This window comes from Ostrea edulis, chromosome 5 (genome assembly GCF_947568905.1).
Source record: "Ostrea edulis chromosome 5, xbOstEdul1.1, whole genome shotgun sequence".
NCBI lineage: Eukaryota > Metazoa > Mollusca > Bivalvia > Ostreida > Ostreidae > Ostrea > Ostrea edulis.
Genome location: NC_079168.1, coordinates 1,223,030 through 1,367,208, shown reverse-complemented (window position 1 = coordinate 1,367,208; position 144,179 = coordinate 1,223,030). Strand labels below are relative to the sequence as shown.

The following is a 144,179-nucleotide window of genomic DNA, read 5'->3' as shown; positions in this document are numbered from 1 at the left end:
CATGGTATGTAACAATGACACGGTATGTAACAATGACACGGTATGTAACAATGACATGGTATGTAACAACAACACGGTATGTAACAATGACATGGTATGTAACAACAACACGGTATGTAACAATGACACGGTATGTAACAATGACATGGTATGTAACAATGACACGGTATTTAACAACGACACGGTATGTAAGATTGAGACATTATATAAGAGCAAGACGATATGTAGCAACGATACGGTATGTAACAACGAGACGGCATGTGACAACGACACGGTATGTAACAATGATACTGTATGTAACAATGCCACGATATGTAACAACATGATATGTAACAACGACATGGTATGTAACAACAACATGGTATGTAACAACGACACGATATGTAACAATGACACGGTATGTAACAATGACACGGTATGTAACAATGACATGGTATGTAACAACAACACGGTATGTAACAATGACATGGTATGTAACAACAACACGGTATGTAACAACAACACGGTATGTAACAATGACACGGTATGTAACAATGACATGGTATGTAACAACAACACGGTATGTAACAATGACACGGTATGTAACAATGACATGGTATGTAACAATGACACGGTATTTAACAACGACACGGTATGTAAGATTGAGACATTATATAAGAGCAAGACGATATGTAGCAACGATACGGTATGTAACAACGAGACGGCATGTGACAACGATACGGTATGTAACAACGAGACGGCATGTGACAACGACACGGTATGTAACAATGATACTGTATGTAACAATGCCACGATATGTAACAACATGATATGTAACAACGACATGGTATGTAACAACAACATGGTATGTAACAACGACACGATATGTAACAATGACACGGTATGTAACAACGACACGGTATGTAACAATGACACGGTATGTAACAACAACACGGTATGTAACAACAACACGGTATGTAACAATGACAGGGTATGTAACAACAACACGGTATGTAACGATGACACGGTATATAACAATGACACGGTATGTAACAATGACACGGTATGTAACAATGACACGGTATGTAACAATGACAGGGTATGTAACAATGACAGGGTATGTAACAATGACAGGGTATGTAACAATGACACGGTATGTAACAATGACACGGTATGTAACAATGACACGGTATGTAACAATGACACGGTATGTAACAATGACACGGTATGTAACAATGACACGGTATGTAACAATGACACGGTATGTAACAACGACACGGTATGTAACAATGACACGGTATGTAACAATGACACGGTATGTAACAACAACACGGTATATAACAACAACACGGTATGTAACAACAACACGGTATGTACAGACCCTGAAACGTGCTACTACACCAGTTGCACAGTACGGTTCGGTACGCTTTATGAACGGTACGGTTCGCTTTATGAACGGTACGGTTCGTTTCTTGAAGGGTACGGTTCGCTTCTTGCACGGTACGGTTTGCTAAAAATAGCTGCACGCTTTGTGAACGGTTTGCACGTTTTATTAATGAGGTGGGCGTGGCCTGAACGCTTTGACTTCGTATAAATTGTACGTTTCGATAGTTTGTTTTCACTCGATCGGTCTTATTCGGCTCTTTGATTATCGGCTGCAGGATTTGTGGTTGTGTTAGAATGTGCACATGGGGAAATGAGACGTTATTTTTGATTGCTTCGATGGAATAATTCCATATTGATAACGTACATAAAAGTTATGAATAAAAGTTTTTAGAATTTGTTTAAGTCTAAGTCTTAAAGGTTGTTATTACGTTTCAATTTGTTTTTCATTTCTCATCAGACATTTATTAATTTACGATTTTATAAAAAGTTGTTACATGAACTGCTCCCCGACATGGGCGTACGTAAGTGTAAAAACAAAGCGTATTAAGTTTCCGGATATAAATTACAGTGCCTAAATTGGAAAAGTTTTTAAGAAGAAGTGAATTTTTTTTTGAATACACTAAAGTCGCAAATGACACAATGATTATTTTCTGCACTTCACATTTATTGATTTATCATCGGCATTATGAAAGATCCAGGATATCTGCACGTGAAGTTTGTACGTCCTTTTTTGTCAGCATTCAGTCATTCATAATTAATAATGATAGATATCTGTTGAATTTGTCTTTGAATCAAATAAAATGATGATAATACATATATATTCCTATCCTTTATCACGCGAAGTCCGATTTTCATTTCCCTGACTTTATTTTTGTTCACTGAAAATTGAATTAAAAAAAATTAACAGAAAAGTAAGGCAAGTGTATAGTTTGCAATAGAAATGTTTCATATACCTTTTCTATACATTGTTGAAATACTTGAAAATGCTGAAATGAATAATTTTTTGCGGCCGATTTGATGCTTTGCATCAATTTAACTTGTTTACATTCTTTTACACATGTATGTATCTATTTATTTCTCTGTCGATGTAATTAAAAATTGTTTATTAGTGTATATAATAAATCCGCCAATCTACATCTATCTATATGGGTCGTTATCAATGTAGAAGAGAAAAAGATATGTCAAAATTATTGCTAATAAAGTAATGAAAATATTACAGTGTAGAACGTGACAATTTTTCTAATCGGTCTAGAAATTTCTCATATGATTCAGACACTGTACGTAGGAAAGTACATATTGAATACATTAACGCTACAAATATCAATTTCATCTTCTTACGGCAAGCCCTGTGCCATACGTGTAGTAGCATTATCAGGGACGTCGACGTCCCTGATTATATGAAGAAATTAAATAGGCTACTTGTAAGTACTATTACAGTATTGTAGTTAACTTCACCCTTGAATTTAAAAGAATTGATTGAAACAGAAATTCCGTTAAAACAACGAAATGCTCCTTGGTTCACTCTTTAAAAGTCTGCAAGTGAAATATACATCCACAGTACACAGGAATGGCTGCAGAAGCATGCATGCAAAATCCGTGCAGTGATCTGACGTCTATTTCTGTTAACAGTTCACAGTATAAAACTAATTTTTATGCATAATTCAGTCAAAACTTGGGTACTTGTTGATAACATACATACACATATATGCACTGAAACAATGTGACATTTACGAAAAGTAATTTTAAAAAAAAAGAATATCAAAGATGTTTTAAGCATCTCGGTGATTTTCACAGTTGATAACCCAGCTTCGTGATGTTTGAGGATAATGCTTCGAAAAGCCAGCGATAGTCTACGACCTCCTTTCCCATCGGGCGCCATTGTGAAAATAATATTGTAGCGGTCGGCCGGGTTCGATCACAGGTGGCCAGTTAGCTCAGTTGGTAGAGCACCTGACCAGAGATTCAGGGGGCCCGGGTTCGAATCCCGGTCTGGTCCGTTGCATTTTCTCCCTTCCCGTTACAGATTTGGTGCCGTTGACCACCCCTGGACTTGGAGGTGAAAGTCCTCCCAGGGGCTAATAAGAACTTGGGTTGTGTCTTCAGGGGCGAAGACAATTTAAGGAGGGAGGAATGTAGCGGTCGGCCGGGTTCGATCACAGGTGGCCAGTTAGCTCAGTTGGTAGAGCACCTGACTAGAGATTCAGGGGGCCCGGGTTCGAATCCCGGTCTGGTCCGTTGCATTTTCTCCCTTCCCGTTACAATATACTGTGGCTGAAAAAGTGGGTCACGTGACATAAATTGCACGCTTTCTGCACGGTATGGTACGCTTTCGGGCTTTTGGGGGCGGGGTTTGCATAATATTATCCTGCACGCTTTCTGAACGGTACGGTTCGTTTCTTGCACGGTACGGTACGCTTCTTGAACGGTACGGTTCGTTTTTTGCACGGTACGGTACGTTTCTTGAACGGTACGGTTCGTTTCTTGCACGGAACGGTTCGGTTCGTTTTTAAGGTGTAGTAGCAACGTTTCAGGGTCTGTAACAATGACACGGTATGTAACAACAACAGGTATTTAACAAAGACACGGTATGTAACAACGACACGGTATGTAACAATGACACGGTATGTAACAACGACACGGTATGTAACAACAACAGGTATTTAACAAAGACACGGTATGTAACTACGACACGGTATGAAACAACGAGGTGAAAGGCTATGCAACACTTCTTATTTTTTTGCATAGTGTGCTCATTTGTATCTACGCTTTGTTACAAACCGAGCGTGGACTGCACCTTTTATGTAAAAATTAATTTTAAAAACACACATGCATACCTACTCACAAACACAATGAATAAAATAAATCTACAAAACTGGTGTCGGTCAGAATCACCCGAAAAAAGGGTGCAGTCCCCGCTCAGTATGTAACAATCTGTTACAAAGCGTAGCACAAATGACCGTTAACAAATTTTACGAGGGCTATCTTTTTCGGGTGAACACAGTTTTGTAGATTCCTTTTCATCAATGTGTTTGTGAGTATGTTTGTCTTTCGTGTAACCCCACACTCAACATCTTCAGGACGACACCTAAACCATAGAAACACTTAGATACCTCTTGAATGCGGAGGTTTTGTGGTCTGTGCTTACATACCATTAGTGTAGAGCAAAATTCGCATCTCATCTATTGCAAAATGATACTCAGTCTCTCTCTCTCTCTCTCTCTCTCTCTCTCTCTCTCTCTCTCTTAATATGCGTCTTGTTAAATTGACTTGATTTAATATAGATATCAGTTTAGTGTCGATTATTAATTAATTGGATTTGATTTATTGCATAATTAATATTAGCAAAATTACAAACCATCTTAATATTTCTATTTTACTAACTCAAATAGTGAATTTCGTTTGTGCGTGCTGACAATACGCTGTACTTAATGCTGTTGGTGTAGTGAGGGTACATACATCGGTTGCGTAAAAAAATGTATTGGGCTTCCTCGCATCAGAGAATGAAAATCGGAGACAGACTGTTCTCATTACAGACATTCTCTCACCTTGCATACTCTCATTCTGTTGACCTATAATTCACAACACGAGTTTTATACATTCCATCGTGGAAATACCACGGTGGAAAATCCACCCTGTTCCATGGTGTGTGTTATTTGCCAATACACATAGCTGCCGGTGGCTTTGCTGTGGCTATGGGCGCCTAGGAGGTGTGAAAATGTGCGGAAGGCAAAATAATCATGAGTTCAACGAGTCTATTCGATCGGTTTTAGAGTAGTATTTTTGTCGACCTCGGTCCATTCCGGCCAGGTTTTTCAATATACCTCATTCATTTATTACAAAACTTTTTATATATTGTAATAGCCCTAGTTTTACAGATGTGCGGAAACTTCACCGAATGAAAATAGTCAAAGTATTTTAGGAGATAGTGCCAGTTCAACGAGTCTATTCCATCAGTTTTAGAGTAGTTAAATGTACTCCTTGTATGAGATATAAAGAATCAGAATGCTGGAAACTTTTACGATACCCGATTTTTAACGAAAACGTAGCCGATTGTATTTCGCAACAAAGAACATAATCCATTTATGAATGACATTGATCAGATTTATTCATCAAAAAATAAATAAATCATAAAACAATAGATTCATATCTCTGATATAGATTGTACAAGTAGTTACTACATGGCGACTTCACAATTTATGGGGATCATTTTATGCTATTTTCCCTCGTAGCGTATTGGACTTTTTGTCATTTTTTTCTTTTTATATAGAACGCGTACATTCTTTCTTTCCTTAAAACAATTTCTTTCTTAACATCATGAAAAATATCCAGACACAGAAAAGACATACTCAGAACTCCAATTCATATCTAATTATACAGTTTTATTTGATTGAAAATACTGATTGTACGTATCAAAATATATAAGATAGGACTGCAAAGAATTTACAATATTCCGTCAACCTTCGGTATTATATGATAAATGTACCAAGCAATAATAATGAATTCAAAACGCTGAGCACTAGCATAAGAAAGATAAGTCTAAACATGGTAATAATTCAAACGTTTGTTGGACAGATGGTAAGTCACATCCTCGTCATATATTTACATATATCCCATCCTCGGACAGAAACAGCGACACCAGGTGATAAGATAAAATAAATAACTGAATAAATGTTTATTAGGTATATACATACATAGAAATATACTTTCATAAATATACTCTACACTACAAGAAAAAATGATAATTGATATACTTAGCTACTAACTAACCAGTCACTAAGGCTGAAATAGAAAGTTAGCAGTTTTTCCAGAAATATCATTATTCCCAAATCAAATGATACCCTGTTTAATACAAAATTCCAAATCATTATGCATCCATTGGGATACACAGTAAATGCGTAATTTATACAGGACGCACTCCAAAATAAATCACTGATATTACATGTACATGTGCTGAATAAACAACATAAAACTACACTGTACCTATTCTCAGAATGAATCACAGCAAGGTTAAGTGTTGTGTTTTCTTGAACTGCAAACGCGGTGTCGTGTCGGGCTTTATATTTTTCTGACACACAACTTGTAAAAATGTTTTCTGTTTTTATCCAAATAATTATAGACAACAAGATACACAGCAACCAAATTCTAAATGCTTAATATATACCTTTTATCAGGGAGACCAAATGCATTATATAGCAAATCGTTAAGGACAGGGATTTAACACCACCACCGCCCTTAAAATTTTCAAATTTAAGGTAAATCGTGGTCCCTTGATTAGAAAAATGTCAAGGAAAAAAAAGAGGCAATAATTTCTTTCACTCGCAATGAATGACAAAATCTTTTAATTTATTGAATTACTTTTATTGGGAAAATATACATTTTTTTTCAAAAACCCTTAACACTTGCGTTATTTCATTGATTTCTCTCTATCAAAAATGACAGAAAATGGTAAATATGACTACGTAGGAGACATAATTTAAGCCCTATAAAATCTGTAGAATCCAAGAGCTTCCACGGGCTTCGTACCCTGGGCCTCACTGGACCCACTGAGGGCCTCAATGTGCCCCCATCCCTGCCTCATAAAGTTGCGCCCCCAAACCGCACATTCCTGGATTCACCCCTATGTGATATGGATTTATATTATTGCTGGGATAAATGTGGTTGTGTTTTTCACAACAAGTTATATGAGTTATATACTTTCTAAAAATTATAAAATCACTGATCGGATTAAAATGTAGTCCATTTTACTATCTATTTATTTAATCACGGAGTCGGACAGTAAAATCTCCTTTTAAAAAAAAAATATTTATGATCACGTGACGTTCCAAACACAATTTACAAAAGAAAGAAAGAAAAAAACCGCTAGGCAATAAAATGGTATTTTTAAAAAAAAATCAAGGTTTTAGTATCTAATGCTGTTTTGACAATTACAATATTTCTGGTACCAATTTCTGCATGAAACATATGAATTTGGCTGCTCTTACATTTCATTGATTTCCAGTTTTGTCTAACCAGCTTTGTGATGACAATTAAAACTGACCGCTGTATGTCAACTTGTCCATCCATACAATGTTATGCTAGAACAATTAAAACTGACCGCTGTATGTCAACTTGTCCATCCATACAATGCTATGTTAGGACAATTAAGACTGACCGCTGTATGTCAACTTGTCCATCCATACAATGCTATGTTAGGACAATTAAAACTGACCGCTGTATGTCAACTTGTCCATCCATACAATGCTATGTTAGGACAATTAAAAATATGAAATGTAAGTTTGAACTGATGAATTGAATCCATCCACCCCCCCCCCCCCCCCACACACACACACTTTATTAAAGATTGTAAGCTTTGTGTTTAGCTAAACTCGTTGTTTTTAGTTTTAGGGTTAGATATGTTTACTTTACCAAACCTTTGCAGCTACCCCCACCCCCTAGATAGAATGTCCTATCGTTAAAATAATAATTTGTCCTACGGCCCCAGTGGTGAAGACGTGTCCCGAGACACAGTTAGATTATTCTAAGTACTGTGGAATCATTAGAATTTGTGGTGGATCAATTTTTGTGGAATTCGTGGGTATCCCTCAACCATGAATTTACAACCTCAACGAATAAAAAATCATAATTACATTCCAGAGTTATCTTTCTTACAAATACATCAATCTATGAAATTACGTCCCCATGAACCCGTAAAAATTCAGCAATCCACGAAAAATTGGTCCCCGCGAATTTAAATGATTCTACAGTACCCCATATCCTATCGCCATGGGGAGTATTCCCCAATGCGGGACCTTTCCAACTTTGTGTTAGGACGTTTGAGTACAAAGGAAGCAGATTGTAGTAGTCGGGTCAGGTATGAACAATAAATTTTATTAGAAATTCTATATCCGATTATCACACGCAGACTTCTTTATTTTTGTACGAACTCCTTCATCATCGACGCATGTCAGTCGGTCGGTATAAGTAAATGCTATATTTCACATGAACGCGTAACGGTGTAAGGAGTGAAGTTTTAATGGGAAGATTGTTTCTATATTTAGATATATAGTCAAAATTATCGATTATGTTATAGATTGACATCGTAGTGTCACTAAACAGAAGGGAACCCGCGCTCTAGTGTGCCCACTTTCTTTAATCCGTTGTTATAAAGATATGGATTATGAGATAAAAGCCAATCGAATTCCATGAGCTGCAGCAAGAGTTATCTCTCTTTCCACGTAAATATTTTTATTAAAAGATAAATTTTCAATGATAAATTACATGTCAGATGACTTTTTCAATTATGATTGATTTAGGAAAATTACATGTCAAGTGTTGTTTACAATCATGATTGATTTAGGAAACTCTTCCTCCCAACGCAAGTATCTTATCTTCGCCGCATGTATATCTTTATCTCGCAATCCCGAACTTAACGAAATTAAATGGGAATTGACGTGTCCCTTCATAAAGTGAAACTTGTTGATTTCATTAATATTATAACAATGGGTGTAAGACAAAAAATTCAGAAAAATTAGCAATTTGACAGATTTATGTGTAGCGAAGACACAGATTCATGGACTATACTACGGACAGCCTCTGTTTACCGGGTTCCCACAGCGGGAAAACTCCCAAATGAGGTAAACCGCGGGCGAACTGCCAGCTACCTGTCCCTAGATCGTGTTACCAGCTGTTGAAAAATTGAATCGGATTTTTGTACCGTGAACAAATTCCAGTTTTATTCATTTCGATTATTTTATTTGATGATTTCAATCTATTGTTGATATATTTATCAAGATTACTGATGGTAAGGGAAATAATCATTTTAATGTAGCGCGGGGGAGGGGGGGGGGGGGGTAGTTATAAATTGCGTCGTATACTAATCTCGGCTTAGAATCGGCTCGGCTGAACATTTGGACTGACACCTTCACCAAATCTCGGAGTAGTCCTTCTTAATCCATGTCTTGAAATTTACTTTCAGCTGCGGCCGGTTCTAGCAATTAATGTGCACTTATGTGACACTGCTGTAAGTGAGATGACAATTAAACTAATTCTATCAAAATTAATGCTGCATTACTTTCCGTCTAAATATGTAAACTCCATAAAATAAACTATCACTAAATTTTCCGTGCAAATGGTGACTTCCATGGAGCAATATTTTATCTCCTGAAATTGAAGAGTTCCTATATATATATATTTAAAATTAGCGATATACAAGTAGGTATGTGGAGGTACATGTACTATGTATCAGTAGTTTGATAAAATATGTCTCAGCTGAGATTACGTACATGTAGTATACACGAGTAATGTATGTCAAATAAAGTATGGATTTAAAAACCGTGTATTCTCAAGCGAAATGACTCAAAACAAATGTTGTGAAGACAGGTGTTAAAATTTCTGCAAGTCAACTCAAAAGCACAGGTGCTTGTGGACAGGACTTCCGGTACAATTCCGGTAAATGTTCAATTCCTTGGGTATTTCGGACGTATTTTTGATAAGATATGTAACTTCAGAGTTTATATATTTCAATGGAATACACAAACCTCGCATAGAAACCGTTTTTAAAAATGTCATGTCACCGATCATAATATTATGATCGGTGACATGTCAATATATTTATCTACCTGTCAATATATTTATCAAAATAATTTTTTTTTCTTTCATGTTAAAATTTAAAGGATTCAACTAGTCTTATTGACTTTTGCACTTTCAATTTAAATGTTACACGGCGCATGAATTCGCCATAAGTTTAACCTTGGGTTTGCCTCATAACCTTAAATTCCCATAGGAATTTGGTCCCGCCCATACTTTTACAGATCTGGAAATATATAGACGATATTAGGTACAGTTAAATAACTTAGGCTATGGTTGTATAATATCATAAACTTTTAAATTTCGTAATACGACGTATGGCGATAAACGTAGCCCATATTGCCGATGCTTAAAACAAAAATAGCAAAATTTTCACTAGAAACCTCAACCTGTTTGAAGTCGATGACCTACCCGGACTAGCTCGCTCTCTACAAAACACGATACACGTGATTCGACTGTATTGTCCGCTGTTTTAGGAACATAGACACGCCTCCAGCGTCATGTACTTTAAACAGAGTGTATTCGATACATACGGTATACATGTATATGTAATTCATTTACTAAATTTTGATAAATTATATTAAGTTATATACACGTGTAGATATCGTTATCAGAAATAAGTTGACGTTTCTGAATCTAATTTTCTAAACAAATAATTAAATACATTCTTTGTTTACATTAGAATGCACAAGTATGATTTTACTTTCTTTATTAACATTTTACACATTACAGGTAAATATTTTGTTTATTATTCTACCTGTAATATAATTAACCGAAACATAAAGACTTACGCGTGTCCTACATATACATGTACTTTCACAGCCCGCGCTTTTTAAATATGAAAATAGATAATCAAGTTATATTCATAAATAATGATACAAGCCCAGATATTTATGATATACTACAGCATTTTCCTTCAAGGCTAATTCGATCAAGAGCCTGAGAAATTGAGAGGAGGTGTTTTTATTTATCTATTTTTTTTATTCTTTATTTTTTGTGAGCACTTGTGACTTATATTTAATACATCACAATATAGCTGAGGTTTGAACGAAACGTAAGTTTACGGTTAACAGTTCTAATGTAATATCCGTATTTAGTTGAAAATAACGATTTGAATGACAATAAGATCTGTACTGATTTCTGATTTCATTTTTTTTCAGCGGCAATATGTATGACCGAATGTGCTTCTGATAACGTGTTTAAGTACATGTCTCAGCAGTATCATCACCACGAATATATAGCATGCATTAACATACCGATCACACATGCAGCATACAATAGCATGCATTAACATACCGATCACACATGCAGCATACAATAGCATGCATTAACATACCGATCACACATGCAGCATACAATAGCATGCATTAACATACCGATCACACATGCAGCATACAATAGCATGCATTAACATACCGATCACACATGCAGCATACAATAGCATGCATTAACATACCGATCACACATGCAGCATACAATAGCATGCATTAACATACCGATCACACATGCAGCATACAATAGCATGCATTAACATACCGATCACACATGCAGCATACAATAGCATGCATTAACATACCGATCACACATGCAGCATACAATAGCATGCATTAACATACCGATCACACATGCAGCATACAATAGCATGCATTAACATACCGATCACACATGCAGCATACAATAGCATGCATTAACATACCGATCACACATGCAGCATACAATAGCATGCATTAACATACCGATCACACATGCAGCATACAATAGCATGCATTAACATACCGATCACACATGCAGCATACAATAGCATGCATTAACATACCGATCACACATGCAGCATACAATAGCATGCATTAACATACCGATCACACATGCAGCATACAATAGCATGCATTAACATACCGATCACACATGCAGCATACAATAGCATGCATTAACATACCGATCACACATGCAGCATACAATAGCATGCATTAACATACCGATCACACATGCAGCATACAACAGCATGCATTAACATACCGATCACACATGCAGCATACAATAGCATGTATTAACTTACCGATCACATATGCAGCATACAATAGCATGCATTAACATACCGATCACACATGCAGCATACAATAGCATGCATTAACATACCGATCACACATGCAGCATACAATAGCATGCATTAACATACCGATCACACATGCAGCATACAACAGCATGCATTAACATACCGATCACACATGCAGCATACAATAGCATGTATTAACTTACCGATCACATATGCAGCATACAATAGCATGCATTAATATACCGATCACACATACAGCATACAATAGCATGCATTAACATACCGATCACACATACAGCATACAATAGCATGCAGTAACATACCGATCACACATGCAGCATACATGTATTCAGTTAAATGTATGCATAGCTTCCACTTAAAAAATATTAGGATTCTAAAACAATTAAATCCATGTACATGTAATGTCACGTGAGTTGTAAACGGGGAAAGCACGAGAGCTAGTGAATGTTGTCCTTGTGTTAAGACACGCCCACTTTGTTTATCATTATTCATGAAGGATTACTATGACGAAAACTGTTATAGGGTTTAAAAATCAATTGATATTTCGATATTCCTCGTGACGAAAAGCAAAGGGAACTATCAAAACTATTTACAAATCATCGTCTGTGGTCTCTATGTATAAAATCTTATTTTGTGCAGTAGAATTGCTTTTATTGACCACAAAATAGGGGTCCAACTCTAAGTGCTGTTTCATCTCATCCTTTAAAAAGAATTAGTAATCAAGAACAAGAGACTAATGGGCCACATCGCTCACCCGAGTCACCTTGGCCATAGCTAAAGATTTTCCATATATATTTGCATGTAAAACTTTTGTCCCTATTGTGGCCCCAACCTACCCCGGAGACCATGCTTTATACAAACTTGAACCTGCACTATATAAGGAAGTTTTCATGCAATTGTAAACGTCTTTTGCTCGATGGTTCTTTAGAAGAAGATTTTAAAAGATTTTCTCTATACATTAGTATGTAATATTTTGACCCCCTATTATGGCCCCATCCTACCCCTGGGGGCCACGATTTGAACAAACTTCAATCTGCACTATGTCAGGAAACTTTCATGTAAATGTAAACTTTACTGGTCCAGTGATTCTTCAGAAGAAGATTTTTAATTATTGTCCCTATACAAACCCTGTATATTTGGATGTAAAACTTTGATTCCCTATTGTGGCTTCATCCTACTCTCCGGGGCCATGATTTTAATACCCTTGAATCTGCATTATGTTAGGAAGCTTTCATGTAAATCTCGGCTCTTCTGGCCCAGTGATTCTTGAGAAGAAGATTTTTAAATTTTCTCTATTTATTCCCATGTTAAATTTGGTTCCCTATTGTTGTCCCATCCTACCCCTGGGGGTCATGATTTGAAAAAACTAGAATCTGCGAAAAGGTCAAACTTTCAAATATAATTCAACAATAGTATTGATATCATTGTCAAATCAGGTAGCAAGAGACCAATAGGCCACATCGCTCAGCGGAGTCCCCTTGGCCCATATTTAAGGACTCTCTATATATTTGCTTGTAAAACTTTAATCTCTATTGTGGCAATAACCCAATCCCGGGGGCCATGAATTTTCTTGCAAACTTGAATCTGCATTATGTCAGGAAGCATTCTTGTAAATGTAAACTTTACTGGCCCAGTGATTCTTCAGAAGATTTTTTTAATGATTTTCCTTATATACTAGAATGCAAAACTTTGATTCCCTATTGTGGTTCCATCCTAACCCCAGGGGCCATGATTTTAACAAACTTGAATCTGCACTATGTCAGGAAGCTTTCATGTAAATTTATACTTTTCGGTTCTGGAGAATATTTGTTGAAATTTGTAAGATTTTGTTAGCTTCTGCATGGCCCGTTCCTAAAGCCAAAGAGGTACAAGAGGCCTGGAATATACAATTTATGTCCCCCATGTTCCAAAGATGCTTCATGTCAAATTCGAAAAGGATTAGAATGGTGCTTATTAGGAAGTACTACCTGCTCTTTCTAAAAATATCCATTTAGTTCCAATTTAGTATCAATAACACTAAAGAAGATGTAGTATCAACTGGAATGAGGAACAACACACCAGGTAAATTTAAGGAGGAATAACACACCAGAGAAATTCAAGGAGGAATAACACGCCAGAGAAATGTAAGGAGGAATAACACACAGAGGAATTTAAGGAGGAAAAACACACCAGAGAAATTTAAGGAAGAATAACACACAGAGAAATGTAAGGAGGAATAATACACAGAGAAGTTTAGAGAGGAATAACACACCAGAGAAATTTAAGGAAGAATAACACACCAGAGAAATTTAAGGAGGAATAATACACAGAGAAGTTTAGAGAGGAATAACACACCAGAGAAATTTAAGAAAGAATAACACACAGAGAAATTTAAGGAGGAATAACACATCAGAAAATTTTAAGGAGGAATAATACAACAGAGAAATTTAAGGAGGAATAACACACAGAGAAGTTTAAGGAGGAATAACACATCAGAGAAATTTAAGGAGGAATAACACACAGAGAAGTTTAAGGAGGAATAACACACCAGTGAAATGTAAGGATGACTAACACACCAGAGAAATTTAAGGAGGAATAACACACAGAGAAGTTTAAGGATGAATAACACATCAGAGAAATTTAAGGAGGAATAACACATCAGAGAAATTTCTGGAAGAATAACACACCAGATAAATTGAAGGAGGAATAACACACAGAGAAGTTTAATTAGGAATAACACACCAGAGAAATTTAAGGAGGAATAACACACCAGAGAAATTTAAGAAGGAATAACACATCAGAGAAATTTAAGGAGGAATAACACACAGAGAAATTTAAGGAGGAATAACACACCAGAGAAATTCAAGGAGGAATAACACACCAGAGAAATGTAAGGAGGAATAACACACAGAGGAATTTAAGGAGGAATAACTCACAGAGAAATTTAAGGAGAAATAACACACCAGAGAAATTTAAGGAGGAATAACACACAGCGAAATTTAACGAGGGATAACACACAGAGGAATTTAAGGAGGAATAACACACAGAGAAATTTAAGGAGGAATAACACACAGAGAAGTTTAAGGAGGAATAACACACCAGAGAAATTTAAGGAGGAATAACACACAGAGAAATTTAACGAGGGATAACACACAGAGAAATTTAAGGGGGGATAACACACAGAGAAATTTAAGGAGAAACAACACACCAGAGAAATTTAAGGAGGAATAACACACAGAGAAATTTAAGGAGGAATAACACACAGAGAAATTTAACGAGGGATAACACACAGAGAAATGTGAGGAGAAATAACACACAGAGAAATTTAAGGAGGAATAACACACAGTGATATTTAAGGAAGTATAACACAGAGAGGAATTTAAGGGGGAAGAACACACCAGAGAAATTTAAGGAGGAATAACACGCCAGAGAAATTTAAGGAGGAATGACACACTAGAGAAGTTTAATGAGGAATGACACGCCAGAGAAATTTAAAGAGGAATAACCCACTAAGGAAATTTAAGGAGAAATAAAGCAAAGGAGGAATAACGCACAGAGAAGTTTAATGAGAAATAACACATCAGAGAAATTCAAGGAGGAATAACACACCAGAGAGTATTAACGGGGGAAACACACTAGAGAAATTTAAGGAGGAATAACACACAGAGAAATTTAAGGAGAAAAAACACACCAGAGAAATTGAAATAGGAATAACACACAGAGAAAATTTAAGGAGGAATAACACACCAGAGGAATTTAAGGAGGAATAACACACAGAGAAGTTTCAGGAGGAATAATACATGTACAACAGAGAAATTTAAGGAGGAAAAACACATCAGAGAAATTTAAGGAGTATTAACACACAGAGAAATTTAAAGAGGAATAACACATCAGAGAAATTTAAGGAGGAATAACACACAAGGGAAATTTAACGAGCAATAACACACCAGAGGAATTTAAGGAGAAAAAACACACAGAGAAGTTTCAGGAGGAATAGCACACCAGAGAAATTTAAGGAGGAATAACAGACAGAAAAATTTAAGGAGGAATAACACACAGAGAAGTTTAAGGAGGAATAACACACCAGAGAAATTTAAGGAGGAATAACACATCAGATAAATTTAAGGAGGAATAATGCAACAGAAAAATTTAAGGAGGAATAACACACAGAGAAGTTTAAGGAGGAATAAAACATCAGAGAAATTTAAGGAGGAATAACACACCAGAGAAATTTAGGGAGGAATAACACACAGAGAAATGTAAGGAGGAATAACACATCAGAGAAATTTAAGGAGGAATAACACACAACCGAAATTTAAGGAGGAATAACATACCAGAGGAATTTAAGGAGTAATAACACATCAGAGAAATTTAAGGAGAAAAAACACACAGAGAAGTTTCAGGAGGAATAGCACACCAGAGAAATTTAAGGAGGAATAACAGACAGAAAAAATTAAGGAGGAATAACACACAGAGAAGTTTAAGGAGGAATAACACACCAGAGAAATTTAAGGAGGAATAACACATCAGATAAATTTAAGGAGGAATAATGCAACAGAGAAATTTAAGGAGGAATAACACACCAGAGAAATTTAGGGAGGAATAACACACAGAGAAATTTAAGGAGGAATAACACATCAGAGAAATTTAAGGAGGAATAACACACAACCGAAATTTAAGGAGGAATAACATACCAGAGGAATTTAAGGAGGAATAACACACAGAGAAGTTTCAGGAGGAATAACACACCAGAGAAATTTAAGGAGGAATAATACACAGAGAAGTTTAGAGAGGAATAACACACCAGAGAAATTTAAGAAAGAATAACACACAGAGAAATTTAAGGAGGAATAACACATCAGAAAATTTTAAGGAGGAATAATACAACAGAGAAATTTAAGGAGGAATAACACACAGAGAAGTTTAAGGAGGAATAACACATCAGAGAAATTTAAGGAGGAATAACACACAGAGAAGTTTAAGGAGGAATAACACACCAGTGAAATGTAAGGATGACTAACACACCAGAGAAATTTAAGGAGGAATAACACACAGAGAAGTTTAAGGATGAATAACACATCAGAGAAATTTAAGGAGGAATAACACATCAGAGAAATTTCTGGAAGAATAACACACCAGATAAATTGAAGGAGGAATAACACACAGAGAAGTTTAATTAGGAATAACACACCAGAGAAATTTAAGGAGGAATAACACACCAGAGAAATTTAAGAAGGAATAACACATCAGAGAAATTTAAGGAGGAATAACACACAGAGAAATTTAAGGAGGAATAACACACCAGAGAAATTCAAGGAGGAATAACACACCAGAGAAATGTAAGGAGGAATAACACACAGAGGAATTTAAGGAGGAATAACTCACAGAGAAATTTAAGGAGAAATAACACACCAGAGAAATTTAAGGAGGAATAACACACAGAGAAATTTAACGAGGGATAACACACAGAGGAATTTAAGGAGGAATAACACACAGAGAAATTTAAGGAGGAATAACACACAGAGAAATTCAAGGAGGAATAACACACCAGAGAAATGTAAGGAGGAATAACACACAGAGGAATTTAAGGAGGAATAACTCACAGAGAAATTTAAGGAGAAATAACACACCAGAGAAATTTAAGGAGGAATAACACACAGCGAAATTTAACGAGGGATAACACACAGAGGAATTTAAGGAGGAATAACACACAGAGAAATTTAAGGAGGAATAACACACAGAGAAGTTTAAGGAGGAATAACACACCAGAGAAATTTAAGGAGGAATAACACACAGAGAAATTTAACGAGGGATAACACACAGAGAAATTTAAGGGGGGATAACACACAGAGAAATTTAAGGAGAAACAACACACCAGAGAAATTTAAGGAGGAATAACACACAGAGAAATTTAAGGAGGAATAACACACAGAGAAATTTAACGAGGGATAACACACAGAGAAATGTGAGGAGAAATAACACACAGAGAAATTTAAGGAGGAATAACACACAGTGATATTTAAGGAAGTATAACACAGAGAGGAATTTAAGGGGGAAGAACACACCAGAGAAATTTAAGGAGGAATAACACGCCAGAGAAATTTAAGGAGGAATGACACACTAGAGAAGTTTAATGAGGAATGACACGCCAGAGAAATTTAAAGAGGAATAACCCACTAAGGAAATTTAAGGAGAAATAAAGCAAAGGAGGAATAACGCACAGAGAAGTTTAATGAGAAATAACACATCAGAGAAATTCAAGGAGGAATAACACACCAGAGAGTATTAACGGGGGAAACACACTAGAGAAATTTAAGGAGGAATAACACACAGAGAAATTTAAGGAGAAAAAACACACCAGAGAAATTGAAATAGGAATAACACACAGAGAAAATTTAAGGAGGAATAACACACCAGAGGAATTTAAGGAGGAATAACACACAGAGAAGTTTCAGGAGGAATAATACATGTACAACAGAGAAATTTAAGGAGGAAAAACACATCAGAGAAATTTAAGGAGTATTAACACACAGAGAAATTTAAAGAGGAATAACACATCAGAGAAATTTAAGGAGGAATAACACACAAGGGAAATTTAACGAGCAATAACACACCAGAGGAATTTAAGGAGAAAAAACACACAGAGAAGTTTCAGGAGGAATAGCACACCAGAGAAATTTAAGGAGGAATAACAGACAGAAAAATTTAAGGAGGAATAACACACAGAGAAGTTTAAGGAGGAATAACACACCAGAGAAATTTAAGGAGGAATAACACATCAGATAAATTTAAGGAGGAATAATGCAACAGAAAAATTTAAGGAGGAATAACACACAGAGAAGTTTAAGGAGGAATAAAACATCAGAGAAATTTAAGGAGGAATAACACACCAGAGAAATTTAGGGAGGAATAACACACAGAGAAATGTAAGGAGGAATAACACATCAGAGAAATTTAAGGAGGAATAACACACAACCGAAATTTAAGGAGGAATAACATACCAGAGGAATTTAAGGAGTAATAACACATCAGAGAAATTTAAGGAGAAAAAACACACAGAGAAGTTTCAGGAGGAATAGCACACCAGAGAAATTTAAGGAGGAATAACAGACAGAAAAAATTAAGGAGGAATAACACACAGAGAAGTTTAAGGAGGAATAACACACCAGAGAAATTTAAGGAGGAATAACACATCAGATAAATTTAAGGAGGAATAATGCAACAGAGAAATTTAAGGAGGAATAACACACCAGAGAAATTTAGGGAGGAATAACACACAGAGAAATTTAAGGAGGAATAACACATCAGAGAAATTTAAGGAGGAATAACACACAACCGAAATTTAAGGAGGAATAACATACCAGAGGAATTTAAGGAGGAATAACACACAGAGAAGTTTCAGGAGGAATAACACACCAGAGAAATTTAAGGAGGAATAATACACAGAGAAGTTTAGAGAGGAATAACACACCAGAGAAATTTAAGAAAGAATAACACACAGAGAAATTTAAGGAGGAATAACACATCAGAAAATTTTAAGGAGGAATAATACAACAGAGAAATTTAAGGAGGAATAACACACAGAGAAGTTTAAGGAGGAATAACACATCAGAGAAATTTAAGGAGGAATAACACACAGAGAAGTTTAAGGAGGAATAACACACCAGTGAAATGTAAGGATGACTAACACACCAGAGAAATTTAAGGAGGAATAACACACAGAGAAGTTTAAGGATGAATAACACATCAGAGAAATTTAAGGAGGAATAACACATCAGAGAAATTTCTGGAAGAATAACACACCAGATAAATTGAAGGAGGAATAACACACAGAGAAGTTTAATTAGGAATAACACACCAGAGAAATTTAAGGAGGAATAACACACCAGAGAAATTTAAGAAGGAATAACACATCAGAGAAATTTAAGGAGGAATAACACACAGAGAAATTTAAGGAGGAATAACACACCAGAGAAATTCAAGGAGGAATAACACACCAGAGAAATGTAAGGAGGAATAACACACAGAGGAATTTAAGGAGGAATAACTCACAGAGAAATTTAAGGAGAAATAACACACCAGAGAAATTTAAGGAGGAATAACACACAGAGAAATTTAACGAGGGATAACACACAGAGGAATTTAAGGAGGAATAACACACAGAGAAATTTAAGGAGGAATAACACACAGAGAAGTTTAAGGAGGAATAACACACCAGAGAAATTTAAGGAGGAATAACACACAGAGAAATTTAACGAGGGATAACACACAGAGAAATTTAAGGGGGGATAACACACAGAGAAATTTAAGGAGAAACAACACACCAGAGAAATTTAAGGAGGAATAACACACAGAGAAATTTAAGGAGGAATAACACACAGAGAAATTTAACGAGGGATAACACACAGAGAAATGTGAGGAGAAATAACATACAGAGAAATTTAAGGAGGAATAACACACAGTGATATTTAAGGAGGTATAACACAGAAAGGAATTTAAGGGGGAAGAACACACCAGAGAAATTTAAGGAGGAATAACACGCCAGAGAAATTTAAGGAGGAATGACACACTAGAGAAGTTTAATGAGGAATGACACGCCAGAGAAATTTAAAGAGGAATAACCCACTAAGGAAATTTAAGGAGAAATAAAGCAAAGGAGGAATAACGCACAGAGAAGTTTAATGAGAAATAACACATCAGAGAAATTCAAGGAGGAATAACACACCAGAGAGTATTAACGGGGGAAACACACTAGAGAAATTTAAGGAGGAATAACACACAGAGAAATTTAAGGAGAAAAAACACACCAGAGAAATTGAAATAGGAATAACACACAGAGAAAATTTAAGGAGGAATAACACACCAGAGGAATTTAAGGAGGAATAACACATCAGAGAAGTTTCAGGAGGAATAATACATGTACAACAGAGAAATTTAAGGAGGAATAACACATCAGAGAAATTTAAGGAGTATTAACACACAGAGAAATTTAAAGAGGAATAACACATCAGAGAAATTTAAGGAGGAATAACACACAAGGGAAATTTAAGGAGCAATAACACACCAGAGGAATTTAAGGAGAAAAAACACACAGAGAAGTTTCAGGAGGAATAGCACACCAGAGAAATTTAAGGAGGAATAACAGACAGAAAAATTTAAGGAGGAATAACACACAGAGAAGTTTAAGGAGGAATAACACACCAGAGAAATTTAAGGAGGAATAACACATCAGATAAATTTAAGGAGGAATAATGCAACAGAAAAATTTAAGGAGGAATAACACACAGAGAAGTTTCAGGAGGAATAAAACATCAGAGAAATTTAAGGAGGAATAACACACCAGAGAAATTTAGGGAGGAATAACACACAGAGAAATTTAAGGAGGAATAACACATCAGAGAAATTTAAGGAGGAATAACACACAGAGAAATTTAAAGAGGAATAACACATCAGAGAAATTTAAGGAGGAATAACACACAAGGGAAATTTAAGGAGCAATAACACACCAGAGGAATTTAAGGAGAAAAAACACACAGAGAAGTTTCAGGAGGAATAGCACACCAGAGAAATTTAAGGAGGAATAACAGACAGAAAGAATTAAGGAGGAATAACACACAGAGAAGTTTAAGGAGGAATAACACACCAGAGAAATTTAAGGAGGAATAACACATCAGATAAATTTAAGGAGGAATAATGCAACAGAGAAATTTAAGGAGGAATAACACACAGAGAAGTTTAAGGAGGAGTAAAACATTAGAGAAATTTAAGGAGGAATAACACACCAGAGAAATTTAGGGAGGAATAACACACAGAGAAATTTAAGGAGGAATAACACATCAGAGAAATTTAAGGAGGAATAACACACAACCGAAATTTAAGGAGGAATAACATACCAGAGGAATTTAAGGAGGAATAACACACAGAGAAGTTTCAGGAGGAATAACACACCAGAGAAATTTAAGGAGGAATAATACACAGAGAAGTTTAGAGAGGAATAACACACCAGAGAAATTTAAGAAAGAATAACACACAGAGAAATTTAAGGAGGAATAACACATCAGAAAATTTTAAGGAGGAATAATACAACAGAGAAATTTAAGGAGGAATAACACACAGAGAAGTTTAAGGAGGAATAACACATCAGAGAAATTTAAGGAGGAATAACACACAGAGAAGTTTAAGGAGGAATAACACACCAGTGAAATGTAAGGATGACTAACACACCAGAGAAATTTAAGGAGGAATAACACACAGAGAAGTTTAAGGATGAATAACACATCAGAGAAATTTAAGGAGGAATAACACATCAGAGAAATTTCTGGAAGAATAACACACCAGATAAATTGAAGGAGGAATAACACACAGAGAAGTTTAATTAGGAATAACACACCAGAGAAATTTAAGGAGGAATAACACACCAGAGAAATTTAAGAAGGAATAACACATCAGAGAAATTTAAGGAGGAATAACACACAGAGAAATTTAAGGAGGAATAACACACCAGAGAAATTCAAGGAGGAATAACACACCAGAGAAATGTAAGGAGGAATAACACACAGAGGAATTTAAGGAGGAATAACTCACAGAGAAATTTAAGGAGAAATAACACACCAGAGAAATTTAAGGAGGAATAACACACAGAGAAATTTAACGAGGGATAACACACAGAGGAATTTAAGGAGGAATAACACACAGAGAAATTTAAGGAGGAATAACACACAGAGAAGTTTAAGGAGGAATAACACACCAGAGAAATTTAAGGAGGAATAACACACAGAGAAATTTAACGAGGGATAACACACAGAGAAATTTAAGGGGGGATAACACACAGAGAAATTTAAGGAGAAACAACACACCAGAGAAATTTAAGGAGGAATAACACACAGAGAAATTTAAGGAGGAATAACACACAGAGAAATTTAACGAGGGATAACACACAGAGAAATGTGAGGAGAAATAACATACAGAGAAATTTAAGGAGGAATAACACACAGTGATATTTAAGGAGGTATAACACAGAAAGGAATTTAAGGGGGAAGAACACACCAGAGAAATTTAAGGAGGAATAACACGCCAGAGAAATTTAAGGAGGAATGACACACTAGAGAAGTTTAATGAGGAATGACACGCCAGAGAAATTTAAAGAGGAATAACCCACTAAGGAAATTTAAGGAGAAATAAAGCAAAGGAGGAATAACGCACAGAGAAGTTTAATGAGAAATAACACATCAGAGAAATTCAAGGAGGAATAACACACCAGAGAGTATTAACGGGGGAAACACACTAGAGAAATTTAAGGAGGAATAACACACAGAGAAATTTAAGGAGAAAAAACACACCAGAGAAATTGAAATAGGAATAACACACAGAGAAAATTTAAGGAGGAATAACACACCAGAGGAATTTAAGGAGGAATAACACATCAGAGAAGTTTCAGGAGGAATAATACATGTACAACAGAGAAATTTAAGGAGGAATAACACATCAGAGAAATTTAAGGAGTATTAACACACAGAGAAATTTAAAGAGGAATAACACATCAGAGAAATTTAAGGAGGAATAACACACAAGGGAAATTTAAGGAGCAATAACACACCAGAGGAATTTAAGGAGAAAAAACACACAGAGAAGTTTCAGGAGGAATAGCACACCAGAGAAATTTAAGGAGGAATAACAGACAGAAAAATTTAAGGAGGAATAACACACAGAGAAGTTTAAGGAGGAATAACACACCAGAGAAATTTAAGGAGGAATAACACATCAGATAAATTTAAGGAGGAATAATGCAACAGAAAAATTTAAGGAGGAATAACACACAGAGAAGTTTCAGGAGGAATAAAACATCAGAGAAATTTAAGGAGGAATAACACACCAGAGAAATTTAGGGAGGAATAACACACAGAGAAATTTAAGGAGGAATAACACATCAGAGAAATTTAAGGAGGAATAACACACAGAGAAATTTAAAGAGGAATAACACATCAGAGAAATTTAAGGAGGAATAACACACAAGGGAAATTTAAGGAGCAATAACACACCAGAGGAATTTAAGGAGAAAAAACACACAGAGAAGTTTCAGGAGGAATAGCACACCAGAGAAATTTAAGGAGGAATAACAGACAGAAAGAATTAAGGAGGAATAACACACAGAGAAGTTTAAGGAGGAATAACACACCAGAGAAATTTAAGGAGGAATAACACATCAGATAAATTTAAGGAGGAATAATGCAACAGAGAAATTTAAGGAGGAATAACACACAGAGAAGTTTAAGGAGGAGTAAAACATTAGAGAAATTTAAGGAGGAATAACACACCAGAGAAATTTAGGGAGGAATAACACACAGAGAAATTTAAGGAGGAATAACACATCAGAGAAATTTAAGGAGGAATAACACACAACCGAAATTTAAGGAGGAATAACATACCAGAGGAATTTAAGGAGGAATAACACACAGAGAAGTTTCAGGAGGAATAACACACCAGAGAAATTTAAGGAGGAATAATACACAGAGAAGTTTAGAGAGGAATAACACACCAGAGAAATTTAAGAAAGAATAACACACAGAGAAATTTAAGGAGGAATAACACATCAGAAAAATTTAAGGAGGAATAATACAACAGAGAAATTTAAGGAGGAATAACACACAGAGAAGTTTAAGGAGGAATAACACATCAGAGAAATTTAAGGAGGAATAACACACAGAGAAGTTTAAGGAGGAATAACACACCAGTGAAATGTAAGGATGACTAACACACCAGAGAAATTTAAGGAGGAATAACACACAGAGAAGTTTAAGGATGAATAACACATCAGAGAAATTTAAGGAGGAATAACACATCAGAGAAATTTCTGGAAGAATAACACACCAGATAAATTTAAGGAGGAATAACACACAGAGAAGTTTAATTAGGAATAACACACCAGAGAAATTTAAGGAGGAATAACACACCAGAGAAATTTAAGAAGGAATAACACATCAGAGAAATTTAAGGAGGAATAACACACAGAGAAATTTAAGGAGGAATAACACACAGAGAAGTTTAAGGAGGAATTTAACGAGGAATAACACACCAGAGAAATTTAAGGAGGAATAACACACAGAGAAATTTAAGGAGGAATAACAGACCAGAGAAATGTAAGGAGGAATAACACACCAGAGAAATTTAAGAAGGAACAACACGCTATGACTATTCTATATGGATGAAAAGTTAAATATATATACAGCTGAAAACTTTCAGATTTACTTTATTTAGTCAAAAAATGCAATTTTACTAGAATGTAAGCTTTAGAAAACTAAAACCCAGCTGGGCAACACATAAGCAGTTAGCCCGTTAACCGATGAAGCTAGCCAGCTAGGCAATCGAGTTTAAAAGGAATATGCAAGTTTTGCTGGTAAAAGTTTAACGTGTAGCGGTCACCCTGTCAAGTGCTGATCTTGCTCGACATTGCTTAACTGAGATATTCTATCACATCACTAGAAAATTCATTAGCGAGGCAGTATAAGTTTCCTCTACATGTATCTGTCCGTTACACAAGTAGATGTATTCATATTTCCATTCATGTTTTAAAGGAAATCAGCCATTATGACGACGTGGTATACCTCCTTAAACACTAAATTTCACTGACCCCACCACTGGTAGACTATTTCATGTATGTTACACAATCGTCGCCCGTCCTAAATCGTTGCCGACGACCATTTGGGCATAACCTCCCACCCCAAATTGTCATCCCCCTTTCTGTAACTACATGTATTTGAAAACATCATTTACATACAAACTGGCCTTGTTTGTTCACTCCTCTCCTCCTCTCTCTTCGTCTTTTGTGGTCAGCTATAACCGCAAAAGCTTCTCTAGACCTAATATGCAAGACAGTCTAATCTTCTATCGACTTTTTCTTGTTCTGTTGTATCTATATATTTTTAAAAACATTTATAATGTTCACAGTATTTATCATTGTTGTTTTTGGTTAGTAGTGGTGTAGTTAATATTGAAAGAGTTATATTTGTTGCTGGTGGGAACGGTGTCATTGTTGTCTATATGATTTTTTTGTCCAGTCCTAGAGAGAGAGAGAGAGAGAGAGAGAGAGAGAGAGAGAGAGAGAGAGAGAGAGAGAGAGAGAGAGAGAGATCCGACAATAAATCATTTCGCTTTTTGTTGTAGGGTCATTCTGCTGATCACGGGGTTGTTAGGTCTTGTGCACCGCAGATTTGTTAGTGACATCAGATTGTATTCATGAGATTACGCCTATTAGCTCTCTTTCCAGAATTCTCATTTTGGGGGAGGCATGTCAGACGGTCACTTGTAATCTACATACAAAATTTTAGCCAAATAGGTCAACAAACACCAGAGATATGAGTGAGGACAGACAGACAAACAGACCAAGCGAAACTTATGTAACCCCCCCCCCCCCCCCCCATATAAGAGAGAGTATAATGAGATAACTTCTGTTTAACGTCAATAGAATATTGGCGGCCGACGATTTAGGACATCCCAAAATCGTCGCCCCTAATGATAGTGCAATATTGTTCCAAATTGTCGGTGAAATGTCATCCCCGGCGACGATTTGGGATGGGGCGACGATTTTTAAAGGTGTAACACATGTGTACTATTTAATTGGCTGATTTTCTCAATCCGAAATCAGACTGTTCGTCCTAAATCACGTTAAAATGTAGACAATACATACATGGGTGTAATTACAGGTGTCGGTTCTACTCGTGTCAGGCGGGGGCTTCTGAAGGCTTGACTCCATAACTGACCATTTTATCAATTCTGTTTATCAATTAAAAGAACAAAAATAGTAATGCCAAGTAGGAGTGAAAATAAAAGAAAGACAACTCTGGCGAAATGAATTGGAAAGTTTTGATTCAGAGTTATCTCTCTTTAGTTATGATCCTTAGATATTAGTGATTGGTCCGCTCGCATACTTTTATACACATTTAAACGCCATGGTGGGGGCCCGGAGGTTCCCAAAAGAAATGCAGAGCAATTATCTTTTAATATCGCATTATCCATTCCCTGGTTTACTCAAAAATAGCGAAAAGTTTTAATAAAATGCAGTTCTCGGTATTGTGTAAAAATGCAACATGATAAAATTGATGTTTGAATTTAATAATAACATATTGTATTGATTTTCTATAAGCATTCAAACTTAGGAAGACGGGAAAGTGAAAATAAATGCATAAAAAGAAAAATGAATTACATCTAAGCAAATTATGAAAAAAAATCTCATTTCCCTTGTAGTAGCATACTTCATTTTATAATTATTGATTAGATTGATTATTTCATTGAATTACCTCGATACAAATACAAACAGTCCGACTCACTTTTGAGTTTGAGAAACTTTCTCGATCGGGGTTTCGGTTTGATTTGAAAAGGAAATTCCGATTTAAACAAAAAAGAAGAAAAGAAAAAACATGAAATTTCTCCGTTTGTGTTGTTGCGTAACGGTTATTATGTCACTTACAAAACCTGAATAGATCACTCTCTTGATCGCGTATTGCTGCTAATCAGTGGCGGATCTAAAGGGGCGGGAAATAACGGACCAGGGGTTTAACCCCCCTCCTTTTGGTAGATTTTAAAAAGCAGATATTGTTTTTAAAAGGAAACTTCATTGGCGGAAAAAGTGCAATATAGTGTCGCGTCCCTCCCTTGGTAAATGTTTCGGATCCGCCCCTGTATAGGAGGGGGGGGGGGGAGGGTAATCCTTTAACTGAAAATATTCTGATACACAACCGGGGGGGGGGGGGGGTTAAAATGTGGAGGGAATTTTCACAGGTAAAACTGCACGCTAGTCAATGACACTTTGAATTTTTTATAATTTTGTTTCGCTGTAAGAGAATTTAGACGTAGAAGGCACGATAATTGCATCTCAACCCCATATGGTTCAACATTTTAGACATTTTTTTTTTCTTTTGTCATTTCGGGGTCTTCTATTTTCTCTCACTTTGTTTGGTACAAAAAGTTCTTTTAAAATCTGTATCTTATATCTTGAAAGCAATAACAACTTCTCGGGTCTTTCCGGAAAAGGCCGGGAACATGAATTTTCGGTCGAGAATTTGTCACTCCTTTTGAGATGTCACCAGCTGTACGTGAAGTACCACAAATTTAGACCTATACTTAGCGCTCAGTGTCGTAACAGTGAAGGTTCGTTAGCGTGTCAACGCCTGTCGCGACGTGGGACCTCCGTTTTTAAGGTCATTCCCAAAAGAAAGTAAAAATGAATAAAAAAAACAAAATAAATAATATCGAGGCAATTAGAAAATAAAAATATCTGATTCTACTTTTAGCAACATAATTTAGATAATTATTGATCAAATTACCTTGAACGAAAATCAAACAGTCCGTCTCAATTTTCTGTATGAAATCTTTCTTTTTTTCCACAAATTGAATCATACTGACCTCAGAAACTTTCTCCAGTTTTGGTTTGACTTTTTGTAAATGATTTGATATTGCTTTGAATTGATAGTATGAAGTTTGACATTAAAATTATAAAAACAAAAGGGATCTATAAAAGATGAACAATAAAAACTCTGTGTATTCATTTGTGGTGTTGTGTAAAAGTCGCTACGCCACTTGATTATAATTCTATACAAAAAAAAGTGAATGAATTACTCTCTTGATCGCATATTGTTGTACAGCAGTGGCGGATCTAGCGGGACGGGGTGGATGGGGAGGGAAGGGGGGGGGGGGGAGTAGCGGGGCTTGATTTAAAAAAACATATCAATTTTGTTTATAGGCATGCACCTATGTTTGTTTTTTAAATAGTCCATTTTTGCCATTTATGGATCTCCACGTTTACAGGGGGGGGGGGGGGGGGGGGGGGGGGGGGGGGGGTAGGAGAAAAAGGTACACACTTGGGTCGCATCTCGCTCATTTAAAAAAAAAAAGGTCCAGATCCGCTATTGTAGAAATGAAAATATATTGAAGATTACACATATATAGGAGCAAACCTGAAATCATGTTGCACAATGGCGTCACGCCATGGGTGAGTAAAAATGGGGAAGGGGTGTCAAGAATGAAAATGTACGCTGACATTTTTTTTTTTCAATTTATATTTAGATGTTATAGCCTATAAAATTTAGATTTTTTAGAATTTACGTTTGCGGATCTAAAAGATACGGGAGTACGTGTACCCCAACCCCCTTTGGTTATGGTAGTTGGGGGGGGGGGGTCATATAAAGAGATCTCCCCTTCCTTCTCTTTGGTTGCAAAATTTTCTTGATCCGCCACCAACAAAAAAAAAATCTTGAAAGGAACTTCTCGGGTCATTCCGTAAGCTCGGGGATATGAATGCGTTGTATTTCACTTGCCGGAAAGGCCCGAGAGTGTGCGATTGCTATTTAAAACAAGAGTTGTCTTTCTTGATGAAGCAGAAGACACTTGCAGCGGAAACGAAGATGGACGCCGAATCAGCGTGATCAGACAGAAAGCTTATATTTGCGGATACTTAGCGAAAATGACTGTCGGGTACAGCACTATTACACGTAGGTACCATTTATTTAGATTCCTCTGGTTATTTGGTTTTGCCTGAGTTGCATGAAAGAAATATTCAGGACAGACGAGTTTTTCAAATTTCATGGGTGTTGCTAAAACGCGGAACAGAAAATGGAACGGAAAATATTGTATGCAGTGAATAGATGAAATTGACTGTTTTGAACAAATATTTACCGGTCAGCGTTTTTGTTACTTAAATAGAAAAAAGAAAACTTTAAAACAAATTAATCATTAAAGCCAAAATATTCACAGCCTCATGTCAGAGTAAAGTAAGAGTAAATTCCAGGGCCGTAAGTAGGGTTCTAAATCAGGGGAGGCAGGGGATTGGGGGCCGCCGATTGACTTTACGACTGAAAATGACACTTTTTAAATCCCAATTTATCATGTTTGTGTTTCATTTGTACTATGTAAAGAATCGTAATATGGTGTCAAAGACAAAGGTGCTTGTCTTCATTTTAAACATATATCCTATAATATAACATTTATATAATTTTATTTTCTTTTTTGCCAAAAAATCAGACGAGGCAGTTGCCTCGTCTGCCTCATCGGCAGTTACGGCCCTGAATTCGGACGGTTGAATGCCATCCATGTCAATCGGAACTCCTCGAATTGCATCCATGTCAGACCACCCGGTGTCAGGTTTATCCGTCCCACAGTTGATCCGTCCCTAGATGATCCGTCCTCTGGTAAACTGTATGTTTGTAGAATTGTATCAGGGGCTGTCGAGCAATGCATCTGTTGTTTCAAGTGCGATAATCAATAATATGTTGACGGTGCTACCGTTTGAGCGAGCGCAGCTACGTAGGTATACATGTACATATTTTGTAATGTTCATGCTTTCGTTAGGTTTAATTTAAACAATATCTATTTGCCAAATACTCAGTATATGACTGAAATTAGGCAGCAGAAACAGCCCATTCTAGTTTTCTCCCATGGTTTAAACTTTTATATCAAGTCATTAAAGCATAAAACTTATACGTGAATGGGATTGAAATATTTTTATACCTATACATTTTATTTCTGCCGCCTTCACGGTGACTTACTTAACCTTTGACCCACGACTTGTTCTGAACTGTATACTCTCGAAAATAGAGGCTACTTTCCCTATTTTTACTTTCTATCTTTCCAAGTCACTAATACACACCTATTTGATTTTTAAAAATGAAATTCATATAAAAATCTTGTAGCAATGGCATGCTTTAGAAGAGAAAATTTGAACAAAATTTATAATATTGTACATAATCCTAGTTGTAACACAATGATGAAATATTTCAGCACTCTCAAATAATATTGAATAAATTGCAACATATTTGAGACCCTCTCCGCTGTTTTTGTAAGGATACATTGAAATTTATTCTCAAAACTAGAATTATAATTAATGATTTTTCAGTCATGAAGTGGCATGGCTGGTTATCAGTGGGGGGATGGGGGTGAGGTGTCATCATGGTTTGCATTACCGGACGAGCCAAGGGAATAGATTTATAAGTAGTTCTTATTTTTAGACGTGAAAAAAAAAGATTTAAGAAATAATGTTTTTGATCCGGCCGAATTCCATCAATTTTTTTTGCGTTTTTATTATTTTTCTTAATCGCTCTGTGTCTAAAGAAAAATGCAAAAGTAAAGGAAGAACCTCAGTCTTGATAAGGAATTTTCATGGTTGATATAGAGATTGCAAAATGTTTTGCAGAATTTGTGAGGCCAATCAACCAGCAACGTCCACCATTTCTGGACACCCGTTGTCCGATTTCACCACGACCTGGTGTACATCTTTCAAATGTGGAACTGTGACTATTCACGGTAACAGTAAGATACACGTCTTGTCCGTGACTGCATTATTAGCAGTAAGTCGAGCGAGGCAACTGTTGCAGCTAATTTTCACAGACAATTACAAACTCGGGATGTAGTGTTCTTATTGATGCTGGTACTGATTGTTCAGTAAAATATCCAACAAAAGTAGAAGCTCTTATTCGCATAAGCAGTGAAGGCCCACTTATTAGGGCCCCGCATGAAATGCGGGAAGCCCTATAGTAATCACATTGTCCGACCGACCGTCCGTCTGTCCTTCCGTCAACACTTTCTTTGTGACACGATAACTCAAACAGTTTTTATCGTACAGTTTTCAAATTTTGTGTATGTGTATATATTTGGTTTTTTTTTATGTAATATAAAAAATGCTTGATGTTACATGTAGATTGAATTAAAACACATCATTCCCAGTCAACAACTTTCGATCAGGATCGGAATACGAAATAAAATTTCTTATATCCGGTTGCAAAGTGAAACTGCTTCATGCTTCAAGTTATTGAATTATGTAGCAATTGCACGTTACACATTAGAAAACTGTTCCTTTTGATAAAGAAAGTCACAAAATAGATACAAAATGAGTGTACCTTATTCATTACTGTTACCGAGCTTTCGTCGGTGAAAATCTCGAAATGGCGTGTTTCGCGGCGCTTCGTCCACATTTTCTATGTGAGTATTTTGATATTTGCTTATGCATTTTTTGCGCATACATGGTATGTCTCGGCTAGGAATAATGGAAACTTTCTCACCTATGTATGTAAAGACATATTAATCTCTTGTTTTTAAAAATGTAGAACACTTTTATCAAATGACAATGTGTTTGAAAACGCTTAGAGCCCCGATGTCAGAATTTCCTTTTCCAAGAAATCAATATGTCAAATTCATAATCCTTTTCGAATAGTATGTGCCATATTTTGTACCAGTTATCCATTTTGAGTCCCCTATTACAATGGGATTTTGTTGCACTCTGTTGTGTTTGAGTGGATGTCATGAGTGTGTCAAACAGAAGTAATTTAAATTGCATAAGTCTCTCAAAAATATGCTTCATGATTCCTTTTTCACAAATTGGCATTCCAATGTATCTTTATATATTATTAATTCTAACATATATACCAGCCCCAAATATTGCTATATCAAATACAGATGTCACTTTCCTCTAATAACCCTCGGTGGGGCCCTTGCTGACCGTGTCAGTTTTCTAGTTGAGGACTTTAAAGTAAATCCTTGTTTGGAACGCTAGGTTTTCTTACCCAGAAGCGTACTGTAAAATATACAGGATGGCCCAATGCAATACAACTTTTGCCAGAGTAAATACTTGACTTGTTAGCATCCAGCATGTTTCACAGCACATTTCTATTCAGTTTAAAAAAAACAAACAAATCGCATACATGGGTGTTGATTTTTTTCTTGAAAGATATTCAAATTAAAAAAAAACAACTTGTAGACCTTATTTACAAAATCTTTTACCATGGCGAGTAGAAATTTTGAACATGGTGACTTAAGATATATGAAAATGGCGACCAGAAATTTTTCTAGGTGGCCATTTTGCGACCTGATAGTAGATGTGACTTGGAGCAATGTTTTGAATATGAATTCTTTATCATGTTTATGGCAAGACCTTGTTATACTTTGGTGTTGACCCTGAACAACAGCAGAGCCAATGTGGCTCAGGTGAGCGATGTGGCCACTGGGCCTCTTGTTTATATTGTTATCTTTTACATTCATCGGGATCTGGTTCCATGGTAGGGCATATGCATATCTAGAGGTAGTAGATGAAATGCAGTTCATTATTCTAATATTTCAAGCTCTTTAATCGCAATAGGAACATACTATTGAAAATATATATCAAATATGTTCATTAATCATGTGAGTTTTTTCCCCTATAGGTGGTGACTGAAGTCTGGTCAGTCGGCAGGCAGCAGTACTCAATTTACCGCATTCCTACAATCCAACTGAAATTACGGGTATTCAGAATCGGCCTTCAAACAGTTGATGGTAAGTAGAATTACAAACAGGATTCAGAAGTCTGACTCTTTATAAGTAATTAAAATACAGATATTATTGTTATACATGTATATACAGGTTTTGTTTTATGTTGCATGTATTTTTTGGCAAAAATGGGGACCTAGACTTGATGCTTTTCAGCTCACCTGAGCCAAAGGCTCAAGTAAGGACTGTTCCAGAAATGATCAAATGGGGGGGCCGGGCGGCAAACGATATTTTTTTGTGTGGGTGGTCGTATTTTTTCAGATTTTAATTGGTCCGTGGTTGGACTGTTAAAAAAATATTTATTATGGGTAGTGGGTAGTTTCTATTGTTTTATTTTGTGCCACGTGGGTGTTGAGTTTTCAGAATATTTTTATTGTCGCTCTTGTCGTGTTGCTTACAAAACGTCGGAGGGAAAATTGAAAATGTGCTTTCGAAATCGGAAATCGGAAGTAACATAGAACTATTCGAGTTGTCGCTCTTTGCAGCGCATAACTTTCCATTACGGCACTCTTCAAATTAGAGGCGCGTTAAGTAGGGTCCCTTTGGACGTGATGGCGGCGAACTCTGTTCTGTAGATTATTAGTTTACAGTGCATCGATTTTGGGAATATTTTGAAACCAATAGGTATTCCGTTTTCTAATAAAAATAGGCAAACCTTAGTTGATTTATACGAGGGTACCGATGCGTTATATTTATCAGTCGGTGTGATGGTGATAGAGGCCTCCGGCCGCGGGCTCCATTAGAAGACGAACGATTCGTGGAAAAACATATCCATACCCATTTCATGATAATAGCATCGTTTGGACTCCCAATCTTTCCAACATTCCCGCCATAGATGCCTTTGATTGTTGATGTGATATCGTTTCTTCAGAACTACTGTGATACAATGTCGCACAGGCATTACCGCGTCATTGACTAGAATGTTTGTCCCGAAAACCTCGCGAGATTTGTACCGTTTTCATTTTTAAAAATATTCTTGTGGTGGGTCTGGTTATTTTTTTTATTTTATTAGATGGGTCATTGTAAAATGAGTTTATTAATTTGATGGGTCATGGGGTAATTTTTTTTTTTTTATGGGTGCTTGGTATATACAAAAGGTGCCTCCCGACCCCCCCATGTATTTATTTCTGGAATATCGCTAAGCTTTTCTGATCAAATTTTGTTCGTTGTCTGTCATTGTCGTAAACTTTTCACATTTTCGACTTCTTCTCAAGAACCGCTAGGCCAACTTCAACCAAACTTGCCACAAAGCATCTTTAGGTGAAGGGCTTTCAAGTTTGTTCAAATGAAGGGCCATGTCCCTTTCAAAGGGAAGACAATCGCAAAAATGCGAAAATAGGGTGGGGTCATTTAAAAATTTTCTTCTCAAGAACCACTGGTCCAGAAAAGCTGAGATTGACATGAAAGCTTCCTGACATAATGCAGATTCAAGTTTGTTCAAAGCATGGCCCCCCGGTGGTTGGATGGGGCCACAATAGGGGGTCAAAGTTTTACATACAAATATATAGGATAAATCTTTCAAAATCTTCCTCTCAAGAACCACTGAGCCAGAAAAGCTGAGATGTACTTCAAAGCTTCCTGATATAATACAGATTCAAGTTAGTTAAAATCAAGGCCCCCGGGGGTTGGATGGGGCTACAATAGGGGATCAAATTTTTAAATGCCAATATATAGAAAAATCTTTAAAAATCTTCTCAAGGACCACTGAGCCAAAAAAGCTGATATTTACCTGAAAGCTTTCTGACATATTTCAGATTTCAGTTTGATCAAATCATAGCCGCAGGGGTAGGATGGGGTCACAAGTTTTGCATACGAATATATAGGGAAAATCTTTAAATGTGAGCCAAGGTGACTCAGGTGAGCGATGTGGCCCTGGGCCTCTTGTTGAACTCATTTTTATGCTCTTGGACTAGTGACAGGTGTCAATGGTTGTTTTTTTTTCAGAAGCCCGCCCTGGTAGCTGGAATTTGCCCCTTGACCAGCAGCACTGTCCAGGTCGGTGGTTACCTATTGCTCTAAACAAGGGTGGCATGTGGAAACTCATTTTTCCTAAGCTGGCAATATTTGTGACTCATATCAGCCTCATTTACATTCTGAAGTTTAATTCATAACTTATTGCTGGATATTTGTAGAGACAGTGGTTGATGATGGATAGATGACTTTTCCTCAGCCCATCATTACCTGCTGGAGTGCTGGTAGAGGCTGAACGCTTTAATAAATATAACTGTGATCTTGCTGAGATGTAGTAATCCATGGGAATTTTCCAAAGAAGATTCAAGAGAAGTATTCAATTTTCTCATAAGTTCAGACTGTAGAGAGCATGAAAGCAGATATTACAGTTATCTCCCTTAGACTAGATAAATTACAATGCGGCACTTTCAAATCATCTAAGTTTAGAGTTATAATGCTGTTTGAATTCTTTGAATTTGGCTACGATTACTAGTTAAAGACATAACCACATGCAAGGTGAAGATAACGAACAACGACCAATCTCATAACTCATAACACCTGTATTGCCTCAGTTTACTTACAATTATAATATATACCTTTAAGTATAAATTGTCTTTCTCTTAATTGTGTATACTTTGTGGAATTTATGAAAATTGCATGATCACTGTTCGTTATCTTCTCTTTATATTAGCAGTAGATTCTATTTACCTGACTCATCAGGAATGCATTGTTAGGTCACCTTAGTCACTCAGGTGATCTTTTGCAATTGATCTGCCCGTTCGTTGTCGCCGTCTGTCAATTGTATATCGATTCGTTAAACACCCCTCTCAACAAAATTTCACTCATGGAGACATCATCAGTTCCGGCGAAGGGCTGCAAAATTTAGGTCTATGCTCGGCGCTTATGGCCTTTGAGCAGGGAAGGATTTTTATCTTGCCACAAAACATTCTTGGGAAAAGGGGATTCATGTTTGTTCAAATGAAGCAGCGTGTCAACTTGAAAGGGGAAATTATACAGTGAAACTTCTCCAAATCGTCCCCTCAGAAAACCACTCCTCTCTGAATATCGCCCAATTCTTAAAGTCTCTGTAGGAATCTTAACATATCCTTTCAAAGAAATTCATATAATCCAAAGTGTGACTTTTCGAGATCTCCGCCATTTTTGACAAGGGACTTCTGGGATGATCCTCAGTTATAGGTTCAGATTTAGCTCGGATTATTCTGTGCTCTTTAGTCATTGGAGCTTGCAGCAGGAGCCAGAGCACTGCACTCACTATTAATATGCAAGTAGCTGCATTTAATTCAAATTGAAGTTGAACACAAGGACCCCAGGGGTAGGGTGGGGGCAGAATATGAAATCAGAGTTTTATATGGTAATATGCAGAAAATTTATTAAAACAAAGACTTTTCAAGAGGAGCAGGGCCACACTAAATCATATCCAAATGCAAATGTCCCCAAGTTGTGTGAAAACAAGGTTTTTTTATGACCCTGACTAAGGATGGGGTGGAATTGTTTTTGTCCTGTCTGTCTGAAATTTTAATCTTCCTCATAACTTTTGAATAATGAGCAGTGGAGCTCTCATATTTGCATTCTTTTTTATGGCCATAAAGTTTTTCACCTTGTGACCTTGACATTAGAGTTTGATCTACTGACCGGTTTAGGTAGAACTTTCATATTTTGTATACATACATGTATAATGACCTGAATGTTTTACAGAATAGTCATATGGTATTGAGGCATTCCTGTGTTGTGTGAATTTAAGTTTGCTTTATGTCGTGAACTTCGGGGCTAGGTGGGGCAACAAAATAGAGTCAACATATTTCATAGGAATAATGATTTAAAATACAAAAAAATTTGAAAATCAAAACAGCTGACCAAGAGCAAGGTAACTCGGGTGAGTGATGTGGCCTAAGGGCCTCTTTGGGATTAAACTCTAAGGTTATAAAGTATGTTTTTAACAATTTATCTGAAATTATTTGTATGCGTTGATTTTGGGGTCCTGAAGGTCAAGGTCACTACTGGACTTCATAGAAAAGCTAGTATAAATTCATTAAGGAAGCATATGCCCTGCGTTGCAGAGTTCTTAGGCCACTGATAAAATGTGTTGTGTTTCCGCTAACCCGACTGACCCTAAATTATAGCCCCGACCCTAGATTTTTTTTTTGATATTTAAAACAAAAATCGTAATTTTCCCGGAAAAAATGTATTCCCGGTTCTTGGTTTTCGGTTTAGTTAGACATTGAGATGAAGTCATTCAAACGCTTTCATGATATACAAAATTGCATGGTTTTGTGTCAAGCGTTTAAACAACATTGATAATGTTTCTAACTAACAGCATGGATGATGGTTGACCCAGTGGCTAGTACCTCCATGCGTGCTCACGCAACGATGATTTAACAATTGAAGTTAACAGACGGTCGAGAGACTCTGCCAAGTGTCATGTTTTCATAGAAGACTTTCTTTTGTTAAAATTGCCAACTCCTATGTTGTTTTTAGACGGTGGCTATTTATAGCCATGCACTGTCTTATGCTATCATTTCAATGGGCATTAGACGGGGACCCTAGTTTTATATGGAGGTCATGATGCAGAGTGACAGACATGAATGTCCAGTCTGTCAAATTTGTATGCACATCCTTGGTTTCTGCTGCAGTTCTAACTGAAAACACTATGAAAACGGTCGCAAATAACGCAGTGAGCGCATCCGAGTTGTTGATGGCTGGTGAGAGCCGAGAGGAAAAAAAGATGTGCAGATTGTTTTTGAAATAAAAATTTATGTCCGGTAAAAAGTTTTAGCTGGAAGAGAGTTGGATCCCATTAGGATAAGTGGGATCTGCCCAGACTGTCTTCCTACCCTTGTTCCATTTAGATTGTGAAAATACATTCAGAAATGTATTAATAAACTTAAAATATGTTAATGATGTTGATATTTTGGTGATGATTTAATATATTTTTTCAAAACCATCACATTATTTTCCTGTCAAACATATCCAATAGAAGTATTCCTATGACAACCAATCTAAATGTAGAAACAATATATCTGGTACTTGTAGAGCATAGTGGCATAGAGGAGTTAACTTTTGTTGTTTTATGCTAGATATGTTTCATTGAAAAATATAGTTTCTTATAAAACATCTGGAAATAATCCTCAGCCAATAACAGGTGAAATGTTATGATTGAAAGGATATGGGGCTCACAGCGGGTGTGACCGGTCAACAGGGGATGCTTACTCCTCCTAGGCACCTGATCCCACCTCTGGTGTGTCCAGGGTTCCGTGTTTGCCCAACTATCTATTTTGTATTGCTTATAGGAGTTATGAGATTGATCACTGTTCGTTATCTTCACCTTGCAATGCAATTTAAGCAAAATTTTATTTTGAAAGTATAAAATTCAATAGAACATTTAACTTGTGCAGTAATTAGGGCTATACGGACCGTGGATATCGGCCTGGATAGCTCAGTGGTTAGAGCACCTGACTAGAAATGCAGGGGTCCAGCCAAAGATTTTCTCCTTCCCATACTACATTTGGTGCCGTTGACCACCCCTAATGGTGCAGGTTGGCCTGTCAGGGGCAAAAAGAACCTGGGTTGATATTGAAAGACAATTATAAAATTATAATTGATCTTAAGGAGGGAGGAATGTAGTAATTAGGGCTCTACGGACTGGATATTGGCCTGGATAGCTCAATGGTTAGAGCACCTGCCTAGTAATGCAGGGGTCCCAGGTTCGATTCCCGGTCCAGCCAAAGATTTTCTCCTCCTTCCTATACTACACTTGTTAGAGTTTACAATGTTTTTGCATACTTTGAAAAAATAAAATTTAAAAAAAAATATATAATTTATTTCCTACCTTCCTACCCTATTTTTTTCTGGAACATTAGCGGAAACTCAACAATTTTTATCGTTGGCCTTATTCATATTCTATCATGAAACAGAGAACAAAGTCCCTTGACAAAATTCTCTTCAAAAAATTTACTGAGCATTTTCAACCTGCAGACAATTTTACTTGCCTGTCTGATTTCTGGTGATTCCAGCACTCAATGCTACTTTGGTTTTTCAGCTTTCTGTACCTTAAGATGTTGACACCTTGCTGATGGAGAAGAAGCAGAAAGCAGTTCTCTTACCATCAGATCTGATCCATTTTTGGAGATAGCCTTTTGTATGGAGCTGGTAATTTTGTTTTCCTTTTTAGTTCACTTGAAATCTAAGCTCATGTGAGCTTTTTTTATCTCCCCTTATCTGTAGTCCATCCGTCCTTTCTTATGTAAACTTTTATGATCCCAAAAAAAATTTGAGGAGCATTAATACATTCTCTGTCATGTCTGTTCCACCTCATATCTCCTAAACTTTTGATCAGAAATTGATCACAAATGTTCAGGTAAGGACTTGTGGACCAAAGTCTCTCAAGGTCATTGTGGAAAGTCCAAGGTCACTCAGAAAATAAAAGTTCCTTATTTCAACAGTTTTTGATTCCTGTCTCCTAAACCATTCATCAGAAATTGATCAGCAATAGTTCTTGGGACGGGACGTTTGGTTCAAGGTCATTTTTGAAAAGTCAAGGACACTCAGAACATGTACTTTACAGAAGGAAAAATTGCTTATTTCAACTGCTTTAGCTCACCTGATTCTGATCGCCTGTTGTCCGTCATCTGTCTATCCGTCGGTAAACTTTTTACATTTTTGACTTCCTCTCCAGAACCACTGGCCAATTTCAAACCAAACTCGGGGAAAAAGCATCCTTGGGTGAAGATCATTTAAGTTTGTTCAAATGAAGGGACATGCCCCCTTCAAAGGAAATGATCACAAAAATGCTAAAATAGGGTGGGGTCGTTTAAAAAGTTCTTCTCAAGAATCACTGGGCTAGAAGAGTTGAAATTTACATCAAAGTTTTCTAACAGTGCAAATTTAATTTTGTTCAAACCAAAACCCACAGGAGTAGGGTAGGGCCACAATAGGGGATCAAAGTTTTACATGCGAATATATAGGTACGGTTTTTGAAAATCTTCTTCTCATGAACCCCTGTACCAGGAAAGTACAAATTTACATGAAAGTTTTCTGACATAATGCAGATTAAAGTTTGTAAAAATCATGGGCCAAGGTGACTCGGGTGAGCGATGTGGCCCATGAGCCTCTTGTTGAATAGCCTTTGATCACATATCACACAAGTAAGGGGGAGATCAAACGTTCAATGTTTCACAAAAAACTAAATTCAATAAGTTTTCACCAAGACCCCCCCCCCCCCTTTAGAATGTTGAAACTAATTGATTAACAAGTATAAACATACGATTATAAATAACACTGTATAATTTTCTACTGTTTATTCACAATTGAAAGTGCACATTAAAACTATTAGATGTTTATTAAAATGTAATGTTATTATGTGGTTTTTAACAATAGCTTAATTGTCATTTTTCTCTTTCCACTAAAGTGTAATCAATGTTGGATGACAGGAACTTACGGGTTATTTTATCCCCCTCCCCCTAACTATTTGAATTAATTTTTTTATCCAACATTGATCTTTTGATACTTGCCCCTAAGTAACAGGCAAATTGAAGGCTCAAGTTAGCTTTTCTGATTAAAACTTTCTGTTGTCTGTCATTTGCGTCGTTGTAAACTTTTCAAATTTTCATTTTCTTCAGAACAACTTGGCCAATTTCAAACAAATAATTTTTGGGTGATGGGGATTCAAGTTTGGTCTAATGAGGGGCAACATCCTTCTCCAAGGGAAGATAATAGTGAAATTACACTGAGAAATTTTAAAATCTTCTCCAGAACTAAAGGGCCAATTTCAATCAAACTTGGTAAAAATCATCCTTGGATGAATGGGATTTACATTTGTTCAAATGAAGGGCTGTGCCCCCTTCAAAGGAGAGATAATGCCGAAAATGCAAAAATAGGGTGGTGTCATTTAAAAACCTTCTCCTCAAGAATCACTAAGCCGGAAGAGCTGAAATGTACACATAAGCTCTCTGCCATAGTGCAAATTCAAGTTTTGTGAAAATCATGGCCCCAGGGGCCAGGGATAGGTTAGGAACACAAAAGGGGATCAAAGTTTACATGCAAATATATTGGGAAAATCTTTAAAAATCTTCTTGTCAAGAACCACTGGGCCAGACAAGTTCAAATTTACATGACAGCTTTTATATGTTGTATGTATATTTCCTGTGGCAAGACAGTTCATTTTATATCGTGACCTTTGACCTTGTGACCTTCAACTAGGATTTTGGTCTACTTTTGAAACATAATCTCAGGGTTTGACACTAAGGCACGTCCGACCGACCGAGTCTACTAAATGATAGGTCCGGTCGGGTAAAATGTCGATTTACTAGTCCGACTGGCCGTGTTAAATAATAAGCAAGAAACTACCAATCTTGAACCATGTGGTGGAATAATCTCTATTTTTAGTTCTAATAGATAAGTCGCGGTCGGTAATGATGTTTTACGACATCTACTCGATGTTAATTTTAAACAGTTTATTTGAATAAACTATAATAAAGTGTTTATCAAGTTAATAAATTACGTCGTAAACGTTTGTCATTTACATGGAAGTATTTAGATATGGAGAAACTATCAGGGTTTTTTCTGGAAAGTTGGTCAGGGCTAGTGGATATAAAGTCAGGTCTAGTAAAAATCATTTGAAGTAGCCTGACTGGTCTAGTGCTGAAAAAAGTAAATGTCAAACCCTGAATCTATCAAATATATTTGGATCCATTTTAGGTGGGGCTTTCATTTTTAGCTTACCTGAACCGAAGCTTCAAGTGAGCTTTTCTGATTACATTTTGTCCGTCGTCCGTCCGTAAACTTTTCACACTTTCGACTTCTTCTCCAGAACCCAAGGGCCAAATTCAACCAAACTTGTCACAAAGCATCCTTGGGTGAAGGGGATTCAGATTTGTTCAAATGAAGGGCCATGCCCCTTTTCAAGGGGAGATAATTAAGAATATGTGAAATTTTGGTGGCATCTTTTAAAAATCTTCTTCTCAAGAACCACTGGGCCAGAAAAGATGAAATTCATAGACAAGCTTTATTAGGTAGTGCAGATTCTAAATTGTTAAAATCATGGCCCTCGGGGATTGGATGGGGCCACAATAGGGGATCCAAGTTTTACATACAAATATATAGGACCAATCTTTAAAAATCTTCTTCTCAAGAACCACTGAGCCAAATAAGCTGAGATTTATATGAAAGCTTCGTGATATAGTACAGATTCTAAATTGTTAAAATCATGGCCCCCGGGGGTTGGATGGGGCCACAAGGGGGGATCAAAGTTTTACATACAAATATATAGGAAAAATCTTTTAAAATCTTCTTCTCAAGAACCACTGAGCCAGAAAAGCTCAGATTTAATATATGAAAGCTTCCTGATAGAGTGTAGATTCTAAATTGTAACATGGCCCCCGGAGGTCGAATGGGGCCACAAGGGGGATCAAAGTTTGACATACAAATATATAGGAAAAATCTTTAAAAATCTTCTTTTTAAGAACCACTGAGCCAGAGAAGCTGAGATTTATATGAAAGCTTCCTGATATAGAGCAGATTCTAAATTGTTAAAATCATGGCCCCCGGGGATCGGATGGGGCCACAATAGGGGATCAAAGTTTGACATACAAATATATAGGAAAAATCTTCTTCTCAAGAACCACTGAGCCAGAAAAGCTGATATTTACATGAAAGCTTCCTAACATAGTGTAGAGTTAAGTTTTTTCAAATCATGGCCCCCTGGGGTAGAATGGGGCCACAATAGGGGATCCAAGTTTTACATAGAAATATATAGGGAAAATCTTTAAAAATCTTCTTCTCAAGAACCACTGAGCCAGAGAAGCTGATATTTACATGAAAGCTTTCTGACATAATGCAGATTCAAGTTTATAGAAATCCTGGCCCCCGGGGGTTAGATGGGGCCACAATAGGGGATCAAATTTTTACATACAAATATATAGGGACAATCTTTAAAAATCTTCTTCCCAAGAACCACTGAGCCAGAAAAGCTGATATTTACATGAAAGCTTCCTAACATAGTGTAGAGTTAAGTTTGTTCAAATCATGGCCCCCTGGGGTAGGATGGAGCCACAATAGGGGATCCAAGTTTTACATACAAATATATAGGAAAAATCTTTAAAAATATTCTTCTCAAGAACCACTGAGCCAGAAAAGCTGATATTTACATGAAAGATTTTTGACATAATGCAGATTCAAGTTTGTTCAGATCATGGCCCATGGGGGTAGGATGGGGCCACAAGGGGGGATCAAAGTTTGACATACAAATATATAGGAAAAATCTTTAAAAATCTTCTTCTCAAGAACTAGTGGGCCAAAGAAGTTCAAATTTACATGAAAGCTTTCTGACATAGTGTAGATTCAAGTTTGCAAAAACCATTGTCTTCAGGGGTAGGTTGGCGCCATAATAGGGACTACGTTTTTGCATGCAAATATATATGGAAAGTCTTCTGATATGGACCAAGGTGACTCAGGTGAGCGATATGGCCCATGGGCCTCTTGTTTGTATATAGATTCTTTATGGAAAAACCTTATTTTGTGAAGTTTGACCTTAACCTGGGAGTTCGATCATTCTGACGTATTCAATATCTCCTGAACATATTTTGTATTTAAATTTTTTATGACAATACCTATTTTTTCATACTATAACCTTTGACTTTGTGACCTTGAAATTTGACCTTATTTCAAGGAAATGTAACCTACCAAATATTTTCAATAGTATTCAAGGTAGGGCTTTCATATTTTGTTTATAGGTTCTTGTTGACAAAACGACCTTGTGGTACAATCACATTTGATCTTTTGACCTCCACCTACTTTCCAAAAAAATGGCCTAGTTAATATCTTCTAAACTATTTAAGGAAAAAGCTTTTATATTTTGTGTATAGATTTTTATGGCAAGAATTTGATTTAGTGTTTGACCTTATGACCTAAATCTACTTTTAATAAGAATCTGACCTCTTCATTATCTCCTGAACTATTTAAGATAGAGCTTTCATAGAACTTTTAGGACTCAGTATTCATACATGTGCACTGGTTTGGTGTCATTTTGATACATTCAGTATCATTGTATCGATCTTTTGAGTATAAATTTGTGATCTAAAAGCATGATATAATGGTGTAAAGGATCAGTTTGTGGTTAACCAATATTTGATGTGAAAATAAATATTGTAGGGTAACGGTTACTGGAGACATGCTGTTGATTGATGAGGATAATTTTCCCGAGACTCTGACATATATTGCAGGACCTGGATAGCTCTACTGGTGTTCAAAATGCCAGGTTTGTTAATGGCATTACAATGTAAATGTTCCATGGAATGTCAGATTTGTTAATGGATTTACATGTGAAATGTTCCATGTAATGGCCAGGGCATATGTAATATAGCATTAATATTTTTAATGAAACTCTGGTGACCTATTGCAATTGGTCTGCATCCGTTGTCATGCGTTGCCTGTCGTGTTAGGTGTGTTAACATCTTCAAGACAACGGGGAAATAAATTGTAAATTTCAGAATTCCTGGACTCCTGTGGCTTTAGGGTCGGGGCAAAAACTGCCCAAATTTGACCAATTTTCAAAAAATCTTCTTTACGACTATACATGTGTAAGAAAAACTCAATGCATAGGGATGTAGAGCAGGAAAGCCTCTATCAAAATTGTAAATTTCATGATCCCTGGGGTAGGGGTTCTGACCTCAGGGCGATGCCAAACATGTTATATAGTATTGGTGTGTAAAACACTTAAATGACATCTTCTTAAGTGCTGTTGAACCTTTCTTGTCAGCGGAACTCCTCTGAGAACACTCAACATCATTTCGTGAATCTTTGTAGTTAATAGAAACATGCTGTGTAGATGTGCATATTCCCAGGAAATTCTGATTGTCCCTTTTGAACTTAGAATTTCGAGTCCGTCTGTCCTGTTGTTGTCAGTACAATTCCTCAGAGATCGCTTAAGGGCTATTCCAGAAATAAATACATGGGGGGGGGGGGGGGGGGGGTCGGGAGGCACCTTTTGTATATACCAAGCACCCATAAAAAAAATAAAAAATTACCCCATGACCCATCAAATTAATAAACTCATTTTACAATGACCCATCTAATAAAAAAAAAAAACTAACCAGACCCACCACAAAAATATTTTTAAAAATGAAAACGGTACAAATCTCGCGAGGTTTTCGGGACAAGCATTCTAGTCAATGATGCGGTAATGCCTGTGCGACATTGTATCACAGTAGTTCTGAAGAAACGATGTCACATCAACAATCAAAGGCATCTATGGCGGGAATGTTGGAAAGATTGGGAGTCCAAACGATACTATTATCATGAAATGGGTATGGATATGTTCTTCCACGAATCGTTCGTCTTCTAATGGAGCCCGCGCCCGGAGGCCTCTATATCATCATAAATACAACGCATCGGTACCCTCGTATAAATCAACTAAGGTTTGCCTATTTTTATTAGAAAACGGAATACCTATTGGTTTCAAAATATTCCCAAAATCGATGCACTGTAAACTGTATTAATCTACCGAAGAGAGTTCGCCGCCATCACGTCCAAAGGGACCCTACTAAACGCGCCTCTAATTTGAAGAGTGCCGTAATGGAAAGTTATGCGCTGCAAAGAGCGACAACTCGAATAGTTCTATGTTACTTCCGATTTCTGATTTCGAAAGCACGTTTTCAATTTTCCCTCCGACGTTTTGTAACCAACACGACAAGAGCGACAATAACTCAACACCCACGTGGCACAAAATAAAACAATAGAAACTACCCACTACCCATAATAAATATTTTTTTAACAGTCCAACCACGGACCAATTAAAATATGAAAAAATAAGACCACCCACACAAAAAAATATCATTTGCCGCCCGACCCCACCATTTGATCATTTCTGGAACAGCCCTAACAGAATTTGATGAAAATTTGTAGTTAATAAGGACACACTGTGTAGATATGCATATTTCCAGAAAATTCTGATTCAATTATTTTTCTTGGAGTTATGCCCCTTTTGAATTTTGAGCCCGTCTGTGCTGTTCTTGCAGCAATGCATAGCATTACCATTCATTATGTGAGACATTGTTAAGCAATGTTGGAGCGTGGGGTATGTGAACTTGATCACTTTTACTTTCTTTCATTAGTCAGGTGCTCTAACCATTGAGCAACCATGACCGGTCTATCCGAAACCCCTCTAATACTAGTCACGTGCTCCAGTCATTGATCTACCGTGACCGGTTTATCCTAGACCCCTGTGCGAGTCAGGTGTTCTAACTATTGAGCTACCAAAAAAAAAAAAAAAAAACTATTGAGCTACCATGTCCGGTCTATCTGAGATCCCAGTATTACTAGTCAGGTGTTCTAACCATTGAGCTACCATGACCGGTCTATCAGAGACCCATGTTGTACAAGTCAGGTGCTCTAACCATTGAGCTACCGTGACCAGTCTATCGGAGACCCTTGTATTACTAGTCAGGTGCTCTAACTATTGAGCTACTTTGTCCGGTCTATCAGAGACCCCTGTATTACTAGTCAGGTGCTCTAACCATTGAGCTACCGTGAGCGGTCTATCAGAGACCCCTGCTGTACTAGTCAGGTGCTCTAACCATTGATTTACCATGGCCAGTCTATCCAAGACCCCTGTATTACTAGTCAGTTGCTTTAACCATTGAGCTACCATGACCGGTCTATGTGAGACCCCTGTATTACTAGTTAGGTGCTCAGTTTTTCAGAGACCCATGTATTATTAGTCAGGTGTTCTTACTATTGAGCTACAGTGACCGGTCTATCAGAGACCCCTGTATTACTAATCAAGTGTTTTAACTATTGAGCTACAGTGGCCGGTCTATCAGAGACCCGTGTATTACTAGTCAGATGTTCTGAGCACGGAGCTATCCAGATCGATATCCATGGTTCATCTTAACATCAGCCTATGGATAGGTCAATAGTTAGAGCACATGATTTGTAATACAGGGGTCTCTGAAAAACTGGGCACCTAACTGGTAATACAGGGGTCTCTGTTAGACCTGTCACTGTAGCTCAATAGTTAGAACACCTGATTAGTAATACAGGGGTCTCAGATTCGATTTCCAGTTGAACCATGAGTTTTCTCCTTCCTGTTACATTTACATATATATAAACATGTAAATATACCACACTGTAATAGACTGGGCATTTTGTAAGATAATTAAGTTCTGAAATACAGACAATTGTTGACAATACAGTTAGATATAATTACACTTTGTGTTTTGTAGGACTGTGGAGTGTTGTGATGTTATTGATGGTCAACAGAAGATTGTGACCTTGAATCTGAAGATCTGTGATGAAGACTGGACGTTTGGGGTCACTCTCTGTTACAGTACTACAAATCTAAGTAAGTACTCAGTAATAATGTAAGACTGAACTCTGTATCATGTTTATCTAATATAAACATTGTAAAATCAAACACATATTGAAATACATAATTAACAAACAGAATAATTAGTAGTTTATCACACACAAACAAGTATATGTGTACATGTATAGATGTACTATAATTCAAGGCTACACACAAAATACTGACAAAGTGACTTAGTACATCACAAGAACTGATTTACCTTTATTTACATTTCATGATTAACATGTGTCTAATTGTATATAGATAATTAACTAGTAACACAATCTAATTATTAATTAGTATACTAAGATTAGATATAATAATACAGATATTGTAAGATATAATTACTAAACAGCAGTGAGAGACTAATGTTCTATCAGTTAAACTCACAAACACAAGTACATGTTAATTACACATCACAGACACAGGGCTGTAATTAACACAGGGCTGTAATCAACACAGGGCTGTAATTAACACAGGGCTGTAATCAACAAACAGATGTAATCAACACAAAGATGCAATTAACACTCTGTTTAGGTGTGTAATGAACAGGGTTTTTAGATGTGTAATTAACACTGTAGAGCTGTGTAATTAACACTGTGTTTATAGATATTGGATTTTCTTCACTTTAGCAGTGACATGCTCAGCCACAAAGAGGTTGTCTCTGATGTCCACACATAAACCTAATGGAAACTCTAAACCACAGTGAATGTAACGGAGGAACTGTCCGTCCTGATCTAGGATGTGGATACGGTTACTGTACCAGTCTGCTGTCAGGATGTGACTCTGGCTGTCTGTAGTGATGCCGTGTGGATAAAATGATTGCTCGGTATTAGAGGGATGACCAGTGTATCTAAATCGGAGTTTTCCTGACTGATTGACCACCACTACTGCACTAGCTCCACCGTCAGCCACACAGATATCCAGGTTCTTGTTCTCACTGAGGTAATTCATGTCACCAGATGAGTAGAGAGGACGACCCTGATCATCAAACTGAATGCTTTGTTTCTCTGTGGAGCCGGAGTAACGCACGACTTTGGATTGTTTGACATCATCACTGACCATGGTAACCAGGAGATCATCAGAGGCGGTACTGCAGACAGAGAGAGGGTACCACCCCTGTAGTGTGATCACGGTCTGTATCTGTTTATTCTTTATTAAGTTAATAGCTCTATATATATCGTCAGTATAAACAAGATCTCCGTCCCGTGTCACTGCTATGTCCTCTGGTGCGTTCCCTGACTTGGTTTGTATTGATGTCAGTAGTTCACTCTGGAGGTTGAGCAGATTCATGGTTTTGTTTAACGGACCGCATGTCCAGACTTGATCTTCACTCAGACAGCTAACACTGTATAGTCTGTTATACCCAGTGTCTATGGTGGCGGTGAGGCGCGGCTCATCAAGCAGTGGTTTGACTGAAGGAGACGATACAGCTTCTGCTGACTTGATTGTGTCGCCATGTTCTGTGTTAATGGATAATGGCGACAGAGAACCAAACATTCCATTGAGCTGATCTTTGTTTATTTTCTGAGCAGAAAAACTGGGTACTGTAACTCGGACTTTAGGCGGTAATGTTCTAAATTCAGAATTCCTAGATTTGTAAGTAGAGGTTAAGGAGACGTCATTTGATTTTAGGATTGATTTCAAGTCGGACATGATTTGTTTCAGTTCCGCCATTTTCTGTGTGATTTCTTCTGTATTTTTATTCAGGGTAGATAGGTGTTTGTTTTTCATCTCCTGAATGTCGGATTTCCGCTGGTTGACAATGGCGGTGATTTCCCGGTGTAGGAGTTCTCCTTGTTGATCGGCAATTGTTGTTAGTTCTCCGTAATTCGTTTCTAACTGGGCTTTCTCAGTTTGCACAACGGACGCCATTTCTTCATATCGCGGGTAAATTCTGGTCTCGAGTTCGTCCAGATCTTTCTGTAAACTTTCTGTTTTAGTGCTGAGTTTTTCCAGAATATCTGACATATCGTGACCTTCATGTTTACTTGAGGAGACGCAGGTAGAACAGACAGGAATGTCACATTTCTCACAGTAATGTTTACAGAGTTCGTCGGCGTGGTGTGGACATGTTGAGTAGTTAAGAGATTTTCTGTATTTATAGAGCACGACTTTGTGTCTTATAGACGAATCCGAGAGGTGCTTCCCAACACAGGTCTGGCATAGATTTATATCACAACGTTCACAGTGACTCTGTAGGTGGGCAGTTTTACAGAGGTCACACAATAGGATAATCTGGGCTCTGCGGAACGGGTCCATTTCTGATGCCCGGGGTCACATGAGGAGTTCACTGTTAATTAAATTAGGGAATCTTGATTAAAGAGTTTGACTTATTGAAACACAAGACCAGCTAGAATTACAGTATGATAGATAAACTGCCATCATTTTCATTATCTGTTTAAATAGAGTTTTAAAGTTTGTTTTGACCTAGTTCATGTTGGGTAGCGATGCCAATATTTACGTCAGAAGATATAATTGTTTCAATGTATGTATAAATATCTTCATTATAGTCCGTGTACTTAGCAATATCAGTTGTGTGTGTGTGTGTGTGAGGGGGGGGGGGGTCATATAGTAATCACTACTACTGTCTCAGTTTGGACAGAGTTTTATATAGAGACAACTCCTGATTTAGGTGAAGTACTTACGGACGTAGCATTGAGGTGTTTTTTTACCGTGCCAAAGACTAGTTTGCATTGAGGGTTGTTTATTGTGCCAAAGACTAGTTTACATTGAGGGTTGTTTATCGTGCCAAAGACTAGTCTGCATTGAGGGTTGTTTATCGTGCTAAAGACTAGTCTGCATTGAGGGTTGTTTATCGTGCCAAAGACTAGTTTACATTGAGGGTTGTTTATCGTGCCAAAGACTAGTCTGCATTGAGGGTTGTTTATCGTGCTAAAGACTAGTCTGCATTGAGGGTTGTTTATTGTGCCAAAGACTAGTTTACATTGAGGGTTGTTTATCGTGCCAAAGACTAGTTAGCATTGAGGGTTGTTTATCGTGCCAAAGACTAGTCTGCATTGAGGGTTGTTTATCGTGCCAAAGACTAGTCTGCATTGAGGGTTGTTTATCGTGCCAAAGACTAGTTTACATTGAGGGTTGTTTATCGTGCCAAAGACTAGTCTGCATTGAGGGTTGTTTATCGTGCCAAAGACTAGTTTGCATTGAGGGTTTATCGTGCCAAAGACTAGTCTGCATTGAGGGTTGTTTATCGTGCCAAGGACTAGTCTGCATTGAGGGTTGTTTATCATGCCAAAGACTAGTCTGCATTGAGGGTTGTTTATCGTGCCAAAGACTAGTTTACATTGAGGGTTGTTTATCGTACCAAAGACTAGTCTGCATTGAGGGTTGTTTATCGTGTCAAAGACTAGTTTGCATTGAGGGTTGTTTATGTGCCAAAGACTAGTTATACCCCCCGCAACAAGTTGTGGGGGGGGGGGGGGGTATACTGGAATCGGGTTGTCTGTCTGTCCGTCCGTCCGTCTGTAGACGCAATGGTTTCCGGACTCTAAAGCATAATCCTTTCCACCTACCGTCACCATATCATATATATGGACTACCCATGGGATGAAGATGTTCCCTATCGATTTTGGGGTCAAAAGGTGAAAGGTCAAGCGCACTGGACATGAAGTAGCAATTTGGTTTCCGGGCTTTAAAGCGTTATCCTTTCCACCTACAGTCACCATATCATACATATGGACTACCCATGGGATGAAGATGTTCCCTATCGATTTTGGGGTCAAAAGGTCAAAGGTCAAGCACACTGGACATCGAAGTAGCAATATGGTTTCCGGGCTCTAAAGCGTTATCCTTTCCACCTACAGTCACCATATCATACATATGGACTACTCATGGGATGAAGATGTTCCCTATCGATTTTGGGGTCAAAAGGTCAAAGGTCAAGCACACTGGACATCGAAGTAGCAATATGGTTTCCGGGCTCTAAAGCGTTATCCTTTCCACCTACAGTCACCATATCATACATATGGACTACCTATGGGATGAAGATGATCCCTATTGATTTTGGGGTCAAAAGGTCAAAGGTCACGCACACTGGACATCGAAGTAGCAATATGATTTCTAGGCTCTATCTAAAGCGTTATCCTTTCCACCTACAGTCACCATATCATACATATGGACTACCCATGGGATGAAAATATTCCCTATTGATTTTGGGGTCAAAAGGTCAAAGGTCACGCGCACTGGACATCAAAGTAGCAATATGGTTTCCGGGCTCTAAAGCGTTATCCTTTCCACCTACAGTCACCATATCATACATTTGGACTACCCATGGGATGAAGATGTTCCCTATCGAATTTGGGGTCAAAGGTCAAGTGCACTGGACATCGAAGTAGCAATATGGTTCGGTTTGTCATGCCATTTGTTTTTTACACTCAGAAAAGAGATAGTTTATACCTATTACCAACACCCTTTGGGAGATTGGGGTAAGCGGGGGGTATTCTTAGTGAGCATTGCTCACAGTACCTCTTGTTTACATTGAGGGTTGTTTATCGTGACAAAGACTAGTTTGCATTGAGGGTTGTTTATCGTGCCAAAGACTAGTTTGCATTGAGGGTTGTTTATCGTGCCAAAGACTAGTTTACATTGAGGGTTGTTTATCGTAACAAAGACTAGTTTACATTGAGGGTTGTTTATCGTGCCAAAGACTAGTTTACATTGAGGGATGTTTATCGTGACTATGCTGGCGCGACGTTGTAAATTTCTTCTCGCTATTATCCAGTGTAAAATTCCAAACAAACTTACATGTATGTGAGTGACGTGTGACTTTCACAGTAATAAACAAAGTTCTGTTGAGCGCTAAGTGAAGGAACAATCACTACATGTACCTATATATTAAACAGTTTAGATCTGACGCGGTACTGAGATTTAAATCATTTAGTAAATGTAGGCAGTAAACATTGTATTCAAGAAATCATGGTATTGTTAATTAAAACAAAACATTATAAACATTTAGAGGCTAAATCAAACGTCTGACAGCCTCGCATAGTAATATTAAATTAATTATCATTTACTCCCTGTATCATAAATAAATAAAATTAATCGCACTGTCCTAATTCTACCCAATGGATAGATAGATTGATTGATTAATTGATTGATGTTTTCCGCCACACTCAACAATTTTTCAGTTATCTGGTGGCGCCCAGTTTTTATTGGTGGAAGAGAGAACCCAGATACAATGTACCTGGGAAGAGATCACCGACCTTCCGCAAGTAAACTGGGAAACTTTCTCACCGGCGCGAGCGATTTGAACCCGCACCGACAGAGGTGAGAGGCCGTGTGATTTTGAGCGCGATGCTCTAACCACTCGGCCACGGATGCCCATCCCAATGGACAGAAAGAAAGATAGATAGATAGATATCAATTGACGGTTACACATTCCCAGGTCAATATGGTTTACAACATAATACTATACAGGTAAATTATTCCCCGCGTATCGACCTGTATCCTTCTGATCACCTGTAGTACCACGGTGGCGGATCTAGAGAGAGTTAACAAGTGGAAGTTGAATTTTTAGAACTGAATAAATATCTTATTAGGAAACCCCAAACCATTTTTTCCCCCTCAAATTTATAACATGATATCGCAGTTAGATAGGGATGAAATAGTCTGTATCATTGCGATAATCATAAAACTACATACTATTACTGTAAATTGTGTACAGCAATCGGGACGGTCTTTTCTGTATACTGACAATAAACTTAACACGCTAACCAGAATTTTACAGATTTTCTGTATACTGACAATAAACTTAACACGCTAAGCAGAATTTTACAGACTTTTCCTGTTTACTGCCAATAAACTTAACACGCTAAACAGATTGATTGATTGAATATTTTACGTCCCTCTCGAGAATATTGTACTCATATGGAGACGTCACCACTGCCGGTGAAGGGCTGCAACATTTGGGCCTATGCTCGGCGCTTATGGTCATTGAGCAGGGGGGGGGGGGGGGGATCTTTATCGTGCCACACCTGCTGCGACACGGGACCTCGGTTTTTTGCGGTCTCATCGGAAGGACCGTAGCGGAATTTTACAAACTTTTCTGTATACTGACAATAAACTTAACACGCTCGACAGAATTTTATAAAGTTTTCTGTATACTGACAATAAACTTAACACGCTCGGCAGAATTTTGCAGACTTTAGGAGATTCTCACATCTTTAATACTTGTTTTTATACCGATTGTTAGGCCGTTCTTGGCACACTAATTTTGACTACGGATAACTCCGGGATATGGGGCTGACGGCGGATGTGACCGGTCGACAGGGGATGCTCACTCCTCCTAGGTACTTGATTCCATCTCTGGTATATCCAGGGGTCCGTGTTTGCACATCTCTCTATTTTCAATTTTGTATTGCTTGTATAGTGGTTTTGAGATTGATCACTGTTCGTTGTCTTCACCTTTCACTTAATTTTGGGGGGGGGGGGGGGGGTATATTGTGTAGGCGTCCCTCTCGAGAATTTCTCACTGTATAGTATAGAGATATTACCATTGCCGATGAAGGGCAGTGAAATTTGGGCCTATGCTCGGACTTTATGACCTTTGCTGTGACACGGGGCCTCAGTTTTTGCGTTCTTATCCGAATGACCGCTTCATTTAGTCACCTTTTACGACAAGCAAGGGCTACTAGGGATTTATTCTATCTAGGATCCTCACGGACTGGAGGGGGGGGGGGTGCTGAAATGATATGCTACTTTGATTTCGGAAATGTAAATATAGAGCTAATTAGAAATGATCGGATACCATATATCCGGGATTGAAGTGTTCCTGTCGTTTTAATGGCACTCAAAGTTTGTTTTTAAAATTCAACAATTTGAATCCACACGCCAGCTATTTCTTTTATCAGTGAATAAGATTGCATTGCTTATTGAAAGCATTGTCTTACCAGAGGGCTCGTCACTCAAGCTTTCACTTACATATTATTCATTCCCTGCAAATGCAAAGCTTACCTGTGTACAGGTAAACAATAGGTAAATTACCTGTGTATTTTTGAAGTGCGAGTGAAGCTTGCATCACGCGCCCTCTAGTGAGGAAATGACATGAAATACGATACATGTTTTTGAATTATTACTCTTTTTTCTGTTGTAGATTGAGTTGAGTGGAACAATGAACCTCCGGATATCTATGTACATTTACACGTGTAGGATTAAACTTCTGTTGTACTCGCGTATGTGTATTGGGTGTTTGAGTTTTATTTCATAAATAGTTTAGGAATATAGTGTCAGCTCAGTATCTTAAGAACCCTTTGCTTGACAGACATTAAACCTGGTACACTCGTACAATTTGAGGAGAAAATGACCCCTATTGATTTTGAGGCTATGTGGTCAAAGGTTAAGTGTCAAACTGGACATAGGAATATACTGTCAGCTCAATTTCTTGAGAATCCTTTAATTGACAGACATCAAACTTGGTACACTGTTACATCTTCAGAAGAAGATGACCCCAATTGAATTTGAGGTCATATGGTCAAGGGTCAAACTGGACATAGTAATATACTGACCACTCAATATCTTGAGAAACCTTTGCTCGACAGACATCAAACTTAGTACATTGGTATATCTTCAGGAGAAGATGACCCGTATTGATTTTGAGGTCACGTGGTTAAAGGTCAATGGTTGAACTGGACATAGTAATATATTGACTCCTATATTTTCAGAATTATTTGCTTTATTGACACCAAACTTGGTTCATTGTTACAGCAAAAGGAGTAGATAACCCCTATTTATTTTTAGGTCGCATGGTCAATCCACTCTTGACATAGGAAGATATTGTCTGCTCAATATTTGGAATTGATGATACTACTGTCAATTATATGAGGTGTGTGTATAACTCTTTCCAATTTTCCACCATGGGGGCATGTGTTTTACAAATATCTCTTGTTTAGAATTTTCTTCAAGTGTAGACGAAAACCATGGTTAATCCCTAGGTAGATTTGTTTGTCCATACTACCCTACCCCCCCCCAATGAAATAGGGTCGGGCCACAATAGGGACTAAATATTTTACGTGAGAATTATAGAGATGCACTGTTAAAAACAACAGAAGGTCCATGATTAATCGTAGTGCTATATAAATATCTACAGGTGCTAAAAGTCAGGACCCGGGGAAGTTAAAAGTCAGGACCTGAGGTAGTTAAAAGTCGGGACGTGGGGTAGTTAAAAGTTTGGACCCGGGGTAGTTCAGGACCCAGGGTAGTTAAAAGGCAGGACCTGGGGTTAAGACCCTGGATAATTAAAAATAAGGACCCGGGGTAGTTAAAAGTCAGGACCCGGGGTAGTTAAAAGTCAGGACCCGGGATAGTTAAAAGTCAGGATCCGGGGTAATTAAAAGTCAGGATCCGGGGTAATTAAAAGTCAGGACCCGGGGTAGTTAAAAATCAGGACCACGGGTTTAAGGTGAGACGGTCAGAGACCACAATAAGAGGTAAGAGTTTTTCATGGGAATATTTAGAAAACTTCTCCTATCAAGCCGCCTTTGACGCAATGGTGTCATTGCTTTAGCCGCTGAAAAGCTACAGCGCTTTCGAGTTGAAAATTTTTTAAAAACGCATTCGCTCACAATTTGTTTCCATTATTATACATTAAGTCACCTCACCCTGGGAAGTTCTCATAAAAGATGACACATTTTGACCATTGAATAGGGAGCAGAAACAACTGAAAAATTACGAAGAATATTGGGTAAAATATTTCCAAAAGGTTAACATTCTTAATTTTAAATCTATAGTTAGATTTTCGTTCGAATTGAATGAAATAGTGGGTTGTCCTTAAGAAATAGCAGAGAGGGGTCATTTGAGGGGTACTCTACATCGTCTTGATGGCTGACTTCCTTTTAAAACATGGATGAAAATATAAATATCAGCAATATTTGCCTATTCATTTAAAAAAATCATTGCATAGCAGAGTAGCTCAGTAGATTATCACGTCGACTGCTGAACTGTAGATTGCGGGTTCGAGTCCCGCAGGGTTCATAAATTTTCCTCAGTTTGGTATCAACTAAAACTGCATTGTTTGACTAAATAAAGTAGATTTCAATTTCAAAATATTGTACATATCCTCCACTTTTCACCCACATCAAATTTCTCTAGTGCAGCATACCTCCTTAATTATAGGCACATTGAAATACCGGGAAAGAATCGTTGTCGAAATGTAGGGGATACCCTCATCCCCTGATTCTACATACCTGATCTTAAGCATGCAGATCTGTTCTGATACGATAGGGTAGTTAACAATGACACGATATGTACAGGTAACAACGAGACGGTATGTAACAATGACACGGTATGTAACAACGACACGGTATGTAACAATGACCCGGTGTGTAACAATGACACAGTATGTAACAAAGATACGGTATTTAACAATGACACGGTATGTAACAAAGACACGGTATTTAACAATGACACGTATATAACAACGACACGGTGTGTAACAAAGACACGGCATTTAACAATGACACGGTATGTAACAACGACACGGCATTTAACAATGACACGGTATGTAACAATGACACAGTATGTAACAATGACACACCGCCGCGGTGGCCGAGAGGTTAGAGCGTTCGCCCCGCATGCGGTGGGCCGGGCTTCGAATCCTGACCGAGACATACCCAAGTCGTTAAAATGGGTAGTGATAGTTCCATCGTCAAACACTCGGCACCAGGTGTGAATGTCATGGGTCCTCGGAGATGACCTTAAAAACGGATGTCCCTTGTCACAGTAGGTGTGGCACGCTAAAGAACCCTCACTGCTCAATGGCCGTAAGCGCCGAGCATAGGCCTAAATATGAAGCCCTTCACCGGTCTTGGTGACGTCTCCATATGAGTAAAAAATTCTCGAGCGAGACGTTAAGCAAGATACAATCAATCAATGTAACAACAACACGATATGTAACAACGAGATAATATGTAACAACGACACGCTATGTAACAACGAGACGGTATGTAACAATGACACGGTATGTAACAATGACACGATATGTAACAACAACACGGTATGTAACAAGGACACGGTATGTAACAACGACACGGTATGTAACAACGACACGGTATGTAACAAGGACGCTGTATGTAACAACGACACGCTATGTAACAGTGACACGGTTTGTAACAACGATACGCTATGTAACAAAGACAAGACATGTAACAATGACACGGTGTTCTGTAACAATGAGACGGTACGTAACAAGGAGACGGTATGTAACAATGACACGGTATGCAACAATGACACGATATGTAACAACGACACGGTATGTAACAACGACACGGTATGTAACAACGAGGTGAATGGCTAACACTTTTATTGATTTATTTTTGCTGTAAAATGTCGCCATTTGTGGTGCGCTTTGTAACAAATAGCTACATATCGAGCGGGGACTGTACCCTTATAACTTTGTGTGCCTTTCGTGTAAATCCACATCCAACATGTTCAGGACAATACTAAGATTACAGAAATACTTGTATATTTCTGGGATGCGGAGGTTTTGTGGTTTGTGTTTAAAATTCATTATGGTAGTGCATATCAGGTAGCTCATCCTCGGGCCTCTCTCTCTCTCTCTCTCTCTCTCTCATATATGGACTGAACTAGTGAGTTTTGATTCGTGTGTGCGGTCAACGTTGCGCCAGAAAATGAAAACTAGAGAGAGAGAAAGAGACATACTGCTCTCATTGCAGACATATTCTCTCACTCTCCTTTCGTTGACCTGAAATACCCGACACGAAATGTGTACTTCCCACCGTAGAAAACCACGGCGATCCTCCGTGTTCCACGGTGTGTGCTTTTTGCCGATACACACAGCTTCCAGGAGCTTTGCTGTGGCCAGGGGCACCTTATAGAAGGTGTTAAAATGTGCTGCAGGCTAAATACTCATGATAAAGATGGAATTATTAAAAAGAAAATAGCAACACCCTCATATGTATATTGTCTTTAAGAATCTTAAGATAAAAATCCCAACGATATCATATTACGTTTTGAGAAAACAAGGTTTTGAAAATTTTCCTTATAATTTTCTAACCACCCTTTCTTCATTAAAATATTCTTAAATACACTGTGTAATGGTAGTGCGTGCTGCAGGCAATTCCTGTTTTTGAATGTATATTAGTATATTCCGTAAATGAAATCATACAACATGCAATAGGGATTTTCAATAATTAACAGTTTTGCTCTCTCTCTCTCTCTCTCTCTCTCTCTCTCTCTCTCTCTGACAAAAGCAGTGTTTAAGATACATAATTACTTCTATGATATTGTAATAGCATGCATCTTTCAAATTAACTTCATTTAATATAGATATTAGGCCAATATCGATTATTTAGAAATTGGAATTCATTTACTATACAATCCATAGAAGCAAAAATTCAAACCAGCAATTGGTTTGTTTTTTTTTAAATCACGATTTAATTACATGTACATTCGACCGAGACTGACGTTCAATGTACTGTGATAGAGTTCTTCATAAGAAAAAATGTTCATCGGGAGTGTCTGGATAATACAATGATTTATGTATAGCAGGCATACTCCATGCAAAATCCTACAGTCTTTGCCACAATAGAACTTTAAAATCACGGTTAGCTAGTTCGGATATTTGAAATTAACAGATTTTTTTACTTCTTGCGAAAAGTTTGAAATATATTGGGTTGGCGCGATATCAGATCTAGTCTAAGATCACGGGTATCTTGTGCCGACCCAATATATTTCACACTTTGCAAGAAGTCAAACAAATACCTGGGTTAGCTGCCCAATTGTTCTATTGAGGCGGAAAACCCTTCGAATTTATATGAGATTATAAGTTATACATAGGTCATTTTTATAGTCAAATACATGTATACAGTCCCTTTAACCCAACAAACAGTTTTTTAGCTCACCTGAGCTGAAAGCTCAAGTGAGCTTTTCTGATCACCCGTATTCCGGCGTCCGTCTGTCCGTCCGTCTGTAAACTTTTCACATTTTCAACTTCTTCTCAACAACCACTGGGCCAATTTCAACCAAAGTTGGCACAAAACATCCTTAGGTAAAGGGAATTCTAAATTGTTAAAATAAAGGGCCAGGCCACCATCCATGGGGAGATAATCAAGAAAAGGTAAAAATAGGGTCGGGTCATTAAAAAATCTTCTTCTCAAGAACCACTGGGCCAGAAAAGATGAAATTTATAGATAAGCTTTATTAGGTAGTGCAGATTCTAACTTGTTAAAATCATGGCCCCCGAGGGTCGGATGGGGCCACAATAGGGGATCAAAGTTTTACATACAAATATATAGGGAAAATCTTTAAAAATCTTTTTCTCAAGAACCATTGGGCCACAGAAGTTCATATTTACATGAAAGCTTTCTGACATAGTGTAGATTCAAGTTTGCAAAAACCATGGGCGCCAGGGGTAGGTTTGGGGTCATAATAGGGACTACGGTTTTACATGCAAATAGATATGGAAAATCTTCTGATATGGACCAAGGTGACTCAGGTGAGCGATGTGGCCCATGGGCCTCTTGTTCTTCTAATTTTAAGAAAACTACCGAATGACGAAATATGATCAAACTGCAGATTGAACTTTATAGAGTCCCTTGCTAACATTACTTATATTTTTCTAGGCGTCAGAATGGGTATATGTTGCTGGTTAATTGGTTTAAACTTATTGACATGCAATAAGATAACAACAACAATGGTGCTAAACTGTCGGATTATCAAAACCTTTAATTGTGCACACGTGTGTGAGGCGACTGTTAGTCTTCATTCGCTCAAACTGTCTGAATTTCAATTCCGTCAATCGTGCAGTGGGTAGGTCGCTACATGGATGAATTCTTAACTTTGAAGCTTTCATATTTCGCCCCCTCCGATTTCACGTGCATGGAATCAATATTTAAAACTTTGGTGTCAAATGCAACTAGTACATATACACTATCGATTATCAATGTTTTTGATTTCTATATGAACTCATTTTAATTAGAAGCATAAAATAATAAAAGCAGTACTGAATCTATAACATTAAGAGAGAGAGAGCTGAACATTTTCACCCCAACCCCTTAAAATTTTGTGTGATTTTATTAGTTTTACCTTATTCGAAATGATAGAAAATAGTAAAAATGACTAAATAGGAGACATATTTCAAGCCTTATATAATCTGTAAAATCTAAGACTCCTCATAAAATTGTGCCCCTACTAACCACCAGTCCTGGATCCGCCCCTGGTTTATATAGAGGCCCTAGTCTAACCCCAACATACAGGTGGACGTAAAGTACATGTATTACGCAGCCACGAAAAACATTCACCGAGAGTAATTAAATCAGTCATGGGCATTAAATCTGATAATAACTTCGATTTCAAATGAAATGATTCGGAAATTTTATATTCAACAACTTGTAGATACTTTGATAGAAAACATTTTTTTTTGGATTAGAACCCAAAACAAAGAAGAAACGCAATTATGCCATTGGTTTTCCCTATTGTGTGTTTTCGTCCTTTAATGAAAGTAAAGTTAAGTAATTGTAGATACACTGCTCAATTCAAGAGTCATTCAGATTAAATCTCGTCATTATAACAAATTAAAAAGAAAGGCATGAATATTTCATGAAGCCTTTAACTCAATCATTACTTGATGGTATGGTGATAATTTCATTACGTATACCAATTCATGTCGGTCAGAAATAAAAAGAGCACGCCCGCGTTATCGAGATTCAGAAAACAAAACGCTGAGAATGAAGTAGTAAATAGCACATATGAATGATTGAATTAAAGGTCTCCAGAAATGTTTTCATCGTTTTTCTACTTAGTTCAGTTGATTCATCAAATGGAATAGGCAGATTTAAAGGGAATCGTCATTTTATTGAATTTTTAAATTTTACAAATATAAGTAAAATAAAAAATGCATAAACCTAAGACAAACTCAATCTTCAATGATATTTGATAAATCAATTAATTCACTCGCAAAGATGTGATTTGCATTTATTTGACAAACCGTTCCATCTGTACTTTAACGAATTCTTAGATTTAAAATTCGCGTAACTGATATAATTGTGTCGGTAATTGTTTTGTAATGCTCCCTGTCATACAGACAATAGCCTTCTTGCTGAAGTTGGCGTGTCATTCTGGTTGAAGTTGATGTGTCCTTGCGCGGTGCCAGGGATCTATATCAGTGTTTATACAGGGACAGCTAAAAGTACTGAAGGAAAAACCGAAGAAAATGTAATAAACAGAACGCACTGCCTCATAACCGCAATTCCTGGATCCGCCCGTGACCATTACACGAAATTATTTAGTTATATACACGCTTAGTACAGGGGCACATTATCTGCTCTGTTCTCTATCATAATAAACGTGTGTTAAGATAAGATGTCCCTGTGGTTCATTAGTCTACATGCAATATAATTAACCAAATCATAAAGATTAAATTGTATACTGATCATGCATTTTCATAGCACGTGCTTTTTGAAATATAAAATACAAAATTAACGTATTTTCATAAATAATTATGCGAGCCTAAATATTTATAATATTTCGCCCCAGGGAAAGCTTCGACCAAAAGTCTGAGAAAGGGAGATGGGGTGGCTTTGATTTTATTTGTGAATTAAAATAAAACGACACATCTTTTATCAACAAAATCAACCAGTGATAGATTGACAGACAAACAAATGGACTGGTGATTCCACTATGCCGTCTTCTAACCTAATGCAGTAGTTTTTGTGAAAGAACAGTTAATTGAAATGACCAATACAATGAAGCTGGAAAAACATCCGTAAAATGAATCATTTTCCCTTGAATGTTAATAAATCTTGATAAAAATGACAGCTTCAGTATATATACATAATGATAATATAAACAAATTTTAGTGTGAATCAAATGTATCTGTTTATTGATTTTTGAAATATGCGCTGGGAACGGACAACAACCCCTCAAAATGAAATAAAAAATATCCATAATTTATTTAAATTTTGTGTTTCAATGTTTCAATACTGCAAGAACCAATCGACCAGAAAACACAGATATGATGCAAATGCGAAGACTAAAGACATATCGTACCCCCACCTGGATTTTCAATGCGTGATAGAATACCTTTAAAAGAAGACAAAGACTCGTATGCAGCTATTTAATCTTTAAAGCTAAACGTTCATACTACAAGAACATGTTTGTCTAACAATGTCTGAAGCTAATTATTTCAATAACAATAATGCATTATATCAATATCACTCGTTTAGAACAAACGAGATGGTATTGTTTATGTTCAAAACTGCCATGAACTTTAACAGACAATTTGTATCGAGTGATCTTTAAAATATTTGCGTCAATGTTTTGTTCTGGTTGGTTGTAAAAAATACTTAACATGGAAGTTTAAATTATGAGAATTTGTATGATGTAAAGAAAACCCACGAATGCGACAGATCTCATTTCCTTTAATAGTTAGTTTTTATCTCCACCCTAAATGCAACATTCGATATGATCATCAGCTAAGAGTTCGTTTGATCGACAGCAGACCTATAAATAATGTCCAACGTCAGGTTTATCGCCCTGCCTCTAATAAGTCTGACCCAGCGGGTGTTTAATGTCGTAAATTGTTCAAATTTACCCCGAAGGGAATGTATTAGTTATTCAGCAATGTATCTTATATCCAGCATTTTATCAATCACATCGCATTGAGGTTGGATGTGTTCATCTACTGTAATTCGTCTTCTTTCGACTCTATTCGCTCGAGTCTCCTTTCAGTTTAAGACACCCCCCTCCCTCGCTAAGATCAACGCTTGGGTCCCCTGTGATGAGAGTTTATGAAAGTGGTATACTTTTACACATTTTGATGATCTGAAAACCTGTGTCCCCCGTCATACAGCGCTGCTCGTCCGAGCAAGTACAACAGAGTTGTCTCACGTTCTCACAACTCTGACACAGAGCAAACACTAGTTTACCGTTTCTGTGGTAACACAGGGGGTAGCGGTTCCTGGGGAGTATTTGACCTTAGGTATTCCAAAGTATTCTCTAATGCTATTGCAATTTCGAGTTATGACTTGTGGGTGTTTAGCAGAGATATTTACGATATTTATTGAAGGAAAGTTAGAAAGAACACATATCTAAATACTGTGATTCCCCGCTATATTGCCCCCTGTTATAATGCCACGCCCGCATATCGCCAAAAAAGTCCAAAGTCCCGTTTTCCTTGCTATGTAAAACCCCGTTATAACGCCATCCCCCACATACCGCCATCCGCCAACCTATTTACAGGTACGATTTGGTCAATTACCGTTATAATATCACCCCCGCTAATTATCGTCAATTAACGGCAGGAAAGTTTGAGTGAGCAGACTTAACCAATTATCCGCCGTTAATCCTCCAGGTATCAAAGTTTGGAGCAGATAATAAGTTACGTAAACGATAATCATATGCATCTGAGTTCAAATATGCAGTAATTTTTTTTTTTAAATCTGAGAATGGCGGACACACCGAAATCTAATAGCACATTGATGTAGGAGATAAAATTTGTTTAATTTCTTATGACAGCTGTACACACATACACCCTCCCCCGATATAATGCCACCCCCGTTATAATGCCAACATTGCCGAGGTACAAATGCTGGCGTTATAACGGGGGATCACTGTAATAGATTCCCACACTTTCTTCAATGTTGCGGCATTCGTGCCCCCTAAAATGGCGTCTCCGTGATCAAGTTGGTTTTGGACGTTTAATAAGGCAACCTCGCCGTTTTCGCGCCGCAACTGTTCAAATTCGTGTTCTCATATTGTGAGGAGCGTCACCCCAAGATATTATATATTTTTTATGTGAAGGCAAATAATTCATCTAAGGACTGCTTTGTGTCGTGGACTGTGATGCGGAGTTTATCAGACTGAGAGTAACACGTGGGCCATCCGTACAACAGGCAGTGTTTGTTTCTCTTCAAATTTTCCTGTCTAATTTGTATTTTGAATCGGGAAAGTTGTTGTTTTCTCCCAAGTAAAGCATGTTTTATATAAATTTCCCTTTTTTTTTGTGTTTTTCCATTACTCACTCTAACCGTGTAATAAATATCTTACTGAATTGATGTCAATGATATTCAGCAGACAGGACCTGTGCTATTGCATTAATTAATCTCTATGATATCCGGTAGACAGGACCAGTGATATCGGATTAATTGATTTCTATGATATCCGGTAGACAGGACCAGTGATATCGGATTAATTGATATCTATGATATCCGGTAGACATGACCTGTGATATCAGATTAATTGATTTCTATGATATCCGGTAGACAGGACCAGTGATATCGGATTAATTGATATCTATGATATCCGGTAGACATGACCTGTGATATCAGATTAATTGATATCTATGATATCCGGTAGACAGGACCTTTGATATCGGATTAATTGATATCTATGATATCCGGTAGACTTGATCTGTGATATCAGATTAATTGATATCTATGATATCCGGTAGACAGGACCTGTGATATCAGATTAATTGATCTCTATGATACCCGGTAGACAGGACCTGTGATATCGGATTAATTGATCTCTATGATATCCGACAGACAGGATTTATGCTATTGGATTATCTTTGTATTCTTCCTCCTCATCTTACTATGTACCCACCTCTTCCCGGAGATGTTCAATTCGATTACGTCATGAGTCTTCATCCCGAAGTCTAGCTACCATCAGCTCTACCAGTTCGTGATTATGTGTGTGGGATACGTGATGATTTAATGGACAATTGATAGAGTTCCGAATTAAAACACAATATTACAAATTTCACAATTTATTATAATCCAAACGTTATATGAAAGGTGGAGATAACGAACAGTGATCAATGTCATAACTCTTATAAGCAATACAAAATAGAGAATTGGGCAAACACGGATCCTGTATAAATATCCCATGTGCATACCGAAAAATAAAATCTTCATTTTTAGAACTATTCTTGGAAACTCACACATCATTCAACTTTGACAGATCCGTTGACTTGCATTTTAAATTAAGCAATAAAATAAGCTAAACAAAATTGGAAAATGAGGAGAAAACTCTATGGCATTAATTTACAATGGGAAAATGAGTGAGAGACAAGCATAACCAAATTAAAGAAACGCAATTCCAAGATCTGACCATAAATTTCATACCTGGTGGAGACCAACTTCCTCTGCCACCGCGAAACAGGAAAGAGGTGTTAAAGCTGAAAATTGCTATCGTGTGTGTAAAGGCTTTCACAAAAAGGTCAAACTAAAATACTTAGATTTCAACTATAGATTTTAAAATATGCACACCAAATGTGAAAGGAAAAATCAGAAGCGTAAAATAGATATCTTTAGAAACCCTACATTTACATCAACAGAATTGAAATTTCAGCAGCTTCAGTGTCACCAATACGTACCGAGGTAAACCGTTCTGTGTTGTAGCAGAGAACGCTGTTCATTTTAATGTCATATTTGAAAAAAAAAACTTTCCCCATAAATTCCGAGTGCTTAACAAAGGAGCAATAACTACTTATTTCTACGTCATTGTTTGTTTAATTTCACCTCGTCATCGTGAAAGGCGGTTGTCGGTAGCACGCATTTTCAAACATAAAATACAAGGAAATATCGTGTAATAAAACAAATCATGGATTTGCAACTTGAACATTGAGCAAGCATCTCACTACTTGTGCTATGTCCTGTTTTTCTATTGTTGTTACAGTGTTTCTAAGTTATTTGCTATCTTCTAGTTTCTGTTGGCGTCACGTAAGATTAATTCAGATTGGTAAGAAGTTCTTGCTTTATTAGATAAATATATATAAGGAAACAAAACCCACATTTTAATGATATGTGTTTTATCGAGGAATGCCTCTATTGCTCAATCACGTGAAAGGTGATAACGACCAGTGATCAATCTCACATCTTCTATAAGTAATGCAGAATAGAGTTTGGCAAACACGGATCCTTGGATGTGCCAGAGGTGGATACCAGGTGCCTAGGATGAGTAAGCATCCCCTGTCGACCGCTCACACCCGCCGAGAGCCCTATATCTTGATCAAGCAAACGGAACTATCCGTAGCCTCGCAGCAACATACCTGGTGTAGCAGGGCTCCTACTAATCCGAGATTCCTCTGACTCTTAACCCCGCTTTTATTTTGTGACTTCTGCGGGGGAGAGTCAGAGCGGACTCCATATTGAAAAGTGGAAATTCAGCGACACCAGCTGGTGTCGCTGCTTTACCTACCTCTTACAACTTTATTTCGCGGACCCATCTTCCAAGACGCGAGGATTCAGTTATCGGAAGATTATTCTACAAATACATCATGATTAATACGATGCTATCGCCGTTTAAACGATGGAATTTTGTGTTTACATGTGCTGACGTCATGCGCAAAGAAATCAAATGGCGAGGCGGCGACCTAATTCAAGTGATGCTCCATTTGTCGGTGTTAGGGCCGTTTAAACGGCGATAGCATCGTATTAATCATGATGTATTTGTAGAATAATCTTCCGATAACTGAATCCTCGCGTCTTGGAAGATGGGTCCGCGAAATAAAGTTGTAAGAGGTAGGTAAAGCAGCGACACCAGCTGGTGTCGCTGAATTCCCACTTTTCAATATGGAGTCCGCTCTGACTCTCCCCCGCACATGTCAAATATAAAAGCGGGGGTAAGAGTCAGAGGAATCTCGGATTAGGCTCCTACTTGGCAGTCTGCACTATACATCTACACCATCGTCGTTATCCGCAGTCAAAATCAGTGTGCTAAGAACGGCCTAACAATCCGTGTGAAACATCACACAGCATTTGACACAATGATAGTTTGTATTGACAAACTAGATCGTTATAGCAACCATAACATTTGCGAAATGCTGACTTTAGACCTTCATTGTGATAAGTCACATGATACCCTTTGGGCAAGTTTTTGATTTTGCACTTAATGACCCGGACAACCCTCGGGCTGAGCTCTACTCGTCGAGACCCTCATTTTGATATGCTATACGATATCTTTCGGACAACTGTTTTATTTCTATTTTTGCAGTTAAAAACCCCGGATTACGAGACCGAAATGAAAGAACTGTAAATGATAATAATAAAATACATCACAAAATGTTTCTATGTTTTCTTTAATGCTTGGGAGTTGAGTTGATATAGCATTATATATGTACACAGTAAACGTTCACCGAACGGAAAAGTAAAACCATATATAAGAGAAATTCTAAACATTCATGCAATATCTGTAATAGTGTCAAATTTTACATGTTTTAATACTTTATTTCAGGGATTTCATTTATTGAAAATAAATTGCTTTAATTCAATTTCTTTACAGCGTTTTGAAATTTGATACGAGAATACAGTTTTATCTAATTGAAATCATTATTATAACTATGACTTGTGTTTGTCTTGTTATTTCATTACTTATTAAATTTTACTGCTTACCATGCAGAACAGGTTTTTCTTTAGGATAATTGTTACTATTTATAGATCACTCTAATCTGGTCACAATGGCGATGAAGCAGTATACACATATCAACTACTACAAGATTGGGAGAAGGGGAACTTGAAAATAAATGTTTTAAAAGAATAAAGTTGCTTAAAACTGTATGTTTTGCTCTTAAATTTACTAAGACATGATAACTTCTGTGATCCTGACTCCAATCTTACCCTGTTTTCTGTGTTGGGTATAATTACTGAATTTTGGTATCGTGGCAGTTTGACCATTGATGTTTATAAAATGCTATAACTTTTTAACCACTCAAGCTATCTTGATGATATTTGCACTGATGAACTGCATTTAAAAAGACCTTTCTAATGATACCAAACATGTAGATATTTGCTTCATATAAAAATATACCTGTTTTCATTAGTTGTGTACATCCTTAAACACTAAATCCCATTTAAAATATATTCTTTGCCCCTTGACCCCACCACTGTTTGACTGTTTCATGTGTACTATTTCATTGGCTGGTCTTCTCAACCCAAATCGTCTCGTGGGGATCCGTGTTAGAATATGTCCCGAGTAACCCCTTGCTTGTCGTAAGAACGACTAAATGGGGGGGTCCTTCGGATGAGGCCGCAAAAACCGAGATCCCGTGACACAGCAGGTGTGGCACGATAAAGATCCCTCCCTGCTCAATGGCCATAAGCACCGAGCATAGGCCTAAATGTTGCAGCCCTTCACTGGCAGTGGTGACGTCTCCATATGAGTGAAATATTCTTGAGAGAGACGTTAGACGTTAAACAATAATCAATGAATCAATCTAAAATCAGACTGTTCGTTCTAAATGACGTTAAAATGTAGACAATACATACGTGAGTGTAATTACAGGTGTCGGTTCTACTCTTGCCAGACAGGGGCTTCTGAAGGTTTGACTCCAAAACTGACCACGTTATCAATTCTGTTTATCAATTAAAACAGCAAAAATAGTAATGTCAAGTAGGGATGTCAACGAATATTCGTCGTTAAAATGAAAATAATAGAAAGACAACTCAGGCGAATTGAAGTGGAGAGTTTTGATTCAGAATTATCTCTCTTTAGTTGTGATCCTTAGATCCGCTCGCATATTCGTATAAATGACAACGCCATGGTGGGTTCCCGGCAAGGAGTGCAGCTTAACGATTCTTGAATATCGCCTAAATATCACATTATCCGTTCCCTGGTTTACGAAAAGTTTTAATAGGACGCAGTTTTCAGAACATTTCTCTGTAATGTGTCAAAAATGCAACATGATCAAATTGATGTTTGAATTTAATATTAACATATTGTATTGATTTTCTAAATATTCAAAAGGCGGGAAAGTGAAAACAAATGCATGATTACAAAAACTGAAATTACATCTAAGCAAACGATGAAAAAAATAATGTCATTTTCCTTGTACGTAGTAGCATACTTCACTTCATTATAATTGATTAGATTGATTAATTCACTAAATTACCTCGATGGAAATACAAACACCCCAACTCAATTTTAAGTAAGGAAATATCGATTTAAGAAACTTTCTTTATAATAAGTACACGGAAGAGTCTCCATAGTATATGTCATGATACTTTGTACTACAACTGGAGATACAAAACTTACTGGTAGTATATGTCATGATACTTTGTACTACAACTGGAGATACAAAACTTACTGGTAGTATATTTCATGATACTACAACTGGAGTAGTATATATTATGAAATTTACAATTTTGGTAGAGGCCTTCCTGCTCTGCATCATTATGCATTTAATTTTTCTTAAACATGTGCAGTTCTGGAGAAGATTTTTGAAAATTGGTTAAGTTTGAGCAGTTTTTGCCCCACCCTAAGGCCCCGGGGTGTAGGAATCCTGAAATTTACAATTTACGTCCCCCTTGCTCCAAAGATGCTTCATACCAAAGGATGAAGTGAAATGGTTTTATGAAATGGCCCTCAATATATCTATCAAAATATTTTTTTTTCTTTTATGTTGAAACTTAGAGGATTCAACTAATCTTATTGACTTTTGCATTTTCATGATTTAAACGTTACACGGCGCATAAATTCGCCATAAGTTTAAGCTTGGGGTTGCCTCATTAGCTGAAATTCCCATAGGAATTTGCCACCGCCCATACTTTTACAGATCTCGAAATATATGGACGATATTAGGTACAGTTAAATTTCGTAATACGACGTATGGCGATAAACGCAGCCCATATTGCCGATATTTAAAAAAAATAGCAACATTATCACTAGAAGCCTCAACCTGTTTGAAGTCGATGACCTACCCGGAGTAGCTCGCTCCATACAAAACACGATACACGTGATTCGGCTGTATTGTCCGCTGTTTTAGGAACATAGACACGTCTTCAACGTCATGTACTTTACACAGAGTGTATTCGATACATACGGTATACATGTATATGTAATCTATTAACTAAATATTGATAAATTGTATTAAGTTATATATATTAAGTTATATACACGTGTAGATATCGTTATCAGAAATAAGTTGACGTTTCTGAATCTAATATTCTAAACAAATAATTATTTATTTTCTTTGTTTACATTACATGCTAAGTAGAATGCACTAGTATGATTTTACTTTCTTTATTAACATTTTACACATTACAGGTAAATCTTTTGTTTATTATTCTACCTGTAATATAATTAACCGAAACATAAAGACTTACGCGTGTCCTACATATACATGTACTTTCACAGCCCGCGCTTTTTAAATATGAAAATAGATAATCAAGTTATATTCATAAATAATGATACAAGCCCAGATATTTATGATATACTACAGTATTTTCCTTCAAGGCTAATTCGATCAAGAGCCTGAGAAATTGAGAGGAGGTGTTTTTATTTATCTATTTTTTTATTCTTTATTTTTTGTGAGCACTTGTGACTTATATTTAATACATCACAATATAGCTGAGGTTTGAACGAAACGTAAGTTGACGGTTAACAGTTCTAATGTAATATCCGTATTTAGTTGAAAATAACGATTTGAATGACAATAAGATCTGTACTGATTTCTGATTTCATTTTTTTTTTCATCGGCGATATGTATGACCGAATGTGCTTCTGATAACGTGTTTAAGTACATGTCTCAGCAGTATCATCACCACGAATAAATAGCATGCATTAACATACCGATCACACATGCAGCATACAATAGCATGCATTAACATACCGATCACACATGCAGCATACAATAGCATGCATTAACATACCGATCACACATGCAGCATACAATAGCATGCATTAACATACCGATCACACATGCAGCATACAATAGCATGCATTAACATACCGATCACACATGCAGCATACAATAGCATGCATTAACATACCGATCACACATGCAGCATACAATAGCATGCATTAACATACCGATCACACATGCAGCATACAATAGCATGCATTAACATACCGATCACACATGCAGCATACAATAGCATGCATTAACATACCGATCACACATGCAGCATACAAGAGCATGCATTAACATACCGATCACACATGCAGCATACATGTATTCAGTTAAATGTATGCATAGCTTCCACTTAAAAAAATATTAGGATTCTAAAACAATTAAATCCATGTACATGTAATGTCACGTGAGTTGTAAACGGGGAAAGCACGAGAGCTAGTGAATGTTGTCCTTGTGTTAAGACACGCCCACTTTGTTTATCATTATTCATGAAGGATTACTATGACGAAAACTGTTATAGGGTTTAAAAATCAATTGATATTTCGATATTCCTCGTGACAAAAAGCAAAGGGAACTATCAAAACTATTTACAAATCATCGTTTGTGGTCTCTATGTATAAAATCTTATTTTGTGCAGTAGAATTGCTTTTATTGACCACAAAATAGGAGTCCAACTCTAAGTGCTGTTTCACCTCATCCTTTAAAAAGAATTAGTAATCAAGAACAAGAGACTAATGGGCCACATCGTTCACCCGAGTCACCTTGGCCATAGCTAAAGATTTTCCATATATATTTGCATGTAAAACTTTTGTCCCTATTGTGGCCCCAACCTACCCCGGAGACCATGCTTTATACAAACTTGAACCTGCACTATATAAGGAAGTTTTCATGCAATTGTAAACGTCTTTTGCTCGATGGTTCTTTAGAAGAAGATTTTAAAAGATTTTCTCTATACATTAGTATGTAATATTTTGACCCCCTATTATGGCCCCATCCTACCCCTGGGGGCCACGATTTGAACAAACTTCAATCTGCACTATGTCAGGAAGCTTTCATGTAAATGTAAACTTTACTGGTCCAGTGATTCTTCAGAAGAAGATTTTTAATTATTGTCCCTATACAAACCATGTATATTTGGATGTAAAACTTTGATTCCCTATTGTGGCTTCATCCTACTCTCCGGGGCCATGATTTTAATACCCTTGAATCTGCATTATGTTAGGAAGCTTTCATGTAAATCCCGGCTCTTCTGGCCCAGTGATTCTTGAGAAGAAGATTTTTAAATTTTCTCTATTTATTCCCATGTTAAATTTGGTTCCCTATTGTTGTCCCATCCTACCCCTGGGGGTCATGATTTGAAAACACTAGAATCTGCAAAAAGGTCAAACTTTCAAATATAATTCAACAATAGTATTGATATCATTGTCAAATCAGGTAGCAAAAGACCAATGGGCCACATCGCTCAGCGGAGTCCCCTTGGCCCATATTTAAGGACTCTCTCTATATATTTGCTTGTAAAACTTTAATCTCTATTGTGGCAATAACCCAATCCCGGGGGCCATGAATTTTCTTGCAAACTTGAATCTGCATTATGTCAGGAAGCATTCTTGTAAATGTAAAATTTACTGTCCCAGTAATTCTTCAGAAGATTTTTTAATGATTTTCCTTATATACTAGAATGCAAAACTTTGATTCCCTATTGTGGTTCCATCCTACACCCGGGGGCCATGATTTTAACAAACTTGAATCTGCACTATGTCAGGAAGCTTTCATGTAAATTTGTACTTTTCGGTTCTGGAGAATATTTGTTGAAATTTGTAAGATTTTGTTAGCCAAAGAGGTACAGGAGGCCTGGAATATACAATTTATATCCCCCATGTTCCAAAGATGCTTCATATCAAATTCAAAAAAGATTAAAATGGTGCTTATTAAGAAGTACTACCTGCCCTTTCTAAAAATATCCATTTAGTTTCAATTTAGTATCATTTGGAATGAGGAACAACACACAAGGTAAATTTGAGGAGCAATAACACACAGAGGAATTTAAGGAGGGATAACACACAGAGAAGTTTAAGGAGGAATAACTCACAGAGAAATTTAAGGAGGAATAACACACAGAGGAATTTAAGGAGGAATAACACACCAGAGAAATATAAAGAAGAACAACACACAGATAAATTTAAGGAGGAATAACACACAGAGGAATTTGAGGAGGAATAACTCACAGAAAAATTTAACAAGGAATAACACACAGAGGAATTTAAGGAGGAATAACTCACAGAGGAATTTAAGGAATAACACAGAGAGGAATTTAAGGAGGAATAACACACAGAGAAATATAAAGAGGAATAACACACAGAAATTTAAGGAGGAATAACACACAGAGGAATTTAAGAAGGAATAACTCACAGAGAAATTTAAGGAGGAATAACACACCAGAAAAATATAAAGGGGAATAAAACACAGAGAAATTTAAGGAGGAATATCACACCAGAGGAATTTAAGGAGGAATAACACACCAGAGAAATTTAAGGAGGGATAACACACAGATAAATTTAAGGGGGGATAACACACCAGAAAAATGTAAGGAGAAATAACACACAGAGAAATTTAAAGAGGAATAACACACAGTAAAATTTAAGGAGGAATAACACATAGAGAAATTTAAGGAGGAATAACACATCATAGAAATTTAAGGAGGAATAACACACCTGAGAAATTTAAGGAGGGATAACACACTAGAGAAATTTAAGGAGGAATAACACACCAGAGAAGTTTAAGGAGGAATACCACAGAGAGAAGTTTAAGGGGGGGGGGAGGTAACACACAAGAGAAATTTAAGAGGGGATAACACGCCAGAGAAATTTAAGGAGGAATGACACATCAGAGAATTTTAAGGAGGAATAACACAACTGAGGAATTTAAGGAGGAATAACACACAACTGAGAAATTTAATGAGGGATAACACACCAGAGAAGTTTAAGGACGAATAACAATTTAAGGAGGGATAACACACAGACAAATTTAAGGGGGGATAACACGCCAGAGAAATTTAAGGAGGAATGACACACCAGAGAAGTTTAATGAGTAATGACACACTAGAGAAATTTAAGGAGGAATAACACACCAGGGAAATTTAAGGAGGAATAACACCACTGAGGAATTTAAGGAGGAATACCACACCAGAGAAATTTAAGGAGGAATAACACACCAGAGTATATTAAGGAGGGAAAACACGCCAGAGAAATTTAAGGAGGAATAACACACAGAGGAATTTAAGGAGGAATAACACACAGAGGAATTTAAGGAGGAATAACACAGAGGAATTTAATGAGGAATAATTCACAGAGAAATTTATGGAGGAATAACACACAGAGGAATTTAAGGAGGAGTAACTCACAGAGAAATTTAAGGAGGAATAACACACAGAGGAATTTAAGGAGGAATAACTCACAGAGAAATTTAAGGAGGAATCCTCACAGAGAAATTTAAGGAGAAATAACACACCAGAGAAATATAAAGAGGAATAACACACAGAGGAATTTAAGGAGGAATAACACAGAGGAATTTAAGGAGGAATAACTCACAGAGAAATTTAAGGAGGAATAACACACAGAAGAATTTAAGGAGGAATAACACACAGAGGAATTGAATGAGGAATAACAAACAGAGGAATTTAAGGAGGAATAACTCAGAGAGAAATTTAAGGAGGAATAACACACAGAGGAATTTAAGGAGGAATAACACACAAATAAATATAAGGGGAGATAAAACACCGTGATATTTAAGGAGGAACAACACACCAGAAAAATGTAAGGAGGAATAACACAGAGAGGAATTTAAGGGGGAATAACACACCAGAGAAAATTAAGGAGGGAAAACACGCCAGAGAAATTTAAGGAGGAATAACACACAGAGAAATTTTAGGAGGAATAGCACACAGAGGAATTTAAGGAGGAATAACTCACAGGGAAATTTAAGGAGGAATAACAGACAGAGGAATTTAGGGAGGAATAACTCACAGAGAAATTTAAGAGGGAATAACACACAGAAGAATTTAAGGAGGAATAACACACAGAGGAATTTAAGGAGGGATAACACACAGAGGAATTTAAGGAGGAATAACACAGAGAGGAATTTAATGAGGAATAATTCACAGAGAAATTTATGGAAGAATAACACACAGAGGAATTTAAAGAGGAATACCACACAGAGGAATTTAAGGAGGAATAACACACCAGAGAAATTTAAGGAGGGATAACACACAGATAAATTTAAGGGGGGGATAACACACTGTGAAATTTAAGGAGGAACAACACACCAGAGAAATGTAAGTAGGAATAACACACAGAGAAACTTAAGGAGGAATAACACACAGAGAAGTTTAAGGAGGAATAACACACAAAGGAATTTAAGGAGGAATAACACACAGAGGAATTTAAGGAGGAATAACTCAGAGAGAAATTTAAGGAGGAATAACACACAGAGGAATTTAAGGAGGAATAATTCACAGAGAAATTTAAGAAGGAATAACACACAGATAAATTTAAGGAGGAGTAACTCACAGAGAAATTTAAGGAGGAATAACACACAGAGGAATTTTTGGAGGAATTACACACCAGAGAAATATAAAGAGGAATAACACACCAGAGAAATTTAATGAGGGATAACACACAGATAAATTTAAGGGGGGATAACACACAGTGAAATTTAAGGAGGAACAACACCCCAGAGAAATGTACGGAGGAATGACTCACAGAGGAATTTAAGGAGGAATAACACACAGAGAAGTTTAAGGATGAATAACACACAAAGGAATTTAAGGAGGAATAACAAACAGAGGAATTTACGGAGGAATAACTCACAGAGAAATTTAAGGAGGAATAACACACAGAGGAATTTAAGGAGGAATAATTCACAGAGAAATTTAATGAGGAATAACACACAGAGGAATTTTAGGAGGAGTAACTCACAGAGAAATTTAAGGAGGAATAACACACAAAGGAATTTTTGGAGGAATTACACACCAGAGAAATATAAAGAGGAATAACACACAGAGAAATTTAAGGATGAATAACACACAGAGAACTTTAAGGAGGAATAACTCACCAGAGAAATTTAAGGAGGAATAACACACAGAGGAATTTAAGGAGAAATAACACACCAGAGAAATATAAAGAGGAAAAACACACAGAGAAATTTAAGGAGGAATAACACAGAGGAATTTCAAGAGGAATAACTCACAGAGAAATTTAAGGAGGAATAACACACAGAGGAATTTAAGGAGGAATAACACACAGAGGAATTTAAGGAGGAATAACACACAGAGAAATTTAAGGAGGAATAACACACAGAGGAATTTAAGGAGGAATAACTCACAGAAAAATTTAAGGGAGAATAACACACAGAAGAATTTAAGGAGGAATAACACACAGAGGAATTTAAGGAGGAATAACACACAGAGGAATTTAAGGAGGAATAACACACAGAGGAATTTAAGGAGGAATAATTCACATAGAAATTTATGGAGGAATAACACACAGAGGAATTTAAAGAGGAATAACACACAGAGGAATTTAAGGAGGAATAACACACCAGAGAAATTTAAGGAGGGATAACACACAGAGAAATTTAAGGGGGAATAACACACAGTGAAATTTAAGGATGAACAACACACCAGAGAAATGTAAGGAGGAATAACTCACAGAGGAATTTAAGGAGGAATAACACACAGAGAAGTTTAAGGAGGAATAACACACAATGGAATTTAAGGAGGAATAACAAACAGAGGAATTTAAGGAGGAATAACTCACAGAGAAATTTAAGGAGGAATAACACACAGAGGAATTTAAGGAGGAATAATTCACAGAGAAATTTAATGAGGAATAACACACAGAGGAATTTTAGGAGGAGTAACTCACAGAGAAATTTAAGGAGGAATAACACACAAAGGAATTTTTGGAGGAATTACACACCAGAGAAATGTAAAGAGGAATAACACACAGAGAAATTTAAGGATGAATAACACACAGAAAAATTTAAGGAGGAATAACTCACAGAGAAATTTAAGGAGGAATAACACACAGAGGAATTTAAGGAGAAATAACACACCAGAGAAATATAAAGAGGAATAACACACAGAGAAATTTAAGGAGGAATAACACAGAGGAATTTCAGGAGGAATAACTCACAGAGAAATTTAAGGAGGAATAACACACAGAGGAATTTAAGGAGGAATAACACACAGAGGAATTTAAAGAGGAATAACACACAGAGAAATTTTAGGAGGAATAACACACAGAGGAATTTAAGAAGGAATAACTCACAGAAAAATTTAAGAGGGAATAACACACAGAAGAATTTAAGGAGGAATAACACACAGAGGAATTTAAGGAGGAATAACACACAGAGGAATTTAAGTAGGAATAACACACAGAGGAATTTAAGGAGGAATAATTCACAGAGAAATTTAAGGAGGAATAACACACAGAGGAATTTAAAGAGAAATAACACACAGAGGAATTTAAGGAGGAATAACTCACAGAGAAATTTAAGGAGGAATAACACACCAGAGAAATTTAATGAGGGATAACACACAGATAAATTTAAGGGGGGAAAACACACAGTGAAATTTAAGGAGGAACAACACACCAGAGAAATGTGAATAGGAATAAGTCACAGAGAAATTTAAGGAGGAATAACACACAGAGAAGTTTAATGAGGAATAACACACAAAGGAATTTAAGGAGGAATAACAAGCAGAGGAATTTAAGGAGGAATAAGTTAAATAGAAATTTAAGGAGGAATAACACACAGAGGAATTTAAGGAGGAATAACACACAGAGGAATTTAAGGAGGAATAACTCACAGAGAAATTTAAGGAGGAATAACACACAGAGAAATTTAAGGAGAAATAACACACCAGAGAAATATAAAGAGGAATAACACACAGAGAAATTTAGGGAGAAATAACACAGAGGAATTTAAGGAGGAATAACACACAGGGGAATTTAAGGAGAAAGAACACAGAGAGGAATTTAAGGAGGAATAACAAACAGAGGAATTTAAGGAGGAATAACTCAGAGAGAAATTTAAGGAGGAATAACACACAGAGGAATTTAAGGAGGAATAACACACCAGAGGAATTTAAAGAGGAATAACACACCAGAGAAATTTAAGGAGGGATAACACACAGATAAATATAAGGGGGGATAACACACAGTGAAATTTAACGAGGAACAACACACCTGAAAAATGTAAGGAGGAATAACATATAGAGAAATTTAAGGAGCAATAAAACACAGTAAAATTTAAGGAGGAAGAACACATAGAGAAATTTAAGGAGGAATAACACATCAGAGAAATTTAAGGAGGAATAACACACCTGAGAAATTTAAGGAGCGATAACACACTAGAGAAATTTAAGGAGGAATAACACACCAGAGAAGTTTAAGGAGGAATACCACACAGAGATGTTTAAGGTGGGGGGGGGGGGGGTAACACACCAGAGAAACTTAAGGAGGGATAACACACCAAAAAAATTTAACGGGGGATAACACGCCAGAGAATTTTAAGGAGGAATAACACAACTGAGGAATTTAAGGAGGAATAACACACCTGAGAAATTTAAGGAGGGATAACACACCAGAAAAATTTAAGGAGGAATAACACACCAGAGAAGTTTAAGGAGGAATAACAGACAGAGAAATTTAAGGGGGGGGGGGTAACACACCAGAGAAATTTAAGGAGGGATAACACACCAGAGAAATTTAAGGGGGATGACACGCCAGAGAAATTTAAGGAGGAATGACACACCAGAGAAGTTTAATGAGTAATGACACACTAGAGAAATTTAAGGAGGAATAACACACCAGGGAAATTTAAGGAGGAATAACACAACTGAGGAATTTAAGGAGGAATAACACACCAGAAAAAATTAAGGACGGAAAACACGCCAGAGAAATTTAAGGAGGAATAACACACAGAGAAGTTTAAGGAGGAATAACACACCAGAGAAATTTAAGGAGGAATAACACACAGAGAAATTTTAGGAGGAATAACACACAGAGAAATTTAAGGAGGAATAACACACACAGGAATTTAAGGAGGAGTAATACACCAGAGAAATATAAAGAGGAATAGCACAGAGAGAAATTTAAGGAGGAATAACACACAGAGGAATTTAAGGAGGAATAACACACAGAGGAATTTAAGGAGGAATAATTCACAGAGAAATTTAAGGAGGAATAACACACCAGAGAAATTTAATGAGGGATAACACTCAGATAAATTTAAGGGGGGGGGGGATAACACACAGTGAAATTTAAGGAGGAACAACACACCAGAGAAATATAAGGAGGAATAAATCACAGAGAAATTTAAGGAGGAATAACACACAGAGAAGTTTAAGGAGGAATAACACAAAAAGGAATTTAAGGAGGAATAAATCAGAGAGAAATTTAAGGAGGAATAACACACCAGAGGAATTTAAGGATGAAAAACAAGCCAGAGAAATTTAAGGAGGGATAACACACAGATAAATATAAAGAGGGATAACACACAGATAAATATAAAGGGGGATAACACACAGTGAAATTTAACGAGGAAGAACACACCTGAAAAACGTAAGGAGGAATAACACACCAGAGAAGTTTAATGAGTAATGACACACTAGAGAAATTTAAGGAGGAATAACACACCAGGGAAATTTAAGGAGGAATAACACACCAGAGAAATCTAAGGAGGAATAACACAAAGAGAAATTTTAGGAGGAATAACACACAGAGGAATTTAAGGAGGAATAACTCAGAGAGAAATTTAAGGAGGAATAACACACCAGAGAAATTTAATGAGGGATAACACACAGATAAATTTAAGGAGGGATAACACACCAGAGAAATTTAAGGGGGGATAACACGCCAGAGAAATTTAAGGAGCAATGACACACCAGAGAAGTTTAATGAGTAATGACACACTAGAGAAATTTAAGGAGGAATAACACACAGAGAAGTTTAAGGAGGAATAACACACCAGAGAAATTTAAGGAGGAATAACACACAGAGGAATTTAAGAAGGAGTAGCTCACAGAGAAATTTAAGGACGAATAACACACAGAGGATTTTTTGGAGGAATTACACACCAGAGAAATATAAAGAGGAATAACACACAGAGAAATTTAAGGACGAATAACACACAGAGGATTTTTTGGAGGAATTTAAGGAGGAATAACACACAGAGGAATTTAAGGAGGAATAACACACAGAGGAATTTAAGGAGGAATAATTCACAGAGAAATTTATGGATGAATAACACACAGAGGAATTTAAAGAGGGATAACACACAGAGGAATTTAAGGAGGAATAACACACCAGAGAAATTTAAGGAGGAATGACACACCAGAGAAGTTTAATGAGTAATGACACACTAGAGAAATTTAAGGAGGAATAACACACCAGGGAAATTTAAGGAGGAATAACACAACTGAGGAATTTAAGGAGGAATAACACACAGAGGAATTTAAGGAGGAGTAGCTCACAGAGAAATTTAAGGACGAATAACACACAGAGGATTTTTTGGAGGAATTACACACCAGAGAAATATAAAGAGGAATAACACACAGAGAAATTTAAGGACGAATAACACACAGAGGATTTTTTGGAGGAATTACACACCAGAGAAATATAAAGAGGAATAACACACAGAGAAATTTAAGGAGGAATAACACAGAGAGAAATTTAAAGAGGAATAACACACAGAGGAATTTAAGGAGGAATAACACACAGAGGAATTTAAGGAGGAATAATTCACAGAGAAATTTATGGAGGAATAACACACAGAGGAATTTAAAGAGGGATAACACACAGAGGAATTTAAGGAGGAATAACACACCAGATAAATTTAAGGAAGAATAACACACAGTGAAATTTAAGGGGGATAACACATAGTGAAATTTAAGGAGGAACAACACACCAGAGAAATGTAAGTAGGAATAACACACAGAGAAACTTAAGGAGGAATAACACACAGAGAAGTTTAAGGAGGAATAACACATAGATGAATTTAAGGAGGAATAACTCACAGAGAAATTTAAGGAGGAATAACACACCAGAGAAATGTAAGGAGGAATAACACACCAGAGAAATTTTAGGAGGAATAACACACAGAGGAATTTAAGGAGGAATAACTCACAGAGAAATTTAAGGAGGAATAACACACACAGGAATTTAAGGAGGAATAATACACCAGAGAAATATAAAGAGGAATAACACAGAGAGAAATTTAAGGAGGAATAACACACAGAGGAATTTAAGGAGGAATAACACACAGAGGAATTTAAGGAGGAATAATTCACAGAGAAATTTATGGATGAATAACACACAGAGGAATTTAAAGAGGGATAACACACAGAGGAATTTAAGGAGGAATAACACACCAGAGAAATTTAAGGAGGAATAACACACAGTGAAATTTAAGGGGGGATAACACACAATGTGAAATTTAAGGAGGAACAACACACCAGAGAAATGTAAGTAGGAATAACACACAGAGAAACTTAAGGAGGAATAACACACAGAGAAGTTTAAGGAGGAATAACACATAGAGGAATTTAAGGAGGAATAACTCACAGAGAAATTTAAGGAGGAATAACACACCAGAGAAATTTAATGAGGGATAACACACAGATAAATTTAAGGGGGGGATAACACACAGTGAAATTTAAGGAGGAACAACACACCAGAGAAATGTAAGGAGGAATAAATCACAGAGAAATTTAAGGAGGAATAACACACAGTGAAGTTTAAGGAGGAATAACACAAAAAGAAATTTAAGGAGGAATAAATCAGAGAGAAATTTAAGGAGGAATAACACACCAGAGGAATTTAAGGAGGAATAACACACCAGAGAAATTTAAGGAGGGATAACACACAGATAAATATAAAGGGGGATAACACACAGTGAAATTTAACGAGGAACAACACACCTGAAAAATGTAAGGAGGAATAACACATAGAGAAATTTAAAAAGGAATAACACACAGTAAAATTTAAGGAGGAATAACACATAGAGAAATTTAAGGAGGAATAACACATCAGAGAAATTTAAGGAGGAATAACACACCTGAGAAATTTAAGGAGGGATAACACACCAGAAAAATTTAAGGAGGAATAACACACCAGAGAAGTTTAAGGAGGAATAACAGACAGAGAAATTTAAGGGGGGGGGGTAACACACCAGAGAAATTTAAGGAGGGATAACACACCAGAGAAATTTAAGGGGGGATAACACGCCAGAGAAATTTAAGGAGGAATGACACACCAGAGAAGTTTAATGAGTAATGACACACTAGAGAAATTTAAGGAGGAATAACACACCAGGGAAATTTAAGGAGGAATAACACAACTGAGGAATTTAAGGAGGAATAACACACCAGAGAAATTTAAGGAGGAATAACACACCAGAGAATATTAAGGATGAAAAACACGCCAGAGAAATTTAAGGAGGAATAACACACAGAGAAGTTTAAGGAGGAATAACACACCAGAGAAATTTAAGGAGGAATAACACACAGAGGAATTTAAGGAGGAGTAGCTCACAGAGAAATTTAAGGACGAATAACACACAGAGGATTTTTTGGAGGAATTACATACCAGAGAAATATAAAGAGGAATAACACACAGAGAAATTTAAGGACGAATAACACACAGAGGATTTTTTGGAGGAATTACACACCAGAGAAATATAAAGAGGAATAACACACAGAGAAATTTAAGGAGGAATAACACACAGAGAAATTTAAGGAGGGATAACACGCCAGAGAAATTTAAGGAGGAATTACACACCAGAGAAGTTTAATGAGTAATGACACGCTAGAGAAATTGAAGGAGGAATAACACACCAGGGAAATTTAAGGAGGAATAACACAACTGAGGAATTTAAGGAGGAATAACACACCAGAGAAATTTAAGGAGGAATAACACACCAGAGAATATTAAGGAGGGAAAACACGCCAGAGAAATTTAAGGAGGAATAACACACAGAGAAGTTTAAGGAGGAATAACACACCAGAGAAATTTAAGGAGGAATAACACACAAAGAATTTTAAGGAGGAATAACACACCAGAGAAATTTAAGGGGGATAACACACAGAGAAATTTAAGGACGAATAACACACAGAGAAATTTAAGGAGGAATAACAGACAAGATACATTTAAGAATGAATAACACACAGAGAAGTTTCAGGAGGAATCACACACCAGAAAAATTTAAGGAGGAATAACATATCAGAGAAATTTAAGGAGGAATAACACACCAGAGAAATTTAAGGAGGAATAACACACAGAGAAGTTTAAGGAGAAATTTAACGAGGAATAACACACCAGAGAAATTTAAGGAGGAATAACACACAGAGGAATTTAAGGAGGAGTAGCTCACAGAGAAATTTAAGGACGAATAACACACAGAGGATTTTTTGGAGGAATTACATACCAGAGAAATATAAAGAGGAATAACACACAGAGAAATTTAAGGACGAATAACACACAGAGGATTTTTTGGAGGAATTACACACCAGAGAAATATAAAGAGGAATAACACACAGAGAAATTTAAGGAGGAATAACACACAGAGAAATTTAAGGAGGGATAACACGCCAGAGAAATTTAAGGAGGAATTACACACCAGAGAAGTTTAATGAGTAATGACACGCTAGAGAAATTGAAGGAGGAATAACACACCAGGGAAATTTAAGGAGGAATAACACAACTGAGGAATTTAAGGAGGAATAACACACCAGAGAAATTTAAGGAGGAATAACACACCAGAGAATATTAAGGAGGGAAAACACGCCAGAGAAATTTAAGGAGGAATAACACACAGAGAAGTTTAAGGAGGAATAACACACCAGAGAAATTTAAGGAGGAATAACACACAAAGAATTTTAAGGAGGAATAACACACCAGAGAAATTTAAGGGGGATAACACACAGAGAAATTTAAGGACGAATAACACACAGAGAAATTTAAGGAGGAATAACAGACAAGATACATTTAAGAATGAATAACACACAGAGAAGTTTCAGGAGGAATCACACACCAGAAAAATTTAAGGAGGAATAACATATCAGAGAAATTTAAGGAGGAATAACACACCAGAGAAATTTAAGGAGGAATAACACACAGAGAAGTTTAAGGAGAAATTTAACAAGGAATAACACACCAGAGAAATTTAAGGAGGAATAACACACAGGGAAATTTAAGGAGGAATAACATACCAGAGAAATTTAAGGAGGAATAACACACCATAGAAATTTAAGGAGGAACAACACACCAGAGAAGTTTAAGGATGAATAACACAGCGAGAAGTTTAAGGAGAAATAACACACTAGAGATATTTAAGGGGGATAACACACCAGAGAAATTTAAGGAGGAATAACACACCAGACAAATTTAAGGAGGAATAACACACAGAGAAATATAAGGAGGAATAACACACAGAGAAATATAAGGAGGAATAACGCATCAGAGAAGTTGAAGGAGGAATAACACTCCAGAGAAATTTTAGGAGGGATAACACGCTATGACAATTCTATATGGATGAAAACTTTCAGATTTACTTTATTTAGTCAAAAAATGCAATTTTACTAGAATGTAAGCTTTAGATAACTGAAACCCTGCTAGGCAACACATAAGCAGTTAACCCGTTAACCGATGAAACTAGCCAGCTAGGCAATCGAGTTTAAAAGAAATATGCAAGTTTTGCTGGTAAAAGTTTAACGTGTAGCGGTCACCCTACCAAGTTCTGATCTTGCTCGACATTGCTTAACTGAGATATTCTATCACATCACTAGAAAATTCATTAGCGAGGCAGTATAAGTTTCCTCTACATGTATCTGTCCGTTACACAAGTAGATGTATTCATATTTCCATTCATGTTCTAAAGTTGAATATCCTTGTTACATTTATAATGTACATATATCGCGGAGCACAGTGTATGCCAATATTATATAATTCTGAGTATATCCACGAAGCAGATTGATTTTATCGATGTCCAGTGAAATGTCCTTATTCTACAAATACAGCGCTTTTTAAACAATTCTACCATTTTATGTCTTATTTCTAAGCATTATTCCAACGCGAATATTTTAATGAATATAACTTACAGAAAGTACATAAAATTTACTATATAGAATATACAACATTTCATTTTATCCCGCGTCCATTTAGGAAAACTAAAAGATACTTAATGTCCAAATAAATGTCCCATATGATTTTGTCGCGCAATGACGCGACATCAGTGTACACAACCTACGTCTAGCTAAACGTAAAATGTTGCTATCATTTTTTTTAAATGATCTAAATTAAAATGATTTTTAAAAACAGAATACAAGGTATTTAAGCTATAGCATGTGTATCTCATCGATATGTTTTACTCTGGTACATGTACTTTAATTGGCTTTATCAAATGACAATTATACAGACAACATTTTGTTGCATGTACTACTGTATGTATGCATATAAAAATTCAGCATTGAACAGATACACCTACGGTGTGTAAAACGTTGCAATAGGATACAAATTTTGATTTATATACGAAACTCTTTAATCATATTCGATAATCTTATTATTCATATGAGAAAATTTTAATTATATTCGATAATCTTAATATTTATATGCGAAAATTTTGATTTATATTCGATAATATTGTTATTTATTTACATTTGGTAACCTTGTTATTTATATTCGATATATAAATCTCGATTTATATTCCATAATATTTGATTCGTATTTGATAATGTTGATGTACACATGCTAGATGTACGCATGGATTTAGTCATATTGATTGTAGGTGAAATGCATAATTTTAAAAATTGATAAAAGAATTGGCTTCATTGACCATGACCTGACCTCGGATGTCTTAAATTTAATTAGAGGAGCTACTCTGCTAAAATTAAACTTTAATAAATATACAGCACTACCAGCCGTGAGGCATTTGGCCTGAATTGAATAGTTGACCTTGCCCTAATATGCTGAATAAACCCAGTAGCTATGTCGAAGCTTGGGTGGCTGCCTTATAATCCCTCAAAGGCTGCTTAGCTAGCTGGATTAACAAGAGTGATACAAATTTGAATATTTATTAATCGTAATCAGAAACAGGGTGCAAATTTACATATATGGCGGAAAAGGTCGCATGCAAATTTTTGATGGGAACTGGGGAGGCGGCCAATTTGACTACCAACGTATGGGCAACACAGGGGGCCCTATGTGGACATAGGTGCCTGGACCTGAACGGGTGATCATGTTCTAAGGGGGAAGAGATCTCTGCGCATCTCACCTGTCTCCTGCGTGCTACCTGGTTTAAAGAGCAAGTACAGAGCAAACTGTGGACCCTCCTACAGTTTCCAACATGCACTAGCCTGTAGCATCCCCTAGGAGGTGGATGTGAGCACAGGCACCAGACCGGTGGATATATATAGCATGTTAGATCTTATGTTACCCCCCCCCCCCATTCCAATGAAAGAAATATATATACATATATATGTCACAAATTAAATGAATTGAATATCAAAATCTTGTTAGAGTATCAATGACGTGTTGAACAACGTCACTGTTATATTTAGGACCCAGGTGATCGCTGGCGGTTGTGAGCGATTGCCCCTGGAATGTTTCGCCCACATGGGTTGGTACTCCAGAAGAGTAGAGGAAGCCTCTCTTTCTCTATATAGTAGAGTAAAATACAAATTTTCGCATATGAATATCAAGATTTCTCGCATATAAATCAAAATTTTCGCATATAGATATCAAGATTATCGAATACAAATCAAGATTTCCGCATATGATTAACAAGATTATTAAATCAAAAGTTCAACGTCTGACAAAAAAAAATCTAAATTCACATAGTTTTCACGAGACCACCCCCCTCAAAACTAAATATGATATATATTGAAGCTAATCGATTCACAAGTAAAACATATGAGTATAAATAAAACTCTGTATACCTTTTCTACTGTTTATTCACAAATGAAAGTGAACATTAAAACGTTAAAATGTAATATTATTTAGAGGTTTTTAACTCTCACTTCAACTCACCGTGGTTATTTTTATCATCATTTTATTCATTTATAAAGCGCAAACTTACATATATATATACTTTCTATGCGCTGGTTGGTTTTTTCCCCACTAGAGCGTGATCGATGTCGGATGACAGAAACGTACGGGAGTTTTTAAACACCCCCTTCCACATAACTATTTGAATTTAGAATTTTATCCCACATCGATCTTTTGATCCCGCCCCTAACCGACCGCCTCCAGGCTGGTAATAAGTTTCGATTTAGTAAATAAGCCGTAAGTGCTCATATACGTACACTGTACGAAATTAATCTCGTAACTTTTTTTCCAAAATAACGGAAATGTTTGAATTTATGATTAAATCATTTTCACTTGCATGACACCCCCCCCCCCAACAAAAAAATCGATTGTAAAAGCTTAAATTTATAATAGTTTTATAAAAACTTTTGTTATTTCATGGATTTCAGAAAGTGGATGAGAAAAAGAAAATGTCGAGAACTAAGGCTAGCATTGTAGAATAAAACCAAAACTATCAATCAGACTGAATATAAACAAATTTCAGAGGTGGTGAGAAAGTACAGAGCGAAACGTGCTATAAATGTGAGAGAAAGAAACACAAAGAAAATATAGAAATTCATTAAAACATACAACTAGCCATGCAGTATATATCCTAGAAAAACACAAAACTGATTTTTTTTTTTACTGTGTTCAAATTTCTCAGAGGTCATTCATAAGAATTGCAAGCCTTGTTTCATGGGGTGGTTACCTTTAAAACGCGAAACGAAATCGAAATGAAACGAAATCTACCGAAACGAAACGACACCTACCGAAACGGGTACCCTTAATTATTTCATACGAGATGCCTGCTGTTGTAGGCACGGTGAAATAAATACAGTACGTATACTTTGGAGTATATCTAAGAATTCATAATTTTTATGAATGTACACTATACACGTACAAAGATTTATTTTGAATTTTTAAACATTAAATCATGCGTGTGCTTTAGTTATGATATTACAGCTTGGAGATAATGAATTTGATTAAAATATGACGTTGCTTTCGTGATTCTTTTGCCACAATTTATGACGTTATAAGCGTAACGTAAAGTGACACCAGTACCGTGCGCTTAGTGGCAATTATCTTTTAATATCGCATTATATCCATTTCCTGGTTTACTCAAAAATAGCGAAAAGTTTTAATAAAATGCAGTTTTCGGTATTGTGTAAAAATGCAACATGATAAAATTGATGTTTGAATTTAATATTAACATATTGTATTGATTTTCTATAAGCATTCAAACTTAGGAAGACGGGAAAGTGAAAACAAATGCATGAAAAGAAAAATGAATTACATCTAAGCAAATTATGAAAAAAAATCTCATTTCCCTTGTAGTAGCATACTTCATTTTATAATTATTGATTAGATTGATTATTTCATTGAATTACCTCGATACAAATACAAACACTCTGACTCACTTTAAAGGTCAAGTACGATGATTTTCCTAAAACTTGAGTTTTATACAGAAAAATGTCTGTCGTACACTTATGGATTAATTTCCATGGCAATTTTGATAAAAATCACTTGGCGTGAATTACACGGCGCTATCAAACTTTTACCTGTGCGATCGATAAATGTGTTGGGACGTGAGTTATCGCTCGTAGCTTATGACGTCATCTGAGACAACTTTCGATTGCATTGATAGGCTTTTATAGGGCCTAGTGTTTACATAGAAAAGTCCTGCATTTAAGGTACAGTGCGCTGCTTTGAACTGCAATGTGAAATCGGGACAGGGATTAAGTATGTTTCTTTCCCCAAAAGACCCTAAATTTCGAAGAATTTGGACACTGAAACTGAAAAGAGGCACTGAGATTTGTGACAAGCCACGAGGATCAGTGAGCGACACTTTGATATTAACGAGGATTAAGTTTCCATCAACCCTGTTGCAACGTGATAAACTGGTCATTCTACAAAACAAGTGGGGGGATGTATTTTAATTATAAAAAGTTCAACCCCCAAAAAGGGGGGGGGGGGGGGTGCAATCCACCCCTCTCTACATCCACCACTGAATGCTTTAATGTGACATTGTATGCATTGAGTTTGCGATTGCACATAAAAGTTAATGTCACCCATTACCTAGTTCAAATTGATTTTATTAAATGAAATATCTTTCGAATCATACTGTATTTATAACGGACTCATCACTTCATTTCTTCACTATAATATTTTGAAAAAATAAAATATAGTAAAACTGGAAATGAATTCAATTTCAAAAACCCATTTTGATAAAACCTTATTTATTGCGAGGTCAGTCCAATTTCCAAAGCTTTTTTTTCCCAAGATCATTATGCAAACAAGTACAAGTTTTTCCTTTTCCTAATTGCTTTTAAGTGCTATATCAATTAATATATCATGGATCATTAAGGCAAAATTTCACAACATTGTGCCGTAATATTTCAATTTCGCATTTGACGTGTGTTGTGAGGAAATTACATGCACTCATAGGCCTAATTTACATTTTATGATATTGTATCTACATGTAGATGTTTTAACAAGGGGGGGGGGTGTACAAATAACATTGTGCACAATAAGTTTTTTTGTTTTTTGTTGTTGTTTTTTTTTTTTCAAAAAGGCATTTTTCAATTAAATATATATCTAGCTAAACACATTTGAATCTGAATCTGACCAATCTCATACTAGTAAATCCCATAAAAAATACAAACGTGAGAGTCAATCTAGTTAAAATCAGATCCTAAAATACGCTCACAATCGCTACAATAGAGTATACGGCGAGTATCTATGAAGTCTGATTTTGATTAGCCTAGATTGTGTAAAATACAAAGGTTATCTTTTGATAAAACATTTTTTTCCAATATCATTCCCAATTTTCTATGGACTGTCCCGGTAAATAATTTTAACTGAGATTCCGATGAGATATTTGTCGAACATAGACATATTACTATCTGATGGTTTCGAAACGGGTGCAGGTACAAACATAAAAGGTTGAATCCCTAAACTCAAGTGTATCTACGGTATTTCACCGTCATTATCCACGGTGTTGCTAAAACTGGCAATTTCTCACAGAAATTAAAACAATGATATACAAGCGTAAACAACTACAATTGTCTCAAATGACGTAATAAGAAAGGGCGACAATTCCTTCATTCGTTTCTTTAAGGAACGATTTTTGAATAGGTATTTTGCGCATTTACCTGGATAAAAAAAAAAAAATAAGCACATCAATAAACTTTTCAAAACGGGTTTTAATGAATTATAAACTTTATTTTCAAATCTATTTTTATTACACTTTACCTTTAAAGTAAGGAAATTCCGATTTAAACAAGAAAGAAAGAAAAAATGAAATTTCTCTGTTTGTGTTGTTGCGTAAAGGTTATTATGTCACTTACAAACACTGAATAGATCACTCTCTTGATCGCGTATTGCTGCTAATCAGTGGCGGATCTAGAGGGGCGGGAAATAACGAAGCAGGGGTTTAACCCCCCCCCCCCCTCTCCTTTTGGTTGATTTTAAAAAGCAGATATTGTTTTTAAAAGGAAACTTCATTGGAGGAAAAAGTGCAATATAGTGTCGCGTCCCTCCCTTGGTAAATGTTTCTGATCCGCCCCTGTATAGGAAGGAGGGGGGGGGGGGGTAATCCTTTAACTGAAAATATTCTGATACACATTTCGGGGTTTTCTATTTTCTCTCACTTTGTTTGGTACAAAAAGTTCTTTTAAAATCTGTATCTTATATCTTGAAAGCAATAACAATTTCTCGGGTCTTTCCGGAAAAGGCCGGGAACATGAATTTTCGGTCGAGAATTTTTCACTCATTTTGAGATGTCACCAGCTGTACGTGAAGTACCACAAATTTAGACCTATACTTAGCGCTCAGGGTCGTAGTAGTGAGGGTTCTTTAGCGTGTCAACGCCTGCCGCGACGTGGGACCTCCGTTTTTAAGGTCATATCCAAAAGAAAGTAAAATGAATAATAATAAAAAAAAAAAAAACACCCCAAAAATAAATAATCTCTGAAGCAAATTAGAAATAAAAATATCTCATTCTACTTTTAACAACATAATTTAGATAATTATTGATCAAATTACCTTGAACGAAAATCAAACAGTCCGTCTCAATTTTCTGTATGAAATCTTTCTTTTTTTCCACAAATGAATTATACTGACCTCAGAAACTTTCTCGAGTTTTGGTTTGACTTTTTTAAAAATGATTTGATATTGCTTTGAATTGATAGTATGAAGTTTGACATTAAAATTATAAAAAACAAAAGGGATCTATAAAAGATGAACAATGAAAACTTTGTGTATTCATTTGTGGTGTTGTGTAAAGGTCGCTACGCCACTTGATTATATTTCTATACAAAAAAGTGAATGAATTACTCTCTTGATTGCATATTGTTGTACAGCAGTGGCGGATCTAGCGGGACGGGGTGGATGGGGAGGGGAGGGGGGGGGGGGGGGTAGCGGGGCTTGATTAAAAATAAAACATATCAATTTTGTTTATAGGCATGCACCTATGTTTGTTTTTTAAATAGTCCATTTTTGCCATTTTGGGATCTCCACGTTTACAGGGGAGTGGGGGGGGGGGGGGGGGGGGGGGGGGGGGTAGGAGAAAAAGGTACACACTTGGGTTGCATCTCTCTCATTTAAAAAAAGGTCCAGATCCGCTATTGTAGAAATTTTGAAAATATATTGAAGATTACACATATATAGGAGCAAACCTGAAATCATGTTGCACATTGGCGTCACGCCATGGGTGAGTAAAAATGGGGGAGGGGTGTCAAGAATGAAAATGTACGCTGACATTTTTTCAATTTATATTTAGATGTTATAGCCTATAAAATTTAGATTTTTTAGAATTTACGTTTGCAGATCTAAAAGATACGGGAGTACGTGTACCCCAACCCCCTTTGGTTATGGTAGTTGGTAGTTGGGGGGGGGGGGGGGTCATATAAAAAGATCTCCCCTTCCTTCTCATTGGTTGCAAAATTTTCTTGATCCGCCACCAACAAAAAAAAAAAAAATCTTGAAAGGAACTTCTCGGGTCATTCCGTAAGCTCGGGAATATGAATGTGTTGTATTTCACTTGCCGGAAAGGCCCGAGAGTGTGCGATTGCTAAAACAAGAGTTGTCTTTCTTGATGAAGCAGAAGACACTTGCAGCGGAAACGAAGATGGATGCCGAATCAGCGTGATCAGACAGAAAGCTTATATTCGCGGGTACTTAGCGAAAATGACTGGCGGGTACAGTACTATGACACGTAGGTACCATTTATTTAGATTCCTCTGGTTATTTGGTTTTCTCTGAGTTGCATGAAAGAAATATTCAGGACAGACGGGTTTTTCAAATTTCATGGGTGTTGCTAAAACGCGGAACAGAAAATGGAACGGAAAATATTGTATGCAGTGATGTTATGGGGGGTCACCTGTGAATAGATGAAATTTACTGTTTTGAAGAAATATTTACCGGTCAGCGTTTTTGTTACTTAAATGGAAAAAAGAAAACTTTAAAACAAATTAATAATTAAAGCCAAAATATTCACAGCCTTATGTGAGAGTAAAGTAAGAGTAAATTCGGACGGTTGAATGCCATCCATGTCAATCGGAACTCCTCGAATTGCATCCATGTCAGACCATCCGGTGTCAGGTTTATCCGTCCTACAGTTGATTCGTCCCTAGATGATCCGTCCTATGGTAAACTGTATGTTTGTAGAATTGTATCAGGGGCAGTCGAGCAATGCATCTGTTGTTTCAAGTGCGATAATCAATATGTTGACGGTGCTACCGTTTGAGCGAGCGCAGCTACGTAGGTATGTACATATTTTGTAATGTTCATGCTTTGGTCAGGTTTAATTTAAACAATATCTATTTTCTAAATACTCAGTACATGACTGAAATTAGGCAGCAGAAACAGCCCATTCTAGTTTTCTCCCATGGTTTTATATCAAGTCATTAAAACATAAAACGTATGTATACATGAATGGGATTGAAATATTTTTATACCTATACATTTTATTTCTGCCGCCTTCACTGTGACTTAGGCCAACGACAAAAATTGTTGAGTTTCCGCTAACGTTCCAGAAAAAAATAGGGTAGGTAGGTAGGAAATAAATTTTATTTTTTTTTTATATTTTATTTTTTCAAAGTATGCGAAAACATTGTAAACTCTAACAAGTTCAATGATCTATTGAATGTTATACTTTCAATATAAAATTTTGCTTAAATTGCATTGCAAGTAAACTTTCAATCTTAGCATTTCACCTGTTATTGGCTGAGGGTTATTTCCAGATGTTTTAGAAGAAACAATATTTTTCAATGAAACATATAGCATAAAACACAAATTAAAGTTAACTCCTTTATGCCCCTATGCTATACAAGTATCAGCTATATTGTTTCTACATTTAGATTGGTTGTCATGGGAATACTACTATTGGATATGTTTGACAGGAAAATAATATGCACTAAGCGCACGGTACTGGTGTCACTTTACGTTACACTTGTAACGTCATAAATTGTGGCAAAGCAACGTCACATTTTAAACAAATTCATTATCTCCAAGCCGTAATATCATAACTAAAGCACATGCATGATTTAATGTTTAAAAATTGAAAATAAATCTTTGTACGTGTATAGTGTACATTCATAAAAATTATGAATTCTCAGAAATACTCCAAAGTATACGTACTGTATTTATTTCACCGTGCCTACAACAGCAGGCATGTCGTATGAAATAAGAGTACCCGTTTCGGTAGGTTTCGTTTTGCTTCGGTAGATTTTGTTTCCTTTCGATTTCGTTTCGCATTTTACAGGTAACCATCCCATGAAATAAGGCTTGCAATTCTTATGAATATGACCTCTGAGAAATTTGAACACAGTAAAAAAAAATCAGTTTTGGTTTTTTCTAGGATATATATAGACTTGCTCAAGTCTCTATGTTTAATAATCATTGCTCTCTTTAATACTTTTTATTAATGCCAAACACGGAAGGGGGGAGGGGGGGGGTTAAAAACTCCCGTACGTTTCTGTCATCGATCTACATCGATCACGCTCTAGTGGGGAAAAAACAACAACCAGCGCATAGAAAGTATATGTAGTTTTGCGGTTTATAAATGAATAATAATAATAACCACGGTGAGTTGAAGTGAGAGTTAAAAACTTCCAAATAATATTACATTTTAACGTTTTAATGTTCACTTTCATTTCTGAATAAACAGTAGAAAAGGTATACAGAGTGTTATTTATACTCGTATGTTTTACTTGCGAATCGGTTAGTTTCAATATATATCATATTTAGTTTTGAGGGGGTGGTCTCATGAAAACCGTGTGACTTTAGATTTTTTTGTCAGATGTTGAACTTTTGATCTAATGATATTGTTATTCATATGCGGAAATCTTGATTTGTATTCGATAATCTTGATATCTATATGCGGACGGAAATTTTGATTTATATGTGAGAAATCTTGATATTCATGTGCGAATTTATTTTATTTTACTCTACGAGAGAGAGAGAGAGAGAGAGAGAGAGAGAGAGAGAGAGAGGGGCTTCCTCTACTCTTCTGGAGTACCAACGCATGTGGGCGAAATATTCCAGGGGCAATCGCTCACACCCGCCAGAGATCACCTGGGTCCTAAATACAACAGTGAGGTTGTTCAACACGTCACTGATACTCTAACAAGATTTTGACATTCAATTCATTTAATATGTGACTTATGTATATATCTTTCATTCATTGGAAGGGGGGGGGGGGGTTACATAAGATCTAACACGCTATATATATCCACCGTTCTGGTGCCTGTGCTCACATCCACCTCCTAGGGAATGTTACAGGCTGGTGCATGTTGGAAACTGTAGGAGGGTCCACAGTTTGCTCTGTACTTGCTCTTTAAACCAGGTAGCACGCAGGAGACAGGTGAGTTGCGCAGAGATCTCTTCCCCCTTAGAACGTGACCACCCGTTCAGGTCCAGGCACCTATGTCCACATAGGGCCCCCTGTGTTGCCCCTACGTTGGTAGTCAAACTGGCCGCCTCCCCAGTTCCCCACAAAAAATTGTACGCGACCCTTTCCGCCATATATGTAAATTTGCACCCTGTTCCTGATTACGATTAATAAATATTCAAATTTGTATCACTCTTGTTAATCCAGCTAGCTAAGCAGCCTATGGGGGATTACAGGGCAGCCACCCAAGCTTCGACATAGCTACTGGGTTTATTCAGCATATTAGGGCAAGCTCAACTATTCAATTCAGGCCAAATGTCTCACGGCTGGTAGTGCTGTATATTTATTAAAGTTTAATTTTAGCAGAGTAGCTCCTCTAGTTAAATTTAAGACATCCGAGGTCAGGTCATGGTCAATGAAGCTAATTCTTTTATCAATTTTTGAAATTATGCATTTCACAATCAATAATGACTAAATCCATGCGTACATCTAGCATGTGTACATCAACATTATCAAATACGAATCAAATATTATGGAATATAAATCGAGATTTATATAATTATCGAATATAAATAACAAGGTTACCAAATGTAAATAAATAACAAGATTATCGAATATAAATCAAAATTTTCGCATATAAATATTAAGATTAGGCCAAAAATAAAAATATGTTTGTTTCCCCTCGCCCCGACCGGGTAAAAAAAAAGGGCCCGGGTCAAAAGTTTTTTTGCCAAAAAATTGCGATGTTTTTTTTTTTATTTCCGTAAAAAAATCGTGTCCGCTCCGTGTCGGTTCTAGACGTTACTTCTGCTTTTTTCGGAAGTTACCGGGATTTATCGATACTTGAAAAATGGGTGACAGAATAGCGTTGTCGTCTACTGTAAAGATAAAATACAAACACACATCTAAAGTTGTGCCCATAATAGTCAACAGACTCTACAGTTTCTCCAAACACTGTACATGGAATGAGGTTTTGAATGATTTGACAGCGGACGGTGACCATAACATAGACAAGTTGGACGAAGTAACTGTCACCGTGTCGGACAAACTTGCCAACGGTGTAACTTTTGAGCCAGATTTTGAAGAACAGATACAAGTGGTTCACAACTTTGATAGAAAATTGAAATATGTACAATTTGACGTGATAAGAGACTTAGAACCAAATAACAATGTACCAAAAGGTCAAAATCCTCCTACATGTCCTACAGCTTTCGATGTTTTGATGAGAAAGTCCAGCACACTGACAAAGCTCCCTCAAAAGATTGATGAAGCCTCTCCCAGATTTACAGGTAATTTATATGCATTATTATATTTCTATCAAGTAGGTTTGAGATGGTGTATGGCTCATGTCTTAAAGTTATAAATGAGTCTGTCCCACACCATTTCATTTCTTTCTTCAATGTTCCCAAACTTTTGGTCTGGGGAAATTTATGGTAGGGGGTGTAAAAACGGTAAATTCCATGGGGAAGTGCTGCCCAAATTTTTTTCAACATTGGACAAACATAAACAACAATAGGAAAATGGGCAGTCAGACTTGGTACTGGCACTGATGCATGTATCTCATGAAAACAGACCAAAACTGCTAGGCTATATGAATGAAAGACAATATTATAATTTTCACACAGTGGTAACAAATATGTCTGACAGTTGTGCTAAATTAGATCCTAATATCTTTCATGACTTGCATTAATATTTCAATATTTTTGCTTAATTTTTCCTCCAATATTCTAACATTTACACCTTTCCCTGGATTTAAGGTTTTGTTTAACATTACAATCTAGGTTGTCTTGTTCTACATTCAATGAATATATTTTAATTAGCATTTGATATCTAATCTTTTTCAGGGTTGTGAAAACAGAATGCTTGTTGCCCAGAATGTGAGATCTACAATAAAATGCACTGAATGTGACAAACCTAGATGCATTTATTCTAAGCTGAAGTTGAACCCTCGAGATTTAAGAGCCTTGAAGCACACAACAGATAAATATGACTACACTTGCGGGGCAATTTTAGCACCAGAAGGTTTGTATATTTATTGACAATATTGTGATTAAATGACACTAAATAAGACTGGCATTTCTGACAGAACCAAAGCACAAGTATGTTCATTTGTTTATCATCATGATGATTAATATCATAAACAATGGATACATGAACTAAGATGAATATTCACTGTTCAAATCTTTTTAATCAAATGACAAAATGTCAGAAGAACAGAAATTGGATTTGTGTGTTTGTCCACATTCAATCTGTATCCTTGCATTGTTCAAAAATTTAAATGCTTTTTGTAGGCCTTATATACATGTGCAGGATAAAACATGTTTGCATCTACCATGCATATTCCCCTTTTTCACTCTCCAAAAGGACATTCAGTATTAAATGCACAATCTGTGGAAATTATGTTTTTGGCAGCCTTTATATTTACAGTCATTGAATGATAACATCTTTATAATATTTGTATCATTGAAGTAATGGAAGTAGGGATGAATCTTTGAATTTAACCTTGGGTAATCTGAAAAAGAAAATAAAGAGCACAAAAACATTAAAATCAATTTTTTTCTCTGACAAGTGTTTTTTTTTGGTGTCACTTTCAGGGGATGTTCTACATGGAAAAGTTTTCACAAGACTCCAGCTTGCATGTACCAGTCACATTGAATTTGCATACTACAGCTCGGATGTTGGCCGCAAAGACATGTGTGCATATTGTGTTGCAACAGAGATCCAAAAGGACAAGGACTTGTGCAAAAACTTTAAAGTTGTGCTGCCAGTTTGTGACTTGTGTCGTTCAAAAAAATTGGAAGTCCCAAAGAGAAATCCAATTAAGAAATAGTTAATTCTAGTCTGACAATCAGTTAATTCTAGTCTGATATTCATCCTCTCTAAGTCATTCTTTTTAACATGTTGTTTATGATTTTTGTTTCTACTTGTTTCTAGTCAAGAATAAATGTTTTTTGTTTATTTTCATTTATTTCTTTAAATAATGTTTTTTAAAGAAATGTCAGAGTAAAGAAAACAGAAATTACACATCCAGAGCATTCATATTAGCATACAGATTCAACGCCAGCAAGCCATTCCAAGATTTTAATACATAAAACATTGAAGCTCAACCAATCCTCAACATAGTAGTATAAATGTTCTCTTCTCCAGATGTTAAGCATTGAAGACAATCAGTGCCCTGTTTGACAGATCTGCTTTTTTTCCGACAATACATATAAAATTATATGAATTTAAAAAAAAAAAAAATATCACCTGCCTGCCTGGTCAGTTTCAAAAACTAGACCCGGGGGAGGGGAAACAAACATTCTTTTAATTGTGGCCTTATCGAATATAATTAAAATTTTCTCATATATGAATAACAAGATTATCGAATATGATTAAAGAGTTTCGTATATAAATCAAGATTTGTATAATATTGCAACGTTTTACACACCGTAAGTGTATCTGTTCAATGCTGAATTTTTATATGCATACATACAGTACATCGTCGCAAACCACGGGTTATTGTTTCATTCTATTTCACAAACGTTTGTGAAATAGAATGAAACAATAACCCGTGGTTTGCGACGATGACATACAGTAGTACATGCAACAAAATGTAGTCTGTACAATTGTCATTTGATAAAGTCAATTAAAGTATATGTACCAGATCTAGAGCAAAACATATCTATGAGATACACATGCTATAGCTTAAATACCTTGTATACTATTTTTAAAAATCATTTTAATTTAGATCATTCAAAAATAATAAAAGCAACATTTTACGTTTTAGCTAGACGTAGGTTGTGTACATTGACGTCGCGTCATTGCGCGACAAAATCACATGGGACATTTATTTGGACATTAAGTATATTTTCCTTTTCCTAAATGGACGCGGGATAAAATGAAATGTTGTATATTCTATATAGTAAATTTTATGTACTTTCTGTAAGTTATATTCATTAAAATATTCGCGTTGGGGTAATGCTTAGAAATAAGACATAAAATGGTAGAATTGTTTAAAAAGCTCGGTATTTGTAGAATAAAGACATTTCACTGGACACCGATAAAATCAATCTACTTCATGGATATACTCAGAATTTTATAATACTGGTATACATTGTGCTCTACGATACCTGTCATTATAAATGTAACAAGGATAGTCAACTTCCCCCTGTATTAGGCGTGCTACTGGTCATGATGATTTGCATTTGCAGTCTATCTACAAACACGGGACACCACTGACAGGCACTGTATTTGCCATTTTTAAGGTCGCTATATCAATTCTATGAACTAAATGTTTAAAATAATTGGTTTATGGTTTTTAGATAAGGACGTCACAATCATACACCAATTCTTACGTTATTTGGGACAAAACCAATCATTTTATTAATCTGTGGATAAAGCGTATGCGTATTTCATGTAACGCGGGACAACAAAAAATGACGACATCTGCGTGTATTTATTGCTAATGAAATGCGTGTAAATTATATTTTATATAAGCTATTATCATTATTTATATATTTTCCTTGCCATTGATGTATAAGACTTTAATAATCCACAAAATATACAACTCTGTAAACATAGTGGAAACATTTTCTAATGCACGTATGAAAGTAACACCAGTACCGTGCGCGACGTCTAGATGATTTTGAAAAAAAAATATTAAAAAATCACCAAAATATCAACATCATTAACATATTTTAAGTTTATTAATTCATTTCTGAATGTACTTTCACAATCTAAATGGAACAAGGGTAGGAAGACAGTCTGGGCAGATCCCACTTATCCTAATGGGATCCAACTCTCTTCCAGCTAAAACTTTTTACCGGACATAAATTTTTATTTTAAAAAAAAAGTCTGCACATCTTTTTCCCCCTCGGCTCTCAACAGCCATCAATAACTCGGATGCGTTCACTGCTTTATTTGTGGCCTTTTTCATAGTGTATTCAGTTAGAACTGCAGCAGAAACCATGGATGTGCATACAAATTTGATAGACTGGACATTCAAGTGCACTATATAATGTCTGTCACTCTGCATCATGACCTCCATAAAAACACTATAGGAGTTGGCAATTTTAACAAAAGAAAGTCTTCTATGGAAACATGACACTTGGCAAAGTCTTTCGGCCGTCTGTTAACTTCAATTGTCAAAGCACCGTTGCGTGAGGCAAGCATGAAGGTACAGTACTAGGTCAACCATCATGCCATGCCTGCTGTTAGTTACAAACATTATCAATGTTGTTTAAACGCTTGACACAATACCATGCACTTTTGTACATCGTTAAAGCGTTTGAATGACTTCATCTCAATGTCTAACTAAAAAGAAAACCAAGAACCGAGAACATATTTTTTCCGGAAAAATGACGATTTTTTTTTTTTCAAATTAGCGGAAAAAATTTCTAGGGTCGGGGCTATAATTTAGGGTCGGTCGGGTTAGCGGAAACACAACATATTTTATCAGTGGCCTTACTTAACCTTTGACCCGCGACTTGTTCTGAACTGTATGCCCTCAAAAATAGAGGCTACTTTCCTTATTTCTACTTTCTATCTTTCCAAGTCACTAATACACACCTATTTGATTTTTAAAAATGAAATTCATATAATAATCTCCTTGTAGCAATGGCATGCTTTAGAAGAGAAAATTTCAACAAAATTTATAATATTGTACATAATCCTAGTTGTAACACAATGATGAAATATTTCAGCACTCTCAAATAATATTAAATAAATTGCAACATATTTGAGACCCTCTCCACTGTTTTTGTAAGGATACATTGAAATTTATTCACAAAACTAGAATTATAATTACTGATTTTTCAGTCATGAAGTGGCATGGCTGGTTATCGGGGGGGGGGTGTGTCATCATGGTTTGCATTACCGGACGAGCCAAGGGAATAGATTTAAGTAGTTCTTATTTTTAGACATGAAAAAAAAAGATTTAAGAAATAATGTTTTTGATCCGGCCAAATTCCATAAATTTTTTTGCGTTTTTATTATATTTCTTAATCGCTCTGTGTCTAAAGAAAAATGCAAAAGTAAAGGAAGAACCTGTCTTGATAAGGAATTTTCATGGTTGATATAGAGATTGCAAAATGTTTTGCAGAATTTGTGAGGCCAAATCAGCCAGGAACGTCCACCATTTCTGGACACCCATTGTCCGATTTCACCACGACCTGGTGTACATCTTTCAAATGTGGAACTGTGACTATTCATGGTAACAATAAGAGATTTGTCTTGTCTGTGACTGCATTATTAGCAGTAAGTCGAGCGGGGCAACTGTTGCAGCTAATTTTCACAGACAATTACAAACTCGGGATGTAGTGTTCTTATTGATGCTGGTACTGATTGTTCAGTAAAATAACCAACAAAAGTAGAAGCTCGATCTTATTCGCATAAGCAGTGAAGGCCCACTTATTAGGGCCCCGCATGAAATGCGGGAAGCCCTATAGTAATCACATTGTCCGTCCGACCGTCCGTCCATCTGTCTGTCCGTCAACACTTTCTTTGTGACACGATAACTCAAATAGTTTTTATCGTCAGGGATTTTCCACACCATTTTGGGAATGGGACCTGGGCCTTTAAAATTGGGAATTTTAATGGCATTTTGTTCAAATTGGGAATTTTAGAAATTCATAGTTTTACAACATATTTCTTAAAATACGCTTTTTCAATAAAAAGATGAACATTTTCTCTTCATTCATGGAAGTTTTTCTTATCTTAACATTCTGTTTTTCGTTGCAATCAGGGTTAAATGACAAAACTATTTTTCAATGGTGCATGGACTGACGAAACACCAGCTTTCAAATTTCCAAGTGACCCTAGCTTCTAGTTCTCAGATGGTTCTTCAAAAATGTCAGGAAGAGAAAATAGACAGCATTTTCCCCATTTTACTTGCACCATGGCTAATATTGTGTATTTATACTTCTGAATACTAGATGAATTTTTTTTCAATAGAATGGAAATATTAAAAGTAATTTAAGGAAATTAAATAAAAGTTGAATTAAATTTAGATTTAATCATGGAGTTTCAATATATATTGCATTGCTCTTAATTAACATAAACAGTCCAATTTTTCAAATCATGATCTAGTTCATCAAGAAACTCTCTGTGATACTATCAATGCCAATACACTTGTTCAATCAGTAAGAAAAACACCAGCCTTGGGAAGTTATATTTTCACATCCAATAAAATCATTTTGTAAAGTAAATAAATCTCTAAATGCATATATGTTAATATTAATGATAAAAGTAAGCTAAATTTGAACTAATGCTGCTTTATACAATGCAGCATACAATATCATCATTTCTGGTGATTAGACTCTCCAAATGAAGTGTGTGGCTTCAAAGATTAAAAAAAATTATTTTCACACTGAAAATATATTCTAAATATATATGATATTTACCTAATACCTATCAGATAGGTTAAGGAAGTGGGTACAATAAGTGAAGCAACAATATAGCACGTATTTTAATCAAAGGGAAAAATGGAGGAAATTCGGATTTATCGAACAGTTGCCGATACTTCTAGAGTTTTATATAATGAACTATGATGGTAGTGCTGCTGAATTATTTTTATGGAGGACAATATTGCAAATCAAGACAATTTTTTATTTGACTTTAATACGCCAGTTTCGAGATACGAACTCTTCTGTATAGGAGATGCATTTAGTGGAACTTTGAATGCCTAAGTGGGACAGAGTGGATATGCAGCCAACGAGGAAGACGATGAAATGTATTAAAAGCGGCTTCTCTTTAAATATGTAAATGTGGGAAATACTAAATACTATCGAAAGAAATGTTTTACCGAAGAGGAAACATACAAACAATGTCATATTTGCAAGAAATATCTTGGATATGGTACTTATGACCAGCGAAATAACGTGATAGGATAAGAATTCTATATATTTAATTACTCCCTAAATACTTATCACTTACTTAGTTTGTGTATCAGTCGAATTCGGGTTATCAAACAGCGTATGAGAAACTTACTGAGTACATTCACTTACACTGTGATGAATATCTGTCCCACTCCCGCGAGTAAACAAATTCTTTCGCGCCTTACTATGTACGAGAGTTCTCCAAAGGGAAATAACTCGGACGTATCTCGAAACCGGCATATTGGGAAATTTTGTAGACAAATTGGGAAAAAATACTACTATTTTCCATTGGTAATGGGGCCGAATTTCGGACCCCTACAACAGGGTGGAAAATCCCTGATCGTACAGTTTTTAAATTTTGTACAGAAATAATGTACAATAAGAGGAAGAAGTCTATATATTTTGGGGTCATTTCACTTTGTCTGTCTGTCTGTATGGCATGATCTTTGTTATTATGAAAACTTTCTTTGTGACACAATAACTCAAACAGTTTTCATTGTTCAGTTTTCAAATTTTGTACAGAAATACTTTACAATAAGAGAAAGACACCTATAGATTTTGGGGTCATGTCACTTTGTCTGTCTGTTTGAATGTCATCATCTTTCTTATTATGACCGTATTTATTTACCACTGTCTAAGGGAGATAATTCAATTTGAATTATGATATGCATTGTATTGATATATAGAAAATTTACAAGAAATAACTCTACAACATTGTGTATGTGTATATATTTGTTTTTTTTTAATATGATATAAAAAATGCTTGATGTTACATGTATATTGAATTAAAACACGTTATTCCCAGTCAACAACTTTCGATCGGGATCGGAATACAAAATGAAATTTCTTATATCCGGTTGCAAAGTGAAACTGCTTCATGCTTCAAGTTATTGAATTATGTAGTAATTGCACGTTACACATTAGAGAACTGTTCCTTTTAATAAAGAAAGTCACAAAATAGATACATAATGAGTGTACCTTATTCATTACTGTTACTGAGCTTTCGTTGGTGAAAATCTCGAAATGACGTGTTTCGCTGCACTTGTTGATATTTACTTATGAATTTTTTGCGCATACATGGTATGTCTCTGCTAGGAATAATGGAAACTTTCTCACCTATGTATGTAAAGACATATTAATCTCTGTTTTTAAAAATGTAGAACACTTTTATCAAATGACAATGTGTTCGAAAACGCTTAGAGCCCCGATGTCAGAATTTCCTTTTCCAAGACATCAATATGTCAAATTCATAATTCCTTTTCGAATAGTATGTACCATATTTTGTTGCACTATGTTGTGTTTGAGTGGATGTCATGAGTGTGTCAAACAGAAGTAATTTAAATTGCATAAGTCTTGCATGAATTTGCTTCATGATTCCTTTTTCACAAATTGGCATTCCAATGTCTCTTTATATATTATTTATTCTAACATATATACCAGCCCCAAACATTGCTATATCAAATACAGATGTCACTTTCCTCTAATAACCCTCGGCGGGGCCCTTGCTGACCGTGTCAGTTTTCTAGTTGAGGCAAATCCTTGTTTGGGATGCTAGGTTTTCTTCCCCAGAAGTGTACTGTAAAATATACAGGATGGCCCAATGCAATACAACTTTTGCCAGAGTAAATACTTGACTTGTTAGCATCCAGCATGTTTCACAGCACATTTCTATTCAGTTTAAAAATAAAACAAACAAATCGCATACATCATGTACATTGGGTGTTGATTTGTTTTCTTGAAAGATATTCAAATTAAAAAAAAAAACTTTTAGACCTTATTTACAAAATCTTTTACCATGGCGAGTAGAAATTTTGAACATGGCGACTAGAAATATGAAAATGGCGACCAGAAATTTTTTCTAGGTGGCCATTTTGCAACCTGATAGTAGATGTGACTGTTTTGAATATGAATTCTTTATCATGTTTATGGCAAGACCTTGTTATACTTTGGTGTTGACCCTGAACAACAGCAGATCCAATGTGGATCAGGTGAGCGATGTGGCCACTGGTCCTCTTGTTTATATTGTTTTGTTTTTAGCTCACCTGAACCGAAGGTTCAAGTGAGCTATTCTCATCACATTTTGTCCGGCGTCCGTCTGTCTGTCCGTCTGTCTTTAAACTTTTCACATTTTCGACTTCTTCTCCAGAACCTCTGGGCCAATTTCAACCAAACTTGAACAAAAGCATCCTTGGGTGAAGGGTTTCAAGTTTGTTCAAATGAAGGGCCATGTCCCTTTCAAAGGGGAGATAATCACAAAAATGCAAAAATAGGGTGGGGTCATTTAAAAATCTTCTCAAGAACCACTGGGCCAGAAGAGCTGAAATTTACCTGAAAGCTTCCTGACATAGTGCAGATTCAAGTTTGTTCAAATCCTGGGCCCCGGGGGTTGGATGGGGCCACAATAGGGGATCCAAGTTTTCCATACAAATATATATGACAAATCTTTAAAAATCTTCTTCTCAAGAACCACTGAGCCAGAAAAGCTGATTTTTACATGAAAACTTTCTGACATAGTGCAGATTCAAGTTTGTTCAAATCATGGCCCCCCGGGGTAGGATGGGGCCACAAGGGGGGATCAAAGTTTTACATACAAATATATATGACAAATCTTTAAAAATCTTCTTCTCAAGAACGACTGAGCCAGAAAAGCTGATTTTTACATGAAATCTTTCTGATATAGTGCAGATTCAAGTTTGTTCAAATCATGGCCCCCGGGGGTAGGATGGGGCCACAAGGGGGGATCAAAGTTCAAAGTTTTACATACAAATATATAGGGAAAAATTTTAAAAGTCTTCTTCTCAAGAACCACTAAGCCAGAAAAGCTGAGATTTACATGAAAGCTTCCTGACATAATGCAGATTCAAGTTTGTTAAAATCATGGCCCCCGGGAGTAGGATGGGGCCACAATAGGGTATCAAAGTTTCTGAGTCAGAAAAGCTGATATTTACAAGAAAACTCTCTGACATAGTGCAGATTCAAGTTTGTTCAAATCATGGCCCCCGGGGGGTAGGATGGGGCCACAAGTGAGGGGGGGGGTTCAAAGTTTTACATACAATATAGGAAAAAGCTTTAAAAATCTTCTTCTCAAGAACCATTGGGCCAAAGAAGTTGACATTTACATGAAAGCTTTCTGACATAGTGTAGATTCAAGTTTGCAAAGGGTAGCTTGGGCCATAATAGGGACTAAGGTTTTACATGCAAATATATATGGAAAGTCTTCAGATATGGGCCAAGGTGACTCAGGTGAGCGATGTGGCCCATGGGCCTCTTGTTACATTCATCGGGATCTTGTTCCATGGTAGGGCATATGCATATCTAGAGGTAGTAGATGAAACGCAGTTCATTATTCTAATATATCAAGCTCTTTAATCGCAATAGGAACATACTATTGAAAATATATATCAAATATGTTCATTAATCATGTGAGTTTTTTCCCCTATAGGTGGTGACTGAAGTCTGGTCAGTCGGCAGGCAGCAGTACTCAATTTACCGCATTCCTACAATCCAACTGAAATTACGGGTATTCAGAATCGGCCTTCGAACAGTTGATGGTAAGTAGAATTACAAACAGGATTCAGAAGTTTGTCTCTTTATAAGTAATTAAGATACAGATATTATTGTTATACATGTATATACAGGTTTTGTTTTATGTTGCATGTATTTTTTGGCAAAAATGGGGACCTAGACTTGATGCTTTTCAGCTCACCTGAGCCAAAGGCTCAAGTAAGCTTTTCTGATCAAATTTTGTTCGTTGTCTGTCGTCGTCGTAAACTTTTCACATTTTCGACTTCTTCTCAAGAACCGCTAGGCCAATTTCAACCAAACTTGCCACAAAGCATCCTTAGGTGAAGAGCTATCAAGTTTGTACAAATGAGGGGCCATGTCCCTTTCAAAGGGAAGACAATCGCAAAAATGCAGAAATAGGGTGGGCTCATTTAAAAAATTTCTTCTCAAGAACCACTGGGCCAGAAAAGCTGAGATTGACATGAAAGCTTCCTGACATAATGCAGATTCAAGTTTGTTCAAAGCATTGCCCCCCGGTGGTTGGATGGGGCTACAATAGGGGTCAAATTTTTAAATGCCAATATATAGAAAAATCTTTAAAAATCTTCTCAAGGACCACTGAGCCAAACAAGCTGATATTTACCTGAAAGCTTTCTGACATATTTCAGATTTCAGTTTGTTCAAATCATAGCCGCAGGGGTAGGATGGGGTCACAAGGGGGATCAAAGTTTTCCAACAAATATATAGGGAAAATATTTAAATGTGCGCCCAGGTGACTCAGGTGAGCGATGTGGCCCTTGGGCCTCTTGTTGAACTCATGTTTATGCTCTTGGACTAGTGACAGGTGTCAATGGGTTTTTTTCAGAAGCCCGCCCTGGTAGATGGAATCTGCCGCTTGACCAGCCGCACTGTCCAGATCAGTGGTTACCTATTGCTCTAAACAAGGGTGGTACGTGGAGACTCATTTTTCCTAAGCTGGCAATATTTGTGACTCATATCAGCCTCATTTACATTCTGAAGTTTAATTCATAACTTATTGCTGGATATTTGTAGAGACAGTGGTTGATGCTGGATAGATGACTTTTCCTCAGCCCATCATTACCTGCTGGAGTGCTGGTAGAGGCTGAACGCTTTGATAAATATAACTGTGATCTTGCTGAGATGTAGTAATCCATGGGAATTTTCCAAAGAAGATTCAAGAGAAGTATTCAATTATATAAGTTCAGACTGTAGAGAGCATGAAAGCAGATATTACAGTTATCTCCCTTAGACTAGATGAATTACAATGCAGCACTTTCAAATCATCTAAGTTTAGAGTTATAATGCTGTTTGAATTCTTTGAATTTGGCTACGGTTACTAGTTAAAGACATAACCACATGTATTGCCTCAGTTTACTTACAATTATAATATATACCTATAAGTATAAATTGTCCTTCTCTTAATTTTGTATACTTTGTGGAATTTATGAAAATTGCATGATCACTGTTCGTTATCTTCTCTTTATATTACCAGTATATTCTCTGTACCTGACTCATCAGGAATGCATTGTTAGGTCACCTTAGTCACTCAGGTGAACGTTTGCTATTGATCTGCCCGTTCGTTATTGTCATCTGTCGATTGTATATATGGATTCGTTTAACACCCCCCTCAACAAAATTTCACTCATGGAGACATCATCAATTCCGGCGAAGGGCTGCAAAATTTAGGCCTATGCTCGGTGCTTATGGCCTTTGAGCAGGGAGGGATTTTTATCTTGCCACAAAACATTCTTGGGAAAAGGGGATTCATGTTTGTTCAAATGAAGCAGCGTGTCAACTTGAAAGGGGAAATTATACAGTGAAACTTCTCCAAAATCGGCCCCTCAGAAAACCATTCCTCTCTGAATATCGCCCAATTCTTAAAGTCTCAGTAGGAATCTTAACATATCCTTTCAAAGAAATTCATATAGTCCAAAATGTGACTTATCGAGATTTCCGCCATTTTTGACAAGGGACTTCTGGGATGATCCTCAGTTAAAGGTTCAGATTTAGCTCGGATTATTCTGTGCTCTTTAGTCATTGGAGCTTGCAGTATGAGCCAGAGCACTGCGCTCGCTATTAGTATGCAAGTAGCTGCATTTAATTCAAATTGAAGTTGAACACAAGGACCCCAGGTGTAGGGTGGGGGCACAATATGAAATCAGAGTTTTATATGATAATTTGCAGAAAATTTATTAAAACAAAGACTTTTCAAGAGTAGCAGGGCCACACTAAATCATATCCAAATGCAAATGTCCCCAAGTTGTGTGAAAACAAGATTTTTTTATGACCCTGACTAAGGATGGGGTGGAATTGTTTTTGTCCTGTCTGTCTGAAATTTTAACCTTCCTCATAACTTTTAAATAATGAGCAATGGGGCTCTCATATTTGCATTCTTTTTTATAGCCATAGAGTCTTTCACCTCGTGACCTTGACATTAGAGTTTCATCTACTGACCGGTTTAGGTAGGACTTTCACATTTTGTATACATATAATGACCTGAACGTTTTACAGAATAGTCATATTGGTATTGAGGCATTCCTGTGTTGTGTGAATTTAAGTTTGCTTTATGTCGTGAGCTTAGGGGCTAGGTGGGGCCACAAAATAGGGTCAACATTTTTCATAGGAATAATGATTGAAAATACAAAAAAAAATTTGAAAATCAAAACAGCTGACCAAGAGCAAGGTGACTCGGGTGAGTGATATGGCCTAAGGGCCTCTTTGGGATTAAACTCTAAGGTTATAAACTATGTTTCTAACAATTTATCTGAAATTATTTGTATGCATTGATTTTGGGGTCCAAAAGGTCAAGGTCACTACTTGACTTCATAGAAAAGCTAGTATAAATTCATAAAGGAAGCATATGCCCTGCGTTGCAGAGTTCTTATTCATATTCTATCATGAAACAGAGAACAAAGTCGCTTGACAAAATTCTCTTCAAAAAATTGTCTGAGCATTTTCAACTTGCAGACAAGTTTACTTGCCTGTCTGATTTCTGGTGATTCCAGCACTCAATGCTACTTTGGTTTTTCAGCTTTCTGGACCTTAAAAGATGTTGACACCCTGTTGATGGAGCAGAAGCAGAAAGCAGTTCTCTTACCATCAGATCTGATCCATTTTTGGAGGTAGCCTTTTGTATGGAGCTGGTAATTTTGTTTTCCTTTTTAGTTCACTTGAAATCTAAGCTCATGTGAGCTTTTTTATCTCCCCTTATATGTGGTCCATCCGTCCTTTCTTATGTAAACTTTTATGATCCCCAAAAAATTTGAGGAGCATTAATATATTCTCTGTCATGTCTGTTCCACCTCATATCTCCTAAACTTTTCATCAAAAATTGATCACAAATGTCCAGGTAAGGACTTGTGGACCAAAGTCTCTCAAGGTCATTGTGGAAAGGCCAAGGTCTCTCAGAAAATAAAAGTTACTTATTTCAACAGTTTTCGATTCCTGTCTCCTAAACCATTCATCAGAAATTGATCAGCAATAGTTCTTGGGACGGGACGTTTGGTTCAAGGTCATTTTTGAAAAAGTCAAGGACACTCAAAACATGTACTTTATAGAAGGAAAAATTGCTTATTTCAACTGTTTTAGCTCACCTGATTCTGATCGCCTGTTGTCTGTCATCTGTCTATCCGTCGGTAAACTTTTTACATTTTTGACTTCCTCTCCAGAACCACTGGCCAATTTCAAACCAAACTTGGGGAAAAAGCATCTTTGGGTGAAGATCATTTAAGTTTGTTCAAATGAAGGGCCATGCCCCCTTAAAAGGAAATGATCACAAAAATGCTAAAATTGGGTGGGGTCGTTTAAAAGTTCTTCTCAAGAATCACTGGGCTAGAAGATTTGAAATTTACATCAAAGCTTTCTAACAGTGCAAATTTCATTTTGTTCAAACCAAAACCCACAGGAGTAGGGTAGGGCCACAATAGGGGATCAAAGTTTTACATGCGAATATATAGGTACAGTTTTTGAAAATCTTCTTCTCATGAACCCCTGTGCCAGGAAAGTACAAATTTACATGAAAGTTTCCTGACATAATGCAAATTAAAGTTTGTAAAAATCATGGGCCAAGGTGACTCGGGTGAGCAATGTGGCCCATGAGCCTCTTGTTGAATAGCCTTTGATCACATATCACACAAGTAACAAGGTTTGACACTAAGGCACGTCCTACCGACCGAGTCTACTAAATGATAGGTCCGGTTGGGTAAAATGTTGTTTTACTAGTCCGACTGGTCATGTTAAATAATAAACAAGAAACTAGCAATCTTGAAACGTGTGATGGAATAATCTATTTCAAGTAGCGGTCGGTAGTGATGTTATACGACATCTACTCGATGTTAATTTTAAACAGTTTATTTGAATTGACTATAAAAAAGTGTTTATCAAGTTAATAAATTATGTCGTAAACGTTTGTCATTAACATGAAGTATTTAAATATGGAGAAACTATCAGGGGTTTTTTCTGGAAAGTTGGTCAGGGCTAGTGGATATAAAGTCAGGTCTAGTAAAAGTCAGTAGCCCGACTGGTCTAGTGCTAAAAAAAGTAAATGTCAAACCCTGAGTAAGGGGTGAGATCAAAAGTTTAATGTTCCACAAAAAACTAAATTCAAATAGTTTTCACCAAGACCCCCCCCCCCTTTAGAATATTGGAAACTAATTAATTAACAAGTATAAACATACGATTATAAATGATTTTCTACTGTTTATTCACAATTCAAAGTGCACATTAAAACTATTAGATGTTTATTAAAATGTAATATTATGTGGTTTTTAACAATAGCTTAATTGTCATTTTTCTCTTTCCACTAAAGTGTAATCAATGTTGGATGACAGGAACTTACGGGATATTTTATCCCCCTCCCCCTAGCTATTTGAATTTAATTTTTTTTTTTTATCCGACATTGATCTTTTGATCTCGCCCCTACGTAACAGGCAAATTAAAGGCTCAAGTTAGCTTTTCTGATTAAAACTTTCTGTTGTCTGTCATTTGCGTCGTTGTAAACTTTTCAAATTTTCATCTTCTTCAGAACAACTTGGGCAATTTCAAACAAATAATATTTGAGTGATGGGGATTCAAGTTCGGTCTAATGAGGGGCAACATCCTTCTCCAAGGGAAGATGATAGTGAAATAGTGAAATTACACTGACAAATTTTAAAATCTTCTCCAGAACTAGAGGGCCAATTTCAATCAAACTTGGTAAAAATCATCCTTGGATGAATGGGATTTACATTTGTTCAAATGAAGGGCTGTGCCCCCTTCAAATGAGAGATAATGATGAAAATGCAAAAATAGGGTGGTGTCATTTAAAAACCTTCTCCTCAAGAATCACTAAGCCGGAAGAGCTGAAATGTACACATAAGCTCTCTGCCATAGTGCAGATTCAAGTTTTGTGAAAATCAGGGGCCAGGGATAGGTTAGGAACACAAAAGGGGATCAAAGTTTACATGCAAATATATTGGGAAAATCTTTAAAAATCTTCTTGTCAAGAACCACTGGGCCAGACAAGTTCAAAGAGCAAGGACACATTAAGGCCCAAATTTCGCCACAAAATTAGGATAAATTTAAAATGTGGTTTCACTTGGTTTAATCATTATGATTATGCACTAGGGCATTGGCCCTGATGATACATGTGGAAATTCCAACTTCATTGATCTCTCGTTTATATTACAAAGTTGTCGAACTCATTTAGGAGAGGTTACTCCATGATATATATGGTAATGGAATATTCGCATCTACCTTGCTATAAGAGTGAATGTTGGTAGTTGATAGATGAACGATGTAGTATCTAGATATCTAAATTATTACTCATTTGTAAGCTAAAAGATAAAGTATACGCTTGTATTGTGTGTTCCAAGAGGACAAAACCCGGTGAACCCCGATCACTACATGTAAAAAAAAAACAAAAAAAAAAAAAAAAAAACAAACAAAAAAAACAAACACATTTCTTAAGAAAACATTTTTAGTAGAAACGACTCGGGGGGGGGGGGGGGGGGGGGGGGGGGGGGGGTTGTTAAATCAAAATTCGTATGTAAAATTCATGTAAAAACTACATTCTCAAAACAAAAGAATGTGTGGGCCAAATTCCCCTGTTACTACGTCGCTGTAATAATTATTTGTTTATAGAATCGCCTTACATTTGTCATAACTGACGCACGTGTTCTGTGACATAGTCTTATTTAAAAATGCATGATAGCTAGTCATTGGTTACTAGTTTCATCATTAAATCGTGGAACTGGTGTTGAAGTAGTAGAACGCGATTTTCACACATAAGGAGAACTTTCTTTTCCTGCATTTACACTCTAACCATCCCACTCACCGTCACTTAGCATTTAGTGACATGTGCACAAAACACCGCTTAATGACTATATCCGAATCATGCGCGGATCTAGAGTGGAGGTCTGGACACCCCCTCCTCTCTGGAATTAAAGTTGCATGTAATTTGTGCTCAAAGTAATGAGGACTAAACCAGAGCACAATATTATCATTTGTATAAAACTGGAATGATTGTTTGATATCCTTTTCCCAATTTACATAATTACCGGTGATTAATGTAAACATTCTAACCAAGCAGTATTCTTGGCTTTTTTAAAAATATCTTTGTGGAAATAATGTAAGTTCTCAACAAAGCAAAGGAATTTGGATACAGCGCAGTAATAATATATTAATTTTAGCAAAGCATGATATTTTGTAGCATTAAAGTTTGAACACTCGATATTTTCTTTGTTAAAACTTCAAATAATTCAAATAGCCGACGTTATGGAAATAAAGTAAAAGTATTGAACAATTGTTCAATGTGTTGTAATCGTACACTACCATTATTTGGGGACGGTAGTGAAATGAAGAATTCAAACATAACTCTCCGAAATTTCGCTGCCATCTTATGGAAGTATACACCATATGAAAGAATTTTGAGGAATATCATTTAATTTGAACGCGGGGCCAAATTTGGCCCCAAATGTACCTTGTCCTTTACATGACAGCTTTTATATGTTGTATGTATATTTCCTGTGGCAAGACAGTTCATTTTATATCGTGACCTTTGACCTTGTGACCTTCAACTAGGATTTTGGTCTACTTTTGAAACATAATCTATCAAATATATTTGGATCCATTTTAGGTGGCGCTTTCATTTTTAGCTCACCTGAACCGAAGCTTCAAGTGAGCTTTTCTGATTACATTTTGTCCGTCATCCGTCCGTCTGTAAACTTTTCACACTTTCGACTTCTTCTCCAGAACCTAAGGGCCAAATTCAACCAAACTTGTCACAAAGCATCCTTGGGTGAAGGGGATTCAGATTTGTTCAAATGAAGGGCCATGACCTTTTTCAAGGGGAGATAATTAAGAATATGTGAAATTTTGGTGGCATCTTTTAAAAATCTTCTTCTCAAGAACCACTGGGCCAGAAAAGATGAAATTTATAGACAAGCTTTATTAGGTAGTGCAGATTCTAAATTCTTAAAATCATGGCCCCCGGGGATTGGATGGGGCCACAATAGGGGATCCAAGTTTTACATACAAATATATAGGACCAATCTTTAAAAATCTTCTTCTCAAGAACCACTGAGCCAAAAAAGCTGAGATTTATATGAAAGCTTCCTGATATAGTACAGATTCTAAATTCTTAAAATCATGGCCCCCGGGGGTCGGATGGGGCCACAAAGGGGGATCAAAGTTTTGCATACAAATATATAGGAAATTTTTTTTAAAATCTTCTTTTCAAGAACCACTGAGCCAGAGAAGCTGAGATTTATATGAAAGCTTCCTGATAGAGTGCAGATTCTAAATTGTTAAAATCATGGCCCCCAGGGGTCGGATAGGGCCACAATAGGGGATCAAATTTTTACAAACAAATATATAGGAAAAATCTTTAAAAAATCTTCTTCTCAAGAACCACTGAGCCAGAAAAGCTGAGATTTATATGAAAGCTTCCTGATAGAGTGCAGATTCTAAATTGTTAACATCATCGCCCCCAGGGGTCGAATGTGGCCACAAGGGGGATCAAAGTTTGACATACAAATATATAGGAAAAATCTTTAAAAATATTCTTCTCAAGAACCACTGAGCCAGAAAAGCTGATATTTACATGAAAGATTTTTGACTTAGTGCAATTCAAGTTTGTTCAGATCATGGCCCATGGGGGTAGGATGGGGTCACAAGGGGGGATCAAAGTTTTACATACAACTATATAGGAAAAATCTTTAAAAAATTTCTTCTGAAGAACCACTAAGCAAGAGAAGCTGAGATTTATATGAAAGCTTCCTGATATAGTGCAGATTCTAAATTGTCAAAATCATGGCCCCCGGGGGTCGGATGGGGCCACAATAGGGGATCAAAATTTTACATACAAATATATAGGAAAAATCTTTAAAAATCTTCTTCTCAAGAACCACTGAGCCAGAAAAGCTGAGATTTATATGAAGGCTTTCTGATATAGTGCAGATTAAGGTTTGTAAAAATCATGGTCCCTGGGGGTCAGATGGGGCCACAAGGGAGATCAAAGTTTTACATAGAAATATATAGGGAAAATCTTTAAAAATCTTCTCAAGAACCACTGAGCCAGAGAAGCTGATATTTACATGAAAGCTTCCTAACATAGTGTAGAGTTAAGTTTGTTCAAATCATGGCCCCCGGGGGTTAGATGGGGCCACAATAGGGGATCAAATTTTTACATACAAATATATAGGGACAATCTTTAAAAATCTTCTTCCCAAGAACCACTGAGCCAGAAAAGCTGATATTTACATGAAAGATTTTTCACATAATGCAGATTCAAGTTTGTTCAGATCATGGCCCATGGGGGTAGGATTGGGCCACAAGGGGGGATAAAAGTTTTACATACAAATATATAGGAAAAATCTTTAAAAAATTTCTTCTCAAGAACTAGTGGGCCAAAGAAGTTCAAATTTACATGAAAGCTTTCTGACATTGTGTAGATTCAAGTTTGCAAAAACCATTGTCTTCAGGGGTAGGTTGGCGCCATAATAGGGACTACGTTTTTGCATGAAAATATATATGGAAAGTCTTCTGATATGGACCGAGGTGACTCAGGTGAGCGATATGGCCCATGGACCTCTTGTTTGTATATAGATTCTTTATGGAAAAACCTTATTTTGTGAAGTTTGACCTTAACCTGGGAGTTCGATCATTCTGACGTATTCAATATCTCCTGAACATATTTTGTATTTAAATTTTTATGACAATACCTATTTTTTCATACTATAACCTTTGACTTTGTGACCTTGAAATTTGACCTTATTTCAAGGAAATGTAACCTACCAAATATTTTCAATAGTATTCAAGGTAGGGCTTTCATATTTTGTTGATAGGTTCTTGTTGACAAAACGACCTTGTGGTACAATCACATTTGATCTTGTGACCTCCACCTACTTTCCAAAAAAATGGCCTAGTTTTAAAATATCTTCTAAACTATTTAAGGAAAAAAGCTTTTATATTTTGTGTATAGATTTTTATGGCAAGACTTTGATTTAGTGTTTGATCTTTTTAATAAGAATCTGACCTCTTCATTATCTCCTGAACTATTTAAGATAGAACTTCTAGGACTCGGTATTCATAGATGTGCACTGGTTTGGTCTCATTTTGATACATTCAGTATCATTGTATCGATCTTTTGAGTATAAATTTGTGATCTAAAAGCATGATATAATGGTGTAAAGGATCAGTTTGTGGTTAACCAATATTTAATGTGAGAATAAATATTGTAGGGTAACGGTTACTGGAGACATGCTGTTGATTGATGAGGATAATTTTCCCGAGACTCTGACATATTGCAGGACCTGGATAGCTCTACTGGTGTTCAAAATGCCAGGTTTGTTAATGGAATTACATGTAAATGTTCCATGGAATGTCAGATTTGTTAATGGATTTACATGTGAAATGTTCCATGTAATGGCCAGGGCATATGTAATATAGCATTAATATTTTTAATGAAACTCAGGTGACCTATTGCAATTGGTCTGCGTCCGTTGTCATGCGTTGCCTGTCGTGTTAGGTGTGTTAACATCTTCAAGACAACGGGGAAATAAATTGTAAATTTCAGAATTCCTGGACTCTTGTGGCTTTAGGGGCGGGGCAAAAACTGCCCAAATTTGACCAATTTTCAAAAAATCTTCTTTATGACTATACATGTGTAAGAAAAACTCAATGCATAGGGATGTAGAGCAGGAAAGCCTCTATCAAAATTGTAAATTTCATGATCCCTGGGGTAGGGGTTCTGACCTCAGGGCGATGCCAAACATGTTATATAGTATTGGTGTGTAAAACACTTAAATGACATCTTCTTAAGTACTGTTGAACCTTTCTTGTCAGCGGAACTCCTCTGAGAACACTCAACATCATTTCGTGAATCTTTGTAGTTAATAGAAACATGCTGTGTAGATGTGCATATTCCCAGGAAATTCTGCACTGCATAAAATTTGGCGTTTACAGATATTATATTTCATAAATTGACATTAAACGTCATTAAATTTCGGCGTTTACGGAAAATTATACGCCACTGGAAACGCAAAGTAAATTTGACATTTAATTTTCTATTAAATGTGTATTTTACGTTTAAATTTGACATTTAATTTGGGTATAATTGGTGTTTAATTTTATATTAAACGCAACTTTTCGTGCAGTGTCTGATTGTCCCTTTTGAACTTAAAATTTTGAGTCCTTCTGTCCTGTTGTTGTCAGTACAATTCCTCAGAGATCGCTTAACAGAATTTGATGAAAATTTGTAGTTAATAAGGACACACTGTGTAGATGTGCATATTCCCAGAAAATTCTGATTCAATTATTTTTCTTGGAGTTATGCCCCTTTTGAATTTTGAGCCCGTCTGTGCTGTTCTTGCAGCAATGCATAGCATTACCATTCATTATGTGAGACATTGCTAAGCAATGTTGGAGCGTGGGGTATGTGAACTTGATCACTTTTACTTTCTTTCATTAGTCAGGTGCTCTAACCATTGAACAACCATGACGGGTCTATCCAAAACCCCTGTATTACTAGTCACGTGCTCCAGTCATTGAGCTACCGTGACCGGTTTATGCTAGACCCCTGTATGAGTCAGATATTTTAACCATTGAGCTACCATGACCAGTCTATCAGAGATCCCTGTATTACAAGTCAGGTGCTCTAACCATTGAGCTACAGTGACCGGTCTATCAGAGACCCCTGTATTATTAGTCAGGTGATCTAACAATTGAGCTACCATGACCGGTCTATCAGAGACCCCAGTTGTACTATTCAGGTGCTCTAACCATTGAGCTACCATGACCGGTCTATCTGAGACCCCTGTATTACTAATCAAGTGCTCTAACTATTGAGCTACTGTGACTGGTCTATTGGAGACCTTTGTATTACTAGTCAGGTGCTCTAACCATTGAGCTACCATGACCGGTCTATTAGGGACCCCTGTTGTACTAATCAGGTGCTCTAACCATTGAGCTACCATGACCGGTGTATTAGAGACCCCTGTATTACTAGTCAGTTGCTTTAACCATTGAGCTACCATGACCGGTTTATCCGAAACCCCTGTATTACTAGTCACATGCTCCAGTCATTGAGCTACCGTGACCGGTTTATCCTAGACCCCTGAGCTACCAAAAAAAAAAAAACAACTATTGAGCTACCGTATGACCAGTCTATCTGAGATCCCAGTATTACTAGTCAGGTGCTCTAACCATTGAGCTACCATGACTGGTCTATCAGAGACCCCTGTATTACTAGTCAGTTGCTTTAAGCATTGAGCTACCATGACCGGTCTATCGGAGACCCCTGTTGTACTAGTCAGGTGCTCTAATCATTGACCTAGCGTGATTAGTTTATCGTAGACCCTTGTATTAATATTCAGGTGCTCTAACCATTGAGCTACCATGACCGGTCTATCAGAGATCCCTGTATTACTAGTCAAATGATCTAACAATTGAGCTACCATGATCGGTGTATCAGAGACCCATGTTGTACAAGTCAGGTGCTCTAACCATTGAGCTACCGTGACCGGTCTATCGGAGACCCTTGTATTACTAGTCAGGTGTTCTAACCATTCAGCTACCATGACCGGTCTATCAGAGACCCCTGTTGTACTAGTCAGTTGCTTTAACCATTGAGCTACCATGACTGGTCTATCAGAGACCCCTGTATTACTAGTCAGGTGCTCTAAACATTGAGGTACCGTGTCCGGTCTATCAGAGACCCCTGTATTACTCTAACCATTGAGCTACCGAGACCAGTCTATTAGAGACCCTTGTATTACTAGTCAGGTGCTATAACGATTGAGCTACCATGACCGGTCTATCAGAGACCCCTCTATTACTAGTCAAGTGATCTAACGATTGAGCCACCGTGAGCGGTCTATCAGAGACCCCTGTATTACTAGTCAGGTGTTCTAACTATTGAGCTACAGTGACCGGTCTATCTGAGACCCCTGTATTACCAGTTAAGTGCCCAATTTTTCAGAGACCCCTGTATTACAAATCATGTGCTCTAACTATTGACCTATCCATAGGCTGATGTTAAGATGAACCATGGATATCGATCTGGATAGCTCCGTGCTTAGAACATCTGACTAGTAATACACGGGTCTCTGATAGACCGGCCACTGTAGCTCAATAGTTAGAGCACCTGATTAGTAATACAGGGGTCTCTGTTAGACCGGTCACTGTAGCTCAATAGTTAGAGCACCTGACTAGTTATACAGGGGTCTCGGATTCGATTTCCAGTTGAACCATGAGTTTTCTCCTTCCTGTTACATTTACATATATATAAACATGTAAATATACCACACTGTAATAGACTGGACATTTTGTAAGATAATTAAGTTCTGAAATACAGACAATTGTTGACAATACAGTTAGATATAATTACACTTTGTGTTTTGTAGGACTGTGGAGTGTTGTGATGTTATTGATGGTCAACAGAAGACTGTGACCTTGAATCTGAAGATCTGTGATGAAGACTGGACGTTTGGGGTCACTCTCTGTTACAGTACTACAAATCTAAGTAAGTACTCAGTAATAATGTAAGACTGAACTCTGTATCATGTTTATCTAATATATACATTGTAAAATCAAACACATATTGAATTAATTCACAAACAAAATAATGTCAGACTGTTCAGTTAAACTCACAAACACAAGTACATGTTACACATCACAAACTCTGGTCTGTAATTAACACAGGGCTGTAATTAACACAGGGCTGTAATCAACAAGCAGATGTAATCAACATGCAGCTGTAATCAACACAAAGATGCAATTAACACTGTGTTTAGGTGTGTAATTAACAGGGTTTTTAGATGTGTAATTAACAGAGTTTTTAGATGTGTAATTAACAGGGTTTTTAGATGTGTAATTAACACTGTAGAGTTGTGTAATTAACACTGTGTTTATAGATATTGGATTTTCTTCACTTTAGCAGTGTAACACTCAGCCACAAAGAGGTTGTCTCTGATGTCCACACATAAACCGAATGGACGGCGTAAATCACAGTGAATGTAACGGAGGAACTGTCCGTCCTGATCTAGGATGTGGATACGGTTATTGTTAAGGTTTGCTGTCAGGATGTGACTCTGGCTGTCTGTAGTGATGCAGAATGGATAAAATGATTGCTTGGTATTAGAGGGATGACCAGTGTATCTAAATCGGAGTTTTCCTGACTGATTGACCACCACTACTGCACTAGCGTCCCAGTCAGCCACACAGATATCCAGGTTCTTGTTCTCACTGAGGTATTTAGTGTTAATGGTAATGATATAACCACGAGAATAGAGAGGACGACCCTGATCATCAAACTGAATGCTTTGTTTCTCTGTGGAGCCGGAGTAACGCACGACTTTGGATTGTTTTCTATCATCACTGACCATGGTAACCAGGAGGTCGTTACCCGCGGTACAGCAGACACGGAGAGGTCTCCACCCCTGTAGTGTGATCACGGTCTGTATCTGTTTATTCTTAATTAAGTTTATAGTGTTATCATCATAGTCAGTATAAACAAGATCTCCGTCCCGTGTCACTGCTATGTCCCGCGGTCCGTCCCCTGACTTGGTTTGTATTGATGTCAGTAGTTTACTCTGGAGGTTGAGCAGCTTCATGGTTTTGTTCTCCCCGCGTGTCCAGACTTGATCTTCACTCAGACAGCTAACACTGTATAGATATCTATACCCAGTGTCTATGGCGGCGGTGACGCGCGGCTCATCAAGCAGTGGTTTGACTGGAGGAGACGATACAGCTTCTGCTGACTTGATTGTGTCGCCATGTTCTGTGTTAATGGATAATGGCGACAGAGAACCAAACATTCCATTGAGCTGATCTTTGTTTATTTTCTGAGCAGACAAACTGGGTACTGTAACTCGGACTTTAGGCGGTAATGTTCTAAATTCAGAATTCCTAGATTTGTAACTAGAGGTTCCTTAGACGTCATTTGATTTTAGGATTGATTTCAAGTCGGACATGATCTGTTTGAGTTCCACCATTTTCTGTGTGATTTCATCTGTATTTTTATTCAGGGTAGATAGGTGTTTGTTTTTCATCTCCTGAATGTCGGATTTCCGCTGGTTGACAATGGCGGTGATTTCCCGGTGTAGGATTTCTCCTTGTTGATCGGCAATTGTTGTTAGTTCTCCGTAATTCGTTTCTAACTCGGCTTTCTCAGTTTGCACATCGGACGCCATTTCTTCATATCGCGGGTAAATTCTGGTCTCGAGTTCGTCCAGATCTTTCTGTAAACTTTCTGTTTTAGCGCTGAGTGTTTCCAGAATATCTGATATATCGTGACCTTCATGTTTACTTGAGGAGACGCAGGTAGAACAGACAGGAAGGTCACATTTCTCACAGTAATGTTTACAGAGTTCGTCGGCGTGGTCTGGACATGTTGAGTAGTTAAGAGATTTTCTGTATTTATAGGGCACGACTTTGTGTCTTATAGACGAATCCGAGAGGTGCTTCCCAACACAGGTCTGGCATAGATTTATATCACAACGTTCACAGTGACTCTGTAGGTGGGCAGTTTTACAGAGGTCACACAATAGGATAATCTGGGCTCTGCGGAACGGGTCCATTTTTGATGTCCGGGGTCACATGAGGAGTTCACTGTTAATTAAAATAGGGAATTTAGATTAAAGATTTAAATATGTTGAATCACATGACCAGCTAGAATTACAGTATGTTATATACACTGCGATTATTTATATACCAGACGTGAATGTATTGAATTACCCCCCCCCCCCCCCCCCCTTTCAGAAATGTATGAGATTATTATGAAAATGAGCAGATCTATCTAATTGATCACACAAATATGGATATTAAATTTGTCTCACCTGAAAATCCAACATGGCCTCCCTGTTCTTTCGACCTTCCGTCTAGTCCTGTGATTAAATACTTGTGCGGTGCGTCAGCCTGTATACATTATCTGTTTAAATAGAGTTTTAAAGTTTGTTTTGACCTAGTTCATACTGGGTAGCGATGTCAACATTGACGTCACAAGGTAGAATTGTTTCAATCTATGTAAAATAGAATCCCTTCATTGTTGTCCACGTACAGTATCAATTGCGCCTGTGTGTGTGGGGGGGGGGGGGGGGGGGGGGGGGGGGGGGGGGGGGGGGTTTATATAATAATCACTACTACTGTTTCAGTTTGGACAGAGTTTTATATAGAGACAACTCCTGATTTAGGTGAAGCACTTACGGACGTAGCATTGAGGGTTGTTTATCGTGCCAAAGACTAGTTTGCATTGAGGGTTGTTTATCTGCCAAAGACTAGTTTACATTGAGGGTTGTTTATCGTGCCAAAGACTAGTTTGCATTGAGGGTTGTTTATCGTGCCAAAGACTAGTTTACATTGAGGGTTGTTTATCGTGCCAAAGACTAGTTTGCATTGAGGGTTGTTTATCGTGCCAAAGACTAGTTTGCATTGAGGGTTGTTTATCGTGCCAAAGACTAGTTTGCATTGAGGGTTGTTTATCGTGACAAATACTAGTTTGCATTGAGGGTTGTTTATGTGACAAAGACTATGCTGGCGCGACGTTGTAAATTTCTTCTCGCTATTATCCAGTGTAAAATTCCAAACAAACTTACATGTATGTGAGTGACGTGTGACTTTCACAGAAATAAACAAAGTCCCACTGAGCGCTTAGTTAAGGAACAATCACTACCTATATTTTAAACAGTTTAGATTTGACGCGGTACTGAGATTTAAATCATTTAGTAAATGTAGCCAGTAAACAGTTTATCAGATTCTATACTCGGGAAATCATGGTAATGTTAATTTATTCCAAAACATTAAAGCGAAACATTGTTAACATTTAGAGACAAAATCAAACGTCTGACAGCCCCGTATAGTAACATCAAATTAATTATCATTTACTCCCTGTATCATAAAATAAATAAAATTAATCACACTGTCCTAATTCTACCCAATGGATAGAAAGATAGGTAGAAATTGACGGTTACATATTCCCAGGTCAATATGGTGTACAACATCGTACTATACAGGTAAATTATTCCCCGTGTGTGGGATAGATAATTGAGTTTTAATTTCGAAAAAAATCCACGTACAAGTGTTTGTTTATAAATAATTGACCTGGACTGTACCTCTCCCGTTAAACAGGTACAATACCTGTATCCCGCTAATCACCTGTAGTACCACAGTGGCGGATCTAGAGGGAGTTAACAGGTGGAAGTACCTACACAGTGGCGGATCTAGAGGGAGTTAACAGGTGGAAGTACCTACACAGTGGCGGATCTAGAGGGAGTTAACAGGTGGAAGTACCTACACAGTGGCGGATCTAGAGGGAGTTAACAGGTGGAAGTACCTACACAATGGCGGAAGTAGAGGGAGTTGGATTTTTAGAGAGTAGAAACAGTCTGTATTATTGTGATAATCATAAAACTACATACTATTACTGTAAATTGTGTACAGCAATCAGAACTGTCTTTTCTGTATACTGACAATAAACTTAACACGCTAATCAGAATTTTACAGACTTTTCTGTATACTGACAATAAACTTAACACGCTAAACAGATTGATTGATTGAAAATTGTTTTACGTCCCTCTCGAGAATATTGTACTGATATGGAGACGTCACCACTGCCGGTGAAGAGCTGCAACATTTGGGCCTATGCTCGACGCTTATGGTCATTGAGCAGGGAGGGATCTTTATCGTGCCACACCTGCTGCGACACGGGACCTCGGTTTTTTGCGGTCTCATCGGAGGGACCGTAGCGGAATTTTACAGACTTTTCTGTATACTGACAATAGACTTAACATGCTCAGCAGAATTTTACAAACTTTTGTGTATACTGACAATAAATTGAACACGCTAATCAGAATTTTATAGACTTTAGGAGATTCTCACATGTGTACAGCTATAATACATTGGGTTAAATTCTGTCTCACTTGTTTCATACCGATTGTTAGGCCGTTCTTGGCACACTAATTTTGACTACGGATAACTCCGGGATATTTGGCTGACGGCGGATGTGACCGGTCGATAGGGGATGCTCACTCCTCCTAGGTACCTGATTTCATCTCTGGTATATCCAGGGGTCCGTGTTTGCACATCTCTCTATTTTCAATTTTGTATTGTTTGTATAGTGGTTATGAGATTGATTAGTATTCGCTGTCTTCACCTTTCACCTAGTTTTGGTTTTCCTAGGGGGAGGGGGTATATTGTCTAGGCGTCCCTCTCGAGAATTTCTCACTCATATAGTATAGAGATATTACCATTGCCGACGAAGGGCAGCGAAATTTGGGCCTATGCTCGGAGCTTATGGCATTTGAAAAGGGAGGGATCTTTGCTGTGACAGGGGCCTCATTTTTTGCGTTCTTATCCGAATGACCGCTTCATTTAGTCACCTCTTGCGCCAAGCAAGGGCTACTAGGGATCTATTCTATCTAGGATCCTCACGGACTGGGGTTTGTGTTGAAATGATATGCGACTGATTTCGGAAATGTAAATATAGAGCTAACTAGAAATGATTGGATACCATATATCCGGGATTGAAGTGTTCCTGTCGTTTTAATGGCACTCAAAGTTTGTTTTAAAATTCAACAATTTGAATCGACACGCCAGCTATTTCTTTTATCCGTGAATAAGATTACATTGCTTATTGAAATCATTGTCTTACCAGAGGGCTCGTCACTCAAGCTTTCACTTTCATATTATTCATTCCCTGTAAATGCGATACTTACCTGTGTACAGGTAAACAATAGGTAAATTACCTGTGCAGTTTTGAAGTGTGAGTGAAGCTTGCATCACGCGCCCTCTAGTGAGGAAATGACATGAAATACGTTATATGTTTTTGTATTATTACTCTTTTTTTCTGTTATAGATTGAGTTGAATGGAACAATGAACATCCGGATATCTATGTACATTTACACGTGTAGGATTAAACTTCTGTTGTACTCGCGTATATGCGAGCTTATCCTATATTGGGTGTTTGCGTTTTATTTCATAAATAGTTTAGGAATATACTGTCCGCTCAATATCTTGAGAACCCTTTAATTGACAGACATTAAACCTGGTACACTGGTACATCTTGATGAGAAGATGACCCCTATTGATTTTGAGGCTATATGGTCAAAGGTTAAGTGTCAAACTGGACATAGGAATATACTGTCAGCTCAATTTCTTGAGAATCCTTTAATTGACAGACATCAAACTTGGTACACTGTTACATTTTCAGAAGAAGATGACCCCAATTGAATTTGAGGTCACATGGTCAAGGGTCAAACTGGACACAGTAATATACTGACCACTTAATATCTTGAGAACCCTTTGCTTGACAGACATCAAACTTAGTACATTGGTAAATCTTCAGGAGAAGATGACCCGTATTGATTTTGAGGTCACGTGGTTAAAGGTCAATGGTTGAACTGGACATAGTAATATATTGACTCCTATATTTTCAGAATTATTTGCTTTATTGACACCAAACTTGGTACATTGTTACAGCAACAGGAGTAGATGACCCCTATTGATTTTTAGGTCGCATGGTCAATCCACTTTTGACATAGGAATATATTGTCTGCTCAATATTTGGAATTGATGATACTACTACCAATTATATGAGGTGTGTGTATAACTCTTTTCAATTTTCCACCATGGGGGCATATGTGTTTTACAAATATCTCTTGTTTAGAATTTTCTTCAAGTGTAGACGAAAACCATGGTTAATCCCTAGGTAGATTTGTTCCCCCCCCCCCCCCCCCCCAATGAAATAGGGTGGGGCCACAATAGGGACTAAAAGTTTTACGTGAGAATTATAGAGATGCACCGTTAAAAACAACAGACGGTCCATGATTAGTCGTGCTATATAAATATCTACAGGTGCTAAAAGTCAGGACCCGGGGTAGTTAAAAGTCGGGACTCGGGGAAGTTAAGAGTCAGGACCTGAGGTAGTTAAAAGTCGGGACGTGGGGTAGTTAAAAGTTAGGACTCTGGACAATTAAGAGTCAGGACCCAGGGTAGTTAAAAGTCAGGACCCAGGGTAGTTAAAAGTTAGGACCCGGGGTAATTAAAAATAAGGACCCGGGATAGTTAAAAGTCAGGACCATGGGTGTAAGGTGAGAGAGTCAGAGACCACAATAAGAGGTAAGAGTTTTTCATGGGAATATTTAGAAAACTTCTATCAAGCCGCCTATGACGCAATAGTTACGGTATGTAACAATGACACGGTATGTAACAACAACACGGTATGTAACAATGACACGGTATTTAACAATAAGACGGTATACACAACGACACGGTATGTAAAAATGACATGGTATGTAACAATGACACGGTATGTAACAATGACACGGTATGAAACAATGACACGGTATTTAACAATGAGACGGTATACACAACGACACGGTATGTAACAATGACACGGTATGAAACAATGACACGGTATTTAACAATGAGACGGTATGTAACAACGACACGGTATGCAACAACGAGGTGAATGGCTATGCAACACTTTTTATTTTTTGGCATAGTGTGCTCATTTGTATCTACGCTTTGTTACAAACCGAGCGTGGACTGCACCTTTTATGTAAAAATTAATTTTAAAAACACACATGCATACCTACTCACAAACACAATGAATAAAATAAATCTACAAAACTGGTGTCGGTCAGATTCACCCGAAAAAAGGGTGCAGTTCCAGCTCAGTATGTAACAATCTGTTACAAAGCGTAGCACAAATGACCGTTAACAAATTTTACGAGGGCTATCTTTTTCGGGTGAACACAGTTTTGTAGATTCCTTTTCATGAATGTGTTTGTGAGTATGTTTGTCTTTCGTGTAACTCCACACTCAACATCTTCAGGACGACACCTAAACCATAGAAACACTTAGATACCTCTTCAATGCGGAGGTTTTGTGGTCTGTGCTTACATACCATTAGTGTAGAGCAAAATTCGCATCTCATCTATTGCAAAATGATACTCAGTCTCTCTCTCTCTCTCTCTCTCTCTCTCTCTCTCTCTCTCTCTTAGTATGCGTCTTGTTAAATTGACTTGATTTAATATAGATATCAGTTCAGTGTCGATTATTAATGAATTGGATTTGATTTATTGCATAATTAATAGAAGCAAAATTACAAACCATCTCAATATTTCTATTTTACTAACTCAAATAGCGAATTTCGTTTGTGCGTGCGGACAATACGCTGTACTTAATGCTGTTGGTGTAGTGAGGGTACATACATCGGTTGCGTAAAAAAAATGTATTAGGCTTCCTCGCATCAGAGAATGAAAATCGGAGACAGACTGTTCTCATTACAGACATTCTCTCACCTTGCATACTCTCAATCTGTTGACCTATAATTCACAACACGAGTTTTATACATTCCATCGTGGAAATACCACGGTGGAAAATCCACCCTGTTCCATGGTGTGTGTTATTTGCCAATACACATAGCTGCCGGTGGTTTTGCTGTGGCTATGGGCGCCTAGGAGGTGTGAAAATGTGCGGCAGGCAAAATAATCATGATAAATGTGGAATTCAAAAAATAAGAAATGACACCCCCTTCATATCTTTATTGTTTTTCGGCATTTGGAAACAAAATTTACAACAACAAAAACCCACTATTTATTATGTTTTTGAGAAAACTTGGTCTCAGAAATTGTCCATTCATCCTTTCTTCATTACAATATTCTTAAAAACACTGCATAATGATAATGCGTACTGCAGACAATTCCTGTTTAGAATGTGAGTTAGTATACTCAGTAAATGAAAAGCGCACTACATGTAATAGGGATATTCAATAATTTACCGCTGTGCTCTCTCTCTCTTTCTCTCTTTCTCTCTCTGTAATAATATACATCTTGCTAAATTGACTTGATTTAATATAAATACCAGTTCAGTGTCGATTATTGACAAATTGGATTTAATTCATTGCATAATTAATAGAAGCAAAATTGCAAACCATCGAAATATTTTTATTTTACTAGATCATGAGTTAATTACATTTGACCGACACTTATATTCAATGTACTTTGATAGGGAGTGTCTGAATAAAACAATGATCTATGTATAAGTATCCTCCATACATATCCCTTCCATCTTTGCCACAATAAAACTTAGTTACGGTTAGTTAGTTCGGGATTTAAAATTAACAGATGTTTTTGACTTCTTTCGAAAAGTGTGAAATGCATGGGGTCGGCGCGATATCTCAGCTAGTCTAAGATCATGGGTATCTCAAATCTAGGACGTTAGAATGGGTAAAGATTGCTGCTTGGCGAAATGCTCGTTATTTAGACAGACTGTAGTCTATACAGAACACACAGTAGGCAGACTGTAGTCTAAACAGAATACACAGGTAGACAGACTGTAGTCTAAATAGAACACACAGGTAGACGGCCCCTAGTCTAAACAGAACACACAGGTAGACAAGAATTATTACATAATTCATATCGAAGAGTTTTTAGTACCCCCCCCCCCCCCCAATAAAAAAAAATCCAAGCGTGATTATTTCATTGATCTTATTGACAATATCTTTTTGGTCTTTCGTGATCAGGTCTTCCAACAATCTGTTGCACTTCTCATGGGAACGAATTATGTTCCTTTCTTAGCTCACATGTTGCTATATTCATATGAAGCAGACTTTATTCAAAAACTTCTACGTGAGCAGAAAATATCTCTTGCTGTGCCCTTCAATTCGACATTTAAATATATCGACGACGTTTTGTCCATTAAAAATAATAACTTTCATTCAGATGTCGATTCGATATATCCCTGTGATCTAGAAATAAGACACCACAGAGTCGTCCACTTCTGCTTCATACTTAGGTATTTTATTGAAAGTAGACATTAACAGCAACTGACAACTCAACTGTATGACAAACGGGATGATTTCAGCTTCTCCATCGTTAACTTCCCATATTTATGTAGCAATATTCCATTATCACCTGCATATGATGTTTACATCTCTCAATCGATTCGATACGCAAGAGTTTGTTCTGCGTATGGTCAGTTTTTCAATCGAGTCAAGCTACTGACAATGTTGATGGTACTGGGGTTTCAACAGTCTCGACTAAAGTCAGCATTTCGCAAATTCTATAGTCGTTATAAAGATCTAGTTCGTCAATACAACCTATGATTGGGTCAAATGCTGTCCTACATGTTTCATACCGATTGTTGGGCCGTTCTTAGCACACTGATTTTGAATACGGATAACTCCGTTTACCTGATCAGGATGTAGGGCTCACTGCGGATGTGACCGGTTGACAGGGGATGCTTACTACTCCTAGGCACCTGATCCCACCTCTGGTATGTCCAGGGGACCGTGTTTGTCCAACACACTATTTTGTATTGCTTATAGAAGTTATGTGGTTGACCACTTTTCGTTATCTTCACCTTTCAGCAATTCTTTTCCTTTTTAAGGAAAAAAAGGTCAAATTTTTAGACATTTCCTATATTTTATAACTTTCATCTTATACATTCGTTTAAAATCACATACTGATGTGATAGTGGAGAGGTAACCCCCCTCGCTTCTCACCGCTGCAACCCGAGTTCGATCACCGTGATCTACAGTGGCAGTATGTGACAGGGTGTAAAGGACATGTGGCTTTCCTCTCACATAATGCTGACATCTGTGTATTGAAAGGACCTCATCGGAAAAAACCTTTCGAGCTTTCGTATGTACATTGTATGTATCCTTGTTATGTAAAGTTCTTATCTCATTTTGAAGATATTTAAATCATATTATCCAGAAACTATTCTTTTGATATGAACAAAAAAGGTGAACTCCATCAAAGGAAAATGAAAAAAATTGAAACAAAACCGGGAGAACCAGCTCATGGACAGCGGGGTGTACGTCAATATCATGCGAGGGATGTCCAAGATATTGGTACACCATATACTTGTTCTGGGCTTCCGAACTTATCTGAATTACTTTAGATTGTTGATTACATACTAAGAAGTGAAATGAAATAACTCGTCAAGATTATTTGTTTTGATCAGCATTAAAAAATAGCTTAACACTATGTTACAAGTGGATTCAAATTTAGAGTCACATTTGTAGGTTTTGGTCCGTTACATTTCCATTGGTTTTGCATTATGTAACACACACATTATTTTTCACTGTTTATTCTCCATGCATATATCGCAAGGTAATATGACAATGTTCCTACAAATAAATAAATACATTAGTTTTGTGAACGCAAAAATATGCAATTGCAGAAATCATAAAAGCATCTCGATATACTTCACTTTATCACAGACGCACAAGAAGTTCTCGACCTCAACTATTAATATACAAACATATATCCTATATAAGAATTCATATGTTGCATACAATACATGAAGTTGTCAATTACAAAATAGAAAAACTTGCGAATACGCAATGTTAACAAACCAAAGCAAGGAACGCAATACCCGACCCAAAATCACCACCATGACAGGTCAAGTTCAATACTGAAATACATTTGTAATATCATAATCAATGTTTATAGACCTATTGATGAAATGAACACTGTCAATTAACTAAAACATACAATGTACACCTCGAAGCTATATTATCATTTACATGTGTGAATTATACGTCTAACTGAGAAAACTGCGTTATATCCTTGCTCTATTTCTATTTAGCAAAGAATTTCCTGTAATAACGTACACACATAATAGCGAACATTAATACTCTCACAATATTCACTGCCAAATTATTGTGTGTATGTAAATGACAAAAATATCACCAAAACCATACTCAACATTGAACAGGCCTTCGCGGTACTGTGTCTCGTGCAAAAATACCACCGAAATAGCAGGTTCTATTGTTACAGACAATTACCAATCGCTGACCATCTTCACAGTGTGAAAAATATTAGAAGAAATTATTTTATCCCACAAAGAAATGTTTTTACCAAATTCTACATATATAATAACTAATGGGATAACCCTTTTAAAATTGACTTAGAATATTGATAGGTTACAATCATTAACCATACACACTGAATACTCTATTATGCTTTGCCTAAAAGCAATTACGCATGGCATAATGGATAAGACCGTCGCCCACCAAAGTAAACACCACCCAGATCCAGTTCAAATCGTACTCGTGACACTAATTTTCTTTCGTTTTCTCTCTTACTCGGATCTAAAGGGACGAGAGGAAGAGGTGATTTAGAAAAAACACAGGTCATTTTGTTTTTGTTTGTTTATTAAGCACGCCATTTTTTCATTATTTTGGGGTCTTCACACTTCCACAGAGGAATCATATAGCTGACAATATATACATTTGGATCGCACCTCTATTTTGGAAAAGGATGAGGTGAAACAGATATTAGAGGAGGTCCCCTTTTCCGTGGTCAATATAAGTAACTATTCTGTAGAAAAGTGACAGTGTTTATACATAGACGCCACAGACAATGGTTTCTGAAATAGTCAATATAAGTAGCTATACTGTAGAAAAGTGACAGTGTTTATACATAGACGCCACAGACAATGGTTTCTGAAATAGTCAATATAAGTAACTATACTGTAGAAAAGCGACAGTGTTTATACATAGACGCAACAGACAATGTTTTCTGAACTAGTTGCAATAGTTCTCTTTGTGTTTTGTCGCGAGGAATGTCGAAATATCAATTAATTTTAAAACCCCATCACCAGCACTTTCCGTCTGTGTAGAAAAAAAAATAAAGAAAGAAAACCATACTAGTGCATTTCACTCTTCATGTAATGTAAACAATAAAAATATATATCGTCGACTGCCCTATTTCGGTGACTGACCAGAATCGGTGACCTTTTGTTTACGTGTGCGCGTTCTCCTTTCCGGATGTAGATTGCGTCATCAATTTTGCCGTAGTGTTTGCAAACATATAAAGAGTACGTCTTCACCCCCCCCCCCCCCAAATGAACTACTAGAAGGAGAGTATGCAAAAATTCAACACGAGCACCCCAAAAATAAACCAATTTACTTATTACTTTTTCAAGCAAACCGTCAAATTAATATAAAGTATACCAAAAGTCTAGAATTCTACACTATGTTATTTTATTCATTGATGTTTAGTTGCACATTCCTCCTGTATATACGTTTTAACAGTTATAAACTTTTGGCACACCTATATTAACAATGGTCACCGAAATAGGTGACGTCACTGTTTTAGGACCACAAAGTGACATGTTTTTTTGTTTGTTACGAAATTATATCAATTAACGTGCATGTACCAATAAATTCGGAATTTTTTGGCTGAAAGTAAAGGAATTTAATTAAGTGATTAATGAGAAAATCACGGTTTATCACTAAGGTCACCGAAACTTGTCAGTCGAGGATAATCGTTTGTTTAGAAAATTAGATTCAGAAACTTCAACTTATTTCTGAAATTGATATCAACATGTTTGTATACAATTTATCAAAATTTAGTGTATTGGTAAATAAATTACAGATACATGTATACCGTATGTATCGAATACACTCTGTGTAAAGTACACGACGTTGAAGGTGTACACCGATTATGTTACTAAAACAGCGGACAATGCAGCCGAATCACGTGATATCGTGTTTTGTATAGAGCGAGCTACTCCGGGAGGTCATCTTGTTCAAACAGGTTTCCATAATGGAGAGGCTTCTAGTAAAAAAATTGCTAATCGTTTTTTTCTTCTTTTAAAATATCAGCGATAAGGGCTACGTTTATCGCCATACGAAATTCAAAAGATTTTGATAATATAAAACCATAGCCTAAATGATTTAGCTGTACCTACTATCGTCCATATATTTCCAGATCTGTAAAAAGTATGGACAGGACCAAATTCCTATGGGAAATTCAGCTGATGAGAAAACACAAACATTTTTAACTGGATAGGGTTCAGCAATAGATGTGTGATATATTTGCACCAATGGGATCAGTATTGAACCAGTAAATACTTAGTTGTATCATCCTGTGCAGTTGTACTCAAAAGATCAGGAGTTAACTTCCTTAAACTCAAGAGTTATATACCGTTATATACCGTTTGTGGCGAATTCAGACGTCAAACTTTAATTTCATAAAAGTGCAAATGTTGATTAGTTGAATTATGTAAATTTTAACATGAAGCAAGAGAATTTATTTTAATAAATATATTGGGGGCCATTTTATTTCATCCCTCTTCAGATCCGGTTCTGTACAGGGGTAAAACATTCTTGCATGATACAGAATAGAATGGATGAGTAACAGAGGCGGATCAAGGTGTGGTGGTTAGGGGGCGCAACTTTATGTGGAGGGGGTCTTGGGGGCCTTAAGACTCCTAGTTGGTCCAGGGGAAACCATGGTGAAGGCCCAGGGGGCGAAGCCCTCTGAAGCTCTTGGATTTGACATATTTTATAAGGCTTGGAATCTGTTTCCTATATAGTCATTCTTACTATTTTCTGTCATTTTTAGCAAGGCAAAATTAATAGAATGATGCAAATGTTAAGGGTATTTTGGAAGCTCTCCCTATTAAGGTTATTCAATAAATCGAAAGATTTTGTCATTTATTTGTCCAAGAGTTGAAGAAATTGTTGCTTCTTTTATGTTTACAATTTTCTAAAAAGAGACCACGAATTACCTTAGCTTTTTTTTTTTTTTTTAATTAAAAAAAAAAATTACCTCAACTTTGAAAATTTTAGGGGGGGGGGGGGGCGGTGGCGCCGGTTTCCCCTTGAACCCGCCAGTGAGTAGATAGTAGGGGAATTTCACGATTAAAATGTATGCTGACATTTTGAATTTCTTTTTAGCGGTGTTTAGCTGTTAGACAAATTACAATGGCGGATCTAGAAGGGTACAACTCAACCCCATTGTTTTGGGTGTATAACACGGAACAGAAAATGGAAAATATTTGAAGTAATCATGAGCAAGTCAACATTTTGTAAAATCAAAAGGTTTATTATGAACAAGGGTAGCAGAAATTTCAGAAACAAAGCGAAGTCATCTTCAAAGTCTACCGTTTGATATACAGTATAATCTGTCTAAACCGGCTATGTGTGGTTCCAAAGAAATTGGCCGGTTTGCACAGAGTCCGGAGTGCAGAATGTTGACAAGAATGAGAGTTGCTTCCCTTGTATTCTCTATCTCTGCATACGTGTGTAATGATTGCTAACGTTTTAATATATCACAAAAGAATTCAAAATGTAAAAATATAAATATCAGTGTTTTATTGTCGTGCTCATTTGAAAAAGTTTCGATTTTTATTAAACAGTTTAAAATCTGGGAATTATTCGCGCAATTTTCTGTTGGTAAATTGTCGATTTCGTCTACATCATCGCCGTTATCAGGTGCTACATTATGTACGTTCGTCAAGTTTGTGTTGTGTTCGTTTAAAATTTGTCTTTCCCAGCTTTCATTGTAAATGTATCGCTTTCAACTGTCTCAATTTGTGAAACGGAAACTAATACAATGCCGAGTGATCGACCGGACATGGCGAGTTGTGCTAACTAACTGCATATCATCACTGTCTGACTCGCCGTAGAGCTCCGAGAAGTCCACGAGGGGAAACCCTGCTTTTGGAAAACATAACGGGATTGTTGCCGATTTTGTTTCATTCCAAGAATGTATCGAATTCATCGATTAATCGAACTTTGTCTTTTAATGTCAGTTCTCGTCTCTGTCGTTAGGGGGAGGGCGTCATTACCTCGTGCGTGGTGCTGTCATAATTGAAAAGTGCACCCCCTAAAAATCAGGTTTTATTTTAATCTGATCGCGACTCATCTCAAGTTGCACTCTTTTACTTACCTGTGGCTTCCCTTGAGACACCCTTTGTGTACACCGCGTGTGATCGACCGAATACCGACAGATTGGTCATCGTGGGGTGGCTGGTTTAAATGCGATAATTAGAGCTAATTATGAGCAGTTGGGACCTTGTGTACACCGAATACAATTGACCGCAACAATTAGGGTGGTGTATCATCGAGGGGCCGGTTTACACAGGATAATTAAAGTTAATTAATAGCAGTGGGGACTGTGTAAGCCGGCCGATTTACAGAATACGCAGTATCCGGAGTACAGGGAATTATTAATAAAGGATTTGTTAGAGGCCAGTTTGGACAAATTATACTTCAAACCAATGAATACATGTATGTGTATTAAAATCATCATACCTTATTTATATAAAAAAAAAAACTAAACAAGCGCTTGTGATTACCACAGCATTTTTCCCGGGCTTTGTCAATTTTTGACCCCCCCCCCCTCTCGATTGTATGTTGTATTAAAAATAAAATAAATATACCTTGTACTGAAATGGACTTTAAGACTTTTAAATTTTACCTTTTATTTCTATTTTACTTCTTTTTTGTGTCTGCCACCTTTTAAAAGGAATTTTATGAACCTATCCACCACCACCCACCCACCCACCCACCCATCCCAAAACAGATACTGAAAGGGATGAAATAATTTATTTTTCAACAATTTTCCTCAAACATAGCATTTTAAAATCGAATATGTTTTTAATTACATTAAATATTTTTAAGATAATTCAACTTGAATTTTAATTTAGCGCTACTCTTTGTATGATAAACATATATGCATAGCATCCTTTTTTAAGCAAACGAACCCAGTGTATATAAAAAGGTTGACTCATTTATGAATGATGTAGGTAAAGTGAAAGTTCATACATGTACCGGTATCCTGCGGACAGGTGAAAGTTCATACATGTACCGGTATCCTGCGGACAGGTGAAAGTTCATACATGTACCGGTATCCTGCGGACAGGTGAAAGTTCATACATGTACCGGTATCCTGCGGACAGGCGGTCAACCCGAAGAAATGCAGTAGGGAAGCAATTGAAACAGAACCAATGTAAACTAAGGTGAGGTTATGACCCTAATAAGAACTGAGGATTTACAGATCTATCTGATAATATGTATATGAAATAGCAAGACGACTAACAGATAAAGCGTGTTTGATAGGAATTGTACCAGTAGTTATATTAGAAATACACTGTCAAGCAAAACTTCACAATCGCTTATTTACAAAAGTGCACGATCTGGGTACGGCGGTCACTAAGTAAATAAAACCTGTTTAAACAAAATGTCCAAAATGTTGACTAAATAAGATAATGAATTATCGCTGTTTTATATATGGCACACTCCTTGTTGTAATCTGAACAATGTCAGTACATGTATATACGCTGTGTCAGTGGCGGATCCAGGAATCACTGGGGGGGGGGGGGGGGGGGCACAACTTTATGAGGCAGGGAGTCTGAGGACCGTTTTGATGAAATTGCGCTTGAATTGAATCAAAAGGTTATCTTATTATATGAATGTGTAACATCAATGAAGCGAACAGCCCCGGGGTGTCTAAAAGGGTTGCCTCATTTGGGACTGATCTATGTCAAACGAATGTTCATACATTTACAGGTATCCTGCGGAGAGGTGTTGCATCCGAAGAGACGTACAGCGGAAAACAAAAACAACCGATTGAAACAGAATACATGTAGTTGTAACTAAGATGAAATTTTTGACCTTAGTAAGAGGAATCAACAGACTTATTTCATAATACTACACTGTCGGACGGTAATAGATAATTCAGGTCTCTCATTAGTGATAATCACATACCAGTAGTTAGATTAGATATAAACTGCGGATCGCCTATTAACAAAGGTGCAGGATCGGGGTACGGCGGTCACTAAGTCAATAAATGCAGTTTACACCATCTTCACAAGTCAAGGGTTATTGATTCGTTACCTCGCACTAACCCTTGACATCAGTTGCTATTTAAAAGTTGGGCTCGAGAAGAAGGATGACGCAATACGCTAAAATTAATCAGCCAATGGGATTTCTTGTTTCAGATGAAAGTTTGGTAAGGGAATGAACAGAAAGTAAAAAATGGCGTCCGTTGACGAAAAGATATGTGAAAAATATCAAATCGATCATTTGACTGAAAACCAAAAGCTTTCGATATCATGTATCAGAGAAGGAAAAGATGTTTTTATTGGGACTAAAACCGGCAGTGGTAAATCGCTATCTTACGAAGTTGTTCCATTATTTTGGACAATTTGTTTAATTTATTAAAACAGTCGACAAACGTACTTCGACAATCCGTCATTTTCATTCGGCTCATACCCCGAACCCTCGTCTAATTGTTTCTTCAAGCAAAACGAACTCCCGAAAATCAATCGACGGTATCTGTCTTGTACTAATTGGTCACAAATTCTACACCATAATGCCGTCGCCATGCGTGTTTACTGTTTAGTTTTGTTTTCGATCGACTATAAAAGCCGCTGTCTGATTGGTTTGCAGCTTCAGGCTGCAAACCAATCATATTGCTTCTTCTCGAGCCCAACTTTTAAATAGCGACTGATGTCAAGGGTTAGTGTGAGGTAACGAATCAATAACCCTTGACTTGTGAAGATGAGTTTACACAAGATATCCAACTTGTTGACTAATATGATAACGAATTATGTTTTATACAGATCGCATTCCCTGTTGTAACATGAACAGTGTAAATACACACGTACACTGTATTAGGTGTAAATATATTTGCGTCAAAGAGCTTTTGTAACGAAAAAAGAGGACATATTCTGTGTCAGACTGTGTGCTATTTTCTATGTTTTACCCAGAACACTTACACAGCGTTAATCCCGAAATTGGGACTTAGACGATTCTTGTATAACACTGTGTAAACTTTTAATTATATTTTTGGCTGATTCAATTCATGATGCAGAATGATGAGGTAAAATTGCTCTACCGCTTGTAAATAATCAAAATAAAGCATACTCGCCTGAACAGACAATAGTAAGGTTGAGTAGTTTTAAAATGTCATTTACTTGTTTCTTTACAATCAAACTTCAAATTTGATTAACGAGAATCTTAAATCATACCGACAATATATTTGCTAAACCTATATGTAATTATTGTTTTGTGTTAACAGACTCTTTTAAAAAAAATACAAACAGAAATTTCGTAATAAGTGTGGATCCTTTATGGTAATGGAAAGCAATTGTTAAAAATCACAACGAGTTTAAAATTTAAATAAAAATGTTATAAAAGGTGATTTTTACGTTCATTTCTTAATTCAAGGGGAATAGGAATTTATTTCGTTATATCCGTGAATTCGTTATAGACGCAAATTATATATGGAATATATGAAGAATTTGCCGGGGAAATCGAGTTCACTTCCCTATAGTCGTAATTTCGCTTTAGCCGTGTTCGCTATATTCGAGTTTTACTGTACATTTCCTTGGCAACCTTGGTTAGAATAGGCCCTCGGTATCCCTTGCTTGTCGTAAGAGACAACTAAATTGGGGGACCCTCGAATGAGAACTCAAAACCCGAGGTCCCTTATCACAGCAGAGGTGTACGATAACGGTTCTTTCCTGCTCAAAGGCCGTAAACGCGGAGTATAGGCCTAAATTTTGATGCCCTACATCAGCAATCGTGACGTCTTTATATGGGTGAAACACTTTTGAGAGGGGCGTACAATAATGTAGAATTAATAAATCTAAAATACAGACACATTTGAGAGGGGCGTACAATAATGTAGAATCAATCAATCTAAAATACAGACACATTTGGGACATTTTAATAATATTCTCATTTCGAAATAATCATGCAACAACCAAACACAATTGCTGAACTTAAACTTAATAATTGCTGATTATACATTTCAAATTTAGCTCGATCACCACCATCATTTTGTGCCTATGCGCGATTAGTCGTAGACGGACTAAATCGAAATGAGACACGGGAGGGGGGGGGGGGGGATTTGTATGGTGTGATGTATAGATCGTTTTTGTTTCTTAACAGGAATGTTTTGTATGTGTATAAGCGAATATTCAAACAAAGGTCTGGTATGGTCGATTGATTGTAGCTTGCTTAACGTCTCTCTCGAGAACTTTTTCACTCATATAGAGACGTCATCAAGACGGGTTAAGGGCTTCAAATTTAGGCCTTTGCTCAGCGCTTATGGCCTTTGAGCAGTGAAGGTTCTTTAGCATGCCACACCTACTGCGACACGGGACATCCGTTTTTAAGGAAATCTCCGACGACCCGTCACGGCTGATGCTGAGCGTTTGGCGATGGAACTGTCACAACCTGTTTTAACGACTTAGGTCTGTCGCAGATTCGAAACCCGGCCTCTCGCATGCAGGGCGAACTCTCTAACCTGTAAGAGCTGGTATGGGATGAATATGAGATATAACCATTTTAGATCAAATTTAGTTTAAAACTCTTTTGACAGGTGCTTGCTTGATATTTGGGATAGTAAGTTTTAATAAAGATATTAAGCAAGTGCCTGGGCAATTAGATTTTGGAACGCAGTTCGCAGTTCACTATTCGCAATTCAATAGCGAACTGCATTCTAGAACGCAGTTCACAATTCAAATTTCTATATGCATAAAACAGCACCACACTGGAATTAAAAGGATGGGGTGCCAGTTACCAACCCCAAACACTGTGAAGAAATGCTGATGGTAATCTCTCTAGTTACGGAGATCCGCCCCTCCAATTTTTATGCATAACGCATTACAATTAGTGAATAAACATCGGGTTCGGAATTATCGAAGACCCCTACCCCGAGGACTGAAATTTTGGTGGTAGGATATTAGTGGTCCTCTCCCACCACTGTGAAGAAATGGTGATGTTACTCTCTTTAGTTACGGAGATCCGCCCTTCCAAGTTTTATGCATAACTCATTACACCTAGTGAATAAACATCGGGTTCGGAATCATCGAAGACCCCTACCCCAGGGACTGAAATTTTTGTGGTAGGGTATTGGTAATCCTCTCCCACCTCTGTGAAGAAATGGTGATGTTACTCTCTCTAGTTACGGAGATCGGCTATAGACAAAAATAATTTGACGATTTGCATTTTACTTACTTCTATTTATATTCCTGATCTTGTAGACAGATTTATTAACAATACCATGGTAATGTTGTTATTTGTATTTCTTTCTGATTATTTACCCATTCCCTTTCATTTTGATATATTTTATTTCCCCATTTTTCTTTATTTACATGTTGAATTTTCGTCTGATCAAGGTTAGGACTGCCCCCCCCCCCCCCCCCTTCTAAAACAATGTTACGTGTCTAGCCTACATGTACATGTAGCTATCGATCTCCCTCTTAATGAAAAATAAAACAAGAGGTACTGTGAGCAATGGTCATTAAGAATACCCCCCGCTTACCCCAGTATCCCAAAGGTTGTTGTGAATAGGTATAAATTACTTAATTCTTTCCTGAGTGTAAAAATATGGTATGCCTTTGTAGAAGAAAAAGGAAGATATAGTGCGAACACAAATCCATGGCATAAACCTATAATTTTGACCTTGAGATCAAAGGTCAAGGTCATAAAGAGGTTATGAATGTACATGACACATAGTCTCATGGTGATACACCCATGTCTTATGGTATGACTATGTCAAAACCCTATAATCACTTTTGACTTTGAGGTCAAAGTTCAAGGTCATGTAGAGGTCATGAAGGTACCCGACACATCGTCTCATGGTGATACACTCATGTGTCAAATATGGTATGCCTATATCAAAGAACAAAGAAGTTATGGCCCGGACACGAATCCGTTGTAAAAACCTTTAATTTTGATCTTGAGGTCAAGGTCATATAGAGGTCATGAAGGTGCTCGACACATCGTCTCATGGTGATCCACCTGTGTGCCAAATATGGTATGCCTAAGTCAAAGAACAAAAAAGTTACGGCCCGGACACAAATCTGCACAGACAGACGGACTGACGGACAGAGTGATTCCTATATACCCCCCTGAACTTCGTTCGGGGGGTATAATAAGTTCAAAAGCTATACTATAACTTCATTTGATTTACTCTATAATTATTTTGTTCGCTAGCCAAGAATATCCGTCCACAAAGGCACAGTTGACCCAAAACCCATGGCTAGTAAAGATGAAGTTTATTACCGGTGTCGGATGTTGTAACTGGCCACAAATTAGTACGTTTGTTTCAGAAGACGGACAATATTATGAGTCACTGATTCAACGAGAAAACGTCTGCAATTTTATTTCAATCGTTGTCAACTTTATAACATTTCATTTGGGATGAATCTATGTGAAGTTCGTACATTTACCGATATCCTGCGGATTAGTGTTGAAACTGATGAGATACAGCGGGAAAGAAAGATTTAAACAGAACCAATGAAAACTAAGTTGAAATTTACGATCCATACAATGTAGTATGAGTAATTAACATATTTATTTCATATATTAAATAGCTAAAAGGCTAACACAGAATGTATGCTTGAATGGAATTCAAAGTCATTTCATTTTGATCTAAATGTTAAGCTATACAAGTATTTAGTTTAGAAATGAACTGCCTATTTCGGATTGGAGTGCTGTGGTAATTAATTCTCTGTTAGTTACAAAATAATAAATCAAACACAAGATGTTTAACTTGTTGACTTAATAAGATCATGAATTTACTCGTTGTTTTATACATATCACACTCCCTGTATAGACACATACACAGTTTATGTGTAAATTCATGTACATGTGCGTTAATGACGTTCAGCCACGGTAGGGGGGAGGGGTGTTACAAAACACGTGTGTTCTTTTCCATTTCGCCATTGACAGAGGTGTTAGCGAGCAGTGACACCTATGGGTAGAGAACTGCCCGCTAAAACCTCTGTCAATGGCGAAATTTCAAAATTCCTGTAAAAATCTTTGTAAATTCTTATACAAACGTTTAACTTATCTCGCTTAATCAATTTATGATGCAAAATTTTAAGAGTTGTTTTTTCGCTTGTAAACAATATCCAAATTGTTGATTTTAATCAAAATGAATCATTTCCCCACGAATTTTTGGCGTTATCTTATCTACATTGTACATACATTAATCATTCTAATTTCTTAAATTCGATTCCGTTCCGTCTTCCGTTCCGCGTTTAGCAACACCCGAGAATAATAGAGGTGTTTGTATGGAGCGCCAAATCAACATAAACTTAAATAATTGAAGATATCTTCAATTATTTGAAGATATCATCAATTCAATTATTGCTCTCTTCAATTCAATTGATGTGCGCATTAATTCAATTAATGAGAGCAATAATAGATTTGATGTGCGCATTAATTCAATTATTGCTCTCTTCAATTCATTTGATGAGAGCATCAATTTAGTAGAAATATTGCTAGAAATAATTAATTTAGAGCTCGGTATAAATGATTTGATGATCTCTTTAATTCAATTGAAGATATCTTTAAATCATTTACAATGCTTTTGTATAAGGAATTAATGCGCGCATCTATTCTTTTAAAGAGAGCAGCAATTTCATTAAAGATATCATTAATTCAATTGTGGATATGTTGAATTGAAGATATCTTTAATTATATAGTTGCTCTCTCTAAAAGAATTATTGCTCACTTCAAATGAATTAAAGATATCATTAATTCAATTGAAGAGAGCAATAATTGAATTAATGCACGCATTTAATCAATTATTGCTCTCATCAAATGAATTAATGCGCGCATCAATTCAATTATTGCTCTCATCAATTGATTTAATGCGCGCATTATATCAATTATTGCTCTCTTCAATTGAATTGTAGCGCGCATCAATTCAATTGTTGATATCATTAATTCATTTGAAGAGATCATTAATTGAATTAAAGCGTGCATCAATTCAGCTGAAGAATTAATGCTATCATCAATTCAATTAATGCGCGCAATAATTCAAAATTGAAGATATCATTAATTATTTCATGAGATCTTTAATTCAATTGTTGCGCGCGTCAAATGAATTGATGATATTTTCAAATAATTGAAGATATCTTCAATTATTTGAGTTTATGTCAATTTGACGCTCCATATGTTTGTACACTGGATGTCGAGAATTGAGGCGTTTCATAAATGAAAGGTGTGAACGTCTGCAGCGACGTCTGCATACGGATACGTACCGAAAACACCAATCTATCATTAAACACCCATTACAAGAATTGAATGATTTATACATCATTTTTACATCTCGAATTAGGGGGCATATTGACCAATTGAAACACTTTGGGGGTTGCTAAAAGGGGGAAAGGAAAATGGAACGGAAGACGGAACGGAACGGAAAACGAAACTGAATGATTAATGTAGCCAAGATAACACCAAAAAATCGGAAGAAAATACTTCATATGATTAAAATCAAACTTTTGGGAATTAAATACAAGAATTTTGAAATATCGGCATTGACAGATGTGTTGGCGAGCAGCGAAACCTATGGGTAGCGAATGCAAAAAACACACGTACTTTAAATGCCCCCTTCCCCCGGTGGCAAAACATCATTAACGCACATTTGCAGGGTGGATCCACGCATTCTGGTTAGGGGGCATGGTGTGGTATTTTGCCAGAGGCAGGGGGTCTGGGGGCCACCCTAAGGCCTCCAGTGGGTCTAGGAAAAAGCCCTGGTGGGGGCCCAGGGAGCGAAGCCCCCCGGAAGCTCATGAATTTTAAGAGTAAAATTTAACCATATAATTAGCCTTCACAGGCGAAGTTACATCCCCTCTTACAAACGGAAACACACCTTTATCAACACTACTCAAATGAGGCAAAAGTTATCATCAGTCTTTCTAGTCAAACTTATTTGCTCGTCATTGAGCTGTGATTTGAGTCCATCTATTTGTATTTCTTGGATTTGAATCCCTCCTACATACACCTCATACGCGGATCCAGGATTTGTGAGGGGGGGGGGGGTCTAGAACTTGATCGATCAGTCAGCTACTTTTCACAATCTCCAACCCCACCCATTTCTATCTACATGTACTTTGCTTGTGTTCCTAACATTTTAGGGAGACCTAGAGACAGTTTATACCTGCAAATTGTTTCTCACGTTCTAGTAATTTTTATTCCTATACTCAGATCTGATTTTAAATCTTTTTAAAAAGCTGATTTAAAGGTTATTCCCTATAGGCCTGCGGTAAATGGTGCAAAATCCTTTATTCCGAGCATTTCCTGGCACTTCTTTTTTACTTTTAAATTGTCTATTTCTTAAACAAAACTTTTATGTTACATATAATTTTTAACAATTTTAAGTGATACTTGTATCTGACGAAAATATCGTAAATATACATCAGCGTCTCGTCTTATTCATCTTGGAATTAAATGATGTACTGGTGTTGATAAATTTGAATGATGCTATTACATGTAAGTATCCACCTTTCATCGCAAAATCTCGTTAAAATTGAACAACTTAATGTTTTTTAAATAAGAAAGTAGATTAAAATAATTATAATAG

The 144,179-nt window shown here is 36.8% G+C and overlaps 3 protein-coding genes and 1 long non-coding RNA gene across 4 annotated transcripts; 2 read left to right on the top strand and 2 right to left on the bottom strand.

The window, feature by feature from the left end:
* Nucleotides 1-29,224: 29,224 nt before the first annotated feature.
* LOC125672581 (uncharacterized) lies at nucleotides 29,225-54,763 on the top strand. The gene is made up of 9 exons (XR_008803478.1): nucleotides 29,225-29,466; nucleotides 33,166-33,274; nucleotides 35,213-35,263; nucleotides 35,401-35,551; nucleotides 39,276-39,385; nucleotides 44,384-44,489; nucleotides 47,455-47,573; nucleotides 48,209-48,711; nucleotides 54,688-54,763. It is a non-coding gene; the product is annotated as an uncharacterized LOC125672581 (long non-coding RNA).
* On the bottom strand, nucleotides 47,604-122,120 carry LOC130046652 (E3 ubiquitin-protein ligase TRIM71-like). The gene is made up of 2 exons (XM_056166981.1): nucleotides 121,886-122,120; nucleotides 47,604-49,869 (listed from the first exon to the last, which is right to left on the bottom strand). Exon 2 carries the CDS (start codon nucleotides 49,836-49,838, stop codon nucleotides 48,180-48,182), a length of 1,659 nt encoding a protein of 552 aa, XP_056022956.1. The 5' UTR covers nucleotides 49,839-49,869; nucleotides 121,886-122,120; the 3' UTR covers nucleotides 47,604-48,179.
* On the top strand, nucleotides 95,846-98,154 carry LOC125672562 (uncharacterized). The gene is made up of 3 exons (XM_048908761.2): nucleotides 95,846-96,479; nucleotides 97,035-97,212; nucleotides 97,785-98,154. Exons 1-3 carry the CDS (start codon nucleotides 96,456-96,458, stop codon nucleotides 98,018-98,020), a joined length of 438 nt encoding a protein of 145 aa, XP_048764718.1. The 5' UTR covers nucleotides 95,846-96,455; the 3' UTR covers nucleotides 98,021-98,154.
* On the bottom strand, nucleotides 119,602-120,981 carry LOC130055190 (uncharacterized). Its single transcript, XM_056166983.1, has one exon. It carries the CDS (start codon nucleotides 120,863-120,865, stop codon nucleotides 119,957-119,959), a length of 909 nt encoding a protein of 302 aa, XP_056022958.1. The 5' UTR covers nucleotides 120,866-120,981; the 3' UTR covers nucleotides 119,602-119,956.
* Nucleotides 122,121-144,179: the final 22,059 nt, after the last annotated feature.

What these genes read in the sequence shown, in the direction of transcription:
- LOC125672562 (XM_048908761.2), top strand. Translation starts at nt 96,456, where the DNA reads ATGAAGCCTCTCCCAGATTTACAG. An exon ending in AGCCTCTCCCAGATTTACAG is followed by an intron (nt 96,480 to 97,034) that starts GTAATTTATATG and finishes AATCTTTTTCAG; the next exon opens with GGTTGTGAAAACAGAATGCT. An exon ending in GGCAATTTTAGCACCAGAAG is followed by an intron (nt 97,213 to 97,784) that starts GTTTGTATATTT and finishes TGTCACTTTCAG; the next exon opens with GGGATGTTCTACATGGAAAA.
- LOC130046652 (XM_056166981.1), bottom strand. Translation starts at nt 49,838, where the DNA reads ATGGACCCGTTCCGCAGAGCCCAGATTATCCTATTGTGTGACCTCTGT.
- LOC130055190 (XM_056166983.1), bottom strand. Translation starts at nt 120,865, where the DNA reads ATGTTTGGTTCTCTGTCGCCATTATCCATTAACACAGAACATGGCGAC.